The sequence below is a fragment of the Lagopus leucura genome, unplaced genomic scaffold (assembly GCF_019238085.1).
Source record: "Lagopus leucura isolate 7727_CA_CO unplaced genomic scaffold, USGS_WTPT01 Super-Scaffold_100157, whole genome shotgun sequence".
Taxonomy (NCBI): Eukaryota; Metazoa; Chordata; class Aves; order Galliformes; family Phasianidae; genus Lagopus; species Lagopus leucura.
The window spans coordinates 47,704,053-47,832,326 of record NW_024962334.1 but is presented as its reverse complement, the minus strand read 5'-3'; the positions used below and the strand labels follow the sequence as shown (position 1 = coordinate 47,832,326).

The window sequence follows — 128,274 nt, the reverse complement described above, 5'->3', positions numbered from 1 at the left end:
CCCCTCCTCTCCCTCCCCTTTTTTTGGGTCATTCAGACAAAAATAATGGTATTCTCGTCTGTTTTGTTCCAATATTATTATGAGCTTCTCAATGGATTCCATATTGAGCCCTCAGTTATAACATTAAACCAGCCAGCTCCAAACCACAAGATGATTGAAACATTCTGGTTCAGCTGCGTGCTCCAGCACGTGACAAATCAAGCTGTTTTAAATGCATCAAAAAATCATGGGATGCATAAGGAATGCAGGTCAAACACAGTCACAGAGATCTGAGGTTGATAGGAGTGGCATTTGGAGAGGGCCACAGGGGGAGATGATATCCTGTCTTTCTTTGTGAATTTAAAATAAATCAAGATAGAAAAGGATGTGAAGAGATAGACCTTATTACATTATGGACCACATCGAGGTTGCCTGAGAGAACCTGGACAAATATGTCTTTGCCTTCCAAAATTCATTTAGCTTAAATATGAAGAGCCTACAACATCCAAGAGGATAATTGAAGAATCTGAACACCCAGCAAAGCCTGGAAGACAGGAACAAACAAATCTACAGACCTGCAGATATCCATGAACCACATGGACCTATAGACCTCAGAACTTTGACATTATGGAGAGTGCAAACTACAGTATGAGACACAAGACGTGTTCTCTGAATCACTGTTTTTTGTTTAAAATTCCCTAGTCTGTAAACTGCTGCTGAAAAAAATATCCATTTTCCTTAAAAGAAAACCCCAAACAACCAGAATTTTGAAAGCTCTCCTTAAAACATGTCAGGAAACACAGAATTGTGTTTCACATCCATTATACATGTCAACTTTGGGTGACAGAGATCCTGAAACCTCTGACAAGATTATTAGTCAAAAGCAACAGCAAATTTTTTGGAATATCATTCAACCTATGGATTTTTACTCTTGTTTTTTGAGACTTTTATAACATATTCTGATGCCACCGGTGTACGTTTTAATTTCAGGCTGTGTATTTGACTGTCAGGATAAAACAGTGATAGGAATACTGCTGTATTAGTTACAGTGAAGTAATTATCAGTGGTTTTGGGTCCTGCTGAGCTCTCCATCACTCTTTCTGGGACTTCTTACATTGCAGTGTTGATCCTGATCGAGCTGAGTATACACAGGTCCTTTGTAGCTCTTCTGGATTCATTCAAGGCATCAGAAGTGATTTTTTGGCCAGTGTAAACAATAGTAAGGGTGAACTTCAACTCATTTGATGTGGTTTTTGTATTTCAGTAAACCCACAGATTTTCATTTTTTTAATAAAAGCGAGAAATGTAAAAGTGAGTGTAAATGTATATTGCGCTTGCATTATTAGCTGGGAATTAGTCTGAGTGCATTACATCAGCCTGAAATATTAATTTCAGAATTTTGAGCTCCCTTTTGATTTTGAGGCCAAGTCTTTGAAACATCAACTGCACTGAGCACTGATTACGAGGGCTGCTTTGAAAGTAATGCTTCCTATTTTATTATGTTGGCCCATGAGGTCAGAGGTGGATGTTGGTGGGATGGCAGTAGAGGTTGAATCTTCCCAACAAAATAGCACTGTATTTTTGTGTGACAGATGGCAGCAGAGGGACAACCTGACAAAATGGCATCTGAAGTGCATATGAAAGGGGTGGAACAAGATTCCTCCACATGGAAAATATTGCACCTGTTGACATTCATCAACTCTTGCTGAACATTTATGGACACCAAACAGTGGATGTGAGCACAGCAAGGTGGTGGGTGGTGCATTTCAGCTGTGGTGACAGCAATGTGAAAGACAAGCCACTTTTTTGACAGCTGTCACATCACAAAATGAAGAGCTCGTGTTCATTGTTGGAGAAAATGTAGAGCTAATGGTGGCAACTATATTGAAAAACACTGTTTTGTAGCTGAGAATTTGTGTTATCAAACAGTGTTATTGTGTTCTTTGTAGTTTCTGTAAGAATAAATAGGAGGCATTACTTATGGAGCAAACTTGGGAGACCTTTGCAAGATCTTTCCTTTTCGCTGTGAATCTAAGCTCCTCTGCTTTAGCTCAAAAGCCCAATTCTGCACTACTTATCTGCTTAGGTTCTAATTATCCTCTATAATTTGTAGGCTTAAGGCTGTAGGCTCTTTGTAGTTGATGAAGAGAGACAGCTGCAACTAGAGGTCAGCTCTTCCCTATGTAGGATAGGATGAATTGCTCCCAGGGGCTGTTACTCTCCATCCATTCCTCATACAGTAACCCTATAAACACAATAGCTATCATGTTGTTTCTTCAGTGAAGTGTCAACACTGAATCATCGAATCATAGAATAGAATAATAGGATCACCAAGGTTGGAAAAGACCTCCAAGATCATCCAGTCCGACCCACCACCAATATTTCCACGCTAAACCATGTTCCTTAGTACAACATTTAAATGGTTACGAGGTTGGAGGAACCCACGTCCACAGCCCAGCTGTTTGTATGGTCAAGGATCACTCCCCATTCTTCATGACCCAGCACGCAGCAATCCTTCAGGTCAGCAGAAAGATTGAGCACTTTTACTAAAAGTGGGCATTTATGCCTCTGGGGATGGAGGTTTCAGGAAGTGATGCTGAAGTGCCATCAGCCATGCAGTTCACCTCTTGCACTCTGTCAGCCCCGGCTCCACATTCTTTGCTCTTGGCCTCCCTTCTCCCCTATCCATCCCAGCTGCAGCTCATAGTTATGGAAGAGAGCTGGTGTGGAAATTATTTTCTCATGTACCTGGAGACCAGCATAATTTCACATTAGAAGCTAAAATTAAAATCCTATTACAATAAAAGCAACCGGAATCCCGAGGGGACAACATACCAAACATTAGCCGAAAACACCTTCCTGAGCATGCAAAGAAAATCATGAGGGAGAAGGGCATCTGTTACTAAGATCTGAGTGCAAATTCTTTCCACCTGCCATGGGCAGAAAGTCAAAAACCCTTCATTTTCTGCAGAGTGCCTGAGCCGCCCATCTGGATGACACTGTAAACTTCATTAAGTGGTTTCCATCCAGCCTGCATGGATGCTGTTTCAGCCCCGGCCATCAGCGGGGCTGAGGAGGCACCTGGGGATGCTGGTCCTGCTGACCAGCTTGCATTTCCCTCCTAGTGCAGAGAATGATGGAATGCTCTCATTTCCTGAGCAGAAACCACAATGGTTTGTGTTTCTGTAGATTTATCGAAGCAGGCTAGAAAATCATTTGTTGGGGCGACTGCAGCCACTACAGGGAGGGAGCTTGATGCAAAAGAGAAGAGCACGGCCTTCAGTCAGCACAAGCAAGCTAAGAACAAAAAAACAACAATAAATCATAAAATTGAGGTCCTGTCGTGTTCCATGTCAACCATGGGCCTTAAAGTCATCGCTGAAAGTCAGCAGCAGAGCAATGGCCATGCAATGCTCAGCAAAGCTGGGAATACACCCTGTACTTCCAAAGTCTTCCAGGAGAAAGGCAGAAATCAAAATGGGCAGATCCGTGTCTCTCAGTCTTCCATAGTATTGCTTATACAGATGTGAAGTCCTTTGGAACCACTGTGGTGGGTCACTTGGCAATTTCTTTCATGCACACTGTCATTTTTTCCTTTTCCTGCTATATAATTCTGAATCTGGGACAATGTCTTACTCAGATATTGATTGTGCATTCAGTTGTGGCCTTTCAGATTTAGGGTGAGCTTAAAAAAGCAAGTTAGCAGAATAAGTGCACAAATAGTAATCCTTTCTCAATTGCTCTGGCAGTTTCTCTCAAAGCAATGCTATGTATGTGGCTGCCATTAGGCAGACCAAATCCTTCCAGAGAAAGGCTTGTCGTCCCTGCCCAACTGTTGGTAGAATTTGTTGGATTGGGTGAATAATGCAGTGGGGTGGAAGCAAGGACTTCAATTTTTATTTGGCCATAGCATCGCTCTACACCCCTCCACAAACTATTGGACCACCCAATGCCTCTGTTTTCCCATCACCGATTTATCAAAATGATATCTGAAAACCCCACAATGTGACATCTGTGGAAAGCACGATCCAAAAGCTGGGTTTTGTTATTAAATCTCACCCTGAGTCAGCAAAACACTGAAGATTTAGGGTATGCTTCAAGTGTGTTGGGACTCTAACGCCTGATGAAGTGTCGTGCTGAAGCAAGAGGGATTGCTGAGCAGTGCTAACACACTCCCAGGTCAACTATTGCTCTTAATTCTTTGAGACTGACAAAGTGCAAGTTGGAACAAAGCCGAATTTCACTGCAGGGAGGATGTGGCACTGAAGTGTCCACCTGCAAACCCATCTCTCCATCAATCTATTACAGAAGGAGCACAGGACCACCAGCATCTTAACTTTGAACCGGTCTCAGAATTAAGGAAACAGAAGAAAGATCTTAATTTTAACACAAATCAACACCCTGATTTGCCTTTGTGGTCTCAAAGAAGTTTGTATTGTTCTGAAAGCAAATCAAATTCCGTAATCTTGGACATGGGTTAAAAAATCATATTCTCACTTAATCACCAAAATTTGGGGCCTGGCATTTTAAAGAAAAAAATATATTACATGATACGTGGGATAAAATTGCTGCATTTGAGAAAACAGTAATTCATAGTCTGCAAAGGCATGCAACGGTTGTATGCAGATGGTGCAGAAGTGTCTGGTTTATTATATTCTTTAAATTCTCTGTTTTTGCTTATGATTATTACTGCAGTGGTCTGTTTTGTGCATGCATTCAAACAGCATACTGCTTTAATTTATATTTTTATGAATGCATAATAGAAATACGTCTGTGTAGTTCTACAGAGAATGACTTCCACTGAACAAAATACCACCCTACAATCTTCCAGCATTTATCTGTTCAGGAAAGGGCAGTCCAGGCTCTGAGCCTGCTGTTAAAGACTGATTTTTCACTTTATCTTGTTGGTGGTGGGTTATTTTATTTTTTTCTTTTTAATCCATTCGTTTGTTTCAGAGCTCCTGAGCAGCTCCTGGGGATACAATGGAGACAGGCAATCAGGTCTGATCACGCAAATCCATGTGCAGAGTTTGATCCAAAGCATTCAAAATAATGGCCTTCAATGATAAAAGAAAAAAGTCAAACTGAAGTGTTGCCCCTGGAGACATTCAAGGTCAGGTTGGACGGGGTTCTGAGCATCTGATGGAGCTGTAGGCATCCCTGTTCATTGCAGGAGAGTTGGAGCCAATGGCTTTTAGAAGTCCCTTCCAACCGTGAGGATTCTATGAAGAAGGATGTTGTGTTGCTCATGGATATGCAGAGAAGAGCAATGAAGTTGGTAAAGAGATGAGGAACTGCCTGAGGGAACTGAGATTGTTTGTTTAGCCTGCAGAAGAGGAGTCTGAGAGGACACCTCATCACTCTCTGTAGTGACCCATAAGGAAGTTGTAGTGAGGTGGGGGTCAGTTTCTTTCCTCAAATGACAAGTGATAGGATGTGAGGAAACAGTCTCAGATTGTGCTAGGGAAGGTTTAGATTGAACATTAAGAAAAACTACTTCACAGAGAGGATAGTCAAGCATTGGAATGGATGTGGTGGAGTCACCATCCCTGAAGTATTGAAGAGACATGTGGATGTAGCACTAAGGAACATGGCTTAGTGATGAGACTCAGTACATCAAACTAATGGCTGGAGCTGATGTTCTTGAAGGTCTTTCCAACTTAAATGATGGTCTGATTCTATGATTATCTGATTCTGTTTGGAGGAGGCTGAATGGAAATTGGAAAGATCAGAACAAGGAAGGCGAGGAGAGTAGGGCATCACAGTTCCCTACCTTTCTCCCTACCTATGAAAGAGGAGTGAGATATAACTATCATGCATAGCATTTTGTAGGCAGCTGTGGAAGAAGTGGGTGGTAATTCTGGTGAGCACTTGAGCCAGAAGAAAGACTATTAGTGCCAGTTTCTCCCCACAACACCCCCCACAGTCACACAGGGGGACACAGGATGACAACCCATGCCCCTTGGTTACATTTCTAAGACCAAACAGAAGGAATCCTGGCTACACATCAGCCTTGAAAAAGAGATGAACTATACCATAAAGTGATTCTTTCTTCCTGGAATCCCAGTGCAATGGGAACATTTAGCACGCAAAAGAAAGTTCTGCCTCTATAAAATATTCTTGAGAGTCGAGTGAAACAAACTCTCCTCTTTCCTACAGCTGCAACTGCAAAAAACCTAACATGATCACTAGACATCTGAAGAGTCAAAGCTAGCTCACAAAAGAGTAGCAAATAGTTTGGAGACAAGTATTAGCACTGCTGCTTGATCACATTGCTCTCCTTCAACACTATTTCACAAGTCATCTTTCGATATGCAAGCTTTCCTTCAGCATCAAATGCTGCATGGAACAGAGCAATGAATGGAAAAAAACTGCACAAGTTGCAGGAGTCCTGAGCAAAGAGCATGGCCACTTTTTAAGGACTTCATTTTGACTTTCACTGCCATATTCAGAGCTAAGCTCATTCAAACTTATTAATAGCTCAGCTGAGCTTATTGTTGTTCATACTACAGACCTACTTTGCTGAATGTTTACAAATGAGCAGGTGATTTCATGTCCCAGAGGTTTACCATTAAGTATCTTACAGACAGGCAAAAGATCAACTATAGCAACCACTTAACCACACAAGAACTGTGGCACAGAACATTTCCATGCACATGGAAGATCACAGGGGAAGTTCCTCATCAAGCTGCACCTGAATATAAATTTCTCTTAATCATCAACTTTGCACACAAATAGGAATGTTGAGGTCTTCATAGAATCACAGAATGGCCGGGGTTGGAAGGCACCTCAAGGATCATGAATCTACAACCCCTCTGTCACAGGCAGGGCCACCAACCTCCACATTTAATACCAGACCAGGCTGCCCAGGGCCCCATCCAACCTGGCCTTGAACACCAATACCATGGTCTTGCCATGGTATGTTCCAATTCCTCCATTCACTGCCTAAACTAAAAGTGCAATGTTATGCAGCAAGAGTTTTATAAGTGTATGATAAACATTAAATGATGAAAAGTCTCATGAGCCTCACCATGTATTAGAAGATGGTCTTTCTCCTGAGAACATCTCCAGGAATGGAGCATCCACAACCCGTCTGGGCAGCCTGTTCCAGCACCTCACCACCCTGTGAAGAACTTCCCCATGAAATTCAGTCTAAACCTTTCCTCCTTGAGCTTAAAATCATATAAAACGTTATAGTTTGTCATAGGCTTCCTAGCAGGCAAATCCTTAACAAAGGTGCCAATGGCTCAAGATTCTTATCTTTTCTGGGATGCCAGAGAGACAAGAAGGTGTTATTGCCATGTTATAAAAGAGCAATTCAAACACTGAGGGAAAGATCCATGCCCAACGTGAACAAGACCTCTGTCAGCCAATAGCACTCCTAGAAATGAAATCCTGCCAGACTAAAGGCAGATCTTCCACCTCTCATTTCTTGTTTTGATTTCCCTTCTCGTTTCTGAAGTGGCTCCATCCCACCCAGCCCAGTGGATTTCCTTCTCCAGAGATCTCAAGTCTTGTTTCCCCTCTGTGTCATGACACAACCCAGTTATCCAAAGCTCACTCCTTCGCAGCTAGCTCCTGAACAAATTTTCAGCCCACAAAACCAGAGTTACACCCAAATCCACATCGTCCTTCTCAGAGGAAAGAGTCCCACTGCCCTTCTTCTTACCTATCATTGTCCCACCCCAAAAGCATCCTTGTGGCTCAATGCTTCAGCTGTTGTGAAAAGAACCAAGGCAGGTCTCGCCCTGTGGGATTTCTAGAGGGAGGTGGTGTGCTGCTATAAAGTGATAGCTTATAGACTCAGAATCATTAAGGTTGGAAAAGATCACTAAGATCCCCAAGTCCAACCCCAATCCACCTCATCGTGCCCACTGACCACATCCCTCTGTGCCACATTCCCACCGTTCTGGAACATCTCCAGGGATGGTGACCTTGGGCAGTCTGTGGTGCTGTGCATTACCACTCTTTCTCAGATAAAATTTTTCCAAATAACCAACCTGAGCCTCCCCTGGTGCAACTTAAGCCTTTCATTACCTCTCATCCTAAAAGCTTCTGATACCATTATTCATTTGTCCGTCTTCAGCCCTTATTTCCCCCAGCCTGCATTATCCAGGATGTAATTAAAGTCTTAGCAAACAATCAAAAAAAAAAAAATCAGAATCACGTCCAAACTCAAGTTTCTTAATTTTGGTGTTCAATACTTTTAACTCCCCTACTCCAAATCACAAAAGGGTTAAAATCTGCAGGTTTAAAATTAAACCACTTGACACAGGCCAGGCTGAACTTTTAAACCATTAAGCCAACACCGTTCCACTTCAAACAGGAGGCAGCTTGAACGCAGGGTGCTTGTTTTGCAGTCGCTGCCACCTGGCTCACACACAGCTGGCCCAAGCACTGCATTTACCTTGACAAGGCAAAGTGCTCGCTGGTGGCAGCACGAGTTGGGGTGGACGAGGAGATGCTGTGCTGCTGTCACAGGGAGCTGGGCTGGTGGGCAAAGTCCCATTGAGCTGGGATGCACGGATGGGCAAGACCAGCAGCCCCAGCAGGAGCCCAGTGCTGAGCTGCAGACATGCTGGTGTGGAAGCCAAGAGCTATTTACTCTGCAAAGCCCAGCTGTTAAACCGATGACTAGCAGAGTTATGAAATTAGTTTTCCCTATACCAGGTTGAGGTTTGATATTGCTCACACACAGCGAGAGGCAATAGGATACCACTGCCACTGTTAAAAATTAAATACAGCCCAGTTTCTGAAGCTGGCTGGCTTCAACACTTGCTCCATTTCCTTCCATAAGGAGCAAACCAGTGGTTTCAAAGCATTGGCTTTGGAAACAGACAGCTATTATGAGGCTTTAGTTCAATTACTTAATTGCCTGAAAAAGCTCCTTACACCACCCGTCTGAGGGCTGCAGAGTGCCCTGTTTATTACCAGGATTCAGCCATTCCACTGGGGACATTCACTCTCTCATGCAGAAATACGTTTAAGTTGCAGCTATTTCAGGCTCACTCATCACTGCTACAAACAGACACTGGATTGTGAAGTCACATTAAGACACAGCACGACCTTGTTCTGCTCTGTGTGAGCCAAAATGCCTTCTCACGTAAAATCTGTTCATAACTGTAATCTCCCTAGCATTATTTCTCAACTTCTTAATCATAGAAACAAAAAAGTTTGGGAAAGACCTCCAAGATCATCAAGTCAAACCATCAACCCATCCCACCATGCCCACCAATCACGTCCCTATTAATGATGGAGCCCCCAGCTTTACACACAGTAAAAGACATGCAAAGACCTTACAAACCACACGTGTAAAAGGCCTGATTTACCTTAAAAGTCCACTTAACTGTAGGTAACAGTTGTGTCAATGAGGAATTAAGGACAACAATACTGTTTAGCGTGATACCTGCTGCATCTTCCCCCACTGACACTGTTTGGAAAACATCACTTGGGTCTCAGGCAGGATACTCAGGGGTTTCTAAGCACTTCTGGCTGTAACAGAGACCAAATTATCATACATTAAGATTTGACCAGAGTGAAGTCTCTATACTTGTTTACCATGAGGCTGTTTAAGCATGAACCATCCAAGCAGCCCCCAGTCCATTGTCTAAAAGCTGGAGCAGCTGCTCTACACCAGCCTCTAGGACAGTACCAAGTACCACATACCTTGTTCATCCTGTTCATCCAACTCTTTGTCCAGCTGATGGTGGGTGATCACTGTGATGGGAATCATCATCCCTGGAGGTGTTCCAGAACCTGGAGAGGTGGCACTTGAGGACATGGATCAGAGGGCACAGCAGCAGTGGGTTGGGTTTGGACTTGGTGATCTCAGTGGTCTTCCAGCCTTAATCATCCTATGATTCTATAATCATGTTGATAACATTCCATCAGATAATATTTTGTCCATCTTAAAACACAGCCCTATGAGAAGTTTTAGGTTCTGTTCCATAGGAGGAAAAGGGAGAGGATGGAGCATTTTCCATCATAACTTCTTAGTCAAATAAATACAAGACAGAAGATACCAGTCCAATATATTTAATAAATTACAGAGTGAAACTCCTCCAGGCATTTGAAACTCAGCTAGGAGGTACATGTACGTTTCTAGAATGGATCACTGCTTACAAATCATATTACCATTTTGTTTTAGCACGGACACAGACTAACACAAATCACAGACAGGGTATCAGATGCATCAGCTCATGATAAAAATTACATCAGTAAAAATATGGCACAAAGAATGCTAAGCTAAATGTGGTGTAATTGGCATTTGCTTTTGGCAGTCTTGATCTAAACTAATTCAGTGTACAGATCCATTCCCAGTCAGCACCAGGGTCAGTTAACATACATTTTGTGCAAAGTGTGTTTTTAAATTCGTAACATAGTTATGTAAACATACCTTCACAGTAAAACAACAGTGATTTAGGTATCAGAAACAAACAAGAAAGAGAATCCCAGACAATATTTCATTTCACACGACACGGTGTATGTATATATAATCACCATATTCAGCAAATAGCTAAAGTGCATGCCAGTAACAACTTTGACTGTACATGAAGGACTTGCAGTGCAGAAGCACGACTTCCTCCAATACTAATAAGCTAATATGAAGCAATACAAAACAAGGTAGAGTAAGGTCTTGAAAACAACATACTCTACATGATCTACTGTGCATTTCTTTATAAAGTAGGCTGAATTACTCTGAAACAGGAAATTTTCACATCAGCTATCAGTAGAATAAACAGTTCAAAGCTTCACTACTTAAAAATATTGCAGGTTGTATTTGAGAGCAATACAAGAAGATATTTTTAATACAAAAACACTCGGGGGAGAAAAAGAAGAGATTACAACAGCTCTTTTGAATGAAAATAGCTTGCCAACAGCAGGATTCAATGAAATGGGAGGTGAAAAGCAATCCTGCCTTTCAAATACTCTGTCAAAGGCTTTACCTAGAATCCCTCCAATACAGTATCCAGTAAGTTAGGAAAACGTCTCCGCTGTCCTGTAGACTCAGTGGAGCTAACTGTAAACAAAATCTACTAGACAACAATTGGCAAGATTGCCTTTTATTTTAGAAATGCAGAAGAAGTCTTGAAATGTTTCATCACCAGTTAGTGCAAATAAATAATAATCAGAAGGCAGACAGATGCACAACAGCAAAATGATATGCAGGTGCCTGTGGTTCCAGCCATTGGCCTCTCAACCTATGAACGTGGAGCAGACGCACAAAAAGCAGACGATGCTCCCCAGAACACATGAAGTTTTCAGAGTCAGAGAAAAGTGCATGGGAGATTCCTGGAAACTGAAGGTAGAGATGCAAAGGTGCACGATGCCTTCCACTAGCCTCCGTCAGACGTGGCAGCCCAAGTCCAACAAAGTAAGCAGGCACCACACTAAGTGAATGCTATGTTCATGATGTTCTGAGGACACTGAATCCATCAGACCTTTACCAAAAATATAAAACCACTATGTGCAAGACAGCAATACACACAGTGAACTACAGGAGATGCTCTGAATAAATCCATCCATGAAAAAATACCTTCCTCTACTCCAGAATCAATTCCTTCATTAATTCTGAGGTACAAAGGTGAAAAATAAAGCAAAAGGTGTAGGTGTTCATCAAGATCAGCAACCCCTCTTTGGAAAGAAGCAGCATATATTTAACTTTGACACTTACTGCTTGTAAGTAAGCAAAATATTCATCCAATGGGAAAGAAATACTTCAGAAAGTCAATGTCTGCACCAATGCATGCATATTAACTAAAATTCTTCCCTTGATTTCCCTGGACATGGCACAACAGCTGTGGCCACTAATCCTTAATTATTCTTATAAAATTTCTGAGCACATTAAAAATACGTTTGAAATTTATTAAAACTACTCATTCAGTGAACACAAGGTTTTATCACCACCATTTGCTCACCTCAGCATTAACTCACACACACACAAAAAAGCCTCAATGACTTGCGGTCTGACATCTGGCCCTCAGTTCAGCTATTAACTATTTGCAAGGAATAGAGAATTAATAGGTTGTAATCATCTAAAGTAGTCATGCAGTTCATTTCTCCCTCCTTTGTTGCAGTAAAAAAAACAACAACAACAACAAACCTTTCAGAAGCAACAACGTAAAAAGCAGCATAAAAGTTCTTTCAGATGAAATCACATCCCTTTGTATTTACAGATTTTCTGTAGTCAAGGATCCACTCTCATTGTTTCACCGTGATTAAAACATTTGGCCTTTTTCCATCCTGAAACAGCCAACCATCATCGTCCAAGTCTGGAGACGCGTTCAGAACTCTCAGAAACTTGACGTCAACCGTGCCGCGCTCCAGACAACATCGCAAGCAGCTCCCACACAAAGTGTCTACACAGAAACAGTCTTTAAAAAGACAATTCCCTGATCCCCTCTTCCTCGTGATGCCGTCCCCACTGGTTCCTGTGGGTGCTACGTCAGCTTCTTTATTCTGTGGTTCTGCTTGTCGATATTCAGCGTCGCACGGTCGACGGAGGTAGTGATGGAATCCAGAGCTTCATCCTGTCTCTCCAGTTCTGCCTCTGTCTCCAAGGCGAGGCTCTTCAACTTCTTCAGTATCTATTGGAAGAAAAGACTGAGAGCTTTGAGCAAAAAACCACGTGGTTCTTTGACAGTGTAACAGAAACAAGGCAGTCACTCATTTCTTTGCTGTGAATGACCACATAATTTGTAGTCATGCCCTGAAGTGCTCTGGACAATTTTCCCTTCTCTAGTGATGTAGTCCCTCCATCGTAGAAGACTGCCAGACTGGTCATGCACAGTCTGCCCTTGGTGGAGCTATGCTGTCTCAAATCACCTCCCTGTCTCATGTGTGCCTTGACATGACTTTCAGGAAGTTCTGTTCCACAATCTTCCCAGGCACAGAGGTAAGGCTGACTGGTCTGCAGTTAATAGGACCTTCCTTCCTTCCCATTTTAAAATGGGAGCAATGTTTCCCTTTATCCAGACACCAGGAACTTTGCTTGATCACTGTGACTTTTCCAATATGACAGAGTGTGGCTTGGTAATCATATCACCTAATTCCCTCTGGACCCTGGGATGTATAAACAGATGAGAAAATGAGGAACAACTGTTGTACCCCCAACATCTCTCTTCCAGGCTCTAAACATTATACAACCAACCAGCCAATTTATGATACACTTAGCAATTTACCAGTTGTTATGTGGGAGTGTGAGCAAACACCCTGAGTTACTCCATAATGGCCAAGAAACTCCGTTGTTTGAAAAAGCTGATACTAGTCCATAAAGGGCTGAAGCCTCTAAAGTGATGCATTCCTAAGGGGAGAAGACATCTGAATTGTTACAGATTGTTGCCCAATGCTGACCTATTAGACCTGTTAAACTTCAGCTGTCATTGGTTCACACAACTGATTCCTATAGCAGAGTTACAAAGAGCAGCAATGCATTGAAAGAGGCTGCTCAGGAAAGCAGCAATGTCACCATCTCTGGAGGTGATCAAGAAATGTGTAGATGTGGCACTGAGCAAGGTGGTTTAGAAGGCATGGTGGTGATGGGCTGAGGCCAGATTTGGTGACCTTAGAAGTCTATTCCAGCCTCAATGATTTTATGATCTTCATTTCTTGCTCTGTAACACAGGCTCCTTTCAGCAGCACTCTTAAGGCATGAGTTACAGCACCACCTTTTATTCCCACTTCTGGCTACTCCCTTAATAAACCTGGTGGTATGAACTTGAAGCACCTGCCTGATGGGCAAGACACAGCTGCTTTCCCTTGACTCTGTAAGGGAGATTTGAAAAGCAGACCTATGCCATGTTAGATCAATTGGAAATGCAACCTCTCAAACCCTTCAGATTATAAAGGGGCTGTCTCTGCTATCAGTGCTGGTCTACATGATCTGCCTCCTTAGGCATTCACAGGCAGCTCCACACTGCCTGATTAACATGAGCAATTGAATAATAATCCCCAAGGAAAAAAAACAATCAGCTTTAACACTCCACATCATCAATTGTAGTGGTACATAAGCAGCTACATAACGTCACTGAAGCTACCAAAACGATAGGCTGTGTAGTCCACAATAGATCTGTGGCTTTTGGTAAAATAAGAAAAGGAATTATACTCTATACAGCAATTTAACTATTATTTTATTGATTTCATAACTGGCAAACTCAGTTCTTGTTTTCCACAGAACCACAGAACAGATTTTATTTATTTATTTTTTTTTTTTTTAAGAGTAAGCATCAGCCCTCAGAAAAGTGCTATGAAATGTCAGCAGCCCCTATGTCCACAGATGGGGCTGAATTCCATAGCAATCCCCCTGTTTGAAGCTAGGTAAGTTACTGGTTTGAGAAAAGCAGCGAGGAATATTATATCTAACTGGAATGGCAGGGGAATTTTATGCAGTCAGAATTCTTTGACTAAAGCTGGATGTCAGCCACAATAGTGGGATTTATCTCATAAAATATCTCTCAGCTCTTTCCATAAATCACAAGCAGCTAGAAATACAGCTGTGTGAATAACTGGCTTTGCAATTTGGCTGCCAAAGCAAAAATACAAAGCAAATCATGGATCAAGCCTAATCTACCTTTCTCTGTCCTAACCAAAACTACAAGTGAAGAAAACTCTGCTTCGATCCCAAATGAAACACTTCAGGTTCCTACCCTGTAAGAGTAAAGCAAGGCTGAATTCCCCAGACTGGAGATGGACGTGTGTAGGATATGCACCAAAAAGAAAAATGACATGATCAACTCTACCCTGTGTGTGATCCAGGAAATGAGGCTGGGATGCAGTCTTGCCCCTCCTAAGGAATTAACTACCTGGATTTGTGAAGTTAGAATGTGTTTCCACCTCAGTCCCTGCTTTGAATTTCTGATCCTTATGCATAAAGTGGACAGTGCCACACAGAATAAATCCTTCCAAGCAACACTGACTGCAGTCTTGCATTCATGTCACAGTATAATTAAGAATGGACGAGATCTCTAAAGGCCTTCTGGTCCACTTCTCCTGGCTTAGAGCAGGGCCAGCCTCCACATTCATCTAACAAATTGCCTACCAGGTTTCAGACTCCACACCAACAAATCTTTCAATCCTGGAGGTAATTTAGGAGTGAGGTCTCTCCTCTCTTTCAACATGTCCTTGCACACTGCAGCGTGGTAAGCTCAGCTTTCATGACTTATGTCCTCACCCATCCTAGTTTGTGAGATCTGCTGAGGTGAGTGCAGAAGATCAGTGCTTCCTCCATGACACCTACACAAAGCTGGGTGCTGGCACAAAAGGATGCAGGAAGGGAGTAGGGACACACTCCCCTTCCCACCTCTCCAAGAAGCATACAATTTATTTATAAGTCACAACTCTGCCAAAAAAAAAAAAAAAAAAACTCAGGTTCACCACGAAAAACATTTTTATTCTTAGTTCTAAACCAGATTACTTTTGATAGGCTTCGCATTCATTAGAGCACACTCAACATTTAAAATACAGAAAAAGACACAATTGTTGAGAACAGAAAAGCTTTTAAGATACGAAAGCAGTAAAATGGAAATTCAGTCAGCTACAGTCTGCTCAGTCCACCTGCCAATTATGCTCTGCTTTGAAACACAGCAGGCGATGACTGCGTGGTTATACTTGCACGAAAAAATAAAAGGCAAGCAGCTCACTTTCATCTGCTCATTCTCTTTGCCTTAAACAGTCTGGTAATAAATCTCTTAACCCTTTAGTCCAGCACAGCTTCGACCATTCAAGATGAGCACTGCTACTCCATGCAAAGGGATCTGAAAGTATTAAGATGCATTTCCCACGCAGCCCAATGGTAAAAGTCACTGGAATCTGATTATCTGGCCAAAACTGATCACTAGTTTTGCAAAGTGAAATGATGGCAAGACATCTAGCTATCACTGCTTCAGTTCTGTCAGCTGCTCACAGCAGCAGTGCCTTCTGTATATTTTTACATATTTTGGACCATGAACCAACCACAATCTGTTACACAAAGTGGATGGGCAAGTATGATCCCACCAAAGATGCATTTTAAAGGCATATTTCATCAGGCACTGGTAAATCTTACAATGAGACAGCCTCCAATTTGTGTCTCCATATAACAATCTGGAAAGTCTGACTTGTTCTCTGGCTCTGCCACACTTTTTCTGTGCACTTCAGATGAGTTACTGAGTATTCAATTGTTACACAAATTGTCACACAAAAAACAGCAATGCAAATATGTCCCAAAAACTCAATACAGCATGCTAAGTCATTGAAAGATCTGCATAAGCACTGCTTGCCTGAACAGGCTGTTAATTAATAATCAGTAAAGTTAAAAACCAGAATTACATCCTGTGTCAAGTGTTCAACCACAGCAGACTCATGCCTCGATTTATGAACAGGTGCCCACCTGAGCTATGCAACCCTGAATTCTCATTAAACTTGTGGGAACCTGGGCAATACAACTGAGACTGTGATTTAACTTATCTGCTCAAGGAGTTCAACTACTGTCCATTCCTCCCTTTTTGCTGAACAAGGGGCTGAGATGATCAGCTAGGCTGCAGACAATTTCCATGCAGACAGAGCTGGAATGACAGCAGAGGACTCCAAGCCCCCAGGATCTTCCTCAGTACTTAATCCTATTACCACCTTGTCACATCACCTGATGTCTAAAACTCAAAGCATTAACCACACAAAGACTGTATGCCAAAGGTGTTACCACAGGGACCTGAACTCAGTTTAGGTCCCCAGATGTCATCGTAACACAGTTATCTAAGGCTTGTGAAATATGATTTAGCACCTCAATACACTGAGCATCCATGAAAATAAGGTACAAAAAGCATCTGAGTGCAGAAAGTATTGCCAACTGAGTATGAACTCTCTGAAATACTCAATTAATCCATTTCACTTTCCCTGTGCAGGTCAGATAAGGGCTGAATGAGAAAGCAGAGTACAGAAAACCAGAAATGGCTCTTGAAGGCAGGCTCCCAGTCCAAACTCACCTGTTAGGAAGCAACTGTCACAGTATTCTGAACTGTGGTGTAAAAAGAGGTTTTGATGATCACAACTTGTAATGTTTTGGCATGATGCTTCATCTCTGTGCTGAACGCAATGGAAGAAAGCTAAAATTGGGACAGCACTTAAGACAGTCTAATCTGAAGCATCATTATAAGCTCAGACCCAGTGAAGTGAGTGATGTGCACTGAAATAAATAAGGGGCCTGTGGACATCCTCTCCTACTGCACCTGGAGGGGAGCTGGGAGGCAGGAAGGAACAATAGCTTGCTATACCACTGCAGTACAATCCACTAAAAGAGATCTGTCAAAGCCTCATGTAACAAGAGTAACTTCCACAACAAAAAAAATATGGATTTACATTGCTGTCAGTGGCTATTAGAACAGCATTAAAAGGCCACGACTTATTACCTTATTCTTTGTGCCTGATTTCCCCATTATTTCTTCCTGGACTGATATGGAAATCTGATTTTATCTGCTTTCTCTGCTACTTGGGAGTAGAGAATCACAGAATGGGCAGGGTTGGAAGGGACTTCAAGGATCATGAATCTCCAACCCTCCTGCCACAGGCAAGGCCACCAACCTCCCCATTTCATACTAGACCAGGCTGCCCAGTGCCCCCAAGTACAAAGCACTGAGGGTGGCCCTGGTCTCACCTGGACAAGAAAAACATATATATATCTATTCAAGCAGTTGTGACAAAGCCAGCTTCACTGGATTCACTACCACCTTTTATTTTGGTACCATGAAACATTTAAGTTACACACAAGCAAATACACAGTAACAGTTGCAAGGAGCTCAGCTCTTTCTCCAGATCATGCTTTCATAAACAAAATCCAGAGCACGATCATGACACATGGCTGCTTAGATCAGCTGCCTGTTGCTTGCTCTTGGCCATGGAACAAGGCCATCCTATGAGCAAATTTGGAATTTAGCAATTGGAGTGAACAGCTTCTCAACAAAACGCTTTTTCTCTGACCTAACAGTTGTGATTTCCTGAGATGATGGCATGATAGAAGGGTAACTAAACACACAAGAGTCTCTGAATGGAGCAAAAGATTGAAACAGAATAATCTAGGAAGTAAATGCTAACGATATGCACTGGATGTGATGTTTTTCCAGATGCTGTGGAATTAACTTCTTTAATAGTATCTGTCCTCATGGCATACACAATGCGCAGACACTAAATATCAAGACAACAGTTCTTTGGCAGGAAGAGTTTAGGAAATTAGAAAACACTGGCTTGGCAAAACAAATCCAGATCTACAGAACAGAACTACTCCCCCTCCTCTTAAGCTAATATTATTGCATCCCCTCCCACACCCATTGCCATTATGTCAGCCACAGCAAGGCGGTAGGCAGAGGCTCAGCCAGAGACCACAGGAACTGTGCAGGCTTCTTTCTCCATTCTCTGTAGCACAGCTAAGGAACATAGCTCACATCACCACTCTGTATTATGTTAAAGACTGTGTTTTCAACACAAGTGTCCCGGTGAGGTCTCTTTTTTCACTCAGGCACCCAGTCACAACCGCAGACCATCCAGCGCTTCCAGCTCTAATGGGAGGAATTTAGCATCATTCAACAATTCCTTCTGCAAAATAACTGTTATTATCATGGCAACTATTTTTTCCTTTTTTTTTTTTTTTGAAGGAGAGGAGAAGGGACATGCAATCTGCTCATTGCAAATCTCCCTTCTCCAATTCAGCAAGTTCTACTTATTAATCACATAATAAGTCATTAGGCGAACATAGAGCTGTTCTGGGCTCTGTGAGTTTGTTTTGGTTCTCGGGTGTTGGCCCTGTTTTGTGTTGTTTTTTTTTTTTAATATTAAAAAAAATGCTTACATTACAGACAACTAAAAAATCTCCAATAAAGGAAACTGCTTAGGAAAAAAAAAACATCACTACGGTTAAACAAACGGACCTCCAACACACTTAATGCACCCAGGAAACACGATGTGGCAAATGTCATAGACTTCAATGCACGCTAATGCATTGCTTCTGTAACTGTTTCCACTACTTGATCTCTAAACGCTTTGCTGTTGATAGACAAAGCAGGAGCTGAAGTGGTGCAAAGATACTCCCTGAAAGCAGCTGCAACAATGTAAGACAAGTTCTTGCTGCGGGCTGAAAGGACTTATGGACTTAAAAGTCCCTCTTGGAAGCAGTTACAAGACCTTCCCCTCCCTAACAGCAGGGGCTCAGTAGGTACAGAAGGCTCTGTGCAGCACTTACCATGATGCTGCCATTGATCCTGAACCTCTACCACACCTCTGAAGTCTACTTTTGCTCATTTTTGATCACACTTTCCTTCTTTGTGTTTACACCTCCTTCCTCTCTAAAGTTCACCACGGAGTTACTTGATTCTGTTTTAAGCTCCAGAGCACTGAGGGAAAAAAAAGCAGTGTACTGGAGAATTCCTGGGAACAGCTAGAGAGGAACACCAGTCTGTACTAGATAGGAGGCTTCATCCCCAGCTCACACAGCTTGCTGGAAGATGCTGAACTCCCCCCTGTCATACATATATATCTGCTTCTCTATTCACAGCCAACTGCTTTGATAACATCAAGCACCGACCAAGGTTGTTTGCTGTTCAGCTGTCAAGAACTGGCTCTGGGGAAGCCATTCCTAGAGGTCTTTTTTTCCTTACAAGATACAGCAAAATGTGTGCCTTCAAAAGCATTACATGACCAATAATCCTTACTATAATAATATTCAGTTTTGGGGGGTCTGGCTGCAAATTAGAATTATAGCGCTGAAAAGCTGACATTTAAGAGAGGAACAACTAGCTCTTCTGAATACCTAATAGCTGCACAAAGTCCATGTACAAATGATTAATGGATTGCTGATATTTGTACAACTCTGATTGAGTAATAGTCTCTCAAAACCCTCCGAAAGGTCAACGCAGCATCAGAAAATGCTTATTTTTTGATCAAGTGACAGATCACAGAAACGAGCTCTTGAAGAGATGAGGAAAAGAGAGAGCAATCAGAACGCGACTCGTTCATTCTGACTCTGAAAAAGCCCAAATTAGATATTTCAGTCAAAAGATCTTGATTATTTTGGTTAATTAAGCAAGTTTGGGTCTAAAAGGCTACATTTATGAGGCATTTTCTAGCAGGAAAAATGAACAGGAGTTTAATAGGCATTATTGAATGTATTTTAAAACTATTAATGAGTGGAACGATGATTAAAAAGGCCTGATTCTCAAGGAACAGGTGCTCAGCAATTACTGGGGAAAAAAAAAATCAGGCCAATTCATAGGCTGTCAATTTAGCATTCAGATCCCCTCCCCACCCACCCCTACCCACAAGTTTACCCCAAATCATTAACTGGTTTAAAAATTCTCAGCTTGGTGCAGTATAAATAAATACCAGAATTGTCTCTCGGGCTTCAGTTAATCATCAAAGGATTTTGTTTTAAATAACACTGGCCATTTAACATGGCTTCTAATCCACCATTCCACACAGAAAATTTCTGCAAAGGTTAAACTCTCACCTACCCAATTATCTTTTGGTTACTTTTCATGATTATCTATGAATATATTGCAAGAAGTTTTCATTTTTAAGTTGCTTAATTCATTGCTGTGTGCTCACGACACTCATATTTTGGAAACATTCACAAAACTGAGCAGAGCACTTCTTGACAGAACTACTCCTCACCAAAAGGAGTAAAATAGCAAAGGAAAAAACACAAAAGAAGCTAAAAACGATCTGCTAATCTTCTTAATCTTCAGATAAAGCAGGTTAAATTTAAAGATTTTCCTTGTGCTATTAACCCTCTCTTTGATATACTTTGCCAATAATCTCCAGTTTGTCCAAAATAGCTAAGAACAAACAGAAAGTTGTCAGTGTATTTTAATCACAGACTTGATGGACTTTTTTTTTTTTAAAGTTTAGGGATGTTAATACTTTGTTAAGACACTGACTACTACTTGATTCCACGGAATCTGGTTTAGCAGGAGGGTTGGACTAGATGACTTCCAGAGGTCCTTTTCCAATCCCTATGATTCTGTGACTACGTTTCTGATGAAGGGAGAAAAATGCATGTTGCTAAGGATAAAGAGGGAGCAAACCAAGTCAGTTATCTTGACTTATACCTGTTTAAGCTCTTTTGCCTCCTCCTGAGAGATCTTCTCATGCTTCTGCAGTTGAACCTGGTCACTGTCCGTTCCTTCTCTGCCTCCCACTGGAGAGCTGGGCTGCACCACTCCTCCCAAGAGTCCTGTGGCTGAAAGAGAAATTCCCATGGTCAAAGACTGCCATCTCCTGTAGTGACAGGGAACGCTAGTGCAGAACCAAACAGGCTGAACTCTGCTCTGTAGCAGTCTGCAAGAGGACAAGCTCATTCAGATACACCAGACCCATCCTTGCTTTTTGAGCGAAGTTCTCCAAGGAAGGATTCAAGCTGTATTTTGTACAATGCCCAAACTGAAAGTAAACATGCTGCTGAAAGGCCATTCTTAAAGGCTGCACCTGAAGAACGAGTTCATTTTGAGCTGTGAGCATGCATATTAACAGACAGCAAGCAGCAGCAATGCAATTCCAATCAGATAAACTAAGAATCTGCACCCGTTGCTTCTTTTTAATCAAAGAATTTAAAAGTGATGGACTACAGACAGAGCCAAAGAGTGAAGCCAGTGAACCCCTGAAGCAGAAGGGCAACACTGACGCTAACAGCCACCCCCAGCTAGGCAGCATGAATGCAGTCCCTGGTGTAACATGCCACCTGTCCTTTATTTAAAGCATCAGCTCCTATTGCACTATCTGATACTGCCCAGTGGGGTAGCAGGGACGTGCTGCAAGGAAAGGTTGTTATTTTTGATGCAGATGGGTTCTAAACACCCAAGACGCACATCTTGGCTCCTAGAAGCACTCCAAACATCTCCAAAGTGCTCCCACTTAAAGAGGCACTGAGAAGGAAGGAAGCTAGTGCTACCACTGCCACCTGCAAGCAAACAGCCTGACCTGTGCAGGACAACAACAGCAAATCTTCAGGACATCAGGCCAGAAAGCATGTCACAAGTCAGAGCTCCCTGCCAGGCCCAAGCTGGTGCCCAGCTGGCTGGCTGACAGCATTCACCTAACTGCCCTGGGGTAGTGTTACTTCTCCATGAAAACAGAGACAAAATCTAAATCAAAAGTACCAAACCTTAAATCCCTCTCAAGTAATTACTGCAAGCTCCTAATCCTTGGACATACTCACTTATCAGTCTGAAACTCACTGGACTCAGACACCATCAAGGTTTAAGACAAGCAAATCACTCGTTGTACTTATGTTACCCTGTGCAAATGCTCTTGGTACTTGGAAGGGATAGGAACCAGGCACTGAAAAAACACTGCTTATGGTATATTATTGTCATGGACTCCCTCGAAAGGGAAAGTGGTAAGGGAATGACAGACCTTCCTATGGCAGCAAACAGCCAGACAAGATTCTGCATGGTTCTGATCAGCTGAGTGTCCCTACGTGCTAATTATTTCATTAACTCCCATTAAGCTCAGAGGACAGGAATAGGAGGGGAACATGACAAAAGCACGTAGAAAGAATGGAACAGGGGAAGGAGATCTGATGATTCTCAGCAATTTCTAGTAACAAACAAACAAAAAAAGGAAGGAGAGAATGAGTAAAGAGGCAGAAATATTTAAAAAGCAGTAAAGCAATTTTGTTTAGCTCTGTTACATCCAGTTGGCTTGCAGGACTGCTGCCTCCATGAGAGTAACTAGCAAAGTGCTGTAAACTCCTAAGAATGAAAACACAGTCACTGTGGCTAAGCAGGGAAAAGGCAGCAGCTTTGAAAGGGATCTAAAGCTGTAAATGCCAGTCTCCAGCTATAGGATTAAGACAGCACTGCCCTAGACAGGCACACTGCAAGATTTCTTGTGCCTTTTAGTCTAGGGGAACTGTGATCAGCCATTACTGGTGAGGAAAGTACTGGAATTAATCTATCACAGAAGAGCCTCTGTTACAAAACAATCCTTTCTGTGCTCCCTCCAGCATTTAAACACTCTTTGCAGCTTTGTCCAAAAACAAACATACACAGAGTCAGGAAAGAGGTACAAAGTAGCTAAAAGTTGTTTCAGTAATCTAGTGTGTATAAGAATAGGAATCTGTGAAGTGCTTACTTGAAATCAAGCCAAAACTCATAGGAAAAACAGTTTTGTTGCAGTTATTTATACAAATGTGCAACATGCACAGCTTTAAGGCAGGACTTGTAAAAGCAGACAGGACCTAGAGAAGATGATGACAGTTGTGGAAATGTTCACATCCCTTAGCTGCACTGCCTGCAGCAGAGAACACTACCAGCCACTTTGCTGCACCTCTGCTTCTCCTGCACACCTCTGAATCAATGTTTGCTACACCTGAAATCACACGCACAGTTTATGCGGACTCAAAGGCAGACATGCGTAACACAGAATACTCCCCCCTGCTTTTAGCAGCGAATCAGATCAATAATAACCATCGTCACCTGTACTTGCAGCATGTGAACGGCCATGGAAAATAAGCATTGGGTAAAGCACAATCCGTGACTGCCATCTAGCGACAGCGGGCAGGCAGCAAGCCCTCTCCAGGGAAGGAACAAACAAGGGTTTTGGTGGAGCTGCAGCAGTCAGGATTTCCATAACCTCCCGTTTTCTTTGCTGGCATTTCCAAATTAAACAGCCAGAATGCAGGTGGGGGTAGGAGAGCAATATCCTTGACTCACTGACTCAGATGCAAACAGAGCAGAGCAGTGGGGAAATTAAGCACAGTAGGGCTGTACAACCAATTATTTTATGTAACCAGGCTTAAGACCATCAGGAACTGAACACCAATTTGCTGGAATAACTCAGTGCTTAAGAAACCAGCAGGTTGTTTTTCCTCCAAGTTGTTGTGCCGACACTTCAGTGCCAGATGCCCAGAGACTGACTTCCCTAAAAATTAACAAGCTTTTCCAAGCTATGGCCCTCGATGACTCGTCAACAAGAGAACATGATCCTCCCTGCTGAAATCCAGTTGTAGCTTTGTGCTTAGAATTAGTTTTACCTATTGTTTTAGTCTAGCACTTTTCTACTTTTAATTTACTGATAATAAACCCATCCATTGATTTGCTTTTTGGTCACTAACAATTAGGAGAAAAAAAGGATTTGGACATGTTGACAGAGCAGACAAAAATTCATCAGCTTTACAAATGAATTTTGGTTTGGATAACAAGATATGAACAAAAAACACAACCCTCCCAAGATTTTAAAAGTAGCAATAGCTTAAGGTTTTCATTCTTACTGTTGTGAAGGAGTTGAAGACCCTCCTGGTTGTTTTTTTGTTTCTTTGTTTGTTTTTCTACAGTGATTTAAACTATGCCTTCACCTGATCCGAAACCTAAAATCTCCTAAATCCAAACAATGGAACTTCTTAAATAAATACGTTTATTTTCACTTATTATGAAATAGAAATGCTGGCTTTTAAGTTATTTGAAAAACTCACTGGACTGGGAGTTTGTTGTAAACCTTTTATATTAAATATTGCTTCCAGTTGCAAACTGCCAAAGGAAAAACAGTAACAGCAGAGGACTCAGAAGCACACACTCCAAAGAGGAGAATGGGTTTCTAACAACCCTTCCCCAGAGTAGCACAATACTGAATTGGTGACCACTGGAAAAAAGAATGACACCAAAGTTAAAACACAGCCCAGTAGTTGAAACTCAAATCAAGCTAATCCTTTCACAAACCGCTGTGAAGCTGGTGAAAACACCAGCTGAGACTACAGTGTTAAAGACAGCTTGGCATATTCTAGTTGTCAGGCCCTCAAGAGACACCGCAGCTTCAGCATCTGGAGTCACATTTTGCTACTGCATTTGGGAGAAAGTAAATCCAACTGTATTCAAACGTCCCCAGCACTTCTGTTAGCTCCAGCCTCACCCTTGCTCTCTTGGTAAAAGGGCCTGAAGTCAAGTAGTAGTTAGTTATGTTTTGTTACCAGCGTGGCCTCACCACTGGGCTGGGGGTAAAGAGGACTTGCATATCCCATTCAGAGTTTGAAAGCCATTTAGAAACAGTGCATACTGGCAATAGCAATTATGGATAGATTGTTTTGTCTGTCACATACCTGCTTGCCAAATGGAAGTGCCAAAATCTACCTGAGGAGACTTCCTGGCACCAACAAATCCGAGGGCATCTTCTAAAAACTGTATCTTCTTGCTAAACTGCATCTCTAAGACAGAGATTGCTTCTGGCATCTTTGCTGACAAGAGCCGGTAAGAGGTGTCAGGCTTTCCAATAAACCTCTGACGGACACTGATTTCATACGGTGTGTGAACTTTGATATCATCCACATCCTTCGATTCAAACCGGTGAATGACCTGAGAATTGCAGTCACTGATTTCCAGGCCAGAAGCAAAGAGCGTGAGTTTTCCTGGCTTCACATTTGAGTCTGTTCTGTGGGTGATAATAACTGGAATTCTAATTATGATTCCTTCCTGGTTCTTCAAATCGGAAACTGTGGCAGTTTCCTTTGGCTTCGTTTCCAAGGGTGCTTTCCAGAGCTTGCTGCTAAATGGCCACCAAGAAGGAGATTCGAGTTCCGTCAACAGCCTAGCAAAGAGAAGAGAGCGTTAGAAGGAAAAAGCCAGTAGGAAGGCTGTGCTACCCACCAGCTGAAAGCAAATTACTTCATCTATGAACAACTCTTCATATTGATTCCAGCCCTCTGCTATTTTGCTTCTCAATCCTATTCACATCTTACCACAATCCATCCTTTTTCAACAACAGCTTTCCCTTATTTGCCAACATGTTTGAAAGCGATCCCAGAGTCTTACCATTCAGAAGTGAGAAATCCAGCTTCCCACTGGGTTTATTCAGGCCAATTTACAACCATTTGTTCTTTAGCTAACACTGCCTTTAAGCTCAATATTTCCACTCTTGGGCATCATTGCTGCCGCTTTTTACTACTCCCTTCTACCTCCATCCCATAGGCTGATGCCACCTTTCGCTTTACCCCCGGTCCCAAATCCCCACTGCCAGCTCAAACAAGCGAGTACAAAGTTCTGAGCACTGGCTCAACAAATGCAGATAAGAAAGGCATTATGTGCATTCTATGTACATCCAGAGGGAAGAATTTGTGAATGCTGGATATGATCCCTCTGTTACATTTTCTGTCAGCTTGGCCCATTATCCTTTCATGTGGTACTGTCCCAAAGAAGATCAATATCACAGATCTCATCAGGTCCATGCCTCCTAGGCATCCTTTCCACAGGGGAAAAAAAAAAAGGGGGGGGGGGAGGGGGCAGGAATGAAAATGAATGAAAAACAGGATTTTGATTTGATTTTGTTCCATTCCACTGCTCTAACAACCCTGCCAATGACCAGGCAGGTGCTACAGTAGATGCTCCTAATGAAGCCAAACTGTAATTTAACAAAACACTGTCCTTACTAAAAAAGACTATTTACTGTCACAAACCCTCGAGACACAAGCCTTATTGGAACAAAATATAAAGTATATTTTGCCAAAGTTATGCACCAGCTCCTAAACAGACCTACTTAAAGAAATCCATCTGCAAGAAAAAGCAGAAAAGAAAGCACCCTGGGAGTAAACCACACAGACAGAGGCAGAATGAATTGCTTTAACAGTATACTCCCAGCTAGTGCATGGACATCATATATTTATGTTGACAGCATGCAAGATGAGCAATGGGTCTGGGAGCTCTCTGCTGCCCTCTGAAAATGCTGTGACACTCCTTAAGGGGGAAAAAAAAGACACATCGGAAGAGATGTAACAAAGTTCTGCACTAACACAATTTGAAATGGCACAGTGTCACAGATTTAGGGCTGAATTCTGAAACTATGAGGTTCAACTTAAGTTCAGCATGGAGAAAGACTGAAAAAGCCCTCTAAGCAACTGCTAGCTCAAAGCATCTCCCGAATTAAAAGCCATGTACCGACTTAGGTGTCGTAACTAAACAGAAACTGACCTGATCTCACTCCTACAGAGCACAGTGCATTTTCTGGCCCCTTGGTTAATGAAAGGGTTACAACGAGGTATTCCAGGACAATGACAGCTTACGCCTGTGTCCAAACCTATGAGAAGTCATTAAATTCCTACTGCAGTATAAGCTTCCCTCATCACATTCATGGTGAGAAAAGAGCACGTGTGTTTACTTACTGATAACAGCTGCAGCGTGACAAATCTAAACCTCTAGTTACACTGTGGTAACTTACTCTTGATAGGTTTTAGCCTTAATTTTCGTCCCTTTATCCCCTCGCTCTCCCCTCCCTCCTTTCCCAAGGGACCAACTTCCTGGCTGTGCAATGTCTGATTTACAGTCAAGATTTCTCCGTTGTGCAGCCCTGACAAAGGCTCCAGCCAACTTCTCTGGCCTTCCATGGAGGAGTCACCCCCCTGTATCAACAAACCAGTACATCAGTCTTTATACACAAATGAAAATTTGCAACCAGAGTACCTTGTCCTCTCACAGCAATATATTTATAAGGAACCAGTTTATTTTTTGGTTGGTGAACATCTGCTAGCACGTCAGACTCTGTTCTGCTTATCTGCACACAGTTCCACTGAAAGCAGCTGTATATACCCAGGCACACACAAGAACAGAATTAATAATCCAAAAAAACAAAAAGCCCACACATACAGATACAAAGTTAATCAAAGTTTTAAACATATGAAAACAGAAAGAAGAGCCTGGCTTGTTTTATCAAAGACAACCCCACCATACTGGTGTTGCTATTAAAAACTTTTAACTAATACACACTGAAATCTGCTCCCTCTTATACCTGCCTGCACAAAATCTTTTACATGTGTACAATGGCCCCGAATTATCTCATCCACATAGTTATTTCTCAGTAAGTTTCTAAAGTTTGCAAGAGTCAGAGACATAAGATACATCTGCATGTTTAATTATGTTAATAGTCTGAATTAGCCAACATGCAACAATCAAGTGAGCTTTGAACATACCCATTTTCTACACTGGTTAGGAAGATGAAGAAAGATGTCATCTGTTTACCAGAAGGCCCTCGGTCAGGAGTGGGAGGGGGAATGGATTCACTGAATCCAGCTACATACACAATGTACTCTAAAACAAGTGTTAGAATACCCTGAAAAGCATGGGAAAGGGAAAGCAGACTGGCTTATGACTCCCAACTTTGTGTTAGTCTGCGATGAAATTGGTTCAAACCCACACAGTTCAGATAAAATAAGCATCACCTAACATTTGGTCAATGTCTTCCTTTATTTTTCCATTTTTAAAATCAAAGCCTTTAGCTCTTCAGATTCACCAGGACAAGCAATACCTCCCAGCACATCTTCACCCAAAACAAAACCCTCTTCCAAAAACAATGAGCAGCTGTTTATTTTCCTACTCTTTGTTTATTGCTACAAAACTTTAAAATCTATTGCTGAAGCTTTCCGTTGCCTTGGCTTTTCATGAAAGAGCACGAGGAGTATCACCAAAATCAATGTGAAATCAACGCTTTCCTTGAGACATCTTTCTAAAAACAAATGCTTCTTCCAAGAACAACCAGTCTGAACTTCTAGTGGGTTTGTTTCTTTATGCAGGTGTCAGAGCTTCCACAAAGACACTCATAACTACAGATCTTCAAACATGACAGTACTACTAATCTCGTCTGTTTTAGACTGCTGTTGAGTCCAGCTTACACACAAAATAGCATAGAGTAATTCACTTTAAATGGTAATCATTAAATAATGAAGCTGAAACACAGTGACACCAACCACTCACTATTCATGAGTTCTGCTACAGCCAAAGACACACAGCATCTCCAGTGTTCTCCACAGCTCCATTCTGTTGCCTAAGTTCAATGCTTAAGACTGTTTTCAAAAACAATTAGTCACCCAGTGCCTGAGATTACCACAAATATTCCATCTACAGCCATTTCCCTGACAGCACTTCCACCACACAGTCCTCACTGCTGCCCCTAACAGCAAATACAAAGCCCTCAACTACACTTTGCATACAAAAGCAGCTTCAAGAGTTGACTTCTATTCACAGAAAAAGGAATGCAGTCTAGCTAAACCAAAGATTATTTTGGGGCTGTCACCTGATAACTCTAGGAAACTATTTCCAAGAAGGAAGACCTCCTGCCATATGCATCATTTCCTTTGGAGAAAAAGCAAAACAAACCAACAGAAAAGCCAAACCTCGGTTGTGTTCACTGCGTAACAGCAACGTAGGCTACTCCATGACTTAGGAAAGAAAATAAACTTCTAATATTTCACACTTATCTATATTCTAGGACACCTGATAAAAATCATTAATTACAGAGCGTGCCATTCAGCAGGGGTATTAATTTGTATCTTTCCTGTAACTAGCTTTCAATTTTCTCAAAACAAGACTTGTTTGAGATCTCTCAAAGATTAACATTTCTGCCAATCATAAATGAAACTCAGAAGGGCTTGAAAAGTCATTTGAAAGACAAAGAACACATACGGAAATAATTTATCCAGGGAGAAGAAACGTGAGACAGACAGGAGGAAAGACAGAAATACAGAAGCAACATCAAGATGTTGCTCAACATCTCAGTAAGAACTACATCGATGAGAGATCACAGGCTTAAACTTTTACTGCAAATCAACACCTTGGTTTCCTAAAGACTTCTGCAGCTCTCTTTTAAGGCATACAATCCCACAACCACTACTTAGCTCAGAAGATGCTACAGTACCATACCTGTCTGCCACATCCATATCCCCTTCGATCTTGTTGAGTCCTCTCATGATGTTATCAAACTGCTCGCCCTGGTAATGCAGCACTTTTGCTGTATCCTCCAGCCGTTTCTGCGACCCAGTCAACAACCCGGTCAGTTCCTTTCCTTTTGTTGTCTGCAAGGCTGCTGCTTCTGCTCCTGCACCTTCACTTGACAGCAACCGCTCCCTCCAGAAGTGCTCCAGGATGTTGAACACCGCATTTCTGCTGGGCTGCAAAGAACTGAACCAGTGTTTGGTGTTCTTCTCCAAGATGGTAAGAGAGCTGAAAATTAAATTCGATGATTCCTTCTTGATCTCACTGATACTAGAAAGATGGAAGTTGACCAAAACCTCCCCAGTCTTGTCAGCTGTAAATTTGATCGCAACAGGGGTCAGTAAGAGTCTGCCAGAGACCCATTGCTTGTTGGTGTCCAAGTAGTAAGAACAAGGCCAGCTATGGATACGAATGTCTTCGTTCATCAGCTCGCTGTTCAGATCCTCTTCCACAGCAGCAACACCTTCAAAGCCAGAAAAAGAAACTAGAATGAAAGTGGAAAAAAAAATTAGGCAAGAATTCTTAACAACGTATGAAACCTAATGTTCCAAACACTCAAATAATGAATACTATCCACAGCTGGTTTCCAGTATGTTCACTATATCCTTCTGAGTACTTACACAACACAGATTTGGAAACTGCTGCAGATAGTTTACAAAATTTGGAAAACATTCCCAACTATTTATCTCTAAAAAACAACACCTCACCCTTTCTGAACAGGGCTGCCAGTAATATCATCTGCTCCATAACAGCACTGCCTCCCCTTCTCAGAATGTTCTCATTACATTTCAGCATGTGATTTATCACAGCGTCAACTTCAAATGAGCACTGCATTAACACACTGGATATTACTCTAAGGGCAGGTGCTTTCTAATTAGATTACTCTGCATTCATGCACCTACATTCATCATTTTGCATGGAGAAGAACCTACCAATAACAGGAACACACAAAGTCTTCACCAACTTTGAGTCTTTCACATACCCCTTTTCCCTAGAAAGCCATGTAAGTCTTCAATTCCCCTGGAGGTGTTCAAGGTCAGATGGGATGGGGCCCTGGGCAGCCTGGCCTAGTATTAAATGGGGAGGTTGGTGGCCCTGCATGTGGCAGGGGGGTTGGAAATTCATGGTCCTTGAGGTCCCTCTTCCAACCCTGACTATTCTGTGATTCTGTGATTCCCCGCCATATGAGACATAAAGAAAATCCAGAAAGCATCAACATGAGGCCATCAACACAAACCCATGACAGTGACATGAAATAACAGGTCCTTCTCCTTCTACTCTGAGCAATCAATGCTTAGCTGACATATTCCCAGATCAAATTATAAATACACTCAGATAAAAAAGATGCCATAGAGGTACGAGAAGAGGTGCTTCTGGCCTGGCACGTGGAGCAATTCAGTAAGTATGATAGCAGAGCAAGCAGCAGAACAGGCAGAGGCTTAAAGGAGAAAGGGAACTGATTGATCAGCTCAGAGCAAACTGACAACACCAGGGCAATGGCAATTTCATTACACCTCTGACAGCCCACGTTTTTGTGGAAGCCTGTGATGCTACCTGATGATGCATAGTTTATCCCATAAGACTTGCTTGCTAGTATCTCAAATCCAAGCAAACAGAGCTGTCACGTGCTTTAAGGCCTGATCTGGCTAAAGCAGAACAATCTCAAGTTTGGAACAGTAAATTAAATGAAACACATCTGCATGTGCACCAATTCCTAAATTCCCAAAGATATTTCTTGCACCCAAAGAGTCAGATTGTTTCTTGCAACATCTCCATAGCGCTAGTTTTCATTGTATTGAAGACCAGTTATGTTCCACGACTTAATTCCTTATGAACAACCATTATGTAATGGTGATTTAATTACTTGCTTATTCATTCTTACTCTTCTCAAAGTCTTGAATGTATTGTAGCATAATTTACAGACTGGTGTATAGCATTATCACAAGGTGCTCAGTTACTTGGATGACACAATAAATGAAAAGTTAGAGCTCTACAAAACCCCTTGCCAGACTGATACTGTAATTTCTGTAAGTGCAATTGACAACTACATCAGTATGTGTGCAAGAGAATAAAAGTTACTTCGCTATTAAAATCACTGACACCTGAAACTAAATCACATTACAGCTTTGTTAAACAGGAACTACAAGTTACAAACAGAGCTTTAACTGCCTGGATTTGACACTGATTTTGGTTTCTGCAATTCAGTAAAACACTTTCAGAGATATCCTCTCCCTCACTGATATCACATATTCAAAGATTTGAAATTGCCACCCACTCAGCACATTTGTAAGACAGCATATACACTTAAACAGCATTCAGATTCTCTCAGAAGTACTGGTAACAGTAATATATAGCCAACAGAAAGTAAACCAAAATAAACATCTCGTATTTCATCCTCAAGCTTCTCACACTCTAAACATATTGCAAAGTTCAATGAAATTCACTGAAACTAACAACACATCAGCAGCCTCCCTACCCATCAAGCCTGTCACGTTTAGGACCTCACCATCACCTCTCCAATTTCAAGAGCATGAAATCTGCTACTTATGCGTTTTTCTACTACCAGCATGTTGCATACAACAACAAGCTCTTCCCCTCAGGTGCTGTTTTATAAAGATTAATAAAAATAATAAAGAAATCAAGGCACTGAAAGATGATATACATTGCAGAGGATCACAAGAGAAAGCAGGAAGCAAAAAGGATGTTTTTTAGCCCTTGCTGCTGGGACAGGCACATTGGAACAGTGTCAACTGGGAAACAACTCCTAGTCTCTGCTAACAGCAACAGCCATCTTCACAAAGGCATACCCACAGCAAGGAGAAACAGTTAACAAGCAAGCAGCTCTTTAAACTTGTGTAAAATCTCACATAGAGCCTGTTTTCACAGGCTGAGTCTTACAAACTACCACCAACATCCAGTTAAAACAGCACGTTCTCTGAAGCCTGCTCATGACTAGTATAAATGTAAAAACACACACAGTCTTACAGCTGTGCCATTCAAGTACATTTCTAAGTCATCTCTCAAGCTCCTTACCTTTATCTGTAGCTGCAGAAACCTCAGACAGTTTTTTGGGAACTGCTATGTTCACAAATCTGTCCATCTGTATGTAAAATGTTTTCTTTTTTTCCTCTTCAAAGCCCGAGAGAGCAGATGAAATAAAGCTACATGTATCCAACAAAGAAGGTGTGCTTACCCCTGGATCTAAGAGTGAAAAAGTCCTCTCAGACCAGAGGAAGAAACAAAGCTGTCACTTGACTGGTGTATACATATGTGTGTGTGCCTTGGGTCATATGACTTTTGACTCACCTGAGAGCTCAGAGGCTTTGCCTGATAGTCAGCTTCTTTCTGTGCCTGAGGCCAGAATTTCCACACAAAAGCCTATTTGCTAATTAAATCTACTGTTTCATTACATTTTTCCCCAACACAGTCATGCTTTAAGTAGCAGTGGCTCTGCACAACTTAATCTCCCCACCTCTCCCCTCAGATAAGAAGAAATTTAAACATAGGATAAATGAAAATCCACATGAGGAAAACCAAGGATTATTTTATTCAACAGCAAGCAAAACAGATATCATGGTACACAACGCTGCTGCTGTTTAAAAGCATTCAACAGTGAGCTATTAATTTAACACAAGACTTCATGGAGTTTAATTATAACACATGACAAATTTAAACAGCATCAGACAAAAACAAAGACGTGCACAACCATCTGAAGTCAGCTGGAAAAAAAGCATTATATATATGCTATTCCTCTGACACTCGTATATTGCATCTTATATGTCTCTGATGGGTACTAACCTGCAATTATAAAACATTCTGAGCTGCTAGAAATACTGTCATCCTAGTATTTTCATAACTGCGCCCTCCTTGAACCAATATTAAGGAAATTCTTATTTGGCCATCTCATAAACCAACTCTTGCTTGTATTTACAAGAGCTACACTCCTTAGAAAGCTCCATTCCTATGCAGTGGAAGAGGAGGAGCCAACTAAAATGAATTCACAATGAATTCTTTCACGCTTTATGAACAAACAGAAGTTTGCCTACACTTTTGTCCACCCAGCAGATAACCCAGGTAGTTTCTCCCATCAGCACATTACTCACATTCTGCCCCATCTCTGACACAGCAGCCCTTCACAGAGTGCACTACCACACACAGCAAGAACTAGGATCAGCAGCAATGAGATGGGGATTATTTCCAACAGTGTCACCACAACATTGCCTAAGTTCTTTAGCTAATATACGAGTGGTGGCTGATTCTATAAAAAGAAGGTGACTCACCTTCTCTTGCCAAGTGCTGTGAGATCATTTAATAAAATGTAAGCATTACTAATTGCCACAGGTGTGAGGAGATGCTGTATACGCCCTGAGAAGATGCTGGCAACTCACAAGCAAATCATCCCTTCACAATGTGCCTACCTCAGAGCCTCCAGAACTCAGTCACAGGTTCCTCTCGTCTTGCTAATTAACTGCAAAACTCCTCTCCACATGTCTCTAATGTATTGATGTTTGCTTTTGGTCCTCTTTCATAGTGATCTTATGGATCTCTTCTATCCTTGATGGTTCACTTCCAAACCGTACCATCTCACAAATGACAAATTTTAACAGTTCTGTCAGTCCAGCAACCTTTATTTTAAGAACATTTATAAGGAATGTCACGTAGTGAGTCCTTTTTAACAAAAGGTTTAACATGCTGCCCCCACCAAAGTTTGTAACTTCACCATTCCCCTAACGATGCTACAAGACACAATGCACTCTGAGGTGATCCACCCAGAAATACAACAGGTGAAGATTCACAGTAACTCTCTACTTTGAGATTCGTCTTCCCTCACTCCAAAAGACCAACAGGTCCCTACTAAAGGATGGCTCAAGGCTGAGAGGCTTCTCCGTAGAATAACCCAACTTGGAACAGACTCTTAAAGATCACCGAGTCAAACTCCTGGCTCCACACAGCACCACCCAAAATCAGATTGTATGCCTGATATAAAGCAGCCCTCTTCAAGATCAAAATTCCACCAAATCATCCTGCATCTAATTAAATACAAGCTGCCTCACTTCCCACAACAGCATCTACACCACCCATATTAGCACTCATCACCTTCCCCTTTGATCTTGATCCTGCCTTGACCCCTCCATTTCAAAACACAGATAGAACGCTGCTTCTCAAGTTCTGCTTTTTTTTCCCCACAGGGTCACAGAATCATTAAGGTTAGAAAAGAACACTAAGATACCCACTAAATCACATCCCTCAACGCCACATGTCCATGGTTCTTGAATGTCTCCTGAGACAGTAACTTCCGGGCAGCCTGTGCCAATGCATTACAACTTCTGAGAAGAAATTTCTCCAAATATCCAGCCTGACCCTTCCCTGGCACAACTCAAAGCCATTCCCTCTAGCTCCATCACTGTTAGTTGGGAAAAGAGGCTAATCCCAATCTTGCTCCATCCTTTCAGACAGTTGTAAAGAGCAATAAGCTCTCCTCTGAGCCTCCACTTCTCCAGACTGAATAACCCCAGTTCCCACAGCCACTCCCCTTAAGACCCGTACTCCAGACCTTTCACAGCTTTGCCGCCCTTCTCTGAACGTACCCCTGGGTCTCAGTGTCATTCTTGTAGAAAGGAGCCCAAAACTGCACAGTCCCCCACCCTACCTCAGCAGTGAGCCCTTCTTTCTCCCCACCCTTCCTCCCACAGCTCGCTCCCTTCTCCTACCCAACTGCCACCTCCAAGGCTCACTATTCTCTTCCTTACCCCCAGCTGGACCTCTCCACACCCACAAAAATACACTTCCCTCTCTTTCTCATCCCTTTTCCCCACTATGAAAAAAGTCCTTCCCCTCTCCTTACCCTAAATGTAACATAGCCACCTGCTGACCCAAAAACAACACAGCAGACTGGGGTTAGTACAACATGATCTTAAAGGTCCCCTCATACCCAAGGCCTCCTTTGAGTCAGCGAATAGATGACACCCCTTTCTTTTTATACAGACTTAAGAGAAGACAAAAATCGTTTTATGTCCAACAACTCCATGCCAAGCTCCACTACAACCCTCATCTGTCCTCCTGATGCGGGTCTACGGCAAACCCCTTCAGCTCCCCTCGGCCAGAGACACCTCCTCCGTGAGTTCTAACCCTACCTAAGCAGGTCAGACTCCCACTCCGCTCCTCCATCCTTTCCCACTCCAACCCCCGGCTGAACACCCCTCACCTCCCCGCCTCCTCGATCCCCGCGCAATCCCGGCCCGGCCTGCACTCACCTCGCAGCAGCACAGCCCGCAGCGACGTTCTGCGCGTGTGCTCGCCGCCCGCTTCTATTGGCCGAGCCGAGTGCCGTTGCGCACCCCTTCTCCTGCTCCCCCCCGACCCCTCCCCCCCGGCGCGGAGGTTCCGGGAGCGGCTGAGAAGATCCGTTCCTCCCTTCGCCTCTCGCCCCGCGGGGGCCGGGGGTGAGTATCAGCTTCTCGGTATCCACTCCGCTCTCCCCTCTCCTATCTGCCGCGTGGACAAGCCGTGAGCCCCACGGGGGACGAAGTGTGCGTCGTCCTATGGCGTCCGGGTGCTGCTTGGGGGGAGGGGGGGGGGCGAGTGCAGAATGGCGGCGCCTTCTGACCGACGGCGCTGTGCTGCCTTCAGAGCCCGCTCTCTTCTGAAGGCTTTCCCCGCGTTGTGGCCCCGCTCCTCTGTGCTCATCCGCCTTCCTCTTTTTTATTAAACCTTTGTAGGTCGTTTGTGTACGTGTGTGTTTGTTTTGATCGATGTTTTGTCGTATTTTACCTCTAGGATCCCCCCCGTTCCCCCCCCACACACCCCAACCCCCATGAAGGCTCTGAGGAGGGTGGGCGCTCCCAGAGCCGTTTCCTGTCCTCACAAAGCAGATCCAGCAAGTTATTTCCTTTGTAAACCCTCTGTGTATGTGTGTGTTCCCAGCGCTTCATCAAGAACAGATTTCCCACTGACATCAGTATTTCTGCTGTTTTAGGTGACTGGGAAACAGCAGCATCTCCACAACGTGATACCTGGCCTTTGTTACATTGACAGTTACAAAGCATGGAAGATCCTGTTTATTCCAGCATGGTGGAATCTATTTGTCCCAGCATAGTGCACAAATTCCTTCTTTGCCTCTGAACGTTTCTATTTTCACATTACCTGACATAGACTGAAAGAATCGAGGCGTGTTTTAAAGCAAAGTTTTTCTACGCTGGCATCTGATCCGAGCTACCTTAGAGGAGCATCCTGCCTGCATGGACAGGGCAACATTTGCCTGTTCCACCGCCTTTTTTCATGACTACAGCAGTTCGGCTCAGGGCACGTTCTCCACAGGACACGTTGACTTCATTGATAAAATCGAATCATTCACTTATTCGGACTTTTTTCGGGATTATTTGATTCCCAACCAGCCCTGTGTTTTCTCAGAAAAGTTCACTGATGGCTGGAGCAGCAGGAGGAATTGGGTAACTTGGGGTGGGAAGCCTGATTTCGATCACCTGCTGCAGGAGTTTGGTAAGTCGTGGCATTTTTAATACCTCATTGAAATGAAGGTAAATGGAATGAAGGTAAATGGAAACAAAATTTGTTTTGTTCATTTAAAAATTGAACCACTGGGCAAAACAAAATGATTCTACAAACATTGTTTCAAAGTTAATGCATCCATTTTCTATACTTTCTGTTTCACTCAGATTCTAACCTTGAATTTATATCCTTAATGAAATAAAAAGTTTTATTAATTTATAGAGTCCTAGAGTCATTTAAGTTGGAAGGGATCTTTAAGGGCCATCTGGTCTAACTGCCCTGCAATAAACAAGGACATATACAGGTTGATCTGGGTGCTCATAGCCCTGTCCATAACCACTCCAATTTGTATACCTGCCTGACTTAACTGTGGGAATAGCCCAACGTGTACTGAATGGACAAAAGAAAGCATTATCCATTTATAGTGAAAAATCTCAGAACAAGTCATTGGTCTGTAAGCTAATGATTTATTTAACGTGTATCAATTCTAAATAGTGCAGTTTATTAAGAAGAAACTGAAGATCACTTGAAGGCAGTAAATGTGATCTGAATCATGTTTGCCTAGAACCAGGAGTGAGTGCAGTGCAAGCAATTGTTGCTTTATGAATTTGGGCTGTACTTAGCATGACAGTGTCCAGGCCTTAGAGGTTTCTACAGTGGAGAAAATTAAAGGAATTCAGTTTCAGCACCACAGAATCATTGTGGTTGGAAAGACCTGTAAGATCATCTAATCCAACTGTTCACCGACCACAAGTATGTATTGCCCATTCAACCAAATTGTCCCAATTGTCCCAAATCAGTTATTCTGTTCATCAGTATTTCTGTTCCCGCTTGAGTTCAAAGAGTTTGTATTTCAGGAGAGGCTATAGTACCTGTGGCCAACTGTGATGTCAAGGAGTACAATTCTAATCCAAAAGAGCAGCTCCCCCTCAAGGAGTATATAAGTTACTGGAAAGAGTACATTAAAAATGGCTACCGTTCATCTCGAGGGTGCCTTTATCTGAAGGACTGGCACCTGAGCAGGTAAGAGAGCACTGTGAAAACCCCTGCATGCCATACACAACAGCGAGCCTTAACACTTGTCTTCTTATTGCTCAAGTGTTCAAATGCTGACATTGCTGTTTGTTAGCACCTGGCCGCTGAAATGTCAGTCCTGTACTGCACTGTTCTTGGGTACTGTATACAGCGAGTCTTAAAGAGATCACTGTTTCCTGGTGGAGCTCACATTCTCCAGCACTTGCCTTTCCATTTGTCTTTTAAATGAGCGTAAGCCCTGCAGGAACGATGTGCCTGTACATTTGTCTTTTGTTTACTACTTCTTAAAAAGAAGGGTATAATCCTTTAGTATCCATTTTGTTTTCTGCTAACCTTCCCAGTCATTAAATCTCTTCAGCTTGTGCAGGCTTTCCTTTTGCCCTGCTGCTTGTGAGATGCTTGCATTGTCCATGCTTGGCAAGGACTATTATATCTTTTCACCTAAAACTTCCTTCTTAAATGTGTCCTGTTTCTAATCCAACTTCTTTGTTTTCAGTTCTGTTTTTCACTTTTGAATGTCCTGTGACTTCTGATAGAAGAAATTAGTCAGTGTCCACCTCCCCTTTTCTGTTCACTTAACACAGGCTCCAGGGCTGTGGCTTGCTTCAGAAAATCTGCATGTATGGCTTTGGTGGGAAAAGGGCAGCATGTACTGTGAGGCCAGACACTTGTTAAAATTCTACAGCCTGGCTTCCCTCCTAGCCCTCATATCCTCAATCTGTCATCTGGTTTGACAACCAGTCTTGCAGCCATCTCATCTAAAGAGAATGTGTTTATTAGGGTCTGTCTTTGCCATAATTAGGATTCTCCTAAGTAGCTAACCTTCACAGCTTTCCTGGGAGGCAGAAAAGCACACATTGTAAATGGAGCTTGGAGTTGTAAATGAAATAAGGGAGAAGAAAACGAAGTATTAATGGCCTGCGAGAGACCTAATAGATGTCTGCTTCTAGATTTTGGGAATTTAGGTCCAATATGTTATATCCTCCTAGTCCAATATGTTATCTTTTTAAGAGCTTTCCCAGAGCAAGATGTTTATACAACTCCTGTGTATTTCTCATCTGACTGGCTGAATGAATATTGGGATGCTATAGCTGTGGATGATTACCGGTTTGTCTACATGGGACCTAAAGGTTCATGGTAAGACAGCTTGATTTCTGTCATCTTTACATACATCTTTTTTTTAAAGGGTATTATCACACTGTATTTAAGGATATCATTTTGCTGCAGAAGAATCATAGAATCATAGAATGGCCTGGGTTGAAAAGCACCACAGTGCTCATCTAGTTTCAGCCCCCCTGCTGTGTGCAGGGTCACCAACCAGCAGCCCAGGCTGCCCAGAGCCACATCCAGCCTGGCCTTGAATGCCTGCAGGGATGGGGCATCCACAGCCTCCTTGGGCAACCTGTTCCAGTGCCTCACCACCCTCTGTATGAAAAACTTCCTTCTCATATCTAACCTAAACCTCCCCTGTCTCAGTTTAAAACCATTCCCCCTTGAAAAATGCAGCCATACTGCACAATGCTGTATCTGAACCCAGCAGTCTTGTTTCTCAAGCAGATGATTAGTTTCTGGATGTGATCTGTCCTCAGCTCAGGTGTTTTTGCACTGCAGAATGCCCCGACTACAATTTCCACAGAATCTGTAAAATTATCAGCTGCCTTACAAAATGTTCCAGAGGAGAAAAGCCTTGGGGAATCATCAGGCTCTTGTGATTTGCAGAGCCAGCAGAAGCCTTGGAGGGGCGCTAATGAGTTGGTCAGGCATTTTGCAGGTGAAAGATTAAGTTGAGCTTTGGTGGTACTTCCAGTGTTCCCAGCAGTTCACATCACAGGATCTGCTATTGTTGAGAAACTTATATTACAGATTCAAAATTAAATGATTGAGAACTATGGAGGATATAAAATACTGCAGTATTGTAGTATGTTGATACAGTGGTCTCTTAATACTTAAAACAGTTAAGATTAAATAAAGAAGACAGTTTGAGATCAGTTTTCCACAGTAAAGGTCGACTTTTATGTGTTCTTGCAGACATGAATTTAGGCACTGTCTTTACTTAAACTTCTGATTTGTCCCGCAGGACTCCATTCCATGCTGATGTCTTCCGTTCCTATAGCTGGTCAGCTAATATATGTGGGAGAAAGAAATGGCTGCTCTACCCCCCAGGGCAGGAGGATTACCTGAAAGACTGTCATGGCAACTTGCCCTTCGATGTGACTGCACCTGGTCTTCAGGACAGGAGTGTTTACCCTCGCTACAACCAAAGCCAACCCCCTGTGGAAATTGTGCAGGAAGCAGGGGAGATAGTTTTCATCCCCAGTGGATGGCATCATCAAGTTTACAACCTGGTAAAATAACCAGTGCCAGCATTTTCATAACACAGAGAGATAATCAGGCTTGAATCAGAACAAACTTTAATTGCCACAGCATTTTGTGGATGCTAAAAGTCTGGGCTACCCAAATTTTTTAGAGAGATTCATAGAAGAAAAGTCTCTCAGTGACTACTTAAGATGATGTCTAATAGCAACCTTGAACTCAGAATCTCTGTCACTGTCTGCTAGAAAATAGGGAAGTATAGAAATGGAAGATGCTGTTGGCACTGTGTTTTCTTATGCACTTCCTATTAGGTGCCGTTAGACATTGAGAAACAGGATACTATTAATGTAAATCTCAGGTTCTAATTGTGAATTGTAGATGACTGTTGGAAAACACTAAAACATTTGTCTTCATGATTATAAACCAAAAATAACAACCTTGTTCCCTACCTCCCCCACACCACCAACCCCAACCCCCACATCTTTGCCTCCGTGAAAGGCTTGCTCAGACACAAGAGCTACAGACACTTTCCCATCCAAACAGGGACACTTGAAAGCAACAGCCTTTCAGCACAGTGATGGTATTGGTGCCAAAGAAGCATTTCCCTTGTTGAGGGACACGCTTTTACATTTTGCAGCAGTGATGTTACAGCTGTTCTCTCACATTTTCCTACGTAGAGATTAATAATTCTTTAAACTGTTCCCACAGGAGGATACCATTTCTATTAACCACAACTGGGTGAATGGCTGCAACGTAGCTATAATGTGGTGCTTCCTGCAGGATGAATTAGCAGCTGTCCAGAGAGAAATCAATGAATGGAAGGACCCTATGGATGACTGGCACCTGCAATGTCAGGTATAACAATATATTGCTGACTGCCTGACTCTTCACTAGAGGGTCAGGTATTTCTGGGGCACATTGCAACACCTTATTAGAGCTCTGAGACACACAGTCTTTAACCTCATACCTGGAATGAGGATATGATTCCTAAGCATACAGGAACTGGTGACAACTTTTTTTCTTGGGAAACAAAGTATTACTTCAGTATGATAAGGAAAAGCTTGTGTCAGTGCATATTTGCTATGTCAAGGAGATTAGGATGTTGTCTGAAAACTAATGCTTCAGCAGCTCTTCTTCAATTATTATAGAATCCTAGAATGGCCTGGGTTGGAAAGGACCATAATAATCATTTAGTTTCAACCCCCATACTGTGTGCAGGGTCACCAACCACCAGATCAGGCTGCCCAGAGCCACAGCCAAGGTTAACCTATCAAGGTCAGCATTGGATCTTTCAAGGATCAATCAGTAGTAGTTACTGTCCCCTTTTAAAAATATAGGTGCTTTTCCACTTAAAGAACAGAAAGTAGAAGACTCTTACACAGGAGAACTGGTTTCAATATCATTCATGATGGAAAAGCAAATCCAAAACCAGAAAAATTAAGGTGAAAGTGTCAGCCAGCTTGTGTCTCCAAAGATGATGCTTTCAGAAGGCGTAATTAATGAGCAGTGTTGTATCTGGTATGTTCCCAAAGTCTTAAGTGTGAAGCAGACATAAAGTTTATTTCTAGAGGCTGTTACTGCTGCTAGATTGATACCTTCCAAAAATAGTTTATAAAAACAAAGCCATTTAGTAGCTCATAGAAACGGTGTGTTGTTCTGGGGGCTAGTGAAGTTTCAGGTCAGGTAAGGAATTTGAGTGCCATCAAGGAACTGCAACAAATAATGAGCTATTAAACATGGTTACTTGTAATCAGTAGTTAGTAGCTTGATCAAATCAGTCCCTGTAATTCTTACTGTACACGAAAAAGTTGCTTCCATTTCAGTACTGTTTTTTCCCCTAGCTGATCATGAAATCTTGCACCGGTATAGACTACAAGGAGTTCTACAATTTCCTCAAAGTTATTGCAGAGAACAGGATTTCTATCTTGGAAAACGGCCTCGATGATGAAGCTTCAGCAAAGAACACTCCGAAAGCTGCCATTTCCACCTTGGGTATGCTCCATGCAGTGTTTGATTTAAAGAGGACTGTGAAGGTGTTAACATCTTTAAGTGCTAATGAAGATTTCAAGAAACTAGACCTGACCTCGCTTTCTCCATCTCCGGAAGCACTGCTCCATCACTTGAAAGCAGCAATAGACACAGCACTCCTCTAACTTCCTACCTATTCTCTTATTTGTAAAATGAACCTTTGGGTAAATTGGGTGTTTGTAGAAGAATGACTCCTCCCTGTTTAATAGCTGTTGCAATTCATGTACAAAGAGCCTTCCTATAGAGTGGGGAGAGAGTATATTCCTAAGATGACTGAATAGTTTTTAAATTTACAGCATTGGAGTATCTGGAATAATTAGGAATAAAACTCTTAGGTAATGGGGGGGGGGGCCCCCCAAGCATTGTACTCTGATAAATGAAGGCCTGCTGATGAGTTTGAATTCAGGGAAAGAGGAACAGAAATTCTCTGTGGAAGAGCTTACATGTGGCAGAGCTAAACACTGGGACTGCAGTGGTCTGCAGCATACTGCTTCTGCTCAAAGCACTGTGTGCAGACAGCCAACCTGCACTGCAGGCTCCAGCTAAATCATTGCAGATCACAGCTAAATCACTTTAAGACCTGTCCTGTTTCCAGCTGTAGCTTAGGCTTTTTATTGCTTCCCCTGAAGCCTAAGCTGTCTCAACAGCTGTATCTTGGATATGGAAAAGCTGACTACTGGTTTCTTACACAGTGGTATCTCTAAAGCTAAAAGTCTCAGGTATGCTTGGCTTTCAGGTTGCTCCAGGGCCTGCAGGACTAAATTTAACATACAAGGAAGATCATAGAATCATAGAATCTAAGATGAAGTCCTGCTAGCAACTCTATCATTAATAATTTAACAATGTGAACCACTCAAGCTCAAAAGAGGCTTGAATGTACTCCCTCATTTCTACACACTATTTCAAGGCACAATATTTTATCAAGCAGAGAGACTTGATGAGTCAGGGAAGCTAGCAAGTAACCTTGTACTATTTATCTCTTTAAAAAGCCATGCTTTTAACAACAAATAGCACTACTGCATGGTTACAGAGCACAATTTGCTACTGAATGCTACCCTTGTGCTAAAGAGCATTTCTAGTGAAGTATTCCTCTTGCTTTTACTGGTTGGCAAGAAAGCCTAGAAGCACAAATGGCTGCATACTGTTACATTGCCCCTTTAGGGCTCACTTGAATTATTGATCAAGAACTTCCTGAATTTTTAAAGAGAGTTGGTCTTAAGAGCAACAAATAAACTTAGTAGGAGTCATCAATAGGCTGAAAAATCTCCTTATTTTCTAGATAATCCTGTGGACTTTGTACATGCTTGCATTTTGCATGTCCTATTTTGTAGTAAGTAGAAGTTCAGCATTTTGAGTAGGAAATGGTACTTGAAAATAAAATCAATATCCAAAGCATGGAAAAAAATGCAGTATAGAGAAAACAGACTTTTTAAAATACAGTTGTGACTACATATCTGTGATTCAGCCTTCTGGCACAGTGTTTATTTGAACTGAGAAATAGCCAGTTTTAGGCAACTGAAATGAAAGAGTTCACAGCTGTCACTTCTGTGTGTTTACATTCTCAAAGACAGGGAGCTGGAACTTCTCCATATAAGAGTGAGATCTCAAAGATAAGAAACAGTATTTTAAAGCTGATGATCAGTGTACTGGTAGGAAAGCATGGTTTTGGTCTCGTGTTCCCCAGTCTCACTGCATGCTATATAACTGGTATTGGCACCAACCACTTTAAACCCATGGAATCCACTGCAATTTTATAAAGGTTTTGCTTAGCTAAATGTTGCTTTTCACTTCATGTCAATGCAAGTCAAGCTTTTACACTGAAACCACTATCTCAGCATATCAGAAGATAGGACAACGTGGTAGGGTAGCTAAGAGGCGTTGAAATGAAGGAAGGTGAGTCACTGCCACTCACTCACTTTCTTTTCCCTTGCACTGTCTCAGCACCACAGCATCTTGAGACCTGAAGACATGGTGACAGCTCTCCTTTGTAATGCCTGCTAAGGTTTAGAGAGCTCAGTGTGAGACAGTGAGGAAAAAGAGTTTAATTGCAGCCAATTAGCCTGAAGTTTAAGCTACATTCTCCATACTGATTCTGCAGGGAAAAGGGTTTACTGGTTCAGTCTCTCTTACTAATTTGCAGTTCAAATTCTTCCATCCCCATGAATAATGAAGGCAGTAAGAGAGCCATAGATCTTTGAAAGTTAAAAAGAAATAAAGGACATTCTCACAAGAATCTGAAGACAGCAATGAGGTTGAAAGAAGAAAGTATGCAAGCCTGGAATCTCTCAAAAATGAAACAGTTTTATTTAAATACAGTTACTGTAAAACATACATTATGATACTCTTACACCAATATATTAACTGTTGTAACCAGTGTACTATTTATTAAAGCATAATACTTATGACAAACAGGAAGAAACAGTCTGTAGAGTTTTGATTTGTTTTCCCAAAGTCACAGACCTGGACAATTTAAAAGTCAAAAAGGAAAGGTAAAAAAAATGCACGTTAAAATCTATTTCAAGAGCTTTAGCTCTAACATACAATTCACACATTAGTACTTTCATCTGAGAGTAACAGCATATCAGAAATCCCTTTACCTTTTTTAAAGGCAGAATAAAAACTAGCCCAATTCTAATCTGATTGTGCCCCGCTGGTGCCAGTGGGAATTCTGTCAGCACAAGGCTGAGCATCTAGGAAAACTAATGCTTTTGCAGCTCTGTCAGTGCAGGAGGCCAAATGTTTCTATGTGTTCTCTCACCAGTATTTGAGATCTCTTAGCTTTTAGGGACACAAAAGCCCCTGCAGAATTAGAAAGCAGCACCAGCATTTTCAAGGTGCGAGCGTGATATCCCTGAGATTTAATAAGAGTCTGCAAAGTATAAATTTACATTTAGAATTATCTTCAAACAGAGAAGTTAGTCAGTAGCAGCATTACGGTGCAATGGAGAGGTACAGAATTTGGCAAAGGGAAGAAGAGGAAGGATCTTCCTCTTAGGAATGCAAAAAGAGCCACCTCACTCCAGGAACAGTTTGTTCAGGAGTACAGAGATAGTCTCTCTTATCCATCCCACATTTCTACCATCCAGGGGTCTCATTGCGATGACTATTCAGGCTTTATTTAGTAGAAAGTGGTCAAATGATCTCCTTTTATGTCTGTTTACCAGTACAAAACAAGCACAGCAACTGAGAGAACAGCTAAATGGAGTTTCAAGGGAAAGAGGTGTATTGCTGTTCTGAGGAAAGTGAAATCAACAAGGGCAAAAGAAACCTCCTTCACTTTCCAACACAAGCTGAGGTTGCATAGAAGGCTTTCAGCTCACAGCACTTGCATGTCTGTGCTTGATAATTGTACACAGTCTAATAGAAAACCCAGCAAGAACCCCTCATCTGAGAAATAACAGTCCTTTTTTAAAGGCAGCTGGAGCAGCAGTGATTGGATTGCTTCTTCATCCAACAGTGTTCGGTCAAAGCGTGGCAGGGAGGAGCCTCCCTGCTGGTTCTGGGGCTCAGGAGGTGTGAACCACATGGCAGTTCTCTCTTTGGTGGAGTCTCATCTTCTGTATGTGTTCATAGCATGACTGGGCAAGGAAGAGAGCAACCCATTAAGGAAAAGTTTTGGAGCTTTGGAGCCAAGTTTTTGTCTCTTACACAGAGTGAAGCTACAATGCCCCCCAAGGCAAGATAAAAGATTAAGTCCGCATATTATAAATTAATGATAAAAGTACTCTCTTGACTAGAAGGAAAAATAACCTGTGCTAGGCATATAAGCAGCCCTCTAAAATTAAATGAGAGTAGAGAGCATCAGCGTTTCTGCCATTCAACAAGGGCTTCCCTACAGCACCTTGTAACTGCCGCTGTTAAAACTCATTTTCTTACCTCCAATGCTGTTAATAGAAAGTCATACAATCCTCCTTGATTGGTGGGGTCCATCAAGTCTCTGATCAGATGGATTTCAGCTCCCAGGTGCTGTATTCTGAAAAGGAAAGAAATACCACAACTAGAGCAAATCTCTGGGCACCAGAACTTACAGACACGTGTCTGAAATCTGATTATGGAGAGACAGGTCTGGAAGTCCATTGCTCATCCCTTGTGCAGCACCTTGATCTTCCAAAAACTGAGTCCCTGAAATATTCTGGCATGACAGGATCTCAGCAAAGATGCCCAGTCATTAGAAAATGTCAGGTCCTCCATTTCGTGCACTCAGTCTCTTCCTCTCCTCCGTCATCTACAATCAAGAAAGCTGCCTAGCATACAAACCTGGATCACCCTACGGAACTGTAGCAAAAGAGAGGAAAAAAAGCTTCTGGGTTTCAAGATTCAGCTCCAAGTTTAAACATTTCATCCTTTTTTTGGGCACCAAGAACATCCAAGTCAGTCAAGGACTTGGACTCAAACTTGCCAGAATAAAGAAAGTGCAGTTTCACTCTACTGGATGTAAGCAGGTTCCTGCAGTTCCAGTAAAAGCAGCACAGACACAGCCTCTTTGGCAGAAATCTTATATTTACAGTCATTCCTACATGAGAAAAACCTAATTACTGGATGGTCAGTATTCAAGACTTTTCTAGTCTCCAAACTGAACCACAGTGCCACACTGAGAACAGAAAAGTGAAAAGATTTCTCACAGGTTTATGAGGACAGGGAGTAGTAAACCCTTATCTGTTCACTCTCAAAATATAACACCAACCAACCCATCAGCCTTTCTACAGCTCTTTCAAACCCCTTGAAAAAGAAATCAATAGGACTAACATCTGCAGGAGGGGTGGCAAGGTAAGCAGAGCACATTGCTTGCACATTTGCACTGCAATGGAGGTGATCAGACTTCTTCCTTCTGAAGATCTGTTCTTCCTTCACATCTCTCTCTCAACCCAGTGTGCAGATAATTCCTGTGATGGCCTCAACAGTTGGCCTTCAAAGACTTCATATTCCTATTTTTTGTATAATAACCTTGGATACCAGTCAGACTGTATTTCTTATGACAGCCCTGAACCATTCTCTTGGACAAGAGATGGACACCCAGGAAATCCCTAACCATATTATATCATGACCAACACTACTAGACCTTTGGTCAGACTGTACGACGCAAGAACCCAAATGCATCTCAGCAGAATGCACATTAAAAGACAACCCCCAACTTTTTCATTAATGTTATTTTGCTAGGAATGTAGAGATGCCCTTTCTTGGATTGAGTCAGTACACAGCCATGGGACTGAGAAGTGAAAAACAGCACTTACTTAGCTCGTGATACAACATACATCAGGAGGGGCAAGAGGTCATCCATAGGGAGCTTGTAATCTTTCTCCACCACTCGGGACACAGTGCTCTCTATCTCCTCATATGTCTTCTGGAGGATCAGCAGCTTTTCCCGGGGATCCACTGTGGTGCTATCAGTGCAAAAACAGCTGTGTCAAAGATGTTTTCACACACAGGTCAAGAGATAAAGCAGTAGCACTTAACAACATAAATAAAAAAAGAACCAAGCAGTCCTTCCCACTACAGAAAAGAATATACTGATCATCTCAAATGGCTGCACCAAGAAAAAAAAATCAGCAAGGTGGTACCAGGAGGCATCAACAGGGTCCAGGTGAACCTCAAGTCTTCCCAAGTCATGAGCACCCTAATGCCACCTTTCATTTTACCTGAGTCACTCAAGTAAAACTTTAGGGTGTGGACTGAATCTCTTTGGGCAACTCTATCAAGAAAACTGCTCTTGCAAGGGAATAATACAGGTAACACATTTACAAGGTTGCTCACTACATCCTGAAAGGTATATGCTGACCATGCTGCTTTCCCCAGTGAAAGCCAAGTCACCATGGCTTTCATGACCAGGCTCTAACCACAGCTAGAATACACAAGGACCTGAGAATTTCCATCTGATGTCACTCTCCACACTTTCCTGTACCATTTTATCTTCATTCCCATGTGTTGCTGCAGCACTATTCCCTAAACTGGCCCTCAAGCCAATAAATCAAGCAGAGCTCCTTAAATCAATCTCTGCTTTTCTAACTTCAACATCTTGGAACACCATACTGGCCAGATATCCCTCACACAGCACCATCCATGTGCCCAGAGCAAGAGGTTCTATCATGACCTGGAAAATTTCTATGGAAGAAAGAAAGAAAGAGAGTGAGAAGTTAAAGATGGTGACTTACATCAACTTCTGCAAACACTCTGTGGCAGATAAGAAACACTTGTCTTTGATCAGGGACCGCCTCTGCAAAAGAGACAAAGAGTTGTTCCTGTGTCAGAGCATCTCTCCAAGAGCCACCCCATGCCTCCTCAGTGCTGGACATATTTACTGCCCAAAGAGGGCAAAATAAAGCTGTTTTATACAGTGTCACTGCTGAGAATTGGAACTGTAGACATTTAAGTGTGTTCCAACTCAGATGTCTTTGAAATAGCCACTAAGCAGAACACTACAAAGCAATCCTATGCAGAATGCATATTCCCACCCAGGGCTATTGATATGCAGTAGTCGTAAATCATAACTAAATCATCACACAACAGCTCGCTATGACTTCTGAGTGCAGGACAGGGCCTTTGTGCTTACTTAGGTGAAGCTCTATCATTGGCTGGCACCAACATGTAGCTCCACATTATCTCACTAACATGCTGAATTTTGCTTTTAGGGCTACCTTCTTACCTGGTTGGTTGTCAAGGTGAGGTCTTTAAGAGGCCAGAGGTGTCTGAAATAAGATTACAGAAATGAAAGGTTTAGAAGGCAGATACCTATGTCTCAACTCCATTCTCAGTCAGTATTCATTGTTAATATCTCCTATTGAAAGCCTTACAGGTGCAACATGTTGAGTTCTCTACTCTCAACCACATGGCTACAGAAAAAAATAGTAGCTCAGACTCACTGACCTCAACAGAGGGTTGATTTTATTTAGATGGAAACCTAGGAAAGACTTCAGTGCCAAAACTAACAATGGATCAAGAAACTAATACATTAGTTTTGCTATACATTCGTTCCTTTAGTGCCATCAGAGCTTACCCTAGCTGTTAGCTTCACTGCTGATATCAGTAGAATGCATCCTGTAGTAATAAAAGGTCACTTACTTCTGTACATCCAGAAACTCTAGCAGCTTGATGTCAGGAAATAGACTTAGGTCCACAATCCCTTGACAGTAGAGGTCATCTTCCCTTTCATGATAGAGCATGTAGAGCATGAAAAGCTCAGGGTAGAAGCAGGGCAAGATCAATGGAAGGACCACACTGTATGCTTTCTGGTCGCTACAGCAGAGAGAAGAAAAGGTTAGTCCTATAGTGAAGTCTATAATCTCGATATGACTAAAAACTACACAGCTACACAGGAGCCAACATAAGAAACAACTCCTAAGACTGCAAAATCTGCAAAGAGCACTTGTTATTCCTTAAGGAAGAAAGAACAAATTTCATAGGTAAAGCCTTTTTCCAGCTGCTTACCATTCCATCAACCCTTGGAATTCACCCATCCCACACAGGGATGACTGCAGATTACAGTGAAAAGAAATCCAGACCAAGTTTGGACAGCTACAAAAACAAACAAAAAAAACCTCTACCCACCCCCAAAAACCCAACACTTCAGTGTCTCCCACAATTACTCCTAGCTTCCTATTCTAAGAATGTTGTGTCTTCTGCCTTTTCTGCCACATTTCCTGCACCATGCTATCTCCAAACCTGACTTTTTCCTCATCTGATGCAAGTTAACTTGCAAGACTGTTTTCCATGCACCTCCAAATCCCCACACTTTTATTCTTCTACAGTACACAATTAGGAGAAGTTGCTCTCCTGCAAATCACTGAAAGGTTTGAACTCACAGAGAAAAGTGTGAGAAGTAGACCTGAGTCAAATGCACAAAGGCAATCATATTAGCACTTACTGCATTTTAGAAGACACCTCAGAGGTTCAAGCAGCCTAAGGTTAAACAGTCCATGGTGACACATACCTTACCTCTCCATCCACACATTTCACAGGCACTTGACCTTTCTGTTCCAGTGCCAGATGAAGCAAGCCCCTATAACATAAGCAGAACAAAGTTATATTTGTCTGAAGACGTAGTTTGTGCCTGTAGACACTCTGTTTTCTTCTACATTGGAACCAGTGTTTAATAGAGCTTTACAGAATGATTTCTGGCTCCGGGAGCCATTCTCTATTAGCAGGCTACGTATCACAATTCAAAAGCATTCTCCATTACCAGCAGAAGTTGCCAGAAATGAACAAGTGCTTTAAAATATAACTTCTGTTCAAGGAAAATTTGGATTTTGTGTTGAGGGACATGGTTTAGTGAGTACTATTGGTGATAGGTGGATGGTTGGACTGGATGATCTTGAAGGCCTTTTCCAACCTTGGTGATTCTATGATTCTGTGAAATCTAGGACAATCACTCCAGAAATCCTAATTAGTCTTCATTGAGAACCATCTGATCGTATCCCTACTTAAGAGGAATGAGGTTTCGTCATCAGTCACATGATATAGTTCTCTAATCTATCTATGAACATTAGAATATGGTCATATCCTACTCTGAAACAGTAGTTTGGGCTTATCATGATACTTCAAAGCCAAAACTGCCTAATAACAAAAAAGGACTGGGGAGATATTGCCTGGTTTTGGCATAGATGCATCACTGCAGAAACCTTAGCCAGGTGCACAGCAGAGCAAGCCGGTTCTCTCTCCCACACTGCACCTGAAATGTCTTGAGTTGTGAATGAAGCTTTCCAAGGTATGCATTGAGCTCAGAAACTCGTGAAGGTTCACATCAACCACTGCTAAGGTCATCAGCCCTGCTGTACTGTTCACGAATGCAGTTTCCCTCTACTACTCCATTTCACAGCACCGACATACAGCAGATGAACTGAGTCAAATCTGACTAGTTCCCATCAGACTGCTCTAGGACAAGTAACTCTTGCTGGCAGCCTTCCTCAAGTACTCAAGGCTACACTGATAAGAAAAGAGCTTTTATCCAGTTTTTTAACGCAACATCTTATTCAAGTGTAGTTAGAAGCAGAGCTAAAAAAATATTCAAGCAGCAACACAGCCCCAGTCATACCTTTGATCCTGTCCTTACGTACCCACAGGCACAAGCACATGACTGAACAACCTCCATTTGGAGTTACTACCCACACCAGCCAAACCTCAGCGACACGCTCACACTGCACGTTCTTAACTCCTGTTGAGGCACGTTAAGCTGAAATCATTTTTCACTCAAATATAGATATTGAGTACCACTGCTTGCATGCTTCAGTACACATTGCTACCTTGTTACTTATCTGGCTCATATTTATGCTTATCTAAATATAATATAAGTTCTATAAGCGACTGCTCATTAAGCAGCCATATCTCAATGATGTTTAGTCACTTTAAAGCCATACCCCTTGGGTTTGTGTACTGAGCAATGGATGTAACACACTTCCAAGGCCCATAAGAGCTTAGTTAACGCAAGGATCTCTTTATCCAACACTGTTTTGAAGCAGGTCTCCCGAAAAACGTGATGCAAAATAAAACTGTCCTGACATAAAGGAATTATCCCTATGATGTATTTCATACACTCACTGGAAATGTCTCAGACCACTTACTGGTAAAACTCCCATATTTTCTTTGCATAGTACTTGACTTCCTCTTGTGCCATGGTCAGCAAGTGTCTGTTGGCCCCAATCCCAGAGTAAGTTGCCTGAAAAGCTATTGTCAAGGCCTTCAGCAGCTTTCCCAGTGGATGTAGGGAAGATTTCAGTGCCTGATGATAGAGAAAAATGAAGTTTTATAAGCCACCAGTAGAGGAGAAATACTGAAAAGGAACCCAGCTTTCCTTTGTCAGCAAAGGAGAACAAGCCTGGAAAGACAGATTATATTTTTGGTCTATTTTAACTGCTAAAAGCCCACTCTCCTTCCATTATCAGAAATAAATACGCTTAGCAGAACTCGCTGCTGCGATGACCTTTGCTGTGATATGCAAAAAAGGGCAAAGGCTTCAAGGTAAGCTTGGGTGAGTGAAAAACAAGAGTTCACAGAAGTACATCAATCATTTCCAGCAACTGGTTATTTCCTGACACTGTTTGAGAACCAAGAATAAAGCTTTGTCACCACTTTCCTGACCTGTACACCTGCATATAAAATTAACGTCCACAAAACATGGCAGAAAAACCTCTTCTTCACAAACTTAGATATTCACACACATTTAAGACAAGATTCTTGATGTTGCTGACTGTACTGCTGCTGCTTTCTATGAGCACGTAGAAGTTGTTAGGACTTCTGTCTGTATTCAGTGGACAGACAAATCTTTTTAAACCTTACCTTCTCTAAATAGCTCTGTAGTGATCCCAGCTCATGGTGCTGGACAAGCTCTTCAAGAATATCTTCTGTCTTCCAGGAAACATCCTCAGACCCCCTGAAAATATGGGCAGGTGAGGGAGAAAAGCCATGTAGGCAAAATCCCTATTGGTACCGCAGGTGGGACACCAAGGGGGTTAATAGAACGGAAGGAATTGTTTTGTCTACACAAATGGATCCTCCGTTGCAATGATGGCATGCAGTACTCATACCTTTGGCAGAAGAGGTATTCCTGAGATTTCCGGAGCTCCTTGCTTGTTTGTATGTGGAATCCTGTAAAAGACTCCTCCATTTCTTCTTTGCAGCCCGAATGGATGAACTCCAGGAACTGGTCGTAGATTCCCTTCCACCTCTTCTCTACCGGGAACTCCTTGAGGCCCAGCTGACTGCACAACATGACATGGCAGAAGGCTTTTTTGAGGAAGGGTGCAATCATTTCAGACTTCATTTTCTAAATATGGAAAGTACTCCAGAATGAGAGATCAATGCAAGAACTACGGGAGCAGAGAAGGTCACTAGTGCCCAATTGGTGATTCAGACAAAACAACTTCAGTCTGTTATCCTGAATTCAGCCTAAGAGAAAATAATTCATGGTGCATGGAACACTGGTAATTTCAAACTTTGTTGATTAATTGATCACAGGGTTTCTGCTCCACTCAGGAGTATTCCTAAGGATAGAGAGACTTTGCTACCTCTTTCCTTTGCTACCTTCTTTGCTTTTCTTTCTCTAAAGTATCAACTAGAAATATTCAGATAGGAGCACAGAGGATCAGAAGAGGAGAAGGAGATATATTTTAGCAACTCAGCTTTGCCTGTATAGCTTCAGGCCTGTCGGTGCATGTGCCAGTGTATATGCAGAGAAATGTGTGCACACATCAACAAATCACTTCCCAAACTCTCTCCAGACTGAGGACGGGAGTATCGATGGCCAGTGGGAAGACAAGGGCTGAGCATCTGTTTTCTGCTTCCCATGTGACATTGAGATTAATGATAAGCTGCGCTCTCCTCTCCTCCTCCCTTCCCTGTATAAACACTAGATTTCACCCGTTTTTTCAGGCAAGGACTGCCTTCATCCCTGTAGGGACTGATCCAGGGCTCTTTCAGGTGTTGTCAAAATACAAGCCACAACCCAAGAAATCAGCTGGTTTTGCTCACGCTTTGGTTATTCTCTCATCCAGCTGCTCGTTTGATGTATTCAGGATACCTTGCGTCTGAAGGCCTTGGCCCGATTTATTAGTAAAGGTGCCCTCCAGAATAAAGCCATTGGCAAATGACAGCTTTCCCTGAAAAAGAGAAATACGGGATTACTGTGCCAAGATCTCATTAGCAAGAGGAAACAAGCTGGACTAAGCCCTCAAAATTCTCTTTTCCACAGAGTCAGCTCCTGAAATGGTGACTAAGAACAACTTCCAACACTGACGTGTACATTTTCAGCATTCAGAGCAGTAGTATCATTAAGGTAACAATCACTGGAGTAAACACATCCCCCATACTGAGTGACACATGAAGGACCGTGGAGGTGGAAGACCACCACAATCACAGAGGAAGATTTTTGTATTATATTTGACAACAAGAAGCCAGTATCTTTGAGTTATAAAATCTTCTGGCTTGAAAGACATGAACTGAAACTTCTCCTCTATTTTTCCACTGCTTGTTAAAACCACAGGCAAGTTTGGCCTCAGAGATAGAGGGAAACATAAGATAGTCACCATAAAAGCTTTCAGAACATTTGCTGCTACCAAGAAAAACCTTAAATTCTCTGGGGCCAATACAGGAGAAGGCAGGCAGTAGCTTGATTGAAACTTAAAAGGATTTAATTAAACCAAATTCAAAGTCAAACAATATTGAAACAAATTTGTCTTCCAAGGCAAACCAGAAATCCTTACTGCTAATAACAGGAGGTGTTCTATCTTCACGTAACAAGCAGATTTTTCTAAGCCAACCACTCAAACTAAACATTAATTTTGGAGGAAGCTGCATTTAAACACTACAATCAGTCTCTGCAAAATTCACCCCAATGCCTCTAGCTGAAGAAGATTACGACAAATGCTTCCTCCCCTGACAAGTCAGTAAATGATGGGGCTGATTTGCAGTTGTTACCATCCCTCATCAGTTGTTAACGTCAGCTCAGTCTGATCTGACCACACACTTCCCGTCAGACTTGCCATACATTCCTGTAACAAGCTGGAGGACTCGTTTTCCCTGCAATAATGCAATTAGTGAACACTTTGACTAGATACTTTGGTTAAAGATCAACTGAAAAAAAATGCTGGACGTGTGAACGCAGCGGCCAAATTGTAAAATCAAACTTCCAAGATCATTCAGCTGTGTTAACACCCTGGTTATGCTAGCATAACACTGGTACTGTAATTGCGTTTTGTTCTCCGCACCATTTCCTGTGCTCCTGAACCACTATAAAGGCTAAAACATTTGTTATGAGAGTACAGCATCCTAACTGCAACTGTGAGATGTGGCTAGAAGTCTCCAAAAAACAGCAGTAACAACTAAAAAAACCAAACCCTCAAGTTAAAAACAATACAATGCCCAAAGCCTTTGCCCCACGCTGCTTGAAATCTCCCTGCTGCAGCTTCCATTTTGTGAATGAGGGATAACAGAAGAAACAAAGCAAGATATAAGAAAAAAACAACACAATAAACTGTTATTTCATCTCAGCCTTCCCATACAGCTGCTTGCTTTCTATGAAACTAATGGATTCCCCAGAGTTCATACCCCCTCCCTCCAGAAAATATGTGCTCACCTTTCCAACAAATGTTAGATCTTGCGTGAAGTTTCCTTCATAGACTGAGTCATCTTCCAAGAGCAGGATCCCAGAACCCTTCATTTAAAAGCAAAAGTAGTGAATTCATGATGCTAAGTTCACACTTACTACAGTTAATCTAGAAATGACCACTGGCTCAAACTTCCTTATGGGCTGCAGATTCTGAGAATCCTTCTGAAAGCCCAAAAAGTCATATGCAACTTTAAAGAGAAAAGCAAGGAGGTGGTCTACAGACAGCCCAGTAGGCATCACAGCATGGAGGAGATGTACTGAGTAGCCAGGTGGTTTTAAATGACTGTACTACTACAATTATTTCCCTAGAGCAAGGAACGAAAGGTAGATTACTGATCCAGAGTGGTCACCAAGAATTGGGATATGGATGAACTCATGGTCTTCCCAGTCCCATGACCTTCCAGTGACTCTAACCAGCTGTGTCATTCCTTGTAAACATGTTAAGAGAAAAGAGGAAGGCGGCTGCCATGTAGGATTAACTTTGTCCTTTGCTGTGCAGTCAACAGGGCATTAATAAGCTTCTCCTAAGCACTCATAAAATGACTCGCTCCATTGCCTCCCAGCTCCCACGGCTGCTTACAGTAGCATGCATTTCAGGGAAAGAACACAAAGATGCAGAACAGACACAGGATAACTTATGCCAAAGGGGTAAATACTTCTCGCTAGGGCTTGGCCCAAGGTTTGAGCCCAGAGGTTTAAGTGTACCCACACCAGTCAGAAAATGTGGTCACTTTTAAAGCTGTAATACATTTTCCACTGGAATGGTTTTCTTGATGGAAAGTGCCCTTTTTGGCAGAAACAAAAGGTTTCCAGGGGAAGCTTCTTGGCCCTTCCAATTTTCCACTAGGAAAACTGAAGCGATTGCTCCCCACTCGGAAGCCTTGTGAAGTTAAAGGCGACTTTGGCAGCTGGTAGTTCAAAAGACAGCTTTAGTTCGGTTCCCCCACAGATGGAACTTGAATGGAAAGCCTTTCCAACGGTTTCCATGCTAAAGATTTTGTCCTAATTTGTTGTAAGAGGAGGGAAGTTGTTTGCTTTAAGTGCGCATTTTTCATGAGAAGAAATACTTCTACTTCCAAGCCAGCTCTCCCATGACAGTTCCTCACACCAACATCTAACTTTCAATGTACTAGAAAGACAACTTAACATAGGTATGCTCACACTGGCAAAGTAAAGACTTAATTTCCAAATATAATATTTACCAGCACAGCTTTTGGAATGTGAGTTCAATTCTATAATTGGGACCTGATGAACAGCTGAAAGGCTAAACCTACAAGTGTCTTAGCATGAACAAAAGGTGACAGCCTCACTTTTTGTTCCTACCTGTACTTCATGAAGGTGATAAGAATCACAAGGCTTTATCTAGGCTTTGTTCTTCAAAAAACAGTACTGTAGTAAAATATCAACGCTTAATTTTCCTGCCTTCTGTTTTCCCTCAGAAATTAACTATAAAATGAAAGCTTAATCTAGTCTTTGATGGAGGGATTCCATGTCGCATTACCTTGATAGTCACTGCAAATAGATACTCACCACCATTTTGTCAGCATGAAATGTCCTTTGATAGCAGACACCTGACTGGGTGACTACAATGCCTTGTCCATGTCTGTGATCATCAAGCCACGTCCCTATGTATCTCTCCCCTCTGAAAAGCAAGAGAAAAAAGATGAACTTCTTCCTTGATTCACTACATTTTAGTCAATTTGATGCATCACATACAGAGGCTAGGTTTACCCAATACAGTGCTCCATGAAGAATAAAAGCCAGACATTGCACAATTCCAACTCAGATTCCCCAGGAGTTCAAGCTGTATAGCAGAGGCTGAACACATTCCCCCCTTCATCCTCAATCTCCCCTGTCGGAACATGAGGCTTTCCTCATGCCAGCAGATGGGGAATACTGTCAGGCACCTAAAGCCATTTCTGATCCATGCTGCCTTTACCTGTCCTTGTCTTCCCACACTCCATATCCATTCTTCTTGTCATTTTCCCACTCTCCCGTGTATTTAAATGGATGCTCAGCTGAGAAGTTCTCCAGTATACCAAACCCTTGACGCACATCGTCTTTGAAGTAGCCTTTGTAGACCATATCATTCCCATACCTGCAGGGTGCAGAACAGACTAAGACAGTGCATATTTGGTAGCCACTATAGGAGTAGGAAGACAAGAAAATGAGTAGATTATGCTAATCTTCCTGCTAAACACTGCACATATTTGACCAGCAGCTCTGGAGCTTGCAGTGGTTCACTATTAGGAATGTGCATCACCCAATTCAATCACTCCACAGATAGCTTTCAGTATTATCTGAGGACATGCCACTTAGGCCTGCAATTGTCTTGGGAGAGGCTGCTCAGTCCTTGACCTCCTGCCAGCCAGGTTCCAGTGATTGATTACTAATAAATCCAGGGTGGGAGTAGGTCAGACCAAGCAGGAAGCCAGAATTGCCTTCCCCTTCCTACTCCCACCAACCACCCCTTCTCCTGGGATCACCCTCAGAGAAAAAGAGCTTCTCAGAGCTCTAGCCATGCTGGACAACAGATTTTGTTCACTGCTACAGAAGAGAAAACACTTAAGCTAAGCAGAGCTGTCATCTTTAATGGTCAATATGCTTTCATGTTTTACACTACACAGTAACACAGCATCGTTCAGTTGGCTTTAAGTTCCCTAGTGGCTTCTACATGTGCTATAAGCTGTGTTTTATTTGTAAATAAGGCATTTTATGTCCTCGTTTACGTCCTCTCTGTAAAGTTTAGTTCAGACAGCACAGTCAGATGAGAGAGAGCAAATGCTGTGCGGGGCTGATTGCACACCATGCACTCTCTACTCTGCAACAACAGAAGCAAACGCCTATGACAATCTCACTTATAGGACACAGAAGATGTTCTGTTGGGTAGTGACAATGGTTTTAGCTTGTGGGGAAGCTCTTACTATTCTAATATTCAGGGCCGATGAAGAAGCCATACTACCCATCCCCAAAATAAAAGCAAACCAAGCCAAAACCAAAAGCCGCTCAGGCCTGAACTAACTATCCTGGGTTTTATACTGCAACTGGGCCTTCCACAGAGATGTGGAAACACTTCAGCCATTGTACGTTGAGTTCCCTTTTCCCCAGAGTCCATCTTTGGCTTTTACTTACTCACAGATTCCATAGCCTCTCATCTTGCCCTCATACCAGTGGCACTTATAGCAGTCGTACCGGTCTTCAGATCGGCGAGGGACGAGGCATATTCCAAACCTTCAGGGTGCACATGGTAGAGGTCAGCATGGCAACAAGCGATTCAGTTGTACTGGACAAGTTTAAAAACTAAGAATCTGCTAATGAGATTTTATATGGCTGGGGCTAGTTTTACCTCTGACACTAAACTAATGAACTGTTTTCTTAACCTCAACTCAATAAATGTGAGGTTTTTATTTTCCTTTTAAAAATATCATCTATTCTGGCACTCATTTAGAAATAAGATATCTTAAAAGTCCTACTTTCAGAAAGTTTTAGGAAATAACATTTGAATTTTGTAGTATGGTTTCTTTCCTTTGGAGAAAAAGGGATTTAAGAGAAGTTCTAAAAGATACTTAAAAGTTACTTTCCAAGGTATTTTATATGAACTATTTCATTTAGATTTAGAGATCAAAGCTGACATTCATCCAATTAGATGAAGATATCTCCATCATAACAGATCCTCTGCATTCTCTCCTTTTCTTTTTGTAGTCATTGGCAATTCATTAAGTTTTAACACACTAAGTCTATTGCATGTGTCCAAAATCAGACAAATAAACTGGGCTGTTAGAGTATGTTCCTGTATGTTCCTCAGCCAAGTAAGCAATCAAAGTAGTTAAGTTTTGTTTATTTTTTTTTTATTAAGGCTTACCCATGCTCCAAGCCCTCTTTGAAATCTCCAACATGGTTGCGACCATCACGCCATTTCAATGTCCCCCTGCATTGTGAAGCAAGCATTACATAAAGGTAATCACCAGCATCATTCACAGTTGAACATTAATCATCAAGGCATAACCTAGAGATTGCTAAATCAAAACATTTCCTCTGGGGACAGACAGAGAGAAGTTCTTCATGCACCTTGGACTGTACTGAAAAACCTTTAATACTATAAGGTTTTCACGCCCTAGAATAAGCTGGAAGTATCTTCTTCCAAATTCCCTTATCTCAAAAGCATTTTTTAGAGTTGCTGGGTCGCTCATTTAGGACAATGTACATGATCCTTTTGTAATTACAGTATAGTATGTGATTAGGCCAGCTGAAGTTCCAGCATGGCACATCCCTGTAGGCAAGTCAATGACAGCATGGCCCAGAAATTCACTCTAACAGATGCTATGAAAACAAAAGAGACAAGCACTGGCCTAAAGGGATCATATCTTTCCATCTGTTTTGTGCTGGGGTTGTAGAAATGATTACATGAGATAACAATGCAACAATGAGACTAGAACAGTCAGTGCAATGCATGCTCAAATTATTGCACAGACAATGCATGTCTGTGAATGAGTTTCCTCCAACTCCTCATCTCCCCCTCCACCCACACCCCCTCCCTGTTTTAAATCTTGCATCAGCCCAGACACAGCTGTCTGCCTACAACCAAAGACAATACAAGATGGTGCAGTACCAAAGCCATGACGCATTGTCTTGACTTTCATCAAGGATGTTGTTCTAAACACCTACACAAGACTGACTTTTTCGGGTATTAGCACACAGCAAAGTGGGCAGATCAATTTACATACATTTAAAATACATCTCCTTTTGCTTTGCTAGGAGCGCAAACCAAACAGAATGCTAACTCCAGCCACAGGGACAGTTCAAGCTATTCTCAGTGGGACTGTCTCCTTCCTCCACTTCAAGGCATCAGAATTACTGGGACAAAATGGCAAAGAATGCATTAGTTATAGCTGGAAAGCCCTGATTTGCAAAACCACAGCCTTCTGCTCGTGTGCTTTGCCATGCTGGTCTCTCCCTCAGAGTAAGACAAGCCATCAAGTCCAGCTTTGATGTCCTGTAACCCTGTATTAGTAGCAAGTCCCATGTAGGAGCAATTTCAGCAGTGGGAAGGAATGCCTAGCATCCAAGCAATTAGTTCTGCCACAGGTTTCTCGGGATACTTCAGTTAAGTCACTCGATCTGAAGCAACGGAGATAATCCTTCTTCCCAACACTTCTCCAACCCTAAGACGTTAAGAGACGAAGTGCAAGGGAAGTGCATCTCTGTGCCTGCACACAGTGGTTTTCTAATCTCCGTTGGTAATGCATGTGTTGGGTAAGGTGGAGTTTATGTAAAGGACTGCCTCAGGCTTAGCTCTACTCCAAACACCTATTTAATGCTGATTTGAAGCAAGGCAGTAGCTGTTCCAGAAAAGCTCTGAGATCAAGCTTTTGATTCCAGAAATTCTGATTATTTTACGGCTCTTTTAAAACAAGTCACTACACTCTTACGGCTTCAACAGAAACAAACCGTGTAAATAAAAAAAAATAAATAAATCTGTGTCAAAATTAGGAAGTATACAACTTCCATAACAATCTGTTTTAGTATCTTCAGATCTATCTTTCCTCAAAGAGATTTTAGTTGGGACCGTTCAAACCTTTCTTCCCCAAATAGCTCCCTTTTGGCCAAGCTATTTCTTAAACTTGGGTAGGTGTAGTGAGCAATTCTCATGTTCTAATAGATTTTCATACCACAGGGAAAATTTTTTTGCTTCCTTACAAGCAACATTTTGATAATTGCTTTTTTTTTTTTTTCTTTGTCATGATGATAGGATTTTATGCCTCAGGCTGAAATTATAGTAATAAACATTAGCTCAAGTCTAACTCCTAATTATAAGCACAACCCAGTGCAGTGCCTTCAATGCGATCATTACCACATTAGGGGCAGCCTCTACAATTTACTACATAAACCAGTGTAATTAGCAAGACATCTACTATACAGTAAAGCAGATGGTAGGCCTCAAGCTTTAATCAAGCCCTGAAAGCAATTAGGTATGTCTCAACTGCCCTCTGAATTTGTCCTCGGCACCAGATTTCTCTGTGGAAGCAAGTGATGCATGAACCAGAGAAACCAGCACACCCTGGGAGACCACCAGCTCGTAGTTTGTGTTCCTGGCAATTAGAATGGGATGGAATATTCCAGCCATGTCCATAGCCATTCTATGAAGTCCTCAGCAGAGGAGAGACACAGACCTGCTGAAGCACGTCCAGAAGAAGGCCACAAAAATGATGCAAGGGATGAAACATCTCCCTTATGGGAACAAGAATCATAGAATCATAAAATCACGATGTTGGAAAGGATCTACAAGATCATCTAGTCCAACTGTCCCCCCATTACCATTGCTACAACAAAAGCTCAGAGCTGGGGCTATTCAGTCTGGAGAAGGCTCTGGCAGACCTGTTAGCAGCTTTTCAGTATCTAAAGGAGGATATAAGAAAAAAGGGGTCTGACTATTCCTCATCCTTGGAGACATTCAAGGTCAGGCTGGACCAGGCTCCAAGCAACCTGATGGAGCCGTAGATGGCCCTGTTGATTGCAGGGAAGTTTGACTAGGTGATCTGTAATTATGACTGTCCCTTCCAATTCAAACAATTCTATCATTCCATGACCTATATACATCCATCTGTGCATCCACTGGATCAGTGCATTAGTGTTGCATCATGACATCAGCCCAGAAGCTGACTGTATCCTGGGCCATATCAAAAAACGAGTGACCAGCAGGGTGTGGGAGGTGACTGTCTCCCCCTGCTCTGCCCTCATAAGGCCCCATCTGGCATACTCAAGGCCAGGTTGGACGGGCCATGGGCAGCCGGAGCTGGTGCGTCATTGGAACTAGATGATCCTTAAGGTCCCTTCTAACCTAAGCCATTCTGTGCTTAGGCCATCTTTGCATAGCCATACTTGCATGTTCTTGCCCAGGAAAGGGGCAAAAAGGGCTTCTTACTTGCCATGAGGCTTTCCCCAGTGCCATTCACCCTCATAGGACGCGCTTTTGAACTTGCTCTCCAGCCTGAAGACGTAGGTGAAGAAGCGGCAGGATGAGGGCTCAGTGCCTTCTCCAGTTTTACCCCACAGGGGGAAATCTCGCTTCCCATTCAAAGCCTGTCGGATGGCTTGGTTCAGCTTCCATTGCCAAACAGCCTAGGAACAGAGGAAGAGGAGCGCTGAAGGGAAGAAAACAAAATGACTCCCTACAGCAAGATATAGAATCACAGAACATTCTGGCTTGGAAGAACCTCCCAAACATCACCAAGTCCAGCTCCTGGCTACATGTGGCACCACCCAAAACCAAATCCTACGTCTGAGAGTGGTGTCCCAATGCTCTGTGAGCTCCAGCAGTTCAGGGTCGTGCTCACTGCCCTGGGGAATTGTGCCATGCAGAGGGGGCAGTCCCTTCCCTCACCCAGCAGTGGTTCAATTAATGAAGAAAAAAATTAAACAAAGGCCACAAAAATCACAGACAAAAGGTTTCAGCTACATTCAAGCAGCTGTAGGGTCCAATAATCTGTCTTCTAATTAAGAATTATGCTGCTTAATGGTATGGAATCATAAAGTGGTTTGGCTTGGAAGGGACCTCAAAGATCATCTGTATGTCAGCTTCCACTTGGTAGGCAACGTTCTGATCCCACTACAGAGGTGCCATTCTCTCTATGCCATTTCCCTATTTCAGAGCTTGGTACATGGTATCTTCAGGTGGAACAGAAAGGCCCTGACCACTGCTAACCTTCATCTGTGGATCTTTGGCGGTGAGAACAAACGTTTCTTCTGGGGTTATAATGCGGAGTCCATACCTGTGAAGCAAAAGACATTTTGGGGACTATGAAAAACCTCAGTCAAACAGAAGTTCATTTCTCTTCAGGAGCTAATACTGTTTTTGCAGCCAATTCTTCTTTCTGAGGAAGTAATCAACTAGTAAACCCATCTTTGTTCTCTACGTCTGCAGCTAAAACCATTTCATTACTAATTTATTTCAATATGTCAGCAAATACCAGCAGTCCAAGTCCAAGCTCCTGCAATCCCATTTGAGAAACACTGCAGTTGCCTGTGGCCCCAGAGAAACCCCACTAGGTAGAAGGAAGCTGATACAAAACTTTGAACCATCCTTTCAGTTTCACAATCAAGTAATTAAGTTGAAAACTTCCCCCACACGCATCTCCCAGAGGAGAATTTCCCACTTACGGTCCCGGAGCTGATTTCTCCCTGCAGGTTTCATCTACCCACACAAGCTTCAGATCAAAGCTCTGAAAGCTGTTTCCCTGGAACAAAAGGGAGAAGACATTATGTTGATATAAACACTACACTTCACCCTTGCCATGTCAATCCATTGAACAGGAGGGCAAGATTGGCAGCACAGTAAATACCCTCCTTTATAGTCCTCGTATCTATCTGACATTACAGTGACAAACTTCAGAGACTGAAAGAAAAATGTAGGAGAAAGAAGGAAGTTATTAGCATATCACTTCTAAGTCGTGGTCCACAAGGCCATGGCTACCATTAGCAGTAACAGACCTTCTGTTCCAAGGCACCTTCTTAGATGATACTTAGTTCTACAAGAGTTTCCTCCCTATTATATGACAGCATTCCCATCTCTGTCACACAGCCCTCTCTAGTTTCGCTTATGATCTATCTAGTGTATGGACACCAGACAACACAGCCACAAACAGCCTAGGAGGACATTTGTGGAGTCACTGTTTTAACTGGGAAAACACCAAACTGAAGAAATAGTTGAAATATTAGGTGAAGATCATGTTCAATATTACATCTCCCTTCAATGTCTCAAGTCCAGGTGCTTACATTATACAGCTGCATTCTGCAAGGATGTAGTTGAACAAGGTTGGGTATCAGCATCATGGAGTTGCCACGAATTAATTGCTAATGTATCTACCAGAAGGTTCAGACTTCCAGCACCATAGACATCATCTGCAGTCTCCAACTAGCAGACCAAGACAACCAATTCAATCCCAGTTCAGTTATGTCTCCACATGCCTCAGTAACAGTCATAGCAGCAGATGAGACATAGAGGGAGGGAACCGTTGACTGAGGAGAGATGTCTACAATGCAGATATCTCTGTGTTGGATGGTTACCCTCAGCTCTCATCCTAGTTAATGGCATTGAGGGCATGATTCAACTCATCCTAATTTTGGCATCTAAAACAGGCCAGATGAACCACACCCAGAGAATGTGTGCTCCTCTCCCCTGACTATAAAGGGAGCCTGGGGGAGAATTTGCTCAGTCCTAAGAAATCTACAACATAAAGATGAATGAGGTATTTGCCATCCCATTTCCTCAGGTCCAGACCCTGACAACCGAGTCGCGTGGGTTTGCTCAGCATTATCACAGGGATTCATGAATGAAAGAGCCCAAAAGACATCAGATCACATGGAAGTTGTGTTTTGACACCTGAGGCACTGGCACATTACTAAAGAGTGAGCAGAGAGAGGTACATATGGAGAGCCAAGCTAGATTACAAGTGCCATCAGTCAGAACAAGCAAAGCTGGACTTAACATGCTGCAGAACAGCTTTGAACAAATGCTATGTGTTCATCCAGGACACTCCCTGTCTGCTTCACACCCTAGCCCTAAATCCCTGAGATAGCCCCAAGAACAACTACAGCTTCTACTCCCATGCCACCAGCAGAGTGAACCATGAAATATCATATTTAGTCCTATGTGCAAATGTTAACAGTGCAAGACCTTTGATTCATCAAGAATGAGCAAGATTCATCTTTGAATGAGCAAGAACAAAAATGAACAGATTCATACATAGGTGTGGGCTTGGGTTATCATCTGTGTTAGCTGGGTAGTACACATTCACTAGGGAAAAAGATATGCAGATGCTCTTCTTTTCCTATTCCACTAGGCTTTCTTCTTTTACTATCTAGTGCAAACCACAGGTGCATGGATCTTAGACTGTTCCGAGAACAGCAAGTTCTGCTGCAATTTTAGTATTTCAGGAAAGTAAATTTCAGTATCATTCATCCGTGCTGTTCTTCCAATCTCCCTTCAAGTTTGGAAAATTCACCTGAATTAGTACAAGGACATCATCAAAGAGCAAGATTCGGTCTGATCGATTTGTACTGGCAAAGATGGGAAGATTTTTGCTGTCTTCCAGCAGCCTCCTTTCAGGAACACACAGCATGTCCTGCAAAACATCCACAAATATCAAGGTTGTAGACCAAAAGCATCAGGAAATGATTTGCAAGAGGACATGCAAATCAAGCCAACAGCTTTTGCAGACGCCAGCTGATAGTAGATAGAACAAGACACGGGGCTCAACTGCCACAGAGCTAGTGACCATACAGTTTCTTCAAGGCTTCCATGCTGTCCTGCTCTTCTGGCTTCCAAATGAAGCCTCAAACACATGGTTTATATCAAATTTCCTCCATGGATAAACACAAGTGGAACAACGCCAAGGGAGAACCCAATCAAGCCACACTAGGTATCTGCAACTCACCGTGAATTTGTAGCCCAAGGATTTCCATAAGGTCTTGGTAAAACAAGCTTCATCCAGGACTTGGCTAATGAAAGACTTCAGCTTCACATATTCCTTTACAGCGCTGGTAATAATGTCCTTTTCAGAGCCCTGATAAAGACAGACAAGGCTTGATTGATGCTTCAGGCATGGGCAAACCGAACATCTACTCTCTACGCTACAGCTGCAGAAAAAAACCTCTGCAGTTCTGAATTCAAAGGATTAATGAAAGTTAATCCTCCAAACCCACTTGCAAGGAAAGCCTCCCAAATCCAACATTATCCCTGCCACCAGCAAATGTGTGAGACCTAAGGCCACTTATGTGTCCCTTAGCAGCTCTTCCCTATGATAAGCAGCTTGAACTATGCTGGAGGGCTCACTACTTAACCACTTTGAGACCTTCAGGCAGACTCTGCCCTACCAGTGCTTGTTTAACACCACTGGAAATCATCTTCCTCTCAGCCTCCTTTGGTTTCTCTTCCACCACCACAAAAGCCCCACGACCTCTACATGAATTTTTAACATAAGCCAGCAAAATAACATCACATAAAGCTTCCCACCTCTTTGAGAGCCTCATTCAGCTTGTTGAGGAGCAGTATATATTGCTCAACGTGGTCACGGATAGGTTTGTGAAGGACGGTGTACAAGGCCAATGACATGGAGGTCTCAGAGGTGAAGTCTGTGAGGAACTGTTTCAGCACAGTCTTATGGTGCTTCCAGGCTTCGCTGCATGGTGACATATGAAGAGTGAGGTTCATTAGCTAACTGTTCTGCAAACTGCTGCTACCTCATTCTCCAAACCTATTTGTTCTGCCTCCGGCTCTGCTGTCTTTGCAAATAGGAATCACACACACAGATGTACAGAGCATGGCATAACTTTCATGATGGTTTGCACTCTCAGTGACTCAGATGAAGCGATTGTAAATCCTCTCGTGCCCATCACTCATCCTTTCAGTTGCTATTTTCCATGAGACTCTGACAATGTCTGGAGCAAGCAGTGGAAATTCCCTGCCAGATTCCCACAGAATCCTTTCTTAGGTCCCTCTCCTTACATGAATTCCCAAATTTATTGAATTCCAATCCCCAAAATCTTTGAGCTATGCATAGCTGCAGAGAGATGCAAGGATATCTGCAGACTGTTCCTAAAAAAGTGTTTTTGAGCTCACTGACCTTTTGCTCTTTGTGGCATGTTCGAAGCCATGGACTACGACATAGTTGGCAAAAGTGACAAAATACCTGTTAGCAAAGGAAAACACAAAGTTAGAGGTAAACATTAGCAATGAAGTTTAAGTGACAGAAAGAAGAAGCTTGCCTGGAAATCCAATATCAGATCCACCTTTCCAAGGCAGGTAGAGAGACACTGCTTTGTACCTCTCACTCTGGCTCACTTCTCCTTGTCCCCTGTGTCAACTCCTTGGTGTAACTCCTTCAATGACTTCTGCACTAGCATTGTTTTAGGAAGTTTAAGTCCTGGCTTTTAGCATCAGCAGAAGTTGTGCAACAGCACTGGAGAAAAAAATCTGCGAAGGCTAAGCTTAAGGTATCAGTTTCAGATGTATGTGCTGCTTCTGCTTGAAGTAAAAACACATGATTTATTGATGATAAATTTAAGTAGAAGTGTCCACGTCAATGTATTTCATCACTCACTAGAGGGAGATCAAGCTGTACTTTTTGTTAACAAACACCAAGTTTTCTTCCAGTAGTGATTTCAAACAAGTCAAGTATTCTGTCCAGATTTAATTACCATTTGTTAAATTTTCAGGATTGTGTATTTACTGCTGATTTTCAGGCCCCTGAAAATCATTGAATCAATTTCAGCACCAAAAAAAAGGTTTAATTGCAAAATGAGAGGAAAAGAGATCTTCAGATGAGTTCCTCCTTGGTGTCAGCTGAAATCTCAGCACAAGTTTTCATCTTCTATATGCCTTTTTAAGACAACGCAATTTTAATTCACTTGATCTGTTTCCAAGTGAACTTACACTGCTTTAAACCCCATTCATATAAAGGCAAATTTTATTGCACATAGCTTTCTAAAATGATGCTGTCCAAGTAAAAACAAATCAAAAAGTAGCCCTTTCCTCCTCCCTCTATCCAAATACCCATAAACAAACAAAACCAAGACTTGAAGAACCACTATCTCACTATCTTCCCTCACTACGTTAAGGAGGGAAGATTTAGGTTAGCTATCAGGGGGAAGTGGTAAGGTGCTGTAACAGACTGCCCACAGAGGCTGTGAATGTTCTGTTCCTGGAGAAGTTCAAGGCCAGGTTGGATGGGGCCCTGGGCAGCCTGGTCTAGTATTATTTGTGGAGGTTGGAAGCCCTGCCTGTGGCAGAGGGGTTGGATCTTGATGATTCTTGGGGTCCCTTCCAACTCAAGCCATTCTGTGATTTGATTCTGTCTCCCAGAGGTACTATGTCCATCTGCCATCCTGTGCAGGTCTGCCTAGATGGCACAGCCCATCAAGCGAGAGCTTGGCCGTATCCGTGATGAATGAAAGACTGAAGACATCCTGATCTTTATGTCACCTCTAGTGCCCATAACTCATTTTTCATGGTATGACATCAACACACAGGTTACACACATTCTAGTGATATTGGCAAACTTTTTGCACTGCAAATAGACAGAGAGCAGATACGTAATTGATTATACAAGCAACTCTGAGACAGTACGTTACTCATCGTGCTCTCATTGTGCTCCATCCACCATTTTCTATCATACCTCTTGCTGACAGAAAATAAACATGGCAAAAACTGGCAATATGAACCCTGTCTGATGACATCTTCCCCTCCTCATCCCCATGAGATGGTATACACAGATACTGAATGCAACCCCTTCTATACCCTTATGACAGAAAACAAACAGGACTGAAGATATTAAGTGCATCCCTTTTGCACCAGCCTACCGTGGTTGGCAGTTAGTTGATGAATTTGGTACCTCATTCTTCTGTACTTACTGAATATACAAGCTTAGGAACAGGTCTCCTTTCCAGACAATGTAAATATCCTGAATGCAGAATGACTCGGAAGTGCTGCACTTTTGCTTCACTATCCGGTAGTTCTCTTCTGTGAGGTTCCAGAGAGCTTGAAACTGATCATTCAGCAGCAGAAAGAGCTTAAAGTTCTCCTTTCCTTTCTGGTCACTAGGCTCTTTAGGAGAGAAATGGGGAAGAAAAGGCTATCAGAAAGCCTTGAATCCAGGAAATCTTGTGGAAGACACTGCCTTTATCTTGTACTCAGGCCAATTTATCAATGTAAAGCACATACAGTATTACAGGAAAGTAATTACAGGGAAGAATGAGGTGATAATTATTTAGGGTTTGGTTTCTACGAGTAATTGCACGAAGTATCCATCCGAAGGCCTTTTCCCTTCCATGTTCACGGGGAGTGTGGTCACAGCAGTCTGCAAGGCTCAGACTCAGCTCAGACAAGAGCACTGGAAGAAAATTTGGGGAGGTTTTGCCCCTGAACCAAAGGATTGATCCCAATCTCCTTGGAGGTTAAACCCAGAAGGAAATACAGCATAAGATGGAAACAGGTTTCTGGCCTAATCCAGTCTCACCACTTTTGGCCAGGTGAGCTTGTGAATATTTATGAGGTTGTTACTTAAGTGCAGCTGCTCTGATTTACTGCCAGCTTAGAATGTGCACCCATCCACAAGTTCACCTTCAAAGCCAGGTTTGAAGATGGACCAAGAAAGAAGAGGCAAAACGAGCACAATTTAAGGGTCATACCTATCTGACAAGTAGTACTATGCTGGAAAGCAGCCTTGGAGATTGCATTACATCTGGATTACAACCCTAGGGATTGGAAAGGACTTCTGGAGAGCGTCTAGTCCAATCTCCCTGCTAAAGCAGGTTCCCTAGAGTACATGTTCAAGAAAGGGTCTAAGTGGGTTTTGAGTATCTTCAGAGAAGAAGATTTTGTCACTCCCAGGGCAGCTAGTTACAGTGCTCTGTCACCCTTATAGTAAAGAAGTTATTTCTTGTGTTCATATGGAACTTCTTATATTCCAGTTTCTGCCCACTACTCCCTGTTCTGTCACTGATCATCACTGAAAAGAGCCTGTTCCCATCCTCTTAACACCTACCCTTAAGATACTGATGAGCACTGATCTGATCTCCTTTTAGCCTTCTTTTCTACAGACTAAACAGCCCCAGGACTCTCAGCCTTTCTTTGTAAGAGAGATGCTCCACATCCTCGTCATCTTTGTGGTCCTTCATTGGACTCACTCCAGCAGTTCTGTCTGTCTTGAACTGTGGAGCCCATTGAATACAGTACTGCAGATGTGGCCTCACCAGGGTGGAGTAGAAGGAGAGGAGAACCTCCTTTGACCTTCTGGCCACACTTTTAATGCACCCTGCCTCAAACAACTTCTAAAACCAACATGAATCACAGTCTTGCATGAAGAGTAGTAGACATCCTTAAGAACAGTCTGAGAAAGGAATAGCTCTATCTGTCACTTACTCTATCAGATCAGCCCCCAGTGAGTTCTCAGTCGCTGTGTTTCCAGGGTAATTCCCTTCATGTATGCACCAGTTAATCAAAGCAAGAGCTAAAGAATATCTTCTCTGACCTACCTGACTGCAGCAGAGGCTTGAAGATGAGGGCATCCATCCGTGCCAGGCATGCTGAAAAGTTTTCTTCCACTTGGAGCAAAGATGCAGTAGCTTCAGCTGCGCACATGTCCTGGGTACGACATAGAAGGCACACATCAGCTCCTTGCACAACTATCCATCTACCCATAGCTGCAGTGCTCATCTCAAACATTCAGCCTCTCCAGCTCCTGACAGCTGGCAGAGGTATTAGCTGTCCTCAAAAGGCATTTCAAAGCATTAGAAGAGGAAACAGAAACCCAGTAGCTCAAGACGAGGTGGTGTCATAGACCACTGAGATAGCAGCCCACCTTCCTGCTGCCCCAGTTGGACATCATCTCACATAGATCATGATATGTCTCTATGTGCAGGGATGACCACAAGCTTCTTGAAGCACCTCCATCCCACTTGGTGCCAGATCCTGTTTCTCAGAGAGAAATCCCCGTAGTACAAGGCACAAAAGATAAAGCAGAGCATCTCTCACCAGCTTTCTACCCTCGTGCCACACTCTGCGCCTTTTGGAATTGTAAGCAATCGTATCGAGCTGCAGAGCCTTGCCAGCCATTGCAAAGTGTCCAGCCCTCCGAGGGAGCAGAGCTCTGGCGTTGCTCCTTCCTCAACAAGACACTATGGTTAAATGTCACAACTCCTGTGTCACGCAAAGGATGGCTTCTCTAAAGTGGAAGTGGGCAGAACTTACAGAGACAAAATATGAAATTTAAAAAATAAATAAATAAGAACCACTACGTGAGCACGCTCTGGTAGCTTCCTCCTTCCCAGCCTTATGACCCAAAAGAAATCTATCAGAGGAAGTGAGTGTGAGCCGACTAACAGCACATCATGAGGGACTAATGGGGGGGGAAAAGCCCTGATGATGAAAATAGTATGGATGGAGACAGATGAAACACACTAGCTTGGAAGCTATTTACACTTAATGGGAAGAATTACTTTGAACACCTGACCGTGGACAATAAAAAGAGGTTACTAAGAGGTCACTAGGTGAGGTGGGACTGTCTCATTTTTGAGACTCATTTAGAGGCTGGACTCATTGCTAAATAAGAGTTCGAGTTCCCCAGACTTTCCAAAGCCTCCTTAGGAGCTCCATTTCTATGTCAGTCTGGGACTTGGATTGAAATGGCATCACAGAATAAGGGACGCTTTGCAGTTCAGATGGTTAACTGGTCTGGCTTCAAGTGGTTGCTGAGGTCCAAACACAACTAACTGCACAGATGAATGACTATTTTCTCCTTAGTAACCACTGCCTCTTAAATTACATTTTCTGAAAAAAAAAATCGGAAACGTTAAAAAGATTCCATAATCTTATTAGACTGCAAGTGTTCATACATCAAGCTCTGCATGACCACAAGGCTATTTTTTGCAGGAACACTGCTGACTCGTCCCAAAGGTAAGCTCTATGCATGTAAACAGGTCAAAAGCTGGAATCCAGACTCCTCCTGGCCGCTCCCACAGAGAGCAACAGAGCCAGGAACAAAGCAGAACAACAGCCAGCCCTCACCCAAGAGCACCACGAGGACAAGGCAGACAGATTTTTTTTTCCCCACCATCAGTAGAACCCCGTCTTGTAGGGACAAAGATAAAGTTGCTTCACATAGGTAATAGCGAGCATTTAAGCTTGAACATGTTTTCAAGCTTGACTGATCAGAGGATAAAATCAGGGTGATTACGTGAAAGCATTTATTTTCCAAATGCTTCAACAGAACAGCAGCAAGCAGTCAGTGGGGTAGCATTAGAATCCTTGAACAAGCCTGCTAGGACTGGGGCATTTTCCCCATCTGGTCTTTGTTCTGGGCTTAAGTTGCACCAGGGAAGGTTCAAGTTGGACATAAGGAAAACTTTCCAAAATAGTGGTGATGCAGTGGCACAGCTGCCCAGGGAGGCGGTGGGGTCACCATCCCTGGAGGAGTTCAGAACTGTGGAGATGTGGCACTGGGGATGTGGTCAGTGGGCATGGTGGGATGGGTTGAGGTTGGACTCGCAGATCTTAGAGGTCTTTTCCAACTGCAGTGATTCTAGGATTCTTTAGAAGGGGTTTTATTCTGGGAGAACAAAAAGATAGGTGATAGATGCCAGGCTCAGAAAGTCTTTCCCAAACCGTCCTCCTATCAAAATAGCCAGAGAAACCACCCAATCACACACAGTGGAAAACAAAAGACTTGACAAAAGGGTGTAGATACGCACAGCTTCACTCAGTGGGAACACGAGCAGTTGGGCAGGAGGCTGAGGGGCACACATGCAACATCACAGCTCCAATCTAAGGCTAATTTAGTTACTTTTTTCAATGGAAGAACTGGAGGGATCCTCCCAGATGTCCAGAGGGGACTTACTGATCTGCAGCATTGCCTCTTTCAACCATGAGCTGGTCTCACACTCTTGCCCATCTGCAATCCCAGTTCATTAAGGATCTATCACCTGCCACATCTTGAGCTGGGCTAATTCCAGCCCAAACATTTGGGATCGTTTGCTGAATGATCCCAAAGCAGCACCATGAATGAATGCAGCACCAATCAGCTTTCAAAACAGCTTTTCTGCAACCACAGAAAGACCTAAATTACCACATCACATCACTCACTAAGGTAAACATGAGTTCCAGCCATCATTTCCATGCTTTCCTCATCAGTTCTACAAAAACAGCATCTGTACATTTGTTCTAGTAGGCAAGTTCCAGTCAGGCAAAAGGGATTGGAAATTCATCACCTGATGAACAAAACCTATGTTGACTCAGGCACAGGGCACAGAAGAACCATGACTGTCCGGAGGTCACATTGCACATGTGCTTACATGAAAAAATGAACAACTGCAACCCTGCTGGGTGATGAGAGCACTCAGCAGAAATCTGGGGCTGTCACATCCTCCTCCCTTCTTGGGCTCAGCTCTCACACTACTCTGTGGTTTTGTAGTTCTGTGTTACAGGAAAAGCCAGCAAGCGTGAGCAGAACTACTATGAAGCCCATTCAGAAGGCTTCTGTCTGCTCTTCTTGCATGGCTCTGCTGCTGCTGGGGGAAAAAGACCTTCAAGGATGGTGCATTCCTTGGGCAGAATTGCAAGATGTACACATCCAAGGAAGGGTCCCACCACAATAGTTGCTGATAGAAAGAAGGAAAAAAACCAAACCCACAACATCTATAGGAATTGCTAGATCTCTATAACCCATGGTGTTCTTGGACTGTCTGCAGAGCAATGCAGTGGGGGAAGAACAAAGGGTAATGGAACAGATAATATCAACATAAGCAGTTTCCTGACCATCTAATGGATGGAGCAGCCTGGGTCACTGGGAGGAGCATTCGTCCTCCACAGAATTTGTCCAAAAACTACTAAATGCATATTACAACAGGAACACACATCTCTCAAGAAACCACAATGGGTAGTTACACCCAGCTGGAGGAAATTGCAAGACGAGTGGGTGGAACAAAAATAAAAAGTTATTTTGGTGAATTGTTGAGCTCCATGTTCAGTTTTCTGAAAAGAAAGAAGAATCTCTTTCTGTTTTGAAGTCTGTAGCTCCAAGGCAACTGTTCCACCATGAAATGCCTGGAAAGCCCCATACATGTCAGATGGGGCATAAAATTTCTCCTGGAAACACACCCAGTCAGAAAACTCAATCACTTCTTCAAAATTAAGAAACAATTTGAATCTTCACACAGGGACTATTCATTTTCCACCTTCCTTTTGTGAATCCCCTTTTGTATGGAAGATTATCAGTCAATAAAAATAAAGATTTCTCAGGTAGAAATAGCATGGCACAAACAGTAGATTTATGCTCAGAGCATGTTAATACTGAACTGCCTGGAATGGGAATGCCATGACCACCTATGTGGTCTCTCCCCTTCTTAAACTATTCTCTTTCTCTGCAGCAGTCTTCCTAAAGGATATTGAGATGAAGGCCTTCCAATCTCCTCCCCATCCTTGCAACAGAGAGCATGAACACTTAATCCTGGACAGACAAACGTCACTGCACTTGGCAGCAGTATGCAGCATGGAGCATCTGAAAGCTCCCTTGTCCTTTCAGCTTATAGCTCTAAGGGATGCACATTACAGAGCAGAATAACACACCTCTGCACTGAATCTGTCAGGAGCAAGCTCCTTTCTCAAAAATTATCAGATAAACCTAATCAGAAGTTTGTCACACTGAGTTTATACAGACCAACACTTCATATCACATCACATCACAGTGATGTTTTGAGACAAATACCCAGACCTTAAACTGGAATGATCACAGACCTAAATGTTTCCTCGCCTCCATCAACTCAATAACTGTATCGTTATGATTAGCATAACCAAGTTTTTATCTTATTTTTCGTGGAGAGAGCTGAGGAAGAGGTAATGGGTCAGCATTAAGAGTTCATTTTTAGGGGTTGGAGGAAAGGAGATACATGTTTTGAGCTTGGACCCTGGACCCCAGCTTCTTTACAAGGTTAGTTTTTAACCTAGATCTTTTTCCCAGCTTGATTTAAAGTACCACCACATGAATGTGCTCACAAGCACAATGGGATCTCCTCTTTCATTAGCAGTGACAGCTCAGAGTCCATGAACTCACAAGCTCGTTAGGCTGTGGGGACAAACTCTGGTGACCGTGCTGAGACACTGTTCCTCTTTTAATCCCAACCTTGGCTGCTTTCCTCTAAAGACCAAGCTTCCCATGCAGCTAATTGCATTTCCAACTGCCATCTCCCTCACGTGTCCCTGCTCCAGCTGAGTCTGCTTTCAGGCCAGCACAAAGACCATTCTGTCGTGCAGAAAAACAGCTCTGAGCTTTGTTTAACCAACACCAACACTGGAGTGAATGCTGCTGTTCAGAGTTTCTCTTGTCAAGCCCCACGATGAATTAGCATCCAACTTACTGGAGCCACCTCATAGCCACCAGAAACACACAATGTGCAAGTTAAGAGAGAATTGGGAATTAGTGAAGTAAAAAGACTATAAAAGTAGAGAGAGAGCAACAGAGGTGGTAGTTATTAGGATTAGGCTTTAGCATGGAATACAGGGAATGTGCGGATGCCAGCAGAAGTTTGTCTGTGAAAGAACTCAGGGGTCTCAGTTCAATGTTTTCTTAAGCTGAGGAAATTATTGAGCAGCACAGCAATAAAAGCAGGTAGTCACAGTTCACAATATCATTTAACAACCACAAGAGAGTAATGCATCCCACCAAGACTCTCACCCTCAACATGAGACCCTTGGGCTGTTGGTCCAGGCTCCCATGCAGCAAACATCTGGAGCACAGCACAGCTCGCTCTGCCCTCAAGCCATGGGGCCAGCTCTGGACAACCAGTAGGATGTCTTACATTGCTCACCTTGCCTAATTAAACCATGGAACTCACTGCCACGAGAATTTGTTGTTGCTATGGATGTATCATACGTGGCATTCGAGAGTAGCTGAGTGAGTAGCTGGGAAAAAAAATGAATTAAAAGCTAATAAAAACAAAGGCATCAGCTCCAGCTCAGGAAGTCTCTGAGGAGGCAAGTGCATATGGAAGAACTGTTCTACAACTCTTTCCAGTTTTCCATGCTGTCCTTCTCCAAACACGTTCTGCTTTACCAGAGGTGAGGTAGCCCGGATTAACACCGCTGACTTTATGCATTAGTCATAAAATCATTTGCTGGTCACCTCCATGGCAGAACCTCAGGCAATAAGAATAATATAAAGTAGTAAAAACAACATAAAGAGAATAATATAAAGTAGTAAAAACACAGACCAAGTTAAAATCTCATCAGATTTTGGGTAATCGTGGATAGCCAGGAGCTTAAAAAGGGTCAAACATGCATTGAACTTTCTCTGCATAAAATTGTGTAATTGACTGCTTTCTGCCCAAGAACAACTGTTGTTTTCCCCGTGCAGGCTTTCGTCTCAGTCCATCTTCAAAAAAGGAAGCTACGAGTGGGGGGAGGAGAACATGTTTCTTTTTCCCTTTCCTCCCCCCCCTCCCCTCCCCCCCAAAAAAAACAGGGAATGCAAAAGCTCTGCATAAACGTCAAATGACCCAAGTCTGTTGGTTTTTTTTTCCTTCCCCAAACCCATACTGGGAGGAGCTCATGTCCTTTCCTTAGGAAGCTCACTCCTGAGCCCAATAAAAACAATCACAAACCTTCAACTGACTTCAAAAGGACAAAACCCATCTGCCCTCACTGGTTGTGTACAGACTGAACCCACCTCAGATTCCCTTTGTAACCAACAAATATTTGAGTCACATGAGAAGCTCAACTTAATTAAGACTGAGATAAGTGGACCTTTGAGCATACCTGGTCTCTTTTCACTAGCTACAGAATTAAACACTTGCAACGTGACATTTTACTTGTTAAAAGCTAACGCTGGAGATCTCTCTCATGACAATTAGGGACATCATTCAACTTTTGCAGATAACAAGACAAGCATCCTAAGTATGATAAGGCTTGCAGGTGAGATGATGTTTATTTAGTGCTTTAATCTCCCTTGGTCCTATGCCTCCCATTACTGTTATCACTTGCAAGCAGTGCATGCAAGTGGAAGCAGAACTACTCTGACCCTGTAGTTGATAAGCAACACAAAATGACTTGGTGTTATTCAATCAAACTCCACATCAAATGTGAAGTAACTGCAGGTTGTCTGGAGGCACGTAAGGAAATTAAATCATAAGAGACGACTCAATTTTCCATCAGAGTGAGATTACTATGGGAAAGCAAGAAGGCTACAGTTAGGTACTATGTTAGTGTCACTTCTTTGATAGCAACTTTGGAACTGGAGCTCCACTTTCTTGGCCCTATACTCTCAATGTGCTTACTTTGCTTTTCCAAAGCAAATAGGCCTCAAAACGCAAAAGAAATGAGGGAGGTCCTCCGCATGTTGGTTTTAGAGCACACATTATCATCTACATCAAAGCAGTACTGAGTCAGGCCCAGAGTATCAGAGCCTGAATCACAGCCTGGAAAACAACCCAGAGGCACAAACACAGCGTCCATCACCTGGGACAACAGAAAAGCCAATGGTACAATTGCTTAATGATGAGATAGAGCTCAGTGTACAGTAGCACCATCATCCTGCTCCACGCTTTTTGCTCAAGACCTCCAGAACTTGAGCAGGAGCAGAGGGGTTTTCATTTCCTCTGTGCTTAAGGACAGAGGACCATCATAAAGTTGCCGCAGCAGATGACTGACCTCATGGGCTTCACCAAATACTGATGAGTGAACCTACAGCCCCATCCACGAACTGATGCCTTCTGACTCCCTACATGATGCTCCTTCCATCTTACAGACATTTTCTTACTCTAGGATTACAAGGCCCAAAAGCTAATGGGGTGCCACAATGAAATACTTGCTTTCAACACCTCACTGATCTGCCCTGCTAAGTGATACATAAAAAGCCTGAGGACACAAAACCTTTAGAGTGGCATCCCCAGTGTCTGCCAGAAAAAAGAGCAGAGTTAAGAGTCCATACACAGGAAGAAGAATGAGTCAAAAAGTCTTGCCTGGATTAATGTCATCCCTGCACTCTCCCCTAGTGCTCAAGGCATTAGCAAAGACTTAGTGCTGTAGGAAGCTCCCAGGGTTTAATAAGAGCCTTTGGGTGCTCTTGGAGGGCAAATTACAATGTGAAGGCAGGACAGACCTGCAGTCACAATGCTTCCTAACCTCTGATCATCATTCCGAGACGCCACAGCTCACTGAAGTGCATTCAGTGCCAAAACCCAGGTCTTTTGATGACCTGAAGAGCTGGCCAGAAGCCCTGGCAAAACTGTTTCACAAGAAAATTCCTGTTCGTTGAGCCCCAAATACTTTGTGTGAGCCTCTTACATTTGGAGAGGAATGTAAACAGTTCCCTACCAATCTGGCATTAAAAGAAACAAACACAGCTTGGCTTCCTTCTGAGGTCCACTCCCAGTGTGATCCCCCAGCAACCAGCTGTTACACAGAGAATTCTAAAGGATGCAAACCTTACCTGGTCCTAGAATCTGTTTATGAGTATCCCTCTCTAATATGCTTCTACTGTTTGCCTCCAGAACACACTGCCAAACTGAAAGCAGGGTCTTGACACACAGTTCTGCCTGTTCTCCTTGCAAGTCCTCAGAAATCTTTTATTGCAGCTTGTTGGGAATTGAAGTCATTGCAGCAGCAATAATGAAAGTACCTCATTTGGGGAGCAGCTGCTCAAGGAAGCTTCCTGGCCACAGGAAATTTCCACAAAGTTGCACAGGTTTGGTTCAGGTCCAAATTAAACAACACCAAAGTTCAAAAACGACAAACCCACCCTCCTGTGCACCGAAGCTCCTCCTCTTCTGCCTTTGAACATCTTGTTGTTATTTAATAATAATTTTTAAAAAAAAGACAATGAAAAACAAAGCATAGAACTCTTCAGAACGCTGAATCACAGAATGGCCAGGGTTGGAAGGGACCTCAAAGATCATGAATCTCCAACCCCCCTGTCACATGCAGGGCCACCAACCTCCACATTCAATACTCGATCAAATTCATTCATTTAATACTCGATCAAATTCATTCATTCAGGAGTTGCTGCTCTTCTATCACTGGGCCTTTGACCCAGACTTTTCTATCAACACCTAAGCTATCTCCAAGTTTCCCTCCCTTGCAGAAATCGGAGAGCTTAACAGCCTCCCTCTTCAGGACTAATTAGTTGGGTATTGGTTTCTTTACTCTGCTGGGTGAGCTGTGCAAGCCCAGCACGAAGGCATGGTTTGCAGCCTAATTTCATCAGGCTTATGTTGCTTGCTTGCCTGGCATGACAGAATTCCTCCCCACTTTCAGGAAGAAGCCCCAGCACAGAGCATCAGACAGGGTTAAAGTGCTCTGAAGCATCACCTGATGGAAAACGAAAGGTGAGAGCAAGCAGAGGGTTCTACGGCTCTGGATCACACTAGGAATTAAATAACTTAAATACGATGTGCCTTCTTTATGCAGGGCAGCAAGTCTAGATGAAACAAAGGGCTTTATGCAAGCGCATTTGGCACTCCAGGAAAACGCACTCCGTGCCTGTGGTCACCTACACGGTACAATTCCTACCCATAGAAAACATCCCCCAACTTTACGCTGCTTCAGGAGCTTTTATCCTTAAGACAACGCCACCGTAAGGCAGATCTCATTGATCTCACACCCTTCCTGCACCACACGGCTACACATAACCCACAAGATTAACGAGAGCACAACCAACCAACCAGCAACGATCGCAAAACCCCGAAATAACCCTACGTACCTTGCACAAGGCGGCCAATTAAAATTCCCCTGCGCTCAGTGCTACGGCAGCAGCCGCTCCGAGCTCCCGGCCCTGAAATACCCACAGCCGCCGCTCTCCCCTCCCACCGCTCCCTCCCACATCCAGCAAAACACAGATCTGGGCCTGTTCATTAAACGAGACACCCACAGGGCCTGGGGAGAGTTACGAAACCTGCATAAAATGAGGTTTCTACAGCAATTGATTGTTACTTGCTTGCCTTTTTTTTTTTTTTTTTTTTTTTTTTGCTTATTTAAGACTCTATGAGCGCATGCATATATTGGGAAAAAAAAAAATACAAACAGGAAACTGAATGGAAATCGACAGAATATGCTTTTTTTTTTTTTTTTTTTTCTCTCTCTCCACCCTGTGTGCAGTGACAGTGCTCAGCTTTAATCCCTTTTTACCTACGTTGCATTTCCATAGCTGTTTGCCAAGCTCCTGTACTTCCATCCCTGTTCTGCCGGTCTCTCTCCTCATGCAACTTCTGCACTTGCTGGAAGAGCACACAGGAGGTATTTCTCTGGGAAATGGGACACGGGGACATTTCCTGCTATTCAGAGCTGGCAGTGTGCAGCAGACACTGCACGTGATGTGCACGGACTGCCCTCCCAAGTAGTGGAAATAGTGCCCTCCTTCTTCTATAAAATAAATTGAAAGAAAAAAAAATGCTGGGAGAGGAAGAAGAAATGGGGGAAGGAGGAATCAGGGGACGGTGGGGTAGAGAAAATTAGGGGGTGGGGGAAGAGGAAAAACGGGATAAAAAAGGAAGAAAAGATGGGGAAAGAGGAAACAGAAGAAAAGGAAAAATAAAAGGGAAAAAAAAAGGGGGGGGGGGGGGGGGGAAGGAAAAAGAAATAGAAAAAAACAAACAAACCCCAACCAAATTCTGACTTCATCAGAAGGGTCCAGAGTACTCCCAGCCACGTATCAGAGCTCTAACTGCATCCCATGTCCTGAACATAAAGCCCTGCTTCTTTTTCCCCAATCAATCTGCAATTAGCAAACTCCCACAAGCGCTTTATGAATGCAGCCGCCTCCACCACACGCTCACTCTCCCCGTCAGGAAAAATACAAATATGCTGCAGGACAAAAGCCCCCACACCCTCCCCATCTGCTTCAGAGCACAAACAAAGCTCCATTATTTCCCAGCACTCCCAGCATGTTCCGACTCAGCTACTTGCCTCTTCCCTGGCTTTACGACCTCCAGGACTCTTCCAAGCTACTGGAACTCACAGTAGGCAGAGGGATGAGGACAGTCCAGCTTTGTGTAGCAAGGATGCATGGGAGGCAAGAGGTGCCTCGATCACCTTTTGTTCAGAGAGGTTCTTGCTGCGTTGATTTCCTTCCTACTTTCCCAGCCTCACAGGATGTTTTTGGAGCGGGACGTGCACATAACTCACTGTTCTGCCTCACACAATGGTTTGTAAGACGCAGAGAGACAGAGCAGCAACCCCTATACACCCAATACTGGGAAGGATGCAGCCAAGGGAATGGAAAGGGTGAGCAAGCGATGAGATCACTGCCAGCCTCCGACCTGCTCTGCAAGCTGAGAAGGCAAGGAGCCGGTGATCAAGGCTTCAGCAATAACTACAGACCTTTCTCTGCCTACCCCAAATTGGGAATTAAATCAGATTTCCCATATCCAAAGGAAGTGCTCATCCATCAGGGACTGGATGGCAGGTGGACACCTTGTCACTTGAGACAGATCTTTGCGAAGGTGTTTATGTCCAGGAGGACCTTCCAGCCTCCTGATCTTGAATGAATGGAGATTTCTCCATGACAGTGTTTACAACAGTGCCTACCCTGCAGAATGGGTTTCAGAGGCTGCAGTGCTAAGCATTTCCTTTCCAGCATTGGTTTGTGGATCTCCAGCAGAACTGCATGTAAGGCCCAGGAGCTCTGCTCCCTTCAGGTTCACCCCATTGAATGCATTTGGACCTGGATATCAAGCTCAGCTTTGTGACTTGGCCAAGTGTTCCTTGAAATCCTGTTTTTCACCCTTTATGCCTTTCAACTCTAATCTAGTAAAGATGCAGTGAGAACCTGTGCTGACATAGAGTGATACAACCATTTGCTTTTGGACACTTCTTTTTCTTTCACTTGCACTTCCTTATGCTCCTGCTCATTTCATGCCCTTCCTCATCTCCAGCTTATCCACAGGCCTGATAACCCTCAGGCCTTCAGGTTCCTTTGAGAGATCCTGGCTGTCTAATCTGCTTTCTTCCTTCTCTGAGCAGCTTTGCATCCCTGCTCCCTCTGTCCTCAGCACTGAGATAAGAGCTCCACCTTCCAGACCCAGATATTTCCCACCATCAACTACCCCCACTGCATGGACAACTCAACAGGTGGTGCAGCAAATACTGGATTGCCACAGTTTTTACAGCAAGAATTGACTTTGTTTCACTAAAAATCCCCAAACGACAGTGATTTGCTCCTATTTGAACAACTGTTCTAGAATGAGGATTGTCCTAGAATGAGGACTGCTGACTTCCCTGCAGCCACAATCAGGGCCTTCAGCACACCCCCAGAGGTTGGATGGGGCCCTGGGCAACCTGATCTGCTGGGGGGCAACCCAAAAAACTTTTTTTTCAAGGGAAAAATACACAAATTACAGGGTAAACTTGATAGACTTTCAATAACAAAAGCCAAACCAAACCAAAAATTGGGGACACATTGAAAGCCAGAGTCTTTGAATGAAAAAAATCTTCAGCTGGAGCTTTGTGAAGCCTATTCTGCTTACAATTTTCACTAAATGAAAACAATGTTTTCCACTGAAGTCCTTAGAAATCTTCTCTATGAGGTCTAGGTCACCCTCATTATCCAACCAGATTGTTGTTATTGAAATCATCTCTGGCTATTTGCAGCCACAGATCTCAAAGACGGACTGATATTAATTTCCACATGGGAGCTTAGGGGATACCACTAGCATTCCTCTGTCCACAGCCAGCAACAACGTGCACTCCAGGCTTTGTATTTTGCTCTTCTGCTCAACTACAGTTTTACAGCTTTGTTTCCTACACTTGCAAGAGCCTGTCTGGGGAACACAGTTTAAAGAGATGTAAAATTATCACTACAAATAGCTAATAAGGAATCAGAAAAGAGACAGTTGCAGTGTAATGGTACCAACAAACATGCTTTCTCTAAGAGGTCCAGGTTTGATCTTAATTGGATGGAACAGCAAGATGGCATTTAGCCATCTATGTCAATTAAAAGCCTTTGGTCATCAAGAAAATACAAAACTGGCTTGGATCAAGAGAACTATGAGAAGTTCACCTTGTTCCTTGTGCTTTGAGTTTTTAGCCATGGAAACAGAATCATCCACCAAATCTCACCAACTACTGAGAAAATCTTTTCTTCAAATCCAGCTTCCCTGAAACGAGTGGCATTTTCCACCAAGGAGGGGTTTTTTGTTCCTATTTTTCATTGCTTTGGCCTATTTATAGCCTATGTTCCTCTATTGAAATTGGGCACATTTTGAGTTCTGGGGCTAATGGCACTGTATATGCTGAGTCAGTGCTGCTGGCTGGCACGTCTTTGTGTCACCAAGGCAATACCACCCCATGTTACAAGAACCAATCATTCTGGAAATAGCTGCCTTGTGACTCACTCAGTTACAAGAACATCCTTGACGATGCCAGCTCTGATAGAAGGTTACTGAAGAATGCCCCAGAGCAGCAACACAGTCTGCAGCCTTCGATTCTCACAGTGCCACTCAGAAAAACCTCACCTCCTGCTGAAGCTGAGCAGCAGACACTGTTGGAACGTATGAAAAAACATTTTTTTTCCCCCAAAAAAGTTCTTCTAGCATAAAGGTCAGTATCAAAAGGTTTACTTTTCCCTCCAAAAAGCTGTTTAAAAAATAATTAAAAAAAAAAAAAAAAAAAATCAACAGCTTTGCTCACTTCTCAATGCATCTTAAGAGTTTCAGATGCACATCAGCATCAAGCATAAAGAGGGCCGAGTTGAGAGATGAGGAGGAAATACAAATCAAAGATGGAACCAGGCCCATGCTCCAAGCTAGCACCAACGCTTTATCTCTGCCTAGCTTCAGGCTTGGACCAGGGCTGTCTGAGGCTTCAGGAGGGATGGGGGCAATTGTAGTTGATGGGACCTTACTGGGTCTTCATACTCTAACGCAGTGGTGGATTTCTGATTTAACCACATTCTCTTTAATTCCTGTGCCTTGCAAGGTATCTGTGTGTGCCATTGGGAAACTGTGCATGGAAACAGTAGCTAGATGTATGCAATTATTCATATCTCATGCAAAAGAACTTTTGCAACCTTCACGATAATCAAATTTGTCTTGGTTGTTTTCACTGAGGGAACACTTAGTTTTTTTTCTTTAAAGTGTGAGGTAGGCATACAATGCAGGTGTGCTTAGAAAACAGCCAGAAAACTAGGATTGACAATGAGCACAGACATGTTTTCTGCACCTGAGCAGCCATTCACTGGTAAATGAGTGTAGAAACCGATCACTTGTAGAAATTCTCAAGTCACATGAGCATGCACAGTAGCAAATTCAAGTAACATACATTGCAAACATTGTATATACTTCTATACTCTCCACCAGAGATGGAGCTGATGACAAGACAAGATCAGGGATAGATTGCAACAAAAGTGGCCAGAAGCAGGACCAGCACAGAACAAACGTAAGAGAAGGCATGGAAAGGTTATTAGAAATAATAATAATAAAAATAATTAAAAAAAATCACAATCCACATTGAGATTATTTCCTTACCATACTCATTTCCTTCCGTAGAAAAGCTCTATGAAGAGTTAAGAGGCTACAACATCTTCTTACAACCTCTAGTTTCAGTGTCTCCTAGACAGAGCTCAGATTCAGATCAAATATCATGGTATTGATCCTACAATGACTCTCTGCTTGAAGACTCAAGAGAGTTGATCCCTACAAGCATGCACAACCTACTCTTTTCAGTTTTGCTTAAGCAGCTATTTCTCCAGCTGCTTACATGACTTTTGGTAAGTCTGTCCCACCTAGTTCTCACCACCGGCACGGCATAAGTTCTAACACCAGTAAGGACTCACGACCAACAACTAGTAGAAGTGTGGTCATCCTAAAAGCATGGACAAGGCCCTGGACAGAAAGCTGCTTTGGTTAAGTGAAACCCATCACCAACCTGGATCTCTTCACAGTAAGTAAGAGCTAGTAAGTGGCAAAAAAAAAAAAAAAAAAAAAAACCAAACAGGAGCACACTGGCCATAAGCATAATGGACTAAATGTTGGTCATGATCCAAGGACCGAAAAAGTACCCAAGAATGACATGTGTTAGTCACCTTGTGCCTGTTAGTCAAGCTGTACCAGTCCTTTAGCCTGTTGAACAAACACCACCTGCAACAAGGTGGTGCTGAAACTGTTCATCATCAGCTGCACCAATCCTCAGCCTGTAGCACACAGCACTGCAGATGAACCTACAAAGACAGAACAACCAGATGGCCATGGGGGTGATAGCAACCATGTCAAGGTGTACCTCTCTCCATGTGGCTATGGTACTTACCTCTGCTCTCAGGGCAGAGGGGCCAATTGAGATGTCAGTCTGTCTCGCAGTAAGTGCCCTCAAAATGTCAGGGTGCTACATGGCTCTCAGGACCTTTGAGGGCCCAGATAATTTGCAGACACTTTGAGAAGACAAGGGGCACTTCTGCAATTGTATCAAGCCACTCATCATGTCCAAAGACGAGCTCAAGTGCACATGTAACATCATGTGGTATGATGCCCCATTGCCAGCCAACCAAATCAGAAGAGGCATAAGAACTCTATTTGGATAATTTTTTCATTATTATTATTCTTTTTTTTTTTTTTTTTTTTTTTTTTTGTAACAACAAACAGAAACTATTAAGTCTTCTTTAAATAAACCCATAATGCCCACTTAGCTACAGGAATGAAATGTGACTCGTGATTCAAAACTATTTATTGCTCTTTAGTAGTTCATCCAACTATGGCCTCTTGCTAAAGAGGAAAACAAACACTGGCCTCTGGCAGCCAGTCCCAATTACATAAGAGCTGCTGTAGGTGCAGAAAGCACAAAAACAGACAAAAAGAAACCCACACAGCACCTGGATGTCACCTTTCAGCTCAGAACTCTATCTATGCAAAGTCATTTGAAACTGTGAGACTTCCAGTCGTTAGGTGGATGGATAAGTTTCCAGAAAACCATACAATACTAAAAAAAATTTTAAAAAAAGAACCCAAACACATTGCTCTTTCGTTGTAGAAGAACAATAGCATCCCTTCGGGCTCTTAAAATAACATGCAATTTGTCTGAGTCAGGTCAGAGAAATGGTACTGGTTAGATAAGCAGGTACTCATTGCCTGTGTCCTCTTGGGCTACAGAACTGCCCAGCTGGGGAATGGTGCAGGGGTATCCCACGCTCGCCTATAGAGAACAGTGACTTTTACCTGTGCCCTTCCAAACAATCTGAGCAAGGTGTCACAACACTGGCTTCAATACCGGGACCTTCCTCCCACTCCCTGGCAAGCTCTGCCTCATGTATTCAGTTGGTGGATCAGAGGAATCCGATAGCCAGAGGCATCTGGCACGTGGAGACATGAAAGGGGAGCAAAGATGCACAGGTACACAGATATGACAGCCTTGCAGAAGGAGAGTGCAGAAAACTTAATTGATTTCTGCTCTTTCTCAATGCATGGAATGTTTCTGACTTGAGGCCAGGACCAGTCCCCAGCTTATCACCCAGCTGGCTTTTATCAGTCACACCTGATAACAACACCTTTTCATTTGGGAGGCTGGGAAGGGCTTTCTCCACCCGCAAACACACGCAGTGTGGGAGCAGATGACAAGGGGCAAGCCAAGAAGGAGCAAATCAGAAATCCCATCCCTCCCAGTTCTCCAAACCCCTGTTGGGACAGCGGTGTAAGTCAGCACATCAGCCAACCCCTTCTGCTGTAAAAGCAATGAGTCACTACGAAACTGTCCTAAGAGGTCCAGCAGACCAGGAAGTGTCCTTCCCAGTGTGCCACAACACTTCTGTACCTTTCTTCTTACAACAGCACCACCTAGGCCTGGTTTGACCTCTCCCTTCACACAAGGGCAGCCATGTCCTGCCCCACTGGGCTGGATGCCACCTGCAAACATAGGGCACTCCACCAAAATGAATCCAGCAGCACAGAGATGTGGTGCTGGAGGAACAAAGGCAGCTTGTCTGACAGCATTGAGGTGAATGGTAGTGTGACACCTTGCTCCTGCAGTACACACCCTGTAGGCTTTGTGAATGTTTGCCTCTGTGCAGTGAGGAAACAGCACGGAGGTAGAGATGCAAGGATTTTGCTGAATTCAGTCTCCTCAGATTGTCCTGTATATTAAACGTGGATGCACCTACAAAATAAGTGCATTCCAGCCCTGTGAAATACCACTAAATAACACTAAATGCTAGAGAGACACTGTCATTCACTGAACATAACCCTGCTTCAAAGCTGCAGCTGCCTGATCTTCAGCACAGCACAGAGAATACGACCACATTGTCCTATGAGACTGCCCCAACAGCATCTACCATCCAAACATTACCTGAGCATAAAGCTCCTTCCATAGGTTCATTTGAGTTGTGAGGGCCCTTTAAAGGCCCCCTAGTCCAAATTCCCCTGCAATGAACAGGGACACCCACAGTTCCATCAGGTGCTCAGAGCCCCATCCAGCCCAACCTTGACCATCTCCAGGGATGGGGCATCCACAACCATTCTGGGCAACCCGTGCCAGTGCTACACTGTCCTTATCATAAAAAAAAAATAAAATAAAATAAAATCACTTTTTTCTTATAACCAATCTAAACCTCCCCTCTTTTCATTTGAAAACACTTCCCCTTGTCCTATTCCCTCTTACCATGGGCTGAGCTGTCATCTGGGGACACGCAGCCACAGGCGTGGAAAGCAGAACCAGCGATGAAAAGCACCCGTTCTATCTGTTCAGCTGCTTTATTTACTCATTTTAAAAGGAAGGGAAAAGAAAAAAAAAAAAAAAAAAAAGGGTGGGGGGAAAAAAAAAAAAAAAAAAAAAAAAAAAAAAAGAAGGAAGTAATGTTTCTCTCCCAAAGCGCGCTGCAAAACATTCTTGGTAGACATGGAAACCCCTGGCAGGCTGCCAGCCCTTGGCAGGTCTCCGCAATTAACATTTCAGCAAGCAACTCAACCCTGGAATGGCTTTTTAGGGAATTTAAAGACAAACGGCAGCCACAGACGGGCCGCGGGAATTGCTGCTCCCCGTTGTAGGCATTGGGCTTGTTCCTTGGTTTCCCTATGGGGAAGCTCGTCACCCTCCTGTGTTACTCAGAGCAGGCAAGCTGTGACGGAGCAGGGTGGAAATGATTGCAGCCTCCACACTTCTGCAAAAGACATTTCCTAGCCACAGCCTGCAGGAACAGAGGGTAACCTTCAAACACGCACAGGGAAGCTGCAAGGACAAAGGGGAATGCATTTGACCATGCACTGGGGATTAAACTGCTGCAGAAGGTATTTAAGAAGCTCTGCTCCTCCCCTGCCCTAGGGCTGCCTTCTCTTTGCTCACCGTTGTGTTGGAGAGCAATGAGGAACTGGGAGCACGGGCTGCTCTGCCTGGAAGTCTGAGAGCTCAGAGAGCAAGAAAGCGTGTGGGCTTTGGACCTCACTGCTCCGGGAAGAGAGAGAGAACAGAGAAAGCCTTCACAAGAGCATGGGGTCTTTGGGGGGTGGGTGGGCAGACAGGGATGATCCCACACTTAGGCAGGAGAGGAGAACCAGTGCCTCAGACTTCCATCAACAGTGCAAACGATTTTCTGATGTGTGAGTGAGCATGAATACAACAAGCCAGATGCCCAATGCAAATGCATTTGCATTAGAAACCTCTTGCCAAGAATCCCTACTTCCATGGTAAATCAAAGCTAGAAAGAAGCAAGAAGTCTCGCTGCCCTGCTTTCTACTTACAAGCATAAGGCATTTTCCTGGAATACCTGACCTTGAATCTCCCATGGCTTTTTGTCCATAAGCCCAAAAGCAGGCAGGCAGTGAAGAAGCCCCAGAGTAAAGAAGACGATGAGAAAGCAGGAGCCACATCTCCATCCACATGCAGTGGCTTGACTGCAACACAGAGTAAAATTGCATGGTTCAGGGCTGCTACATTCTCCAAAGCAACACTATGGTGCAGCAACACCAGCATCCTGATGATTAACAAGATGGCACGTCTAACAAGATCTATATTTATTTCTCAAAAGGATGCAAAAGACACAGGTGATAAGTAGGAAGCTGTGGTTTCACTAAAGACTGGTGGTCATCTACTAACCAGTGAGTACATGAAAGCACGTGCAATCTGGACTATTACAAACCTTATCTGATGAGCTGTCAGTGCTGGTAGGGTTGTATGTTGGAAAAGACAACCATTTCCCCTCTTTGCAAAGCCCACTTCCTCACTATGGCGAATTTTGCAAGTTTTGCAACACTTTTTCTACCTGCAAAGCATCCTTGAGATGCCACGTGGCCTAAGTAAATGTAAATGTTTGCATGGGAGTTTCCTTGTCATGAATAAAAATTATTAAAAAGTAAAAATAGAAAAAGAGAGGAACTCTCAGTGCTCAAAGAGACAGTAGGTCAACATTTAAAATCCCAACAGGAGATTCTGCTCTGACTTGCTGACTGTGTTTCCAAGTTGTTTCAAAGGAAGAAGTCTGGAGATTGAAGGGAAAAAAAAAAGTGCATTTTTTTTTTTCCTCCTGAAAACTAAAAGGGGCATTCAACTTCAGTGACCCATATATTAAACAATAAGTAAAAACACTATGAAATTTGTTTGTGCTATTTTTGCATAGCTCTTGGTACAAAGGATTCCCAGCAGCGATTTGATGTCACAGCAGTAGGGAATTCATAGTCTAACCTGCTCTGTGCATTATAAAAAAAAAAACAACCTCCTTGCTAAAGCAGGTTTCCTAAAACAGGTCACACATGAAAGCATCCAGGAAGGTTTTGAATATCTCCAGTGAAGGAGACTCCACCACCTCTCTGGGAAGCCTGTTCCAGGGCTCTGAGAGTAAATAAGTTCTTCCTCGTGTTCATGTGGAAGTTCCTGTGTTCTAGTTTGCACCCGCTGCCCTTTGTTCTAACACTGGATGCTGCTGAAAAGTGCCTGGCCTCATCCTCCTGGCCCACGTCCTTTGGATGTTTATAAGCATTGATCAGATCACCCCACACAGCCTCCTCCAGGATGAGCAGCTCAGGGCTCTCAGCCTTTCCCCATCAGGAGATGCTCCAGGTCCCCACCATTTCCACAGCCCTCTTCTGGGCTCTCTCAAGTAGCTCCCTGTCTGCTTGGAACTGGGGAACCCAGAACTGGACCCAGTGCTCCAGATATGCCTCCCCAAGACAGACCTGAAGGGAAGAATAACCTTCCTCACCCTGCTGACCATGCTTATTGCAATGCACCCCAGGGTTCCATTGGCCTTTTTGGCTACAGAGGCACACTACTGGCCCATAGACAGCCTGTTGACCCAGTCCTCCTCTGCAGAGCTCCCTTCCAGCAGCTCAGCTCCCAACCTGTACTGATGCATGTGGTTATTCCTTCCTAGGTGTAGTACAGAATGAGATATAATGACTTTAAGTTGTGCCAGAGGAAGTTCAGGCTGGATGTTAGGAAAAACCTCCTCTCAGAAGGAGCAGCCAGGCTGTCCAGTAAAGCAGTGGAGTCACTGTCCCTAGACCAAGGAACAAGAACCATGGGGATGACACTGAGAGATACGGACAGTGGGGATGGTGGGGTTGGGCTGACATTTAGACTACAGGTCTTTTCCAGCCTTAATGTTTCCATAACTCCACACTTGTCCTTGTTGAGCCTCATGATGTTCTTTGCCCAAATCTTAGCCTGCCAAGATCAAGCAAGTATTACCCTCATATCATCGTTCCTCCTTTCACAAGGAGGATATCTGGTAAGATTTTATCCAACATCACATTTTTTAAATGAATTACACAAAAATTCAGCATCTCCCTGACCTTTATCCTTTGGCCAGTTTCAGCTGAATTAAAACACCAGAAACAAGACTTTAGAAGTCCAGTGGAGGAAGGGTAAAGCAGTGAAAGGTAGAAAGGTTAAGAACTACAACGACAACAACAAACATGGAAATCAGCTCAGTGAACCATTGTTTGGGATCTCAGAGCCCCAGATGGGATTTTCATAGGATCAGGGAGGACCAAGCCGTGCAACTTCTGACAGGTGCATGATTTTCTGCCTCAGTGCTGCCACCATCTGTTATTGACGAGGCCAACCATGCAGCATCCTGCCTCCCCTTTCAACCATGCCCTATTCTTCCATCAATTTTTAAAGAACAGATTTTTCCATCAGCTCGTGGGTGGGAACACAGCAGTGAGCATTCACTGTAAAAGTGTGCAAATGCAGCAGAGAACCAAACTGCTGCTCTTCCTCCACTGTGATGGGCACACCACCATCTTTCCACTCTCCTCCAGTCTTCACAATTTAATCAATAATGCCTTAAAGCTCGCCTACCTATTTGAGCTTATCAAATATTAATTGTCTATTTAGCTATTTCTCCTGAAATTGTGCTCAATTCAAATAGAAATTCAAATACAGTACAGTAGCAGAAGTGACCACAGCTTCTCAGATCTCATTGCTTGTTTTCTTACCAAAACCCCCCCGACTTCTCCCAGCAAAGAATACTATAGCAAGTTAATTTGGGTATAGGAGAATACATTTAACTCAAAATACTCAAAATTTAACTCAGTTGACTCAAAAAATTTTGGAATTTTTATTATTCCAAAATAAAGTATGATGGGACTGATACAAGGCCTTGAGTGGCTGCATCATCTGGAGTATTGCACCTTCCAACCCAAGCCATTCTGTGATTCTGTGATCATATTTCAAAAGCAAACAACATCACGACTTTTGATTTCTTTCTTTTGAGTTCTTGGCAGTTTTATGCTTCCTACAGCAAAGGAAACTGGAGAGTTATTTTTAAACAGTTTTGTGTTTCCTGGTGGCTTTCTGGTAACTGCACTTCAAAGTACCTTTGATAATCCATCTCCTAAAACTATGGGGAAAAAAAAGTATTCCTAGTTTAGCACTCAATTGTTCCTCTGAAACAAGAAAATTACAGCTGGAAAGTTCATAAAACTCATAGAGTCAATAAGGATAGAAAAGACCTCTAAGATCATCAAGGCAAACAGTCAACACCATTCCCACCATGCCCACTCATAGAATCATAAAGGCTGGAAAAGACCTCCACCAAGAACATGAAGTCCATCCATTGACCCATCACCACCATACTAAACCATGTATCTCTATGTGAAGATGCTCAGTGCATTCATCTGGACTCGGTCTGTTAAGATTTCTTTAGCAGAGCATTTAAACCTGTTTCATCCAATCACTCTCCTTCTCCTCCTCCTCTTCACTCTGTGGCCAAAGGCAGAAGGACAGTGCAGCTGAGAGTCCTACACTCCCTCAAATCTGTGCTTTCCTTTTCCATCTCATCCAGAAAAAATTCCCTAAGCCCTTTAGCTTTAGCTCCTATTGCCAACCATGCGTAGAATGATGGAATGGTTTGGGTTGGAAGAGACCTTTAAAATCATCCAGTTCCAACCTGCTGTAGGCAGAGACAGCTCCCTCTAGACCATGTTGCTCACAGCCCCATCCAGCCTGGCCTTGAATGCTTCCAGGGAGGGAGCATCCACAGCCTCAGTAGGCAACATGTTCAGTGTCTCACCGTCCTCACAGTAAATAATTTCTTCCTAATTTCTAATTTATAATTCCTAATTTCTAGCCTAAATTTCTTCCTAGTCTATGCAGATGCTCTTCCCAGCTGCCATTCACTCCCTCCAGACTTAAAGATCAGATGAAGCTGCAAAGTGCAGCAACACATCCCTCCAAGGTCCTCCAGGGATGAAAAAAAAAATGCTTTTAAAATCCAGAGACATCAAATGCTCATCTCTAGTAACACTGGACTCTGCTTGCATAGGATTGCTATGATGCTGGTGATGCATCAGCTTGGCTTACAGCCCTATTTCATTAGGGGAAGAGACTTCTCTCAGGGAAGAAAACAAGAGCAGGAGAGCTGGAATCAGTCAGGCAGCTGTAAAGAAGGAAAGAAAGCCACAGTTTCAATGAGTGGACTGCTTTCCTTGCGAGGAGCAGCAGGAGCTCCAAGTGCTACTTCATTCCCTGCATCCATCTCTACAAAGCCCAGCTGGAGAAGCAGCAGAGCACTCTGTAAGCGACACCAATCTAATTAATTAATGACTTTCAGCGTCAGCTCTGTGGCTGCTGGGCTAGCAGGAAGGCAGTAACGAAGGGCTGGGACAGCACGCAACGCATCTGGTAAATGCTGCATGCTGCTGACAGCCAGCTCGGTTATTCATCACCTCTCCTGCTTTGGAGCTACAGCACAGAACAAGTCAGAGATTATTCCGGGCAGAGAAGATGGTGTGGGATCCACCCTTGCAGCATCCTCTCTTCTGGATGAAGTCTTCCTCCCTCTTCTTGTCATGCTCCAGAGCTGCCGTGGCACAGTTAATTGAGGTAAGGAGCAACCTGCTTTGTGGATTAGGGGTGGCCAGGAATCCTGTTTTTTTCCATGCAAGGGTGAAAATCGGGGAATTTAAGGTGGCTCTGAGGAGATAGAGGCTCCTTCAGGCAGTGCTTGTTGCTTTCCTCAGGCCCAGCACTCTAAAGGAACTGCTTTCAAAGCGCCAGCAGCTGGTGATCATAGAATCATGGAATCAGTAAGGATGGAAAAGACCACAATGGGCATCTAATCCAACCCCCAAACCATCCCACTATGCCGACCGTGTCCCTCAGTGCCCCATCTTCACAGTTCTTAACACAGCTCCAGAGACAGTAACTTCACCGCTTCCCTGGGCAGGGCATGATGAGTGATCACAGGTGGCACTCAGTGCTCTTTTAATCCCCAAAGGTGGATTTGAGACAGCATGAAAACTCACAGTACAGCTCTTCCAGCCCCATGCTGCCTTTCCAACAAATTCTGTCAGTTCTGTTCAACAAGTGCCCCACATCAGGCACTCAAGGAAAAAGGACCAGGTCTGACCCAGGTGATTCCGTCCATGAAGGCACCTGTCCAGGTTAAGCGGTTGTGCCACAAGTTTGTCCCTGTACCTTCCCTCATTTCCTCTAGTTCAACCAAAATGTTAGCACTGGAGGTGATTCTTCTCACCCACAGCTCATTCAGCCATCCAGAAAGTCTAGGAATAAACAAGAGGGAAGAACAGATTCCACTCTGACAGCATCTATAACCTAATTGCTGGTACTTTCAGAAGCAAGAGAGCCCCCAAAATTATAGCTGCCAAAAATTTTGGAGATGTTTTCAACTTCTTGATTGCTTTTCCTAACTAAAAGGCTGAGCCATGTTAGAGGAAGGTCTGAGGTCAGAGCCCCAGCGCTCTGGTGCATTATCAGCATGTTCTTACAGCAGAGCTCACTTTGCTCACATTCCTGATTTTGGTTATGCTGTTCAAATGGCCATGCTGATGCAGCCATGTCTGCATGAAGAGCTCTAACAGGCTAGAAGAAGAAAATATAGTTTCATCATGTTAGATCTTAGCATCCTTACCTGTTTTGCCTCTCACCCAGCCTCACATCAAGCTGGATCCAATCTCTGCAGCCTTCAGCCTGCACATTTTAACACTTTACCACCAATGCATGAGAAGCAAAAAAAAGCTGTGTTGAGTTCATATCCCCGCCCCATCTTCTGCCTCATCTCTGTCTCAATTTAAAGTTACTTAATATGGTATTTTCAAACGGCTCTACCAAACTCATCCTATCTGACCATGGTATAACACCCCCAGCAAGCCAAACCAGAGCCTGAAAGCTCGTTTGGAAAATGCACACAAACTGCTATGGGCATTTTCCCAATCTGTTCACCTACAGCAGCTCTCAAGGTGACAAGCCAAGCAGAACTTTCTCTTGTGGTGCACATTTGACAGAGTATGCTTCACTGAAGCTGAGTCACTGTGCAGACACAGATTCCATCCCACCAAAAAGATTTTATTTTTTTTTAAACCTTTCTTGCCATTTCCAGCACCCAGACAACCACCTGAATAAGCAGCCTGATGCTTTCTGTTTGAAGATACATATTTCACAGACACACACTTTCCAGGATTTGTCTTCATGCCAAAGCAGAGCAAGGATAAATGTCAAAATTAGGCAGACGGTTATAAAACAGGTCTGACTTTCTGATCTGTTTTACTTATACCAGACTCTTGGAAACATGTTCATTATATCATGCTGGGGAGAGCAAATCTCATCTGGAAACGCAAGCTGCTCAGCAGGTTAATTACCAGATAGCCAAAAATGGGATTAGATGAACAGCCAGATTCTGTATTTCATAGAATCATAGAACCATTTGAGTTAAAAGGGACCCTTAAAGGCCACCTAGTCCAATTCTTGCAGCAAACAGGGACATTTACAGCTCAATCAGACTTAAGGCAGATGAATTATATCTCTAAAGCTCTGCAAGGATTTTTTTTTAATTATTATTATTATTTTTTTTTACTTTAAATAATTACACAATGTAGCTATTGTGAATAATTCAATTTGTGCTAAGCCAGCTTGCTGGAGCAAACAGAGAGAAGGTCAAAGACAGCAGAGCATATCAGTGAGCCCAAAAGAAAAGCAAGCAAACCCACAGTAAGGTGGAGTGAAGAAACAAGATGCTCTTGGTTAGTGATGTCCAAGTGTTTCTAAATGTGCATAACTGTGTGCATATTCCACTGAGAGAGAGGAAGCAATGAGAGCCTCTCATTATCCAATCTAATTGCACTGACAAAGAGCTTTTCTCTGTCATTGATATTTTAATTTATGTATAGCCAAGACAAAAGTTAAGATTTGCAAACTGCTTTTGGACCAGGTACATTTGAAATTAGCTCAGTGGGTTGTCCTGGACCTGCCCTTTCGGTGCCCTAGGAGCATCCCTATAAGGTGCCTTGCTGAGACCAATGCTTCAGCTGGAGCTGGGGGCTCTTCTCCAAGAACATCTTGTCCAACTTCAGCTGTAGCTGTACAGATCAGTGAAGACAAACACCCATGTGGCTTTATCTAGATGACTCTCATACCCCACATGTAAAACGCATTCACAAGCTCAGAAGTTATCAGGTGCTAGATAAGTCTCTGGGTTTGTCTGGAGCTTCTCAAAGAAAAGGGAAAACTGTCTCTAGGAAGTCATGTAAAAGAGTCTCCAGAAGCTTCATCAAACTAGAATCATGGTATCACAGAATCATATAACCGTTAAGGTTGGCAAAGACCACTAAGATCATGTCAACCCCACCTACGGCAGTGGGGTTGGAACTAGATGATCTTTAACGTCCCCTCCAACCTAAACCATTCTATGATCATCCAGTCCAACCCCAAACCAACCCCCACCGTGCCCACTGATCACATCCTTCAGTGCCACATCTCCACGCTTCTTGAACACCTCCAGATGACCCCACCACCTCCTTGGACAGCCTGTGCCAGTGCATTACCACTCTTTCTCAGAAGAAATTTGTTGCTCATTCTTTCTATTAATATAGTAAGAATAATAATGTTGTTTCTGGTCTTCCTACGTTCTAGCTTGGACTCCATGCAAAAGATGTAGCACAGATTCAATAGTAGGGCAAAGATATTTATTCATAGCTTCAGTTTATATTGTACATAGCCCTGTATTGTTGGACTCGAGGGACAGTATCCCTCATTTGTAGCCTACAAGTGATGTGATGGATGGGACTGTATGCAATACCTAAAAAATGCTCAGAGGTGTGATTATAGTTGAAATAAAGATAGGTAAAATTACAGAGTGGACTCCTGAGGTTGATTTCCCATGTGAATGCATAGCTTTAATTCAAAAGCTTACCACAGAAGAACAAGTAAGAAAAATAATAGCACAGGAAGGCATGCACAGGAAGCACAGATGATGATTTAAGAGCATTAGCTTTAAGAAATGCATCTTTCAAGAAGATACAAGTATTTCAGGCCAGCTGGAATAAAAATACTATAGAAAATTACAAAGTTTTTTTCCAGAAAATTCTTTGTCATAGCCACCTTAGAGAGGTTCTGAGAGAGGGATTGAGGCCTCATAGGGTGCAAAGTTACTGAGCCTTCCCAGGTCTCAAAACATGTACTTCAGGAAAAAACAGACGTGCTCTCAAACCAGCCTACTTACTTGCAGGGGTAGGGCACATATGAATCAATGCATGGTCTCTGCTAACAGTAATCCTAAAGGCTATAGCGATGCTAAAGAGATTGTCCTGTGATTGCTGCCATTCTCGGATGGAAAGAAGCATCTGGGTTCAAACTTAAATTCACAGGATTGTGAATTGGTCCAGGTATGGAGAAAAAAAAAAAAAAAAGAAAAAGAAAAAAGGGTTCCAGAAAGGAATGAGGGAGGCTGGAGGGCTGAGAGCACAACAGAGGTCCTTCAGCCAGCGCAAGAGCTGCAAGCAAGCCTCACGAACAGGGCAGCAGCAAACCTCCACTGTGATCTAATGGCAAACACCAGATTTATCAGCTATCACTGTCAAATCATCACAGTCAATCTTTTTTATCCCCCAGTCTACACCAGCATATTAAGCAAATAGAGCTCCCGTCTCCAGCAGCTATCTCCTTCCCACAGGGGCTGATACCTTTGCTGGCTCCTTACCCTGCCCCAGCTCCAATCACCACTGACAGTTTCTCTGCTTGAAATGAATCAGAAACGAAGCAAACTGGAAAATTTTCCTGTTAGAAGAATCAGTGTCAAACTGTTCTGACCTAAATGTGCAACATGCCTGGAAATTATTTAGTGCTCTGGGGGTTCGTGGATGTTTTACAGCCCCAAGAGCCCAATGTCAGCTCAGCTCCTGCTTCTCATGGAGTTGGTTTCTGCCTCCCTCCCTGCCTTTGCTGGGCACTTGAAGGAGCTGTAAAAGCAATGCTTGCACACAATGCAGAGGTCCTCTCTTCTAAGACACAAAGAGATCATAGAATGTCTTATGTTGGAAGGGACCTCAAGGATCATCAAGCTCTGACCCCCTCTACCACATGCAGGGCCACCAACCTCCCCATTTAATACCAGCCCAGGCTGCCCAGGGCCCCATCCAACCTGGCCTTGAACACCTCGAGGGATGGAAGGGGCATCCACAGCCTCTCTGGGCAGCTGTTCCAGCACCTCATTGCTCTCACAGTAAAGAATTTCCCCCTGATATCCAACCTACATCTTCCCTTCTTCAACTTCAAACCATTTCCCGTTGCTATTATCTACCCTTTCAAAGAGTTGGATCACGTGTCACCTTCCTGGCCTCCATGAAACTTGGGGCCATGGTATCCAGCAGGATTTGGAATGGATCATAATCTATGATTCTATGATCTTGTGCCTTCAGAGGTTGGGGACCTCTGAAAAAAAGAACTGGAAGTCAAGGGTGGCATTTAACTGATCCAAATTGGGCATCTTGGAATTCGGCACTCAAATTTCAGCTAGTGTCTATAAACTCTGTCAGTAAAAAGAAATGTTCATTTATTCATCAGATCTAGGTAAGTTGCCTCACTGAGGTGAATAAGTCTGTGTAACTGCTGCTTTCTCTTAGCCATAAAGCAACTCAAGAAGAATCAGCTTAAACTTAATTATTTGTACTGCACATAAGTAAAGGCAGAGGCATTTACTTCAGAGAGAGACCTAGACTGAAGGTTAAGACAGAAATATACATAGCTAATGACATCTACTGGGAGACCTCATTGCAGCCTTCCAGTACTTCGAGGAAAGCTTACAAGCAGGAGAGGGGGCAACTTTTTACATGGGCAGATAGCAACAGGACAAGGGTGAATGGCTTTAAATCAAAAGAGAAGAAATTTAAGTTAAAAGTTAGGAAGAAATTCTTTACTCAGAAGATGGTGAGGTTGCTGGCACCACTGCCCAGAGAGGTTGTGGGTTCCCCATCCCTGGAGGTGCTCAAGGGCAGGTTGGTTGGGGCCCTGAGCAGCACAACCTGGTAGTGGCAACCTGCCTATGGCAGGAGGTTGGAACTGGGTGATCTTTAAGGTCCTTTCCAACACAAGCTGTTCTATGATTCTGTCAACAAGTGACTTGAATGCCTCAGTTTCCATGGGAGATGTAGTCAATGCAGTCCAGTTATTCTACAGTCCTGCCAGGAAGGCCCAAAGCAGCAGTCTATCTTTGGGGTTAATATTCATAATTGGTGCTGGGTAGGAGTTGATTTCACCTTTCTCAGTACGGCAGTCTAATCTTATTTTAGGCTTTGTGCTGTACGCTGCCTGCTTTTCATCTGTGCTCTCTAGAGCAGCAGATCTTCCATAAAGATTACATAGGATATTTACTAAGGTTTTCATCACCTTCTTTACATTTAAGATTATGCTACTTCAGTAATCCATAAGATACTTTTTGCTATAACACAATTATGCACTCTTTCAGCACAGAGCTTACAGGGAGCTTTATAACCTTTCATTTACTCCTTCCTGCTCAATTCTTTTTCCTCCTGCATTCCCAACGTTTTCCATATTCCTGGAGACGGTGCCCAGCTACCTATGTGGCAGGAACACTGCAGTGAGGCTAACCTCCAACATTTACACAATCAACCTCCAACATTTACATAATCTTTTTAATATATATTTGCTCATCTGCTTGCCCACCAAACCCATCCTTATTCCATTATTACTTGGGTATTGCTAATGCTGCTTTTCCCTGCATCTTCTATGTTCCTAACACCCTCCTGCAGCTAATGACACAGCTTAATATCTCTTGCAGAAATTTTCTCAGCTGACTCCAGTCTTCTGGAGTCTGTAATGCATGGTACAGATAAAGCAAAGCTGTTTTTCATCATTCTGACTACAATGTCTTCATCCACCTGTACATCTTACACCTCTGGAACACACTTGTGACCAAGGGCACAAGTTCACTCTTTACAGAGCTCCAAGTACCATTTCTGTGAGCTTTTGGTTGGTTGGCTTTCCCCTTTGGAGCTTTGCCTTGCTCCACAATTTCATCTCTCCTTTGTTTCAACTCCTTACATCTTTTCCTTTTGCCTCCGATCTAATCACTCTTTTATCTTGGCATTTATTGCCAAGCACATACCAGTAACTCCAAATCTTAACACTTCTTGTCAAGCACAAGTCAACATCTCCACTTTCCTACAGCTACTAAAAATTACTTTCCTCAAGATGTTTTTTTAACTCCTGCTTACTGCTTTGCAATCTCCAAAAGCTAAGAGGTTTAAGAATGGGCCAGCACTGCATCTTTCCATCCACTTACGAGTTTGGAAAGCTTTTTCAGTCAAGAGGTGTAGCAATGCAGACTCAGCCCTCTGTCACTGAGTCCCATTGCATGCGCATAGCTACAAATGAGCAGTGATTTATTAAGCTGCAGTAGCTTGATCACTGTGCTTCAGTAATTTAATTGCATATTTCAGCCCTCAATGCACATTCTAAAGACACAATAAAGAATGCCATTAAACATCTGCATGAATGGTCAGGACTCAGCAGTAGTCTTGCTTTATGCTCTTTCCCCTTGAACTTTTGTCTAAAAGATTCAACATACTTTGCTACTTTATGTGTTGGTTTACACCAAGAACTTTTGTGAAACCAAGGAAAGTAGCAGAGATTTTCGACTTTGCTTTCTCTTCTTCCCTGCAAAGCAAGTTCAGTCTTGTTTAAAGACACACTTTTCCATTTCCAGAAATATCACCACAATAGGCCATAAATTGGTGGTAAATGCTTCAGCCACAAATCTTCCTGCTACGGATGGTAATACCATGCATCTTTGCGTACTTAGATCTCTATCTCACCTACTCTCTGTTTACTCATCCAGCAGTTTGTTCTTCCTGCATTACTGCAACTGAAGAGCCTTTAATTATCAAAATACTGCCTACTCTATGCTCCACCTCTGATGTTTTCTGCATACATGGTGCAGCAGTTAAAGGAGGATGTTCCCACGTGCCAAGTCTCCCTGGTCTCAAACACCTTCAGGGATGGTGGCTCCACCACCTCCCTTGGCAGCTTGTGCCAGTGCATTACCATTCTTTGAGAATACATTTTTCCTAATATCAACCCTGAACCTCCCTTGGAACAACTTCAGCCCACAGTTTCCTTTGCTCAACAGCTTTTCACTCTACATCTGCCTCCCTTTCTCAGCTGCCCATCAGAAACAACTCTGGCAGACCCATCCTTTGGAGAGCTATGATTCCTGAGAGGGCGAAGTCACACTGAGTGCTTCACATAAAACAAACGTCTTTGATTCAGGTTAAGGCTACCCAAAGAGTATCCTAAAGGGTTTGGAAAAACTCTGAAGAATTCCTATAGTTGAAAATAGATGTCTTTCAGCAATGACTGTCACAGATTCTTACCTCTTGTTTCAGATATCCCTACAAGACTACATCATTCTGGTCAGATATTCTTTCTCCCTTCATTTAGCTGCAGCAATTCTAGGTTTTGAGCATTAAATGCTCCACGTCTAGCCTCAGCACTAGGGTAAGGCCATGCAGTGCTGAGTAACTAAGGCACCTTGGAAAAAAAAAAAAAAAAAAAAAAAAAGAAAAAAAGGCTCATGCAGCAGTCCTACCACTACAAATGAGCTCTGAATAGGATCCCCTGGGAGCCAAAGCACTCCAGACTCAACGGGAAGCATCCTTCATTAGGAATAATCTAAATTATGATTTGTATTGCACAAATAGGCGAGTAATTGGAGAGCAGCTCCAGCTCTCTAATATCCATTACAGCTGTGTTTTAACAATGCTTTCATGGCCTGAGAAGGGAAGGCACTGCAGGGAGCAAGACATGCATTTTTTCAAGCCTGGCCTTGAATGCCTCCAGGAATGGGGCATCCATAACCTTTCTGGGCAACCTGTTCTAGTGCATCATCACCTTCTGAGTGAAAAATTTCCTCCTAATATCTAACCTAAATCTCTTTGTCTTAGTTTAAAACCATTCCCCCTTTTCCTATCACTATCAACCCATGTAAACAGTCTTTCCCCTTCCTGTTTATATGCTCCTTTCAAATACTGGAAGACTTCAAAGAGGTCTCCCCAGAGCCTTCTCTTTTTCAAAGAGAACACTTCATAATTCTCTAGACATTCAGAGCACAGACACCAACTCACACTGAGGTATAAGCTTGCGGAAACTCCATGGTAGGGCAACTGGAGATAAAATAAATTCAGGTCCTTTCTTGCAGCCCTGTTGCCCCTTGGACAAATAATATGCCCCACAGCTGCTACAGCAGGTAGATCTGTTCCTGCAGTCAGTGGGAGTTTCATGAGCAGAGAAAAAGTGACTGGCACGAGGTCAAGAAGGGAATGCCCATAAAGAAGGATACAGACTCAATAGCTTCCAGTGCCAGAACTCCAGCTTGAGACAAGCAGATTCCACTTCTGCAAGCAGCTCTTACCAGAGTATTGCACAATGGGAAGAAAATTAAAAGAAACAACCAAACTCAAAGGTCAGCATTGAGCTTTATAACATCTGTCCTGTCTGTTCTGGCAATAGTTCTGCAGTGTTTCTCCAGGGCTCAGGAGCAAGATGCTCTCCAGGCTTTGAGAGCATCTCACACCTAGAGGTCTCTGGTTGCTGGGGCCAAGTGAGAAAGAGTGCAAGGGCTGAGCTACAACCCATGGGAGCTACTTTAGCCTTTAAGTACTTGGCCCTTGCCTGTGCCTGGCCATGGATTTGCTCCATCTCTACAGGTTTATCTGGTTGTTTTAATTCTCTACTCAACCCAGCTGCCACCCCAAACCTGTCCCACAGCCTTTGTTCAGAGGTGGTGGGATGGGGGTTTCGTTGAAAAGCCTGCCTTGGTGTTTGTGTTGCACTCTCTATCTTGGTGGGAACAGCCAGCTCCTTTTATGCCTTGACATTTAGCTCTTTTGCTGTTTCCTTTTTCACCTAGATGACCTTCATTTAGATATAAGAAAAAATCTTTTATAGTGAGGGTGGTGTGGCACTGGAACTGGTTGCCCAGAGATGTGGTTGATGCCCCATCCTTGGAGACTATCCAGGTGAGACTGGATAAGGCCCTGGGAAACCTGATCTAGCTGTAGTATCCCTGTTCACTGTAGGGCAGTTGGACTAAATGGCCTTCAGAAGTCCTTTAAGGTCCTTTTAACTTTAAGGATTCTATGATTCCATGATCTAGCCATAGCAGAGATGGCACTGCAATGCAATCCACAGAAAAATGTCTTGGCAATTAAGCCTTTAAAACAAAACAAAAAAAATCCTCCTAAACCCAGGAGAAAAAAAGGTTTAGAAAAAGGTGAAATCCAGCAAAGAAAACCTTTTTGCCATTATTTCTAATCATTAAAATTGGCAACACTTCAGACATACTTCAAAACAGCAAATGCTTTAGATAACAATCTCTAGCAAAGTTCCCATTCCCTGAAAACTTCCAAACTGTTACAAGGCCAGAAGACCAGGGCTCACTCCAGTGGTTCCTGCTCTCTTCCCCATTCTAGCTGCTCTACAGTGATCCTTGCAAATCCTAAACCACGTTTCTTTTTTTCTTCTTCCCCATCTTTCTTTCTCAGGCCACCACAGAACCCCCAAAAAAGAAACCGGATCCTGTCACTTCGGAGACGGTGGTGATCTGGGGGCTGCGCCTCTGGCAGGTGATTGGTATCTTTGCCATCTTTGTCCTGGCAGTCAGTAAGTTGTAATTCTCTGCCTTGCACCAACCACAGCTCTACCTCCAATAGGATCTGTGCCTGACCAAATCCAAGGACTACAGACCCAGTGACCAAAGAAGCCTCCGGCTGAGGCTCTTTGGTGCCTTCAGTGGCATCACTGGGTTTTATTATTGAGTTGAAAAGAGGGGCAGATGGAGTCTTTGAAGGAATCACAGATTGGCCACAATAGCTTCATACTATAATGCACTGATCCCAGCTGGTGACATCCCAGAGCAGAATGGGATTGCTCCATAGGTGGGACTGTGTCAACTGCAGTACCACATTCAGCCTCAGATGTATCTCACAGCCATAGACTTCCCTGTCACATTACTTGGCAAAAGTCCTGCCCTATAACACAACCCATACAGGCCACATATAGAATCAGAGAACACCCCAAGTTGGAAGAGACCCATAAGGATCACGAGTCCAACTCCTGGAGGTCTGTGGGCACAAACAGATCTGTCATTAGGGTACCTGGCTGTTATTCTCGGTGCCAAGACTCCTCACTTGATTTTAGCAAGGCTTTTGAGACTCAAAAAAGTCCTTTGGGGATCCAGTCATCAAGATGCCACTGGCTCACATCCAGTCACTGTAATGGGATCAAGAACTCTTCTAGCACACTTCGAGGATCTGTTTGGCTACAGCAGATTCTACACTCAAATGTCTTCATCCAGCTTCATTCTCTCACAATTCACCTTCTGGGAACATTACTTAAGCTAGCTTCCCTGTGCACTGCAAACTACCATCATAAGCTTGCTTAAGAGAATATCCCTTTGGACAAGGCTATAACCATCAAAGTTCAAAGGTAGGATCTTCTGCTCTCTTAGAGCTAAGAAAACCACACAAAAATGGATCAATTGAATGTAAGTCACACTTGATAGACCCATTTCTGTTTCCCATCTTCCTGTTACTCTCTAGGCACTTGTGAAGCATTTAACTAATTCTTTTAGCCAGGGAAGGACATGGCCCTGGGCAACCTGCTCTAAGTAGCCCTGCTTGAACAAGGATTTGGACTAGATGTCCTCCAGAGATCCCTTCCAAGCTCAACCATCCCGTGAAATGAAGTTACACTGCCTCATCTGTAATTCCCTTGGATCTGCTTTAGGTCTGGATGAGCAGATCTTCAGAACCTGTCCCTCATCCCTGCAGGTAAATCCCATCAGCTCAGATATTGCCTCAAGTCCTTACCCATTCTAGAGGTGACATCACCTCCACAGCCTCCAGGGCTTAGGCACACCTAGATCTTCTGTTGTTGTCACAGCCTCCTCTTTGGCTGCTGTAGGCAGTCTGTTGCAGTCCTTTCACAACAGCCTCCCTATTATGTTCCCATAGGGCTTAAACCAGGGACAATTTTAAAGCAACTAAAAGCATTTTCCTCTCTTTTGTTTTCCCTATTAAGGCAAGCACCACACCCTGCACCCAGAGTCTACAGGATAAGTATTCCTACAGGCTACCTGTTTTCAATCAATGGTGCTTATCCTAATTCATCACATGCCACAACACCCTTGGCAAACAAGCTCAAAAACCTCTACAGAGGAAACTAAACATAGCCAAGTATTTAATCCTGGTGACTCCATGCACCAGGTGAAAAACACATCCAAATTAACAGCAGGAAACTAAGAACACAAGCATACTTGTGGAAGGGTTTATTTTAGGTTGTTTTCTTTGGTTTAGGCACATCCCATTGTAAGGAAATTTACACTCTTAGGTTTGATTACTTTGTTGTTTGTTAGAAAATTGGCTTATATATACCAGGTTGCTTAGGGTTACATGAAATGCCACACAAGTCAAATGGTGCACCACTTACAGTAAAAAAGAAAAGCAACTAAGTTTTCACTCATTACTCAAAACCCTCTGTAGGAAGAAGCAAACATCCATTATGTCAGACTGCTACAGACGCACATTACTAGAGAAGTGGGAAAGTATTTCCAAGGAAATTGCATGGTTTAGGCTTGCTGAGTCTCATAGCAATGAAAAGATTAAGTACATGACAACACAGAAGGGATACAGTTCGTGGTACCACACCTCTAGCTCCAGCTTTTTGTTTGAGAAATCCATTTCTCCCAGTGAGCAGAGCAGATTGAATGCAGCTGTGCCAGCTTAAGCTATGCATTCTGCCAACTTTATGAGGACAGCAATCATTAGGTGAAGAAAACAACTATCAATGTCTGTCATCCAAATCAAAACAGGGCAGGTTCAAATTTAACCACACTAAATTAACTGAATCCCACAGTCAATTCTCACCCATTTCTTGCATCTTGCTCCAGCAACATGTCCCTCTTCCTTTGCTTCATGATCCCCAAAGCAGTGGTGATTCCCCAGCTTTACTGGTAAAGCTTCAGCTCTCAAGAGCAGGCACAGCTTTTTGTATGAGTGAGCTTGAGTTCTTCCTCAGTATCACACTGTAGAACTAGAGAATAAACCTCTTTTCCAATGGAAGGAGAGCTGAAGAGGTTTCCCTGGTCCCAGAAGCACCTTCCCAGGCAGAGCAGGAGAGCACAGTGATCCCATAGCACTAAGAACAATATAGAATCCATCCCAGGGCTTTTCAGGGCCTGGGCATGATCCCATTGGCTTACAATCTCACCTCATTATCAATGCTTTAGGGCATTAAGGGCGTGCCTACTTTATCATTTGAGATGTGTGTGAAGTTAATGTTTGTACCAACCTTGATCTGAGTGGTTGTGGAGCACTCAGACTGGATTCATTTTGGTTAAAGTGGGAAAAGAACACTCCAGAAAGATAAAATCCCTGACAAATACCACACTAATGGTACCCACATCCTTAGAACCAGAGCAGATCTTCTCCACAGCAGGACCCCTAAAGCCCACCAGGTGAGTATGGCAGTACTCCATGTTCTCCCACCCCACAAGCCTCCTCCTGCTGAGTAACAGGGCTTACACATGATCCAGCTGCTACTTCCAACTCTTGCTCTTAGCAACTTCCACAAGATGGCACCAGCACACAGGAAAAGGCAGAAAAATGGTCAACCTCAAAACCTTTCACATTTCCTTATGTAATGAAAGGAAAAGGCACTTTCTTATATACTTATCACACACCACTGAAAAGAGCAAGCTCACTGAGATCTTCTAAGTCATAGTACGATTTTCGAGAGTGTTGTAAACCGTTAATTCTATTGCTTAAGAGCAGAAGAGCCAAAGTATTTGCATACCTGTTAGCAAGAGGCTTTCCTACCTCCCCTGATAGCCAGCTTGCTCAGATGCTGCAAGAAACCACCTTCCAGCTCGTCCTCTCAGCCCAGTCCCTCTCCATCTTTTTCCTTTTCTTCTGTCCTGTGGTCACGAGAGAAAAGTGTGAATTTGTAGCAGAGGCAGAACAACATCCAGGTGACGCTGCAGGTATAACTCTCAAGGATAGAATCACTGAATCATTAAGGTTGGGAAAAATCACTAAGATCATCCAACCATCAGCCTCTCACCAGCATGCCCACTAAAATGATGGATGCGTTGTTCAATCATTGCATAATTCTTATTCGTTCACTAAAATATCAAGAATGCTTCTTGGTTTTGTTTTGTTTTGGTTTGGTTTTTTTGCTGCAACGGGTGAAGGCACACGAAAGCTTATTTTTTAAGTAAGCAAACACTACAGAAAAACCTGGAAGGAAGAAAAACTCACTGCTGTTCTCTGCCCTCAAGATTTATGTGCAACCAGCCCTTGGTTAAAGGAAAGCTTCTTCTTTGGATGTTTTAATCAGGAAGAGCAAGACCATTATGTTCAGAAGTCTCCTGAGGGTGTGCCCTGACATCCTTATCAGGGCTGCCTCATCACACCCAGCACAACTGAGTGCTGGTTGATAAGAATGGAGACTACCGTCAAACCAGGGCATCTAGCAAAGACAGCAGTGGCACCTGGTCTGCTTCTCAAAGGGGTTTTGATAAGACAACAGTGCACAACCGAGTTGGGATTCACTGCCAGGAGGACTTGATTTACTCAGGAGTATTGTCATCTAGCTGCTGTGTCGCAAAATTTCCTTGTGAAAGGTATAAATAGGGAACTGAGGCCCAATGCTATCTCTCTGATACAATGGGATTGAGTCAGAATCTCTTGCATAGTCTGTTTCATCCACGAAGATCAATGGCTGAGCACCACCAGGATTATCTTTTGCCAAACAGGATGCTGTGATGGAGTAGATGGCCCTTATCTATCCCTAGGAGAGCCATCAGCCTGCCCAGTGTGTTCACCACTGGCTCACCCTTTCCTTCTATAGGGCACAGTAAAAACCATAAACCACAAGCCTGTAGACTGTTTATTTTACTTTGGTGTTAAGCCCCCAGATCAGCTGATCACCATGTTTATGTATGTTATTTATGTACCAGTCCCAGGTATGTTGGCACCAGCCCTTCAGAGAGGACATGGGTTGCTCCTACAGAGTCCATCTTCATCTGTACCACAGTATTTGAGGTACCACAGGCAGGGAGAGGATCTTTTATCATTCTTTTTGACTCTTTACTAAAGGTGAAGGTGGGATGGCCTGAGGGACTTTGCCAGGAGATTTCCATATGGGGTGGGACAGCAGCAGAGCTGTCAGTTCAACCCATTGCCACATTTGAGATTTGTGAAATCGTGGTCTTGAGCCTTGCACTCAGCTGCAGCATTCTAGATTCATGCCTTGTGCTCAGCTCAAGGCCATGCTGGTTTTGAATTGCACTTTTTTATCATGCCAAGGAGCTGCTGAGCTAAGCTGGCACTGCACATTAGACCACTTTGTGCCCAAGAGTAGGAAGATCTTAAATAATTTATATTATTCAGTGCTGCTGGTTCAGTAGCACCAGAACAGCTCTGGTGCCATGGAAACAGGTTTAATCACTACATATAAAATGGTTCAAGTTGGAAGGAAGCTCAACAATCAGCCTGCCATGTCGTAAGAACATCCCAATTAAAATCCACAGCAGGTCTACTGTTACTAGGAAATAAGTCTTACCTGGACTCGGAATGACAAAACAGTGGGCTAAACCAGAAGCTGATTGTACAGGTTGAAGGTTCAGTTCCTGTATGTTTTCCCCCACCTTTGTGTCCTACCTGAGGTGCTACTTATCCCATTCTTACCTATGCCAATAAAATGTTAACAGATAGCCCTAATCACGAGTCAATCCTCCTCTAATACGTAGACTTAAAGAAGCTGGTCTGCCATCAGAGGCATTGATGGGAGTACATAATGCAAAGCTTTTCTTACCTGGACATCTTTGCCCTGAACTTGCCAATGGTCCAAGAGGAACATAAAATAGTGTAAGAGAACAAGGCAGGCTCACATTGAACAAACATGTCCCCAGTAATGAAGTATTATTTAATCAGCATCAACAAAGCTGTTAAACATCTTGAATGCAATTAACAGAACGCAGTTTAATTTGAAGCATTAGAGGTTTTATTTACCAGCTTGCTCTGGCTGTTGAAGTACAAATGCCAGGCAAAAGATTTGCACCATTAAATAACTATTACTTTTTGGATACCAAAACTGTCCAGATGTTTCCATTAATGTGCAAAATTTCCAGGAAGGCATAGACAATTTAGTACAGCTCAGGGATGCTTCAGATGGTGCTTTTTTAGCCATTTATCTACAAATGCTGCATCTCTAGTAGCTCAGGATATGAGAAACACTCATCTAGGTGCTGGGGTAGAGGTGGATGCAACGAGACAATACTGTCCCTATCACAGAAAACTACTTGGGGTAAGAAGTGGCTCTTACATGGGACAACAGTTTGACATCCTTACTGCCCTCAGCCCAAGTTGTCACATGGAAAATTTGTGAGTGAAACATTTCCTTCTGTTTTACAGCTGTAGTGCATGTGTGCCTACAAAGTGGCCCAAATCCCAAACTTTACAATGCTGTAGCATGTGTAGCTAAAGCCAGACACAAAAAGGGAGTGCTTAAGAGGAGTTCAGTCTCTTACAAAGGCCATTCTTTATGTACTCCAATGACAAACAAGTAGATATTCTGTCTTGATGATAAATCAGAGAATCACAGAATCATAGGGGTTGCAAGGGACCTCCAGAGATTGAGTCCTGTACTGTTCTTGCTTTATGCAATAATGTTAATTTAATTTTCTGTTGTTGTACACACTGATATGTACTTATGTACTAATAGTCACAGATTGGGACTGAAAGAAGCTGTTCTGCTGCAATGCACAGTGCACAAGATGAGATCTGCATCGGCCAAGTATCACTTGTGTGTGCTTTATGGAGCTGAAAGTCAAAGGTCGATTTGCTTCTTCCTGAGCAAACTCCATTTACCACTTGATTAGCCCTTCAAATTCTGATGTATTATTACCATTGTTATTTCAACAGACCATCACAATTCTAATACCCATTTGCTCTTCATGTGCTCTTCATTTTCTCTACCCAATGAAGAGGCAAACGCCAGTATCTCATGAAAAATCACGTGAGCACCAGCCTTAAGATTAATAAAGATTTTGTGCATTCCCAGAATGAGGCAAATAACAACCCACACATTCTCAGCAGGTGTAATTAATCCGTGTGTCCATAGGAACTGCATGAAGTTGGATATTAGGAAAAATTTCTGCTCCAAGAGGGTGGAAATGCATTAGCACAGGTGGCCCAGAATGGTGGTGAGGTTACTGTCCTTGGAGATGTTTGAGAACAACAGAGATGTGGCACTGAGGGATGTGGTCAGTAGGCATGGTGGGAGTTGAATTTGGTGATCTTAGAGGTCTTTTCCACTCTTACTGATTCTACAGGGCCTGGCAGTAGACAAATCTGCAAGCAGAGATTAGATAGCCATCTCTTTTTTATCTGTCCAGTCACAAGATTAGATGCGAGTATTGGGACCCCAGGTTTTGTTGCTACCTCTAGTTTGGCAGAAAGACAAGCCCTGCTGATTGACTATATTTTGAATAAATGCTTGAAAAGAGGTATTTTGCCTTAATAGACAAAGAATCATCCTTAGACCTTGCCTTGCATAGCTGCAGTGTTGGCTGCTCCTTGAATGGTGGCAGTGGGGAGGGTTCAGTCCTACATGTGTCACTCCTGCAGTGGCAAATCCCAACCCTGCTCCAGGTCTTCAAGATGGGGTGGGGGGGGAAATTGTTAGAGAAAGATCAACCTTACCCTCCACAACTATTGTGTAAAGGACCTCAAAAAAGATACAGAAACTATAAGCAATCAGCAGCTTTATCTAATTAGAGCTTGTGTTAATTAACAACTCAGATTGCCAACTAAAACATCTAATGGGAATTTAACTGCAAAGATTCATCTCGCCTATCAAGAGACACTTTCAGAGTAGGCATCCAGAGCAACCAGATGAGAGAACAAGTGTTTCAGATGTCTACAGAAAGATGAGATGGCCTTCATCCCCATCTGCTCTGGGTACCCTACTTGATGTTCCATGGAGTTCCTGTTGATGAGTAGCTCGCATCCCCCCCACATTCCTTTGACAGAGCAAAATTTTGCAAAGAAACACTCATTCTGGTGAAATGTCCAACCCTAACCCATATTTTTTACCCATTATCTCAAAATAAATACAAACAGCTGCTGTTAAAGCTGTCATCCTTGCCAATATATCTCCGAAAAAGAAGTGGAAGGAGCTATGCAGGGAGTAATGAGTAATGAATTAATACAGACAGAAGTCCATGAACAGCAAGGAATATATACATATATCTTATCTACAGACTAAATAGGCTCCAGTGGCTAGATTAGCAAAATCTGATAATTACTACAAGAGCAATGCAAAAAGCTCAGGGTGATACTGCAGTAAAGAGTTACCTGAATGCATGTCAGCAAGAGGCAGGAAGCTGTTTGCACCTCTGAATGCTGTCCTGGAAAGGTCCATGCAACTCTGTAGTGCTGAAAAAACAAGAGTGAGCAAGAAAGAAAAAGGCTAAACCTCTCACATGGAGAAGAATCTTCTAACAAGAGTTTCTCTAAGTACTGAGCTTGGCTCATCAGGAAGATCACTTGCAACACTGAAGGACTTCAGTAGGAATAAAGGCATTAAAAGACTATTTTAGTCTCCTGGATAAAGCAAGAGCAGAGTCCAGAAATTAAACCAAGGTCAATTCAAATAAGAATTAGTGAAATAAAAGTGGCAGGGAAGGTGACTAAGCATTGCCACACGCTCCAGCTTAACAGCTCTCCCCAGAGGAAAGTAGGATTCAGTCCAACATGCATTATTGCACTCAGGCAGTAATTAAACATAACAACTTGTGACATACAGAGAGGTCAGCTGATGTGATCTAATGGTGCAGACAGGCCCTCATTTCCAGACACCAGGAAAATATCGCGTGCAGACTTGCAGTTAAGCCTGAAGGCTGAGCAAACGTTGGAGCAGCCCCAGCCCCCCTCAGCAGTGCTGTCAGCATCTCTTCAGGGCGTTTTGCAGAGCTGGATGTGATTTTCTTGGAGTTACATTGATACAACTATTACGTCTGAAGTCTAGATCTCCTCGTTCATTGACTCCTAGCTTTGCTAACTAATTAACTCATACGTTAATTGGAGTACAAGGGTTTCCTTGAAAGAACTGCCATAGGGTAGAATACAGGGCTAAAGGGATCTGGAGAGAACACAGAATCATAGAATGGCCTGAGTTGCAAAGGACCACAATGATCATCTCGTTTCAACCCCCTGCTGCGTGCAGGGTCGCCAACCAGCAGACCAGGCTGCCCAGAGCCACATCCAGCCTGGCCTTGAATGCCTGCAGGGATGGGGCATCTATCATCCTAGCTCCAAAGTGGACTTGAACAGCTTTACCGTCCCCTCTTCCCTTAAAACATCATCTCAATCAGATAGCGAGCAGCTCTCTGGCATCCTCAAAAAGCATTTAAATAAGAGTGCCGCGGTTAGCTTGCCATTGAATACATCTGCATTAATTGCTTGCATTATTAACAATGGAGGGGCTGCCTCATTAACTCAAAGTAGCACAGGCTACTTTGCTAAACGTTAATTAAATGCCTCAGTGGCAGGCTATCTTTTCAGCTTCAAAGGGAACAAACCTACTGTGTATTGCAGCCAATTTGCATCCAATTTATGAGATCGTTTCGATCTCAGTCGTAACTCTGCTAAGATAGCAGACCAGAGTTCTCTGGAGAAGATATTTATTTTTCCTAATTCCTAAGAGAATTGAGTTGGTTTTATTTTTATTCTTGCTTTTTTCTTTTTTAAGTTTACTTCTCAGCTAAATTAGAAGCGTTGCTGTTGATGTGCTAAATTTCATTAAGAAAGGAAAGAAACCATGAATAAAGGAACTTGGCCACGTGGATATTTGGTTTAAGCCAGAATAGCTCCCTTCAAACTTTTGTGTATAACTCTCTTAGCTCCCTTCGGTTAAGAAACAAAACATTTCAGTTCAAGCCAATGGGAATGAACACGCAGTCATTATTTTACCTGGGGCACCTCATTTTTTATGGCAAATTAGGTATTCAGCATTTTCTCGGTGCTTCAGATGATGTTTTCAGGTGATTTCAGTTGTTTGAAGCCACTTGTCAGCTCTTCCAGCCTGAATAGTTAAGGACATAATAGTTAGGAAGACATTGACCCCTGTCAAGTTTAATGGAAATACGGCAAAAAATCGACAAAGGGTCAAGTCTCAGAGTTGCTCGTTATTAGGAGCTGCACTCAGTGATCCTTATGGGTCCCTTCTAGCTTGAGATAGTCTATTATTTCCCCAATCAGAGTTTTTTAGTATTTGCTGAAGAAAGAAAATATATCAATAACAACGTTTCCTTTGCCATCACAGCTCACAAAGGGTTGACTTCAAAATATCCGTTTCATAAAGGACCACAAAATACACATTTCCTTCTTGAAAAGCTACATTTTGCATGATCAAGCTGACAAAAGCAATGAAAAATGGTTTGATGGATTGTCAGCTTGAATCATCACAGTGGTAAGAAAACACAGTGTGCAGGATCAGAACGGACTTCCTAATTCAGAACATCGTTGTTGCTTCAAAAACAGGTGGCTGAAGTCAGGTAACTGAAAAGGAGGAAAACAAGAACAAAAGATGGGAAAATAATTTTTAGAAGATGAAAAGCAAAGCAATCCAGAGCTTGTTACTAGAAAAGAGAAAGCTCGTGTTTTAAATTTGCACTGAATGGAGGATGGTGATTACCACAGGACCGTTTATTTTTTAATAAAGATATCCATAGAAACTCAGAGAGAGACCCCATAAAGAGACCCATAGGGACCTTGCATCTGCACTGGTCTTCTGCTGTTTTATCTATACTCATTCCTCTTTCTTCTGCATTAGTATTCACCTTCTGCTGTTCCTTCTCCCCTGTATCCTCACTGCTCTTTCTTCTCCGTCTGCAACAGAGAGGATTGAAAATGACCCCACTATGTTTTGTAGCACAGGTTGTCTCTTCTTTATGAGGGTGGGTAGTGATAGGACAAGGGGGAATGGTTTTAAACTAAGAAAGAGGAGGTTTAGATTGGATATTAGCAGGAAGTTTTTCATACAGAGGGTGATAAGGCACTGGAACAGGTTGCCCAAGGAGGCTGTGGATGCCCCATCCCTGCAGGCATTCAAGGCCAGGCTGGATGTGGCTCTGGGCAGCCTGGGCTGCTGGTTGGTGACCTGCACACAGCAGGGGGTTGGAACTGGATGAGCTTTGTGGTCCTTTTCAACACAGGCCATTTTATGATTCTATGATTCTTTTGCGTCTTGTAGTTTGACAATAAAGAAACAATGAATGATGTCACTGCTTCAAGCTTTATACTGGATATCCAGTACCTTGCCTGTACCTTTATACTGGGTAATCCTTCTGGACCTAATGCATCTCAGGCAGATTGCTTTCAGCTCATCGAAGCATCAGACAGACGTTAAGACAGTAATTGACTTAGGGTGCTTTTCCGAAGGCTTCACAGCCTTCTTCAAATGTTGAAATGAAAACTGAAATCCTGGAAAAGAAAAGGACAACATGAAAGAATGAGGCTTCATGTTGTTTTGTTCATATTGTTTGATAGCAGCATCATTAAAGCATTTGATTAACAAACATTCAAGGCTTCAAGTCAGTATTCTGCTTGGCAGAAGAACAGCAAAACAACATGTTCTCAATCACATCCAAGCTTAATGAGTCCCCCAGTTGCCTCATCTTATGGACTCGGATTAAAAAGTGATCATTATTTATTTGTGATCATTATTTCCAATCGGGTTATCACTGTTCAACTGAGTTGCAGATTTCTGTACCCATTCTTATCTCAAAGAAAATCTTGAAGCTACTTCCATTGCACACCTTACCCTAGTGCAGGTTTTACGTGGTGTTTTATATGGTAATTCGTCTACCCTGAGAGCATGGGCCCATCAGTTAATGGGCTCAGCTGATGCCATGACATGTACTGAGCTTTTGTAAGAGGATTACTTTGATGTTCTCATGGAAGAGAGTGCAATCCAATTCTTGATGTTATCTTACGGGAATGGATATTTTTAAACAGCAATCCTCATTATAAAGAATCCTCACGTGATACTAAGGTGGCTCCAAACTTCTGATGTGGGATGAGAATTTCACTCTTTCGTTCCAAAGGATGAGATTCACCTCTTCCGAAGGGATAATTTGTATGCCTCCGTGTAAATCTCTGTTTACACTGTCTGGCCTCTGGCTCTTGCTTCAGGCGATCACAGCTCTCAGAGGTAGATGGTCAACACCAAGCTCTGTTTGTATTTAACAGCAGAAATGCAGGTGCACAGGATGAGTTATCAGACCTGCATTAAATATATTTCTTACTACAAGATCAATCATCCTGTAAAGATATTTCTTTGTCTCCATCAGTAAAAAAGACAGTTTAAAGCAACTGATCTTCACATTTATCTTCGGGACATGCCAGCCAGGGGAGGTGAATTCCACAGCCTCCTGTCTAACCTGAATGGAAAAGCAAAGAAATCCAGCAGGCAGTAATTTCCCATTAGAGATGAAATGATCATTTGTAGAATCATAGAATCATTAGGGCTGGAAAAGACCTTTAAGATCACAAAGTCCAAAATCAGACTTGTGCTCCAAACCCCTCACAGCTATTCTGTCCTTCTCTGGACACACTCGAGGGCCTCAGTGTCTTCTTGTAGTGAGGGGCTCAACACCAAACACAGCACCTCAGTGCTCACCAGTGCCAGAACAGAGGGATGATCACCTGGTCTTGCTGGCTATGCTATTGCTGACAGAAGCCAGAATGCTTGCTGGCCTTCTTGGCCACCTGGGCACACTGCTGGCTCAGCTGTCAGCCAAAACCCTCAGAGTATTCCTGGCATCAGTCTCAGTGTCCTAAGGCACTCTGTACCAAAATCTTATGCACTTGCCTATTGTTGTAAAAGATAATGACATTCAGTTCATCACTTATTCCTCTGCATGTCCTTGAGCCACACACTGAACTTAACTTGCAAGGGAGATGAAGAGAAAAAATAGCACTCTGTTATTTTACCATAACCCTCTTGCTCTAGTGGCTGGTTATGAATCATTTCATGCTCCAAAACAACATAAATCCCTAATACCTCAGTACAGCACTTCATCAGAAAGTTAAACAGAGTCCAGCTCATGATTGCCATTGAGCAACAACCACTTTTGTCCTTAGTAATTTAGAAGAAGTGGATCTTTGGGGGATACAACAACCCCTACTCCTTCCCACAGGGCTAAGCCAACTGCTGGGATAGCAGCAGGCTTCTTGACTTTCAAGGGCATTGAAAGTCATCTTCCCGTGCTTTACTTGAAAGCTGACAATCTCAGCATTTATCAGTCCCTAGGAAATGTGGTGCTAGTTTTCTTGAGTGCTAGGAGAGGATTTCCCAGCTCAGCTGAAATGCAGAATGCTTTTAGGAAAACAATGGATCCCGATTTAAAAGCCGGTAGAGAAAAAGCACACACCCCACTCCTTTCAATAAATTGCTTCCCTGCTTTCTGTCACTGTTCAAATGCATGCTTATGCCTGGCTTGTCTTTGCCCCACTGCTGGGGGTGGTTTTTTGTCTGCCAGCATGAGGAGGGCTGTGCCACCCATTGTTTGCAGTGTGGTTTGGCTCTCCGGTCAGGTGCATGGGGAAACAGCCCTGAAAATCAGTGCAGACCCATCCATATGCCTTCCCCATGTGCTCACATTACCCACTGCAAGCTGCCAAAGTTGTGCCAGTAACACCTTACGGGTGCCTTGCTCTCCTGTGAGACATGCCAAAGCTGTGTTGCTCTCAGCTTGCTGCTCACCCTTGTGGAAGACCAGGGATAAAAGCATCTTGATTGCTTCCCTAATTGCAGGTTATTGCAGTGTCATGTTGTTCTTGGCAATTCACTGGAGCACCAGGCGTCTCACCCTGTAGTGATGTTTAGTGATGTGTCCCTGAATGTGATTCCAGTACAGAGTCTGCACAGCAAACTGCTTAAACTGCAAAAAGGGATCGTGGACCTGCTTCACTTCGTGTGGTAACTTCATACAAATCTCAACTAAAGCACTAAGAATGATGCTTTTCTTCTTTCCTTTTCTCTTCTACTATATGAAGACATTGTGCAGATGTTGTTCCTGGTTAACATGATCCTCTGCTTAGGAGAGGCTGGATTGGCACAGGGCAAACTTCTAGGATAGAAATTGACACCAAAGAAATGGTGTACATGATGGTGTTGTGCAGAGTCTGCACAAGGATTTTACTCCTGGTGAATGAGAAAATCTCACACTTGGAACCAAACATTACCAATTATTTTTGGCTTTTCCTTGAATTAGTCCCAAAAGTCTGATCCTTTGCTTGTGACAGAAATAGAAAGCCAGAACAAGTGACTAGACTGATGAAATATGTAGAAAGTTGGATGCCTGCTATTTTCTCATAGAGTTGATGCAGCATTAGAGGACTCCAGTTAAGGTAAGAGGCAGAGCATGTAAAACTGACCATACAACATTTTTCTACTCACAAGTTTCTGCCCCTCAGCAGAATTTGTTTCTACCAGGCATATAAATAAGTTTAAGCATTTCAGATAGCTTGAATGGGTAAACTTACATTGAACTTCCACTTATAAAGGTGGTCAGGAAAGAGCAACTCGAAGATTCATGTTGCCCATGAGGTCTCGTGCTTCTTTACATGGAGCAAAGCTATGGGACAAGTAATTGCATGGTTACTAGTTTCAAAGCCTCATTACCTTTTTCCCTAAAGTTCTGCTTTGTTGTTTTCAGATGTTATACATGGAATCAGTTATTTGATCAAGCTAACAAAGTCCTAGTCTAGGCAACAAAGCTATTTCATTTTAATGAATTGCCTGAAACATGGTAAGATTTGCAGATGGAAATTCTGAAGTAATGTGTAGATTTGAGAATGAAAAATATATCTTCCTAGATATATTCTTTCTTTTATCTTTACTATAATTCAGCTGAAGAGTATGAGTTCTTTATTTTCAGATAACCAAATTGCTTCAAACTGTGTGCGACTCTGTTCCTCAGATGGATACTTCCACTGATGTAAATGATTCCAGGTTCTCACTTATAGAAACCAGTGCTAAGCAGAGATCTGCTCATCTAAGATGAATGTTCTTGCTTCTCTTTCTCCTTTCCTAGTTATTACCCTGTGCTGTATCTTCAAGTGCCGGATTCCCCGGACAAGGAAAGAGATTGAGGCACGATATGCTCAACGACAAGCAGCCAAGACATATGCAGACAAACTGGAGACTGTGCCACCACTCAATGAGCTGACAGAGATCCCTGGAGGTAATTTGCATGCCCTCAACTACACATAAGACCTGTCTCTTCTTTTGGGGTTGTTTGCTATATGCATGAATGGAAAGGGTTAGGTCATCCCTACGTATAAGTCAGTGTGGCTTCTTAAGCATAGCCATGAAGATATTGCCATGATTGGTAAGTCCCTTCTGTTCACATGCACTATTCTAAACCTGTAGCATATGTGGCAGCAGATACAATCATTCAGATGAAGGGGACAGTTTCTCCAATAGAATAAGTCAAGGTTAATCCTTTGCACTTCATGTTTAAAAATTCCAAAGAATCTGTTCCCTTTTAAGGGACAATTTCTGGGTTGGAGGTATATGTCAGTAGGAAGAAAAAACTAAAATTCACACTGCCCAGAAACTGTTTGCCCTATTTGGATGGCCAACAGTATTTCTGTCACTGGTCTCTGCTTCTCTCACTCTCCTTTCCTGATTCTGTACCCTAGGCTCTACTGAAACTCTCCCAACTCTCTCTGGTCATGTCCAGTCCAGACCTCTCAACTCCCTGCCTGTGCTGAAAGAAGAAGATGAAATGGCCCTACAAGGAAATTAGGGGACTGCCTTCCTGTCTGTCTCTGTCTATGGCTTCTCTTTTCCATGGCTTCCTATGAGAATGCACCAAGTCTTGGACTCTCTGCTTCTCAGTTCCCTTTCTGCATTTCACCTCTGTTTTCACAGTAACTTTTAATGAAAATCTTTATTTTTTTGTTCTGTTTGCTGTGTCTCTGCAAGCATTGTGGTCTGCAGCTGTGTAGAAACCTTTAGTTTCTTTAGCTCACAGCATTATGTTTCAATTCATGAAAATGATGAAAGAGGTAGAAAACATAATTGTGTGAATTTAGTCCTACACCAGCAAAACACAGAAACGTGCTTAATAGTAAGCACTTACACATACCTCAGTGTTCAGTCACCTGACTATGCCAACACCATAAACTGAAGATGGCCAGACTGCTGTCTTGAACTGATCACAGTTGGCATAAATAAACCCTTGCCTATGCTGTTAAATTAAGGTACTTCCAAATCAAAGGCCACCCCAAGGTCTACTTAACACTCATATACATATATATATATATATAAGAATACATATATATATAAGAAATCACATGTGGAATTACTTAATATTGTATCCTTTGATTTCCTGGCCAAAATACCAAATTCTGATTCTGTCCTAAGATTCCACAGAATATGAAGGCTAATGCATATAGACAGCAGAAAGCCAAACTCATTCATCTGCTACATCCTCTTTCTGCCTAGCTGTTAATTCTAGAAAACCTATAAATTCAGAGTTGAAATATCCCAAAGAGACAGAGAGGGCTTTTGGGCAGCAGAATGACAGTTTCACCACATACTTTTGGATCTCCTCTAAGCAGCACTCTCAACACACCAATGTGTAGTGTATATTTAGTTTGACCAGAGTAAACTACTGTATCACGAATAAATCATCATAAGAAGGCAATTTATTAGAAGTTACCTGCACCATACAGCCTTTATCCCATGAAATGTATGAGTAGTTGACCACACTTTGACTTTGTGAGAATCTCAGAGCTATGGTCTGTCCCGGCATAGTGCAGGGTAGGAATCAAGTGGATAACGTGTTGGTGAGAGGCTGCTGAGGTCCAGTTACAGCTCCTAAATACATGTGCTCTGAGCCTTTTGGTCCTCTGTGGGCAGATACAAATATGCCCTGAAGGAGATGGGACTGAGGAGGGCTCCATCCATCCACAGTTATGTTATACACATCTGTGGAGAAGTCTTCATCAATTTGAGACATTATTCCTTCAGAGAGTGGTGAAGAACTGGAACAGGTTGCCCAGACAAACTGTGGATGCCCCTTTGGAGGCATTCAAGTCCAGGTTGGATGGGGCCCTGGGCAGCCTGATCTGGTGGGTGCATCCAGCCCATAGCAAGGATTGGAACTGGGTGATCTTTAAGTTCTCTTCCAGCCCAAACCATTCTATGGTTCACAGTGAAAACAAAAAGGATTTGATTCCTTTCACAGTAAAGGAGGTGCTAAAGTGAAATAGGTAAATTGTGCCTTAAAAATGCCTGTATGTTTTCAGTCTTGGAGACCCAAATGGACTGACTCATCTGTCGATGCTGAAATGGTAGTCACAAAAGCCACATGTGATCGAACCCACAAGTCTGGCCTCCTTCTGAGATCAGTGTGGATCGTGACCTCAGAAGGTTTTCATTTTGTGATTTAGGCATTACAATGCAACGTATGCAAACCTTCAGGCTTCATCTCTGTGCTACTGTTATTTTTATTCCTGTCTGTACAGAGTGCTATGGACTCCCATGTTGCTCCATTGGCATTTGGCAGCCCACCTTGATTTATGTAGTCATGAAGTATAATGTATGTGTTCACTGACTATATATATACTTTCACTGTGACAGTTCCCAGTAGACCCAGTCGAGGCCAAAGAGACAACCTGAATGATTTTAATTACTGAATGGCCTTTAAATGCTGTGAAGCTTTCTGTAATTGTCAAATGCTATTAATCATGAATATATTACAATGCTTAAATACTCTCATTTCTTGGCATCATTTGACTCTGTGATGGATTCTTGTAGCTGCCAAATTTCTCTCCATGCACTTTTCTGAGTGTTGTATGTGGCAAGCCCTTTATATGGACATAAAAGAAAACAGACTTTAGGTTTCAGTGCATAAAATGTTAGAAACAGTTTATCTTGCCCTGTCTCACAGTCTGTGGGAGGAGTACAAGCAGAACTGAGCCGTTGCTGTGAGTTGAGATGCACAATCTGGGTCCATGACTTGGGAAATCTTCAAGTTTCCTGGCTCAGAGCAGCTAAGCTGACTTTTTGGGGAGTTTATCTGGTTCCTAACACATTTCTCCAGGAAGCAAGCAGTGTTGATTTTGTTGGCTTTAGTTGGTTGGTTGGTCAGTTTTGTGGTTTTCTTGTATGTTTGTTTATTGTTGTTTTCTTTTCTCCTTTCTTTTCATACGAGATGTCTGGATTTCCTCCTTGGTTGTAAGAAAAAGTCTTCACTGTTTCACTTCCATCTGTATGTACAAATCAATTACCAATTTCCAAGATCAAAGGATAACATTTTATATCAGTGTGCAATCAGAAAGAATACTTTTGGTAAACATTATAAATGCAGGTTTTATTCCTCCTTATTTTACACTGCTGTCACCTGGAAATGACTCTGCAGATATCCATAGCGGGGAAGGCTGGGGCTGCTTGGCTCCACGTAAGGATTGAGACATCTCACCAAAGGTTCACTCTTCACCAAATTGCCTCCTGATCCAGTTCACTGCCACCTTTCCTCGGCATCTTATCCTAAGTGTCAGCTGAAGAAAGCTGACCAGGCTGACCAGTAATCCTCCTGGTCATGGCCAGATCATTCTGACATCTTGGCTAAGCTGGATAATTGTGTTAACATGGTTGTTTATTTATACACCTGAGTCCTACAATGGGGCTTTTCAGGAAAGGAGATAATGGGAAACTTAACACATTTTTGCCTGTTTTTTTTTTTTTTATTTTTAACTGTATACCTTGCTGGTCATGAGCAAAGGAAAAATTGATCTGTGTTTGAGCATTGTATTGCAGCTTGAAAGGAGAATTCAGTGCATCAAGTTCTGAGCTCAGAAATACTTTTGAGAAAATAAAACACTTCTATTAGAAGTAAAAAGAATTAAGTCTATATTCTTTGGCAGGATAATTTGTCTGCAGACCCATTTGTCTGTGGGTACTGAATCCAAGGTATTCCTAAGTAAAGACATTCCATAAGTAAAGGTATTATCAGCATACTACAACTACTATGGATGGTGTGTTAAAACACACCAGAACAGCTCTGTATAAGAGCTAGTTGTTATGTTCCCATAGTATGTTTTTACCATTAATTGCAGTGGTGCAGTTAGGAAACCAGTCCCATGGTGCAAATCTGGACAGGACATAAGAAGATCCTACTTTGTAGCCCTGTGCTGAGCATCTTGTCTTCTGTTTGACTGTCTCTGAGAGCAGAGAACCCCAGCAGTGTCTGCTGCCCATTCTCAGCTACAGGATTCACACCCTATGCAGAAATCCGACCAACAAAGCAAAGCAAAAATACAATCAAACAAGCAAAACAAAATAAAACAAAATAATGATAATAAAAAAAGCAAAAAGCAAAACCCCAACCCATCAAAGAAACAAAAAGAAATGAAAAACAGAGTTGTACTTAATTACATCAGAGAGGTTTGTGTTCCTTTGCCTGGAAGGAGACTGCTCTGCATTGAATGCTTTTATTGGGAAATGCTTATGGGCTGTCCTTCTGAAGTGCAGGGACCAGATCTGACCAGTTATTTCTTCCAACAAAGCCACAACTCTGCTCTTGAAATTATCAGTTCTGCTTCACCCCACTAGTCTATCTGCTCAAAACAAAGGCATGAAAAGCTGCTAGCCAGTGAGGGAAACAATTGTAGGGACAAAGCAACAGTGTTTTTCTTTTGTCCAGGATTTGCAAGTGGGGTGCAAAAGTTTTACCTTCTTCACATCTGCTATCACTCCAATTTAACTGCCTTTTTATTTTCTTTATCCATCCTCACATACAGCTCAGGTAGCAGAAGAAAAAAAGGAAGAAGTTCCTACTGTCTCCGGAAAAGTGGACAAGGCTCAGGGTAAGAAAGATGCATCCAAGAAGAAGGATGGTGAGAAGGACCAGAAAGACGGATCCAAGAAAGAAGGGAAGGATGCCAAGAAAAAAGATGGAGAAAAAGGAGAAAAAGGAGAAAAGGGAGAAAAGGGAGAAAAGGGAGAAAAAGGCAATAATGACAAGAAACAAGGTGGTGGAAAGAAAGGTGAAAAAGAAGGTGAAGCAGCAAAATCAGAAGGAAGTTCCAAAGCTAATGGCAAAGCTGGTGGGAATGCCAAAGCTCCAGCAAAGAAGAAGTGACCCTACTGAGAGACTGCTGGCAGTATTTCGGGCAGGGCAATGCTGTATTTTTGTGGATGGAGCACTGGGAGCAGATAGCATCTGCTGTTCCAGGTACTCAGGGTGTTGAGTGCCAGTAGATGTACAGAGTGATTGTATTTTGAAGACCAACTCACTATTTTTTTGTTCTCCAAAGGAAAATCTGACAATTTGGCTGGACAGTGGCCTGCAAAAATATGTATTATGTGTGTACTACGTGATAATAACTGGGAATAAACTACAGCCTGCACCGAGAACCTGGTGTGTGGATAAGCATGGAAACAGAGATGTGTATTCGTTAAATTAATACAGGACATTGGCAATTTGTAAAAATTTGTTCTTCATGAAGACTTAGAGGCTTTTAATGGACATAACTAACACTCACTACATGGAGTTTGTACATTTTAGGCATTAATTAAATTCTCAATGCTAAAACCCAAAGAATGCAGTTTTGTAAGTCATAGCTCATGTGGTTCCTGAGAGTTGACTTGGACACATGGGAGAAAGATTTCCTTCCTTCACTGATGCCTCTTTCTCTGAACCAGAAGGAAGTACTTCCTTAGTCACAAAACTGCCTATTTCCCAGAAGATGCATCCTCCTTTTTCTCTTTCCTGATGAAAGGCACATCAATCAAGCTGCAGGAAGATGTGCAAAGAATAAAAAGGCAGACTGCATCAGTAGTTTGTGAGTTGGAGCTGCCCCCTCAATTTGCTATCTCTTCCAAGGAGGCTGCAGATGTCGATAGCCCTCTGAGATAAAGGAGATGTGAAAGCCCAGCACGTTGCAGCAGAACTCAGGATCTCCAGGGTGTACTCATATCTTCTCTCTTCCTGAGCAGATTTGAAGCCAGGGATTTTGCTACACTTCCTCGTTTCTGTCACCTCCTGGAGAATTTTCTGGAGTAACTGCAGTGGATTTTCTCCTTGTGTGTTCTGTGAATTTCTCAACAATTTATGCCTCAAGATGAACAGCCATGATAGCATGGAGTATTCAGGTTCACAACTACAAAGCATTCACATTAATGACAGTTTGCAAGCTGTTTTGATGACTAAATCTCTCCCCACTGTCTCTGCTGGGCGCATATAAACCAGTGAAGTTTTGTCTGCACTGTAGGGCAAGAAGGGAGCCATCTCTATGATCCCTGTGGGTCCCTTCCAACTTGGGACATTCTATGATTCTATGATCTCTATAGGTTGTAAGTCTCAAGCCCCACTGTAGAATTAGATCCAGCTGTCATCAGAGCAAGAAGGCCCACTTCCCTGTTCTGTAGCTCTGAGAAGGATCAGCTCAGGATCACCCGGTTGGGTACATCACCTTGTCTCCTATTTGTCACTTACAGTGTGTGGGCAGAATGAAGAGAACACATTATAGTTACATATAAACATCTCACCTAACAAAACTTGTCATAATACATGAAGTAACTGTGGAAGGAACTAAATGTATAGGTATGGCCCAAAAATGATGTGTGTTTTCTCCAAGCTTGTGTTAAAGTGGCCAGTACACTACATATCACAGTGAGTGTAAAATAACATTGCTGGAGTGGAGCACGTTGACCAGAATGAGTGAGATGACAACTACTTTTCACACCACCAGATGGAGAAGTTGCACTGGAAAGAATTACATTCACAGCTTCTGAAGCTTTGCAAAGTGATTCATTAATGACAAAATTGGAGACACGCTAATTTCTCTGGAAACGTAAGTGTGACAGCAAATCCAAAAGCAGGATTTAAGACTCGAGGCTCAGGCACCCAGGTATTAATGATCACATCTTCGCTTTCATTACGTGGTGTGTGCATGACATGGGTGGAATGAAGAATTGAAGAGATAGCCTGCAGTTAGGGTGACTTGCAGGATCTCCTGCTCTCCACTAGAGGGGACTTTGTTCTTCCTCTGAAATATCTGTGACAACTTTAAAGGCAGTTTGTGCCGGATGGATTTTGTCTTATTCGTGGTATTAAACTGAGCCTGGCTTTTGTTACCACTCTTCTTTGATCTAAAGAAGACTTTCACAACATCGCTTTCTGTACCTGAGCCATCTTCTTCTTCCAGTATTATTCTTCCTTTTGCTAATGGAGGTGGCAGTTTGCTTAAAATCCCACCAATGATACAAAAGTCATCAGGAAAGCAATTATTGCCTTCGGGGGATGAAGGTTGAGCTGGACTGTCCACGGAAGACTGCAGTAAGATCATGAGTTTGGATGAGGAATTCAACAGGAGGGGGCTGGGAAACTGGAGTTCTGAATTCCACCCTGGTTTATTTTGGAAAAAAAAGAAAGCCCATGGATAAACGGCAGGCATTGTTGTTGTTTTTTCCCTCAATTTCCACCACTGTTTTTGCTTTTGATGTTACTGATGAAAAGCAATGTGAAAAATGAGCATAGAGGAGATTGTACAACCACAGTACATCTATTACTAGCCAGTTGCATGATACCCTTTCAACACATAGCTTTCTTTGGAGGATGGAACACCCTGGAGTTATTAAAGCAGCCCCAGAGACTCTCAAAGAAAAATAAATTCTTTTTATTCTCTTTTTGTGTACTTTCTTACACTACGTGACTCTGAACCAACTCTGATTTCTCTTGGTTTCATAAAGCAGGTTTAAGTATTAGCAGTGTCTTGGTTCAGCCCTCTTTGTGCCCATCTCCCTTTTGAGATAGATCAAGGAAGAAATGTGGATCACCAATGCCATCCTGATCACTTCATGAGAACAAATGAGTGCCAGGGAAGCCTGGCACTGGAGATTCCTCCTTCCACCAGGTGATGAGTCCCAAATCGAACGTAAAGTTCTTTCTCCTTCCAGTGGCCAAAATGAATAAACAAGTGAACAAATGGATCAACCCCCAAATACTTCCTGGACTGAAGATGGAACATTTCACCCGTAGGTCATGGTTGATCTTTATGTTACGGGGATGATTGGCCTTTTTTTGTTTGTTTGTTTGTTTGTTTGTTTTTTGTAGGCTTAAAGAAAAAAACAAAAGTCATTTTCAGAAATAAAGAGTTTCCCAAAGCTCTTCTTTCTATATTTCCACTTCCTTTTATTTTGGAGGGTCAGGACTTTTGGCACTTTGAGCATGTACCTGCATACTCAGTAAAGAAGCACCCTCTTGAAGCAGAACTCCATACCCACTAAGGCATCATACAAAAACGAGGAGAACACGAACTCTCTACTAAGTCTAATTTCACATGGCACTTCGTTTCTCACTCCTCTCATTTCTATACAAAAAGCCAAAACATTTTTATGGTCCTAATCTTTTCTGGCTGAAGAAAATACATCTTCTTTTGCTGATGTACTAAGCCTCTCATGCAAACTGAGAAGGGTCAAGCAGGGTAACTGGAGCACAAAGGACAGTCTGCTTAATGTCACAAGCAAAATCTGGGACAAGGATAGGACTTGACCACTGATCTTGTGAAACAGGGTTTTGTGCATATTTCATTCTTAAGACTCTCCAGGGACTTGATCTATCATAATAGTGGTAAAGCATCCCTGAACTTTGCTGTCTTCTCTTACCATAAAGCTGCATATGAAAACAAAATTATTAGCAGGGTGCTCATGGGATACAATAGAATTGCTCCCATTTAAGCCATGATAGAAATGCATGTTCACTTTCAAAATCTGCTGCTGAGAAACTGAAGAGGTGATACACTGCCCTGGAGGAAGTAATTTTGCTTTAAAGATTGGGGAAAATGGGGAAAAAAAAAGAGATTTTTGTAATTTAATTTAATTTTTGTAATTTTTGTAATTTAGCTTTCTTTAGATGGGCTTAAGTCTGTGATTTTTTAGAAGAGACAGTCTTCTTTTACAAGGAAACCAGAGGAGTCCTCCAGAAAAGCATCACTGTGTGCTTGACCTGTTTTTTTTGCCTTTCCTGTGTGGTTCTGTGCTGCCACTCAGAACAAGGGGTGCCAGGAACCTTTGACTAACCTGACACTGGAACAATGCTGGATTTTGGTGGCCTTTGCACAGACAACCTACCTTATGATCCTCTGTAACATATTCCTATGTTCTCCTGTAACACTTCCTACATTTCCTCTGTAATATATCCTACTTGTTGCCTGGGGTCTGAAAGGGTATATAATAGCAGGACAAGGGGAAATGGCTTAAAGGTGAAAGAGGGAAGATTTAGGTTGGATAACAGAGGAAAGTTCTTTACTATGAGAGTGGTGAGATGCTGGAACAGGCTGCGCAGACAGGCTGTGGATGCCCCATCCATCCCTGGAGGTGTTCAAAGCCAGGTTGGATGGGGCCCTGGGCAGTCTGGTCTAGTATTAGATAAGGAGATTGGTGGCCCTGCCTGTGGTGGGGGGGGGGGAGGAGGGTTGGAGCTTGATGATCCTCGAAGTCCCTTCCAACCCAAGACATTCTATGAAAAAGTATTTCTACCTCTTAAAGACCTTGCCATCCCCTTGCATGCAAAATCCTACCTATAGCTGATCAGGCGAGCTCTGAACTGTCTGTCCCTCAGCATAAGGAGGGATGGATTTGAAGCAGACCTTCTGAAAGCAGAAAGCTGTCTCTGCTTTGCAGTAATGGTCTATCCTTTGCCATTTGTCCCTGCTACAGAATGAAGTGCTGTTTTCCCTCCGTCACAGCCTCAATCTCCTTGGTTCCAGGCACATCTCTTTCCTTGCTCAAAGATAGAAAGAAGCTGGTGGGGGGCTTTCTTCATAGGCAGTGCATTCAGAATACCCATTTAATGAGTTTATTTTACAGGCCTTCAAATATTCCCTGGCTCCATGCTATCACGCAGTGGTATATCTTACTGATGCCAGTGCTTCCATATGGGGATTATGATTTTTTAAAATTCATTTTAAACATCCCTGGAGACTTTATTAAGACTTCCTGTAAGACGACAGGGAGTCTAATACAGAGGGAAAGTAACAGGAACTTCGATTTTCACCAGAACAGGGGTTTGATTTTATAAATGAAACACACTCCTCTATCCCCCACCCTGTCCCCATTCCATTTCCCCTTCCCCAGCTCATAAAACAGACCCTAGGATCAATGCCCCATGTGTATAGAAATAGAGACTAATCGTTTAATTTCTATGGCTTTCTGTCCAACGTGTGGCTGAGCTGGGAGAGGGACAGAACCACTGTGTAGGGCACAAGTCCTGTCCTGGTTGGAACATGCTGTCAAGAGCAAGTGGTTGGGATAGCAGATAGATG

The 128,274-nt window shown here is 42.9% G+C and overlaps 4 protein-coding genes across 13 annotated transcripts; 2 read left to right on the top strand and 2 right to left on the bottom strand.

Annotated features, from left to right (window-relative positions):
- Positions 1-9,998: 9,998 nt before the first annotated feature.
- Positions 9,999-35,976, bottom strand: SNAP47 (synaptosome associated protein 47). 5 transcript variants are annotated; one of them, XM_042888745.1, is made up of 5 exons: positions 35,939-35,976; positions 29,613-30,168; positions 25,031-25,515; positions 21,048-21,178; positions 9,999-12,566 (listed from the first exon to the last, which is right to left on the bottom strand). In XM_042888745.1, exons 2-5 carry the CDS (start codon positions 30,107-30,109, stop codon positions 12,420-12,422), a joined length of 1,260 nt encoding a protein of 419 aa, XP_042744679.1. In that variant the 5' UTR covers positions 30,110-30,168; positions 35,939-35,976; the 3' UTR covers positions 9,999-12,419. The 5 variants fall into 5 exon arrangements, with proteins under 5 accessions (XP_042744679.1, XP_042744681.1, XP_042744682.1 ...); XM_042888747.1 differs by having other exon boundaries at positions 29,613-30,147; XM_042888748.1 differs by lacking the exon at positions 35,939-35,976 and adding an exon at positions 35,890-35,910 and having other exon boundaries at positions 29,613-30,147.
- A 68-nt stretch (positions 35,977-36,044) lies between these two features.
- Positions 36,045-42,902, top strand: JMJD4 (jumonji domain containing 4). 2 transcript variants are annotated; one of them, XM_042889348.1, is made up of 7 exons: positions 36,045-36,127; positions 36,661-37,181; positions 38,048-38,213; positions 39,237-39,362; positions 40,303-40,570; positions 41,247-41,393; positions 42,380-42,902. In XM_042889348.1, the coding sequence occupies exons 2-7, from the start codon at positions 36,923-36,925 to the stop codon at positions 42,689-42,691; spliced, it is 1,278 nt and encodes a 425-aa protein (XP_042745282.1). In that variant the 5' UTR covers positions 36,045-36,127; positions 36,661-36,922; the 3' UTR covers positions 42,692-42,902. The 2 variants fall into 2 exon arrangements, with proteins under 2 accessions (XP_042745282.1, XP_042745283.1); XM_042889349.1 differs by lacking the exon at positions 36,045-36,127 and adding an exon at positions 36,270-36,399.
- Positions 42,903-44,849: 1,947 nt separating this feature from the next.
- Positions 44,850-87,797, bottom strand: ALS2CL (ALS2 C-terminal like). 5 transcript variants are annotated; one of them, XM_042889344.1, is made up of 26 exons: positions 87,776-87,797; positions 70,690-70,798; positions 69,067-69,259; positions 67,281-67,346; positions 66,671-66,836; positions 66,093-66,221; positions 65,661-65,780; positions 63,817-63,893; positions 63,362-63,428; positions 62,582-62,778; positions 59,522-59,587; positions 58,792-58,890; positions 57,599-57,757; positions 57,190-57,301; positions 55,627-55,704; positions 54,024-54,151; positions 53,081-53,254; positions 52,833-52,926; positions 52,118-52,275; positions 50,491-50,559; positions 49,623-49,796; positions 49,207-49,249; positions 48,716-48,777; positions 47,798-47,947; positions 46,443-46,539; positions 44,850-46,144 (listed from the first exon to the last, which is right to left on the bottom strand). In XM_042889344.1, exons 1-26 carry the CDS (start codon positions 87,791-87,793, stop codon positions 46,073-46,075), a joined length of 2,877 nt encoding a protein of 958 aa, XP_042745278.1. In that variant the 5' UTR covers positions 87,794-87,797; the 3' UTR covers positions 44,850-46,072. The 5 variants fall into 5 exon arrangements, with proteins under 5 accessions (XP_042745278.1, XP_042745281.1, XP_042745277.1 ...); XM_042889347.1 differs by lacking the exon at positions 87,776-87,797 and adding an exon at positions 81,104-81,248; XM_042889343.1 differs by lacking the exon at positions 87,776-87,797 and adding an exon at positions 80,331-80,504.
- Positions 87,798-93,337: 5,540 nt separating this feature from the next.
- Positions 93,338-118,926, top strand: TMIE (transmembrane inner ear). The gene is made up of 4 exons (XM_042889157.1): positions 93,338-93,436; positions 103,408-103,525; positions 118,029-118,178; positions 118,639-118,926. The coding sequence occupies exons 1-4, from the start codon at positions 93,338-93,340 to the stop codon at positions 118,743-118,745; spliced, it is 474 nt and encodes a 157-aa protein (XP_042745091.1). The 3' UTR covers positions 118,746-118,926.
- Positions 118,927-128,274: the final 9,348 nt, after the last annotated feature.

Excerpts from the sequence above, each read along its gene's own strand:
- SNAP47 (XM_042888745.1), bottom strand. The coding sequence starts at position 30,109 with ATGAACGAAGACATTCGTATCCATAGCTGGCCTTGTTCTTACTACTTG. Across the intron at positions 25,516-29,612 it reads GATATGGATGTGGCAGACAG|GCTGTTGACGGAACTCGAAT; the intron begins GTATGGTACTGT and ends TCTCTTTGCTAG. Across the intron at positions 12,567-21,047 it reads AGGCAAAAGAGCTTAAACAG|ATACTGAAGAAGTTGAAGAG; the intron begins GTATAAGTCAAG and ends TTCTTCCAATAG.
- JMJD4 (XM_042889348.1), top strand. The coding sequence starts at position 36,923 with ATGGACAGGGCAACATTTGCCTGTTCCACCGCCTTTTTTCATGACTAC. Across the intron at positions 37,182-38,047 it reads TCACCTGCTGCAGGAGTTTG|GAGAGGCTATAGTACCTGTG; the intron begins GTAAGTCGTGGC and ends TTTGTATTTCAG. Across the intron at positions 39,363-40,302 it reads ATGGGACCTAAAGGTTCATG|GACTCCATTCCATGCTGATG; the intron begins GTAAGACAGCTT and ends TTTGTCCCGCAG.
- ALS2CL (XM_042889342.1), bottom strand. The coding sequence starts at position 71,269 with ATGGCTGGCAAGGCTCTGCAGCTCGATACGATTGCTTACAATTCCAAA. Across the intron at positions 63,429-63,816 it reads GAGAAATCAGCTCCGGGACC|GTATGGACTCCGCATTATAA; the intron begins GTAAGTGGGAAA and ends TTTGCTTCACAG. Across the intron at positions 48,778-49,206 it reads TCACCTTGACAACCAACCAG|AGGCGGTCCCTGATCAAAGA; the intron begins GTAAGAAGGTAG and ends TCTCTTTTGCAG.
- TMIE (XM_042889157.1), top strand. The coding sequence starts at position 93,338 with ATGGTGTGGGATCCACCCTTGCAGCATCCTCTCTTCTGGATGAAGTCT. Across the intron at positions 103,526-118,028 it reads CATCTTTGTCCTGGCAGTCA|TTATTACCCTGTGCTGTATC; the intron begins GTAAGTTGTAAT and ends CTCCTTTCCTAG. Across the intron at positions 118,179-118,638 it reads GCTGACAGAGATCCCTGGAG|GCTCTACTGAAACTCTCCCA; the intron begins GTAATTTGCATG and ends TCTGTACCCTAG.